General features: G+C 39.1%; 1 protein-coding gene and 2 pseudogenes across 5 annotated transcripts; 1 reads left to right on the forward strand and 2 right to left on the reverse strand.

The window, feature by feature from the left end:
• Positions 1 to 851: 851 nt before the first annotated feature.
• Positions 852 to 67,576, reverse strand: TWSG1 (twisted gastrulation BMP signaling modulator 1). 5 transcript variants are annotated; one of them, XM_024580371.3, is made up of 5 exons: positions 67,539 to 67,576; positions 65,426 to 65,582; positions 37,572 to 37,671; positions 6,203 to 6,469; positions 852 to 3,872 (listed from the first exon to the last, which is right to left on the reverse strand). In XM_024580371.3, the coding sequence occupies exons 2-5, from the start codon at positions 65,546 to 65,548 to the stop codon at positions 3,691 to 3,693; spliced, it is 672 nt and encodes a 223-aa protein (XP_024436139.1). In that variant the 5' UTR covers positions 65,549 to 65,582; positions 67,539 to 67,576; the 3' UTR covers positions 852 to 3,690. The 5 variants fall into 5 exon arrangements, with proteins under 5 accessions (XP_024436139.1, XP_045043795.1, XP_024436138.1 ...); XM_045187860.2 differs by lacking the exon at positions 67,539 to 67,576 and adding an exon at positions 67,517 to 67,536; XM_024580370.4 differs by lacking the exon at positions 67,539 to 67,576 and adding an exon at positions 67,241 to 67,409.
• A 9,402-nt stretch (positions 67,577 to 76,978) lies between these two features.
• Positions 76,979 to 77,616, reverse strand: LOC112322918 (GTP-binding nuclear protein Ran-like; annotated as a pseudogene).
• LOC112323001 (rRNA-processing protein FCF1 homolog pseudogene) lies at positions 77,556 to 78,933 on the forward strand (annotated as a pseudogene).
• Positions 78,934 to 120,276: the final 41,343 nt, after the last annotated feature.

Raw genomic sequence — 120,276 nt, forward strand, 5'->3', positions numbered from 1 at the left:
ATCTTCAGCAAAAAAAACAACTTTTCTTATCAAATGTACTTTCTCTTGAAACTAATTCTACACCCCCAAATTCATCAGATTTATGATTCCCTTAAGTCACTCAGGCTGGTAATCTGTCTTTCTGAATTTTCTGCTCTCTAGATACCCCATCCATTAGGCTGTCAAAATATAGATTTCTGTAAAATTACACTGATTTTTACCATGAGTGTACAGCCTATAGATCTCAATTCTAAAGATATCCTGTGAGAATTACTATAGAAGAGATGAGAATTATTGTCCTACATTGACTTTTCTGTAATTCCTTCCAACCACCAGATAGTTCTTGTAAGGCTGGCTGGCATCACAAGACCCTTGGAGCAAGGAGAATAGTTAATTATTTCAATTCAAAGGTTCTCACATATTGGAATAAAATATATTTTGAAAAAGCAGAGAGCAAACTGTTATAGATCCTTTGTTCCAACAGAATCTGTAGGGACATCCAGAGAGAAGGGGACATGTTTTGGCTGATCCCTTAAACATTAACTTTAGCCCTGGCTGGTGTGGTTCAGTGGGTTGAGTGCTAGCCTGCAAGCCAAAAGGCCGCTGGTTTGCTTCCCAGTCAGGGCAAATGCCTGGGTTGTGGGCCAGTCCCCACCCAGCTGGGGGTGTGTGAGAGGCAACAGGTCAATGAGAGGAAAGAGATCAAGGCATCTCTCTCACATTGCTGCTCCTCTGCCTCTCTTTCTCCCTCCCTTCCCCTTTCCCTAAAAGCAAATAAATAAAAAAATTTTTTAAAAAGTAACTTCACTAGACAAGATATGTCAAATCTATTCTGATGTTCTATGCTGAAGTTAACAAAAAAAATAACACACTCATTTCAATTTTTTATTAAAATACTTTTTTGTTTATAGGGACAACCAAAGAAAAAATACATAATTTTCTATGTTGTAGATCATGTAAAATACAATAAACATAGGCTCAGGGGAATGCATAATAGATTTAAAAATATTCAAAGAAGCTTTCATAAAAACAAACTTTAAATATGTTTATTTATATATTTACCTCATTTTCCCATAAGTTTCGTTTCTTTTCTCCATTTTAATGCTACTGTGATTTATAAATAATTGTTCAAATATTCTAACATCTCTTCAATTTTGTGTTCTGAAACCTTAGAAATCGTATTTCTAAATGAAGGTCTCTCCTTTATGGCATTCTATGTAAACAAAGATATTTTATTTGAATTATCACTTGATTTGGTGCCACTAGAGTTTCAGTAATAATCAGATATTCTTAGGAGGACAGGCGGGGACAGAAAAACCTTCTAGCAAGGACATGTTTTACTATAGGAAAGAACCTTTTATATACCACTTTTATAATACCTACTGATTTAAAATTTAGTGTTTTTAAATCTAGTTATAAAAAAGGTAAGAACATACTTTTTGATTAAAAACAATTTTTTTATCATAACTTCTACATAGAAGTAAATTGTGCTTAGAATAGTAATAAAAGGTCTAAATTTCACTGGAGCTACTGACTTCACAAATGTTATACTTTTAATTTGAAAACATATTGAAAGTCAAAATCGGAAATGGAATCTTTCAGGTGAACTCTGTTTTTCAACATCTTCATACACCAGAAAAATTAAGCATTACACTTAGGGATAATTTCTAGTGGGCGAAAGAGAGGTAAGAAAAATCAGTTAAAACATAATATGATTCAAGAAATTATCCTCCCAATGTAGGGCAAAGAAGATATATTCCATTTGAAAATTTAATAATGAAGACCTGAAGAAGACAATAAATGCAGTTTTAAAAAGTTTGTTGCTGTATTTAAGGAAACATTAAGCATGTTGTTAATAAACACAGAAGTACTCCTCTATTCACATGTAAATATGAAATTACTTTGAAAAAACTGCAAAGTTGAAATGAATCAGCTGGCTAAAGGTTCCTTTCAAACTTTCTCAAGTTGAAGAAAACCTTCACCTTCATTGGTACTAATGAAGAACAGGAGCTAAAATGTTTTCAAGGCACTTTTAAACAGAGGCATTCTAGGTAAAAGTAACAAAAGGATATTCCAATATTTTCCTATTAAAAAATACATCTAAAAGCTAAATTTCAACTTTACAAAAAGCTAAAGTACCATGAATATTCACTGGGTTTATCTGAAAGAGCAGAAAAGGTATTAAGGCTTCAAACTTTATGATGGTTAATCATAATATTACATATGATCTTGTAATTACTGTTCAGATAATGAATACAAAGTGTCTAAGATCTTTATCTATGTTTATGTACTAAAATATTTAGCCATACAAAGAGGTATTCCTAAAAAGTTGCATGTAGTTCAAATATGTCCTATTTGAGAAATTAATAATTTTATGAAGTTAAAAGTCTGTAATATAAATATGGTTAGATGCTTAAGGATTGCAATTTTATTACTATGAAGGGCACATAGTATCTAAGCTTATTTTTACTGAAATATTATATAAAAAGTTGACAAAATATTCTGTAGTGTATTTGAAGTTAACATCTTGAAAAAAGATTTTTTTGGTTTCATAATCTTAACCTCCTAATGTATAACTATACTTGTTTAATAAGAACATCTGATCTAGATATAAACCTAAAAGAAAGATTACAAAATAACAAAATAATTAACGTAAATAGTTTTTAGTTTGTTTCCCATTAGAATCACCAGCATTTTCAACCTCCCTGGTCCATACCGTGAATTCTCTTTTTTAGCCCCTCCTATCACTCATCCACACAGAACGTGGTTGTGTGCGCTGAGGCTGAGCAGGCTCACTCTTTGCTTGAGGGCAGCTTCACCTTTCTTTCAGCTCTACCATTTCTGTACAAGGGACAAACTGTTTCCTTGCTCTCCACGTGGAGACCTAACATTCATTTGCCATTCCTAGTGCTCTTTAAGCTGGTAACTTAAGTCAGAGAAATGCTTTAACTTCCTAACTATTTATGCTAGCAGTATATTTAATACAGACTCATAGGTATGCCCTTAAATTCTTGATACAGACTCTTCTTACTACCTACATCAGCACTTTGGGCAGGGGGATAGAAGAAAAGAAGAAACTTTCCCTAAAGAATTGGTATTATAGGATGGATTCTATGTTCGAATTTTAAATTGTAAAACATAATAAGCATTTACTTTCTAAAACCAACATTAAAAGGTTTGAAATTAAGCTTTTTATGCTGATTTTAATGAGTTTCAGGGTAACTAACATATTTAGATATCTACCCTATTTATAGAACAGATAAGCAATACAAGGCACAGTGGAGAATGGCATGCAGCTATACAAACTCAGTGTCCTAGGAGTAGTGCATGAAGAAATCATAACTTATGTTAGCATGCTCTAACGCTTCCAAAACAAAACGCTTTTGGAATGTTAGAAGAAAATGACATCAGGCTTTATGTTAGAAACCTCAGAACTTTCAAGGTGTTCTCTGTGCAAATGCTTCTCATATGACTGAAGCTGTGCATGTGTAAAGAGGAAAGGGCTTATTGCTAGTGGACAGTTAAATCAATATGACTAGTTATCACAATTTAACACATTGCTGGATTTGACATATTTTAAAGGTAACTCAGCACAAATTCTTACATCTTCTTAACCTGCTGGCATTGTGATTCAACCAGCTCAGAGAATAGCTTTTCATACTTTTTTTTTTTTTTTACTCAATTGCTTTGGTTTCTATTTCTTTGTCTTCTCTAAAACATGCAGTTCATACATTTGACAGTTTTACTACCATAGTCAATACATTCCGGGCCAATACACTCGCAGCAGGCATTATGGAACCAGCGGTATTTGGATGCCCCCATGGACTCACAGGATATTTTACACTGATGTATGGACATGCAGTCATCGAAATAAACCACAGTACACATGTGTTCTGAAAAATAAAAAATTAAGATTTCAAAGCAAGAAATAAGAAAAATATGAAATACTTTAGTATTTAGCTGAATAGTATTAACAGTTATTTTATCTTAGTTCTCTTATTGCTAGTCTGCACAGAACAATGGATGAAGTACAGGAAAAAAGATGACATTTGTTAAGTCGATTGGGGAGGAAGCCAGAGTCTCCCACTCCAGCTGAAGAATGCAAAGGGCTTACTTAGTCACTTTACAGATCTCAGACTCTGATCCGAAAGTTAGTCTGGGCTCCACAACATTTGCCATGTGTCAGAGTTGTGCTTTTTAAAGTGGGCATTTCTGATAAGATGTCCTGTGAAGAGAGAATTTGCCTGCTAAAAGAAGTTTGAAAAATACTGTGCTAAAGTTACTCAGAGAATTTACAATAAAATAAAATAAACTTAAGTAATTCAAAAGATGCTAAATGACTAGCAATCTTGGCACAATTCAGCATTAGCTATTAGGAAATACTCATTATTATTCATAATAATTTCTAGTCCTGGTTTCCAAGCAACCACTTTTGATTGTTTCAATTTTAAGTTCTCCTGGTGGTTACCCCCATATGACTAAAGAATGATAGGGTACCTGAAGTAATGGACAATAAAAACCATTAATAGAGCGTATATGATTAAAGGCTAAGTTATTTTACAGAACCATTTATAGAACTGATAATCACCAAGGGTCTGGATAGGAAGGGAAAGCTTCATGAAAAAAACTTGACTTGTTTTAGGAAGGATTAAAAGCAAAGCTACCAGGTAACGAAATACAAAATGTCACAAGGGGATGGGTGTGGTGTGCACAGGAATGGAGTGGAGGAAGCCTGGCTGCAGTGGATGGGTGGCATCAGAAGACAGCAGAACCACCACTGGGCACAGAAGATGGGCTCTGGTTAAGGAGGGAAACTGAGGAGGCTAGCATAGCACCACACCAGGGGTTAACAGACAACAGGACAGGGGAGCATTTAAATCTCCAAGTGACTGGTACTTACCAAACTTACTTCATTATTTATTCAACTATTATTTATTAAACATCTCCTGGGGAATAGCCATTAGGGACTCAAAGAGTAATCAGAGAATTCAAGGAACTAAGTAGAAAACGGCAGACCTATAAGTGAGCAGACTACAAATCAAACTGCAGAGGTGGGAGAAGGAGAAGGAAGTGGCTACCTGTACCTGGGGGAAGGGACATGTAGGGAAGCTGTCACAGAGGAGAACCTCTGTCTTGAAGGATAGTTTGTGTTTCCAGGAATTAGCTTCCTAATTATTATTTCATGAATTTAAATATTTGAGAAAATATTATGAATTATTATTTAATATCTATTATGTTGATTATTTACATTATAATCATGGGGGAAATGGTAGCAAGACACATTCCATTCACTTATGACGTTTTCTAAGATCTAGAATTTGTCATATAAAGTACTTTAACTTAAAAGGAAATAAGAATTCTTACTTTGAGTATGATTAACAACAGCTATTTTGCTTTTTTGTTGATAGTGGAAGTTCATACTATGTTAGACAGGTAGGATTGAAATGGAGACCACAACAGAAAGCCAAATTAAAAAAAAAACAAAACACACATTGTACTGTTTATGCATAATGCCTCATATTTTAAGAAATAACTGTAGTTTTTATAATTGCTTTATTCTTCCACAGTAAAACTGTGTAGAGCCTTTTATTTAAAAAATATCAGACTTTAAAAGTTACATGCCTTTTATATTCCAAAATTAAGGTATGACCTATGCTCACTAATAAATGTTCTCTAATATATTTCTCAAAGTTGTATATGTTGTTCTCTCATTTAGTTTCCCTTCTGACCCACAGTACTCATTTGCAGGGAACTGAGTGTGGTTAGTTTACCTGGAAATCAGATGTCTGTAACAGACTTGCTTATAAGGAAATTTAGCTAATAACCTGGCATCATTTGTGATACCAAAGCTATTATAAAAACCCAATTTCCAAGGCTACTTTGAATGTTACCTAATGGTGAGCAATACTAATACTGTATTAGGTAAGCAGTACTGTTGCTATCTTATGAAAAGGACAATTAAAGTCTAACACAAATATTGGGACCATATATCTATCTTCCAATATAGCTTTTATCACTGAGAATATGAAGGAGTTGTGACAATATGTTTGACATGCCTCCTTATCTACTCAGGAATTTGGGGTTATTGATGTCTAGAATTTACTTAAGGCTACACAAACTCAAAACCAAAAAGCTGCTCTAAAAAGATAATCATAATATAGGTTTCACAGACCACATAGAAAGTGAGGGGGCAGGACAGAAAAAGTCAATTGTTGGCAATTACCTTTGTCACTGGAATAAGGTGAATGAACATTATTGCTGGGAACAGACACATTTTGGTGGTGTGGCTGGTTTACAGTCTCTAAAAATGAAACTAGATTCTCATGATGGGAAAGTTCTTCTGCAACAGGGAAGGAAACGATGTTCCAATTCAACTGAGTGTCTCCTTCTGTGAGTGCCCGGAAGAGAGAAGGGATTGGCTCATGAAGCTCCTCCACCGTGCTCTTTGAAGTTGGAGGCGTATCACTATAATTTCGAGGATTACACATACCTAGGGGTTGGAGGAGCAAAGAGAATAAGTTTATTCTTCTCACTAATTGTAATGCCATAAGCTATTGTTAGTTATTGCCCTGTAATCAAAGCTCCAACATATTAAAACTATGTGGCATCTAGCATTATACATATTTTTCTAGCTGTTTTTGCTGAGTGGGCCTAGAAGTGATGACAATTCAGCAGCCTCAAGCACACTGAGTGCCCATATGTTGCACGTAGCCTCCACTAAGAGGAACTAGAGGTCCTTGGAGAAAAGAGTGATTCTAGGGACAGATCAGGGTAAGTACATAATGACCCTTTTTATGCCAGAAAGTACCGAATGATGGGATACGTTGAGAAAACACAGGAGACAAACTGAAGGGGCTCCCCCACTGGCCAAATCGATAATTTAATACTAAAATAAATAATAGAAATGGATCACCATCTTGTGAATAAAACAGAAACTGGTAAGTCCTTATATTATAAATTAATGAGTTGGTACATGGAGGAGAATGGAAAGCTCTACCTTTTACTATTACAACTGATAAATGTAGAAGGAATGAAAGAAACAGAAAATCGCCATTTGGCACCCGTCATAGAGGTGTGTGATTCAGAAGAAGTTGTCAGTGGATGGTAAAGCTAGTGGGTGGAGGTTTGATGAAGAACATATTGATGTACTCTTGGAAAACTCTCTACAAAATACTAATGTGGAAAAATCTGGCAGACACCAGTATGGCCACAAGATGAAGGTTAACACTGCCAGTGATGTACTGCATAGTTTCACTTCAGTGATGTTGTTGCCAAGAAAGTATGACTTAAGTATGATCATCAGTCAACCTTAGGTGGATCAAAGTTGAGGGTCATCCTATATAATGTAAGGTTTTTAGTCATTAAACTGTTGAGGGAAAGACTAAGAGACTGTTTCATATTGGATGAGTGTGAACACACAGGAATGAGTGTAACTAAATGGATAGGATCCTGGACCAGAAAGAAACAACAGATACTGCTGAGACAGTTGGCAAAATATAAATGGGGTTTGTGGATTGGGTAGCAATGCTATTGGCTTTCTGACTTCGAGGGCTATATGCTACTTATGTAGGAGAATGTCCTTGTTGTTGGAAAATACAGAGTGGGGTATTTAGTAGTGATGGGACATCATCCATAAAGCCTGCCTTCTAAATGTTCAGAAGAGGAATGATTATGGGGGTGTGTGCCCATACATGTATGTGTGTGTGAGTGTGAATGTGTGTGAGTATGTGTATGTACAGGGAAAGGGAGAGAGCCAGCGTTACTAAACAGTAGAGCAAATTCATTAATGTTAAGAACTGGAGAACTGAGATGAGAGGATAAGGAAGTCTTTTTACCCTTCTGGCAAATTTTCTCTACACTTGAAATTATTTCAAAATGAACTCTTTTAAAATATATTTTTATAAAGAGAAAATGGCAGAAAAGAATTAGAGAATAGTGACCACAGAAAACTTTTCCAAGGAGGCTTGCTATAAAAGGGAGAGCTGAAAAAACGTTTAATTAGCCCCAGTTTTCGAGCTGTCCTAGCTGACACTATGTAGAGAAAAGAGCTACCCCGAAGAACCATGCCCAAAATGCAGGCTTGTGAGCTAATTAAATGATTATTACTGTTTTAAACCACTATGTTTTGGGGTAGGATGTTTAGTAGCAATAACGACTGGGACAGAGTTGTCTGGATTCTCTTTTGTGAACATTATACTTTTTAAAAAAACTGATTTAAGAGAAAGAGAGAGATGCGAGAGAGGAACATCAACTGGTTACCTCCCATATGCACCCCAAACACAGACTGAACTTGCAACCTAGGTATGTGCCCTGAACTTTTTGGTGCACAGGACGATGTTGCAACCGACTAACCCACTTGGCCAGGGCAAGAACATTATACTTTTAAAGGCTAAACTATACTTTTATTTTAAAAAAGATTTTATTATTTTTAGAGAGAGGGGAAGGAAGGGAGAAAGAGAAGGAGAAAAACACTGATGTGCGAGAGAAACATAGATTGGTTATCTCTCACACACCCCCACCTGGGGACCTGGCCCTCAACCCAGGCACGTGACCCTGCTGGGAATTGAACCAACAATCTTTCGGTTTGCAGGCCGGCACTCAATCCACTGAGCCACACCAGACAGGACTAAATTATACTTGTAAAGGCTACTGAGTATAAAGTGAAGTATTTCTTCTTTCCCAGATTAAAAGTTTGAAAAATTAGATGAAATTTATGAATTCCTATATTGTACAAATTTAAGGAGAAGGAAAAACCATGTCATGATGTCATGTGTTTTCCACATATTTTTATTTTAAGGAACATGACCAGAGCTGAGAATAACAAGGTTGTCCTTGATCTTTTTTTCCATATGCCTGAACTTTTACGATTTAGATTGTGTGACAAAGTCATGGGTTAAATGATCAAATATAACTCCTCTGTTCACAAAAGAGGAAACAGGCCCAGATAAGCGAAATGATTTGTTCAATGTAGTATAATCTAGGATTAGAGCTATGATTAAGATTCAGTCTGATTTCATGCCCACTTCTCTAATAATAATTCTAATAATACTTAGAATATTTGTTTATACAAATGTGCATAATATATTCTTCTGTAAGATTCTATAATGAATGAAAATTAGTAAACAGAGATGAAAAAATAAACAACTGACTTCAACAGTTGGAAGAGCTAAAAGAGACTCCAGAGCTCATTACAGGAGATTTCATTATATTTTTAAAAATCTCTTTCAGAGGTTTGTGCATTTCATAAACTTAGGTCAAAAACATTTCTAATTTAAATCTCAATACACTGCATTAAAACCAGTAAGCATGAGTGAATGCTTGCTAGATCATATTTTTCTATGGAACCATTACAAAAATTTCATCTATCTTTCTATTTAATTAGCATCACGTTCAAAGAAATAATCACAAAAGGCTCTTCGTAGGCAATGCTGATTTGACACTCTACTTCCTACCTGAAGCACTCTTCTAATTCTATATTCTTTAAAGCTTGGTAAACTATAAAATCTGATCTTCCAATGATGTGGGGGGGCTATCCTGTTGTGGGGAGGAGCAACCTTTTGAAATTTCTGTAAATTCTTCAGTTACCCATATTCATTATGTACAACAGATCAATTTCTGTGGAGAGTTACTAACCATCCATAGTTTAAGTCAGTTGATAAAACCTTTCTGGGAAGCATTTCACCATTGTCCTGAAGTTTGTCGTTGTTGGAGATCTTTTCTTTAGTTGACTAGATAGTTTATTTTGGGCGTTCTCCTTTCTTTTCATGATTAGTGTGTTACTGTAACAGGGTGCCGAGCTAGAGGTCCCCAAAACCTCCACTAACCAGACTTGGGGGAAGGGGAAGTGGAGCAGGGCCATTGAGAGTAACTTTGTATATCTAGAGAACTTGGCCAATTGTTTTAGTAATGTTAATAGCTGTGCCTGCTGCCCTGTGCCTTCGCCCTCTGGAGCCAGGGAGCTGAGCATGACTCTAACCTGTGATGCGGCCTGGAGGCAGCACCCTGCAGTCCCCCGCTAGGGGAGAGGCTTGGAGCAGGTTCTCTTACCTCACTGGCCATACCTGCCACGCCTGCCCAGACTAACAATGACAGCCGAGAAAGGCAGAAGAGACTAGAGAAGTGGCAGGTATAACCCTTTGTGGGAGAAATTAGGAGATGGGTTTACAGATAAAGATCCGCCCCGGGATTTAAACCCAAGCACAGGGCAGCCATGCTACCTTGGCCATGTGGTTTGAAAGGATGCAGCAGGACCCCCACCAGCCCACCAAGAGGAGGGGCCATGTGGTTTTGTTTAAGAGCAAGAGCCTAACCTAGCAGAACATTAAAACGGATATCTGCCTAGCTAAGTTACAGGCTTTTATTTCTTTTCCTGAGAGACGGTACCTCTGACTGGCCTGGTTTGTCAAGGGGAAGCAGGACTGTGTATGTTTGTTGGTGTTTCTTTTGTTTTTAAGGGAGTGGGAGTTAGTAGGAGAATTCCGCCATTGTTCTAAATCTGTCTAACTTTTGAATAAATAGTTCCTTTCCTTTTCATAAGACTGGCATTGGGAGTCACAGGCTTTTCTGGTGGTAGGCAATAGAACCCAGAGTGGCTCTATCTCACTTTGTGGCACTACTATTTAAATACTAATTTAAATACTAATTATACACAAAATTTTAAAGAAACTGACTCTGCACATGACAGTCAGAAAGGCCAAAAATCATGGAACAAATGGTAATAATTAAAAAGGCAACCATTTCAAATCCTTTCAGTGCATAGCTTTCTGATACTATTTTCTTTCACCAAGCCAGAATCCAGTACTACCATGCTTTTGATTCATAAATACTAAACATGAACAATTTTTCTGATCTATGCTTAATTCTTTTGTGTATCTGACCTGTTGTCATCATACATTTGAAAACCAAGAATATGTTAAAGTATTAAATAGCATCTACTCAATGAAACCACATTTTAGTGTAGAAATTAAGAGTATGGGGTGGAAGTTACTATTTTCTTAAATGAATGTGCATGGTTAAACACAAATAGTCCAGAAAAGCTTATAATGAAAAGCGAAATTCCTTTACACTCCTCCCACCCCCAATTCCACTCCACATATACAGCCACTTTAAAAGTCTGTTCTTAAGTTTCTCTGGTGGTTACCTCTACAAGAGTTTAAATAAAAAATAATTGATTTACAAGTAGCAGTAAAAACAACTTTATATATTATATATTATATATTAATTCTCTTAAATAAAAACATGACAATTAAGTTCATTTATACTAACCCTCCCATATTTCCAATAATCATATTACTCCAATATTAAAACTTGTTTCCTTTATAGTCTTAAATAAACTTCTAATTTTTATTCCACTCCTCTTAATTCTCACAGCAGATAAAGATAGTGGCATCTTTCCCCTTTCTTTCCCTTGTCATAAACTTTTCCTAACTTTTACATCGACAAACTTGATAACTACATTCTGTTGCCTTTACACAATGAAATCTTCCTGCCTTACTATATGTTAATTCTAAAAGTTGAATCCAGTAAACAGCAGTTATCTTAACACGACCCTGTGAATATTGTTCTCTACAGAACGGTTGTATGATAGGATTTCCTTGTCCAATGTCATTACCAGAGGAAAATATTTCTAATTTCAATATAACATGAACTTTTCCTTGAACTCCACAAAATATTGAAAACTATACTACATTTCATACAGCATTACTTATGAGGTCTTCTTGCCAAAAAATATTAAACCTGAATTAAGCTTTTACAATTAGCTTCAAATTACTAGAAATACAGTAATTCTAATACTAGAGTTACTAGAAATATCCCAGGGATAGAGGGACAAATTAAATGATACCCCAAGGAAGCAGTCAAATCCTTAATGTGAGATATCCTGAAGGAAAGCTGATACTGTTTCTTCAACATGCCAAATTGCATGAGGGAAAAAAAGGGGGATGATTCTGGATTAAAGGAAGAATAAAAGACACAAAAACCAGATACGATACAAGGACCTAATTTGGATCAATTTAAATAAAGCAACTATAAAAACACATTTTGGAGACATGTAGAAAAACTTGATCATAAACTGAATGTTAGATTATGCCAAAAATTTATTGTTAATTTTGTTAGGTGGCATTAATGGCATTGTGATTAAAAAAGTAAAAGGCGAAAGATTTATATGATCTGAAGAGAAACCAGAGTACGTGATTAAAAAAGTAAATGTCTGCCCTGGCTGGGTGGCTCAGTTGATTAGTGTCCATCCCGTACACCAAAAGCTTGCTGGTTCAGTCGCTGGTTGGGGCACGTACAGGAGGCAACTGATGGGTGTTTCTCTCTCTCCCCCTTCCTCTCTCTCTAAAATCAACTTTAAAAAAATCCTTGGGTGATGACTTTAAAAGAAGTAAATGTTCTATTTTCTTTAGAGATTGATATTGAAGAATGTAGGGATAAAAGTGTATTTACTATCTGTAATTTGTTTTCAAGTACTTCTGCACAAAGAAAGAAAAAGGAAAAAAAGGGGATAGATGGTTAGTGAAACAACTGTGGCATATCCTCAATAATTGTGGAATCCAGTGATATGGTGTATATGAATTCATTATGCTATTCTTTCCACTTCTTTGTATATGTGAAATTTTCCTAATAGCAAATCAAGTGCCATATTTAATTCCATATTCATGGACTAATATTTCTTGGAACTGTTTTTCTTGTGGACCACAGACAAGCTTATAGCAAATCTTGAAAACTTATTCTCCTCAGTTATAGGCTTGATATCCTATGGAACACATTTTCTTCTCAGATCTCACTTACTGTTTCAGTCAGACTAGTTGTCTCCTAGGCCTCTCTATTATTTATAGTTTTAATTTTCTGCATGTTCTGTTTTGTCATCTTGGGAAAACCTTTCTGGATGGGGCAAGACTGCTCCTCCTAGGGTTAGCCAATTTCTGGAGCTAGGAAAGGGCTCAGCTGGTAGCAAACTGATTAATCCAGACTCATACCTCCTCTATCAGCCCAAACATCCCAGGAGGTCATATTCCTCTGCCTTAATCATCCCAGGACCAGACACAAGGCAACTAGACACCACCTCTATAGGCCCAAAGCCCATGGGAGTTATTCAAACTAGACAATTCTAAACTTTTCGCTATGCCTGCCTCACTTTCCTGTGGAAAATTCCATTGAAGGCTTCAGCCTAGACTTTCCTCTTGCTCCTATCCTCTGCTACTTGACCAAAACCTGGTGCTTTCCTTGTGACCCTGTATGGCATGCCCCCACCCCCTGCCCTGAGACCTCTGAGTTAATGAACTTTGTATTCCGAGCCTCTTCTGTGTCTCCTCTATGGCCACAGATGACTGACCCTTATATATAGCAACAGAGAAAAGCCTCCTGCGTAGTTATTACAGTACAATTGTCTTCCACTCACCTCCTGGTTAAAGCTATCCCGTCAATGCACGTTTTTCTCTTTGCTGGTCTTCTGCTCTATCTTGTTCGAATGATTATAGATTACACCTTTAAAATATGGTGGTGAGAAGTCATAAAAGTAAAATATGACTTCCACCACCATATTTTACTCTGAGTTCTTGCTGTCTAAAAACGTTTTTATCTTACATTCACATTCTTGATCAATAACTTGTCAGGTCGAAGTAATTTTCCAACTGACCACTTAATACACAGGCCCAGCAACACTGATAAGAAAGAAGTCTGATGGCAGTGATTCTTTTTTTCTTTTTTTACGTCACCTCACATATCTAAGCAGTCACCATGTTTTACAGTTTTTAATCACCTTATTATTCTCCTTTCCATCTCTACTGTTATTGCTTTAGTTTAGGACTTGTTTTTTTTTTTTAATTTTATTTTCCAATTACAGTTTACATTCAATATTATTCTGTTTCAGATGTACAGCATGGTGGTTAGACTATAAAGTACTTTACAGAGTGACCCCCTCAATATTTCAAGTACCAACCTGGCCCCAAACATAGTTATTATATGATTGACTATATTAACTATGCTGTAATTTACAACTCTGTGACTCTTTTGTAACTACCAGTTTGTACCTCTTAATCCCTTCTCCCTTTTTACCCAATCCCCCAACCCCTCGCCTCATCTGTCAAATATCAGTCTGTTTTCTGTATCTGTTTCTGTTTTGTTTTTTTTTAGATTTCACATAGAAGTGAAATCATATGGTATTTGTCTTTCTCTGTCTGACTTATTTCACTTAGCATAATACCCTCTAGATCCATTCATGCTGTCATTATATTTCATTCTTTTATATAGCTGAGCAGTAGTCCATTTTATAAATGTATCATAGCTTTTTTATACACTCGTCTGTTGATGGGTACCTGGGTTGCCTCCATTTCTTGGCCATTGTAAATAACCCTGCAATGAACATGGGGGTGAATATATACATATTTTTAAGCAGCGTTCTGGGTTTCTTTGGATATATTTCCAGAAGTGGAATTGCTGGATCATAAGGCAGTTCCATTTTTAATTCTTTTAGTAACTTCCACATTATTTCCCACAGTGGCTGCTCCGATTGGCATTTCCACCAACAGTGCGCTAGGGTTTGGTCCCCTTTACTCCACATCTTCACCAACACATGTGGTTTGTGATTTATTGATGATAGCCATTCTGACAGGTGTGATGTGGCATGTCATTGTGGTTTTATTTTGCATTTCACTGATGATTAGTGATGGTGAGCAAATTTTCATTCTGTTACTGGCCATCTGTATGTCTTCCTTGGAGAAGTGTCTCTTCAGGTTTTCTGCCCACTTTATAATTGGGTTGTTTGTTTTTTTGGTGTTGTCTGAGTTCTTTACAAATTTTGGATATTATCCCTCATGACAATTTGATTCTTATTCTTTGTACGTGAACTCTTGTGGTTGTTTCTAAAATCTTTTAGAGTATTTTTGAACAAGGCAGTTGTAAATGTTATGAGGATGTGTCTAGATGTAGGTCTTTTCCCATTAATCTTGCTCAGCATTTTGTAGACTCTTGGTTTTCTTCTCAGCTTTGGAAAATTTTCTTCTATTTTTTTCTTTGATAATTTCTTTCCTCCTATTTTTATTCTTTTCTGCAATATTGATTTTTCCTGATATGTTTTTCATCTACTTGTTTGCTGCATATTCTATGACATTCCAGTTATTTTCAGCCCCCTTTGATAATTGTTCCCACCAAATTTTAAATTTACAAATACATTCTGCAATTTTTCATAATATAGATATATTTTCTCAAATGTCTCTAAAATATAAGTTTTCTTAAAGGTTTATCTCCTAGAGATTTCCTCCACAGTATTTTACTTTGTTTTTTCTTTCCAGGTACTGTGTTTTCCTTGCAAGACTGGACACACCTCCCTCCCCTGCAATATCTGACTAAGGAACCCTTGACTCAGGTACCAACAACACACAAATGGCTCTAGTCCTTTCCAGTTAAGTCCTTCAGTTTCTCTAGAGAGAATCTCTCCATTCCCCCCACTAGATTATTTGGAACTTTTTCTGAAGAATGAGGGAGAGGGTAGGGTAACAAGTCATGCAGCTGATGTATAGACAGGTTTTTTAATCATCCTGCTATTTTCAGATCTATTTCTCACTTCCATACCCCACAGAAGCCAAAGATGAGCATGGAGATACTGGGGGTTTAGTTGGGAAGGTCACTCCCAATCCTACCATAACCCCCCTTTTTTTGCAAATTATTTTAGTGTTTCTTCCAATCTGTTTACTCAATAGCAAACTTCTCCAGCTTTCTTTTTAGTTCTCCAATTATAATTCCTCCCTTTCTCTTTGTTGTTAGAATTTACTTCCAGTTGTATTCCTTTATTTCATTTTACTAAAGTCTCAAGTGCAAGGGAAAGAATATGCGAACTTAAACTACTATGATGAACCAGACGGAAGTCAGTTACTTTAAGAAGTTGGAAAATGTAATGAATTTCTCCCTCTTTCTCTCTCCCTTCCCCTCCCTGTCTCTCTCTTTCTCTCTCTCTCTCTTTCACCCCCAGATTCTTGTATCCGACTTCTTACAGGTATCTTCACTTACACGCCCCTGAAAGTCAACTATCCCAATCATCTTCCCCAACGTACATGGGCCTTATAACTGCATTCTCTATATTGGTCCCAAAATGTCACCAAGTATAGTCAAATGAAGCCACATTTCTTCATCTCAGCTACCAACTTAGACAAACCTCCATAAAATGTTGACTGGACTTGGAAACACTATACTGTATTTTGGTGGATTTCAAACTGTAACTTTCATTCTCTTTCATAAACTCTGGCTACTTTAAAATGCATGTTACTGAATTTTGCCATCTCTTACCCCTCCTTTTTAGCTATTATTTTTGTCTATTCAGTCACTTCTCCCTCACTTACTAATAACTTCAATACCTGGATCACCATTTCATTTCTACCACTACACCCATTGTCATTCTTAACAACTTCAATATTTACAGTGAAGATTCACCCTGGCCTTTTGTTCCTAGACCTCACAGGTTTTCTATCCCTTGCTCTTCTTCTTCTCCTTCTGGTATCCCTATTATATGGATATTATTACATTTCATGTTGTCCTGCATTTCCCTAATGCCTCTTCACTCTTTCTGAGCCTCTTTTCCTTTTCTTGCTCTTTCTGGGTGTTTTTTTCTACTTTGTCCTCCAGCTCGCTGATCTGATCCTCTGCTTCATTAAGTCTGCTTTTGATTCCTTCTACTGTGTTCTTCAGTTCAGAAACTGTATTCTTCATTTCCTCTTGGCCCTTGTTGATAGTTTCTATTTCCTTTTTCATGTTGATATAGTTTGCAGTGAGTTCATTGTAGTTTCCCTGTAGTTTCTGGTAGTTCTCTGTAAGCTCAGTGAGCTCAGTCAGCTTCCTGATAACCATTGCTTTGAACTCAGTATCTGATAGTTGACTTGCCTCTTTTTCAGTTAGCATTCTTTCTGAGGCTTCCTCCTTTCCTTTCATTTGGGGATTGTTTCTTTGTCTTCCCATTGTTTGTGAGACACTTCTTGTTAGCCTCTGCTTCTTAAATTGATCTGTTCTGACTCCCTGGGTTTATGGTATGAACTTCTATGGTAGGATGCCAGTGGGATTCAGTGGTGCCGTCTCCTTAATCTCCCGAGCTCACTGGTCTTGAGCTGACGTTTATGGGTCTAACAGGGTCTAACTCTGGTCTTTTCAGAGCTCCAGGTTTTATTGTCTCACTGTCTGATCTTTCAAAGTCCTCTATCTTTGGTCTCTGATCTTCATATATGCTGGAATACTGTTGGCTGTTCGCTCTGTTCCTCAGATCAACTAGGCGTGTCACTGGTGCCGAGGGGAAGTGGACTCTGCTCCCACCTATCTCACCGCCATCTTCAGATTACAGTGATGACAATTTTAAAATCTACCCCAATTCAGTCACCTAACTCATACATCAATCATTAATTCCCCTCTTTTCTCATATCCCACATACAATTCAAACCAAACTCTGACAATTTACCTCCAAAATATTTCCGAATATGAGTTGCACCATTTCTACTGCTATCAATAATCCTAGTCTAACATAACATCATCTTTTAAATTGAACTACTGCAACTGCCTAACTGATCCCCATCTTGTCTCTTCATATCCTAAAGCCCACCTTCCACAAAGTAGCCAGAATGACCATTTAAATATGTAATTCAGATATCACCACTCTCCAGTCGGTTTCCATTACACCTAGGATGCAATCCAAACTCCTTCGCATGGCCGCCAAGAACTGGGCCTTGCCAACCTCTCTCACTCATCTCTTCATTCCCCTTGTTTGTAATATCTGGCCACACGGATCTTCTTTCCATGCTTCAAACTTGGACCGTTAGCCATTGTATTTAAAACGCTTATATTCTGGTATTAAGTGGTTTGCATCAATATATTGTTGTTATTTGTTAAAGTTACTAAATCCTAGAGCTTGCTGAGATAAACTCTTGCTAACTCTTTGAAAAGTTAGAACTTTCCAGTGCTGACAAAAGAAACAAAAACTCTTTCATATGTATGATACATGTATATTTTTTCTAAATAAAAAAAAGACCAAATGTTATTAAAGGATGCCTCTGATCTAAGTAAAAATGAAATTATTCTAAAGGTATCTTGGAGTTTATTATACTTTTCATACCATTAAAACTGTGAAAAATATGAACTCCTTTACTGGAAGGTATGAGAAACCTTTAGGGAGAGGGATGGGGGGCGTAAGAAAGGTAGACATTTCATTATATATACCATACTGTATTATGTGACTTTATTGCATGTAAGTAATAATTTTAGTTTTTAAATTATATTTAAAAAATACATATGTGTTAATAGTAGTAGATACTGGAGGTACTTCTTTCCTAGATTTTTCAAAAATTTAACACAATACTCTCACTTAAATAGCCTACTTAGATATGCAAAATTATTACATCATTAGTTTTCTTTAAAATATTGCATATATTAATAGCATAGATATTTAAAAAAAGAATCCATTTGAATAGCAGTTTCTAAAGTGTAGTCTATGAACTCCTTGGAGTCTCCAAGATCCTTACAGGGGGTTCAAAGAGTCAGAATAATTTCATAAGGCTTTTTTTGTTTGTTTTACCATTCTAACATTTGCACTGATGGTATAAAAGCAATAATGGGTAAAATACTTGGTGCCCTAGCTCAATTCATGGCAGTGCCACCAAACTGTTACTAGTAGTCATTGTCTTCTCCACCACCAAATACAGTTTTTAAGAAGGGAGGGGACAGTTTCACCTAATAAAATGCTAAAGTAGCATTAACAATCATTAGTTGCAATAAATGGGGACTGTGGAACACATGACTTTTTAATATCTGTGTGATGAACTGGGAAGTATGCAGAAAAAACCTGCTGAATACTTAAGCACAATGCTTGTACCAAGGAAATCACTTACTGAGTTATAAGCTGAACTAACCACTTTTTCCTTAGAAAAGTTTTACATAAAATAGCTACCCAACTATTATTATGAAGAGTTGTTTATCTGACAGGTATTTTATTGAAAATGAATGAAGTGAGCATGTTACTTCAAGGACATACCTCACAGTATTTGTTGTTGATAATAAAATGCAAATTTTCAAGCAAAAATTAGAATTTTAGAAAACTTATATCAGCCCCTTGACTTGACAGTTTCCCAATACTTAAGTACTTTTCTGATGAGATTAGTGGCAAAGTTAATTCATGTGACTTTTGGGATATTATATAATGACTGTGTCAATATTTGGAAGATCTGCATAATTCAGATAAATCATAATTTCCAATGACCAATGCATGATGTTATAAAATTATGCAGGGGTGAAAGTTATTCCAAAGTTCAGGACAGACCAATAGATTTCAATGTAACAGAGTTCTGAAGAGTTTCAGAATCTGCTTCTATATTCTACTTTGCAACTAACATTTAAGAAATTACCACTTGTCCAGTGTGGGTATAGTATCAAAGAAGAATATTCACAATTATCTGAAAGGCTATTAAAAATACTCTTGTCTTTCCAATTACACAGCTGTGTGAAGTTGGGATTTCTCTGTATACTTCAGTCATTGTAACAGATCACTAAAGACTGAATTTTTCAGAGTATAAAAGGGCCTGAGATTAAAAGAAAAGTTTGAAACAGCTGCATTAGAAGAGACTGTAAGCCTTTGTAGCTAGATCCCTAAGGCAGAATGTACCCTACAATTATCCTGAAAAGGCAATGCGATGCAGAGCATGTAATCAAACAGACTTCATTTTCAGAGTGGTACTAAACAGAAGTTTTCAACTCTCTCAGCATAAATACAGGGAGTAAACCAGAACTTCCATATCATACATATCGTTTTTAAAAGAACCAAATTTATACTATAATTGTCTTTTTCTGGAAAAAAACAGTAACTTTTATTGGTTTTAAACTACAAATTAGCCAAAACAAGAAAGAAAGAAGGAACAATTTGTGTGATGCTATGTAGAAGATAGACAGATACAAAAAGGGCAACACTAAGACAAATATAATACCTGAAACTGAGAAATGAGAACAAGCCATTTTCTACAGCAGCTTTCCTTAATCCTTTAAAACCCATGCCCTCTTTCCATAAACATAAAAAATCTTACTACCATCTGTCCTCTCATGAGTTGTCACAGTTATACAATGCCTCTCAATGCAGATACAATGTTAATGCCAAGTGCCGTAGGGCAGAGGCAATTTTATGAAGGGCCTTAACAATGTATTCTGAATATGCAGTTCTCAGATGGTCTGGCTAAATCCAAAGAGAAAATTTAGAGTTCAGAGAATACAGCTTTGTCCCCAATCCCAACTATCTTTATATAGATCATGCATCATCAGTAATTGTAAATATCTATTTATTAAATCCAATATCATTTACTAACTTAAGAGTGATAGTTATAATGACTACAAATGAAAGCTATTGTGTTGCATGACTTTAAAATGACACCATCTTCACCTTCATCTTCACAAGAAGCTGAATAACATACGACATATACCATAGAAGAAGCCATATAATGTAATGGGTCACAGAGTATGGATTGGAAAGCCAAACTATGTATCTGGCTTGAATCCTAGCTTTCCTCCAGACTTGCTGTCTCATCTTAGGGAGGTCATTTAAACTTTGTGGTTTCAGATTCCTCTTCTGTAAAACAGATGAAGAATTATACCACCCTCCCACATCTTAGGTTTGTTAAAAGGACTACATGAATTAGTATATGAAAAGTGCTTGATACATAAAAGATGTTATGTAAGCATTAGTATTATTTTCACAAAATATTATTTGACTGACTAGATTAATCTAATTTGGAAATTATTATACTGACATTTTAAAGAATTAAAAATTGTCTCACTAGACAAAATTCTGTAGTGAGTCACACAGTATATAGGGAATGCATGACATAAGAAGTTAGGATCATTTTTTTCTTCAAGATATCTTTAAAGAAGCATCAAGATACAAATACCTACAATTAATTCATTCAACAGTAGAGTCTCATCTGATTTCCTACTTTTATAGTACCATTACTACTGTTCTTTGTTTTAATACACTGATAAACATTTTAAACTTAATTTCTTTGTTTTGACAATGATAAATCTTTATTGAAAGATATAAGGGACACAAAGATATTAAAAAGAAAGTGATACCTTGCTTATGTGTAGAAATATTCAAAATTAAAACTATTATCAGCTTTCCACAAATTTACCTATACATGTAGTACACTCCCAGTAAAAATCCTAAGAAACTTTCCTTCAAATAAATCTCTTTATTTTGACCATAAGATACTTGGATAGATATTTTTCATATAGGGTCATACTGTCCATGCTATTTTTCCCTCTGTAATCTATTTTTAATAGACTTTTTAATAATAGTTTTACAGAAAAATTAAAAAGATAGTAGAGTTCTTCTACACCCCCCCACCTACGTTCCCCTATTATTAACATCTTACATAGTATGGCACACTTATTACAATTAATGAATCACCATTATTATTATTAACTAAAGTCCACACTTTGGATTTCTATAGTATTTACCTAATGTCCTTTTTCCATTCCAGGATCCCATATAGGATGCCACAGTGCATTTAGTCATCATGTCTCTTTAGGCTCCTCTTGGCTGTGGCAATTTCTCAAGCTTTCCTAGTTTTTGATGACCTTGACAGTTTTGAGTAGTACTGGTCATGTATTTTGTAGGATACCCCACTTTCAGAATCTGTCCATTTTTCTCATTATGAAATCTGGGTTATGGGTTATTGGGAGGAAACCACAGAAATAAAGTGCTGTTTTCATCATATCAAATCAAGGGTACATTCTATCAGAAAGATTTATGACTGTTGATATTGATCTTAAACACCTGGTCGAAATAGTATATGTCAGATTTCTTCACCGCAAAGTTACTCTTTCCCCCCCGCCCTTTCCATACTGTCCCCTTAGAAGGAAGTCAGTATGCTCCCCATCCTTGAGGGTGGAGTATCTACAAAAGTTATTTCTAATTGTTCTGCACGGGAGATTTGTCTTTTCTCCTCCACTAATTAATTTATTTAATCATTTATTTATAGCAATATAGACTCATGAATATTTATTCCAGGGTGTCAAACTCATTTTCACCAGGGGCCACATCAGCCTCGTGGTTGTCTTCATAGGGCTGAATATAATTTCAACTCCTTAATTGTCAAGAATTAGTTATATTTATACAGTCCTAAAATTATATTAGGCCTTTTTTAGGCAACTGCAAGGCTGATGTGACCCCTCGTGAAAATGAGTTTGACACCCCTGATTTATTCTATACTCTGGGTTAAAATCTAATATTACTTTATTTTGTTTAATTTTCCCAGCTTTGGCCACTGGGAGCTCTTTCAGTCAGTTCCTGTGTAAATGTCACACACACACACACACACACACACACACACACACACACACAGACACACACACATCAATATGGGTAATTTTTGTTTCTTATCAACACACCAGTTTTAAAAGTAAGCTCTGACAGGAACAGACACATACACCAATGGAACAGAATAGAGAGCTCAGAAATGATCCCAAGTCTCTACGGTCAATTAATATTTGACAAAGAGGGCAGAAGCGTAAAATGGAGTAAAAATAGCCTCTTCAACAAATGGTGTTGGGAGATCTGGACAGCTACGTGCAAAAAAATGAAATTCGATTACCAACTTACACCATATACAAAAATAAATTCAAGGTGGACAAAAGACTTAAATATAAGTCGTAACACCATAAAAGTCCTAGAGGAAAACATAGGCAGGAAAATCTCAGACATTCCATGCAGCAGTATTTTCACTGATATGTCCCCTAAAGCAAGGGACATAAAAGAAAGAATAAACAAATGGGACCTCATCAAAATAAAAAGCTTCTGCACAGCTAAAGAAAACTGCATTAAAATGAAAAGGGAACTAACTATATGGGAAAACCTATTTGCCAATGATACCTCAGACAAGGGTTTCATCCCCAGAATATATAAAGAACTCACACAACTCCACTCCAGGAAGACAAAAAACCCAATTAAAAAATGGGCAAAAGACTTGAACAGACACTTCTCCAAGGAGGACATACAGAGGGCCCAGAGACACATGAAAAGATGCTCAGCATCACTAGCCATCAGAGAGATGAAAATTAAAACCACAATGAGGTACCACCTCACACCAGTCAGAATGGACATCATAAAAAAAGCAACAAACAGCAAGTGCTGGTGGTGTTGTGGAGAAAAGGGAACCCTAGTACACAGTTGGTAGGAACGCAGACTGGTGCAGCCACTGTAAAAACCATATGGAATTTCCTCAGAAAACTAAAAATTGAACTGCCTTTTGACCAGGCAATTCCACTGCTGGGATTATGTCCTAAGAGCCCTGAAACACCAATCCAAAAGAACCTATGCACCCCAATGTTCATAGCAGTACAATTTACAATAGCCAAGTGCCAAAAGCAACCTAAGTGCCCATCAGTAAATGAATGGATCCAAAAACTCTGGTACACTTATACAATGGAATACTACACAGCAGAGAGAAAGGAGCTCCTACCCTTTGGGACAGCAATGGATGGAACTGGAGAGCATTATGCTAAGTGAAATAAGCCAGGCAGTTAGAGACAAATACCATATGATCTCACCTTTAACTGGAACATAATCAACAAAAGAAAAAAGCAAACAAACTATAACCAGAGACATTGAAATTAAGAACAATCTAACAGTAACCAGAGGGGAGGTAAGAGGAGATAATGGGGGCAAGGGGGGAAAGGGTTTTCAGGAACTACTATAAAGGACACATGGACAAAACCAAGGTGGGGTAGAAGCAATGGAGAGAGGATGGTTTGGCTGAGGTGGTGGGGAAGTGATGGGGAGTAAACGCAGACAATGTAATTAAACAATAATGAAATAATTTTAAAAAAGTAAAAAATAAAAGTAAGCTATGAATAGGCAATATGACTAGTCTTTGGTGTCGTTAATACTTCTTGTGTAACAATTATAAACATCTGGACCCAATGAAACATCTTTAGCAAGATAAAACCCACCACAACCACCACCAACAAAAAAGCATGTATTCTTTGGCCTATCAATCTGGCACATATATTCAATCAAACGTAACATTTACAATGGTTGAATTCGGGGGAGACCATGATGTATCTAAAGAATTTGCAAAATTTTCTTAAAGGAAGAACAATCAGTATTTTAAAAGCAAAAGAAACAAAAATTGTATTTGGCATTAAGGATTCAAAAATAAACATTACCACACTAGTAGTTTAGTTGAACTCTTACTACATATTTGATCTTTAATATTATAAATTAACAATGTGTTGGTGTGAGGAAAAACAGAAATCCATTCTCTATGGGAGCCAATGAATATACCTAGATCTGATCTGAGATACAAGGGCTAGAGTCATAATAAAAACCCTGGATGTCCCCTAAAGAAGATGGCAAGACCCAGTCAAGTTGGTAGTAGAACTATAGCCATGAACTCAGTCAGAATTCAAGGAGTTTGCAAGGCAAATAAAGGAGCAGGTTTACAGAAGAAACATTTGATCAACACGGTGGCGAGCCTACCAAAGGTTCAGGGTTGGGTTCCAAGTGTAAGTGCAAAACTATCTGATCTTGTTTTCCTGAGTTTTGTAGGCATTGCCCATAACCTGACAACCCCCATGTTCTTTGGCCTTTTTCATAAGCCACTTTTATGGACTCACCAGGGTAAATTCTGGGATCTGTGAGTGGTGTGGCAAAACAGGTTAAGAAGTTGTTGCTGCTAAGCAGGTTTTCAGCAGGCTTCCCAGCCTAGTTATGGAGCCTATATTTTCCTTAAGTACTAGAAGTGACCTTAATCTCAGAAAAAATCTAGTATTTCCAAATTAACATTATCCAAACAGTACACCACTGAATTCTAGTGTTCCATAAGATAGTGTTCCAAGATGAAAAAGTTGATGGTTGCTATGTTTTTTCTTCACTGGAATAAGTTATTCATGCTTTCTTATAATTCAACATCTGCCATTAATTCATTGTTTAAATGAACATTAAACATGGATCAAGTTATTTCTTAAATTAGCCTGTATTACTAAATCATGCATCATTTCATGTTTTTGTAAAATGCATTTTAAGTCACTGTGTGATACTATATAATTCCATTTATATAAAATTATAGAACAGACAAAATTAATCTGAGGGGTTAAAACCAGAACTATAACCATAAACTAAAAATTAAAAAACAGAAACTATAAAGCAGACAAGTAAATAATAATAGAAGTCAAAACAGAAAGCCATTTTAGGTTAGGCTACAATTAGTTTAAGTAGACCAAGTTACTGTTCTGGCTCATGGCTCCTTTTAAAAGGTCAGACCTAACTGTCACCGTTGCACATTATCCTAAAGTCCAGTCTATTGCTAAACCCAGAATACAAAAAAGAGCATTAAATTACACAGTAATTTAATAGTATCCAATGGTATGTTTCTATTCTTTAGAGCGGAAAATCTCAGGGAAAAAAACAGTTTAAAAAAAATGAACTTAGCTTCCAGCCAAGATGGAGGATTATGTAGATATACTTTGTTTCCTCTCACAACCAAAAGAAGGATAAAAACCAATTTAAAAACAAAAAAACACCAGAACTGCTAGAAAACCAAACTGTATGGAAGTCCGATAACAAAGAAGATAAAGGAGAAACATTCATCTAGACTGGTAGGAGGGGCGGAGAGGACACATGGCAAGGCGGCAGCTGGTGGAAGGGGCAGAGTCACATTCGTGTGCAGATAAACCAGGAGGAAAACCTGAAGAGCAAGATAGACCGCGCAACCCAAGATTCCAGCATCGGGAAATAAAACCTCAAAAACTCTGGCTATAAAAACCTATGAGGGTTGTGGCAGTGGGAGAAACTGCCAGTATCACAGGACAGTTTGTTGGAGGGGTCCATGGGGTTCTAGAACATACACAAGTCCACCGACCTGGGAATCAGCACCAGAAGGGCGCAACTCCCTTGTGGGTAGCAGGGGAAGTGACTGAAAGTGGAATGACAGCCGAGCAAGTGGCATTGTTCCTTCTTAACCCTTCTCCCACATTCAGTGCCGAAAAGTGGGTTTCCTCGCCCTGTCCAATACCTAAGGCTCTGCCCCTTACAACGTAACAGGCACACTGAGACAAAGAAACACAGCCTAAATGAAAGAACATCAAAACTCCAGAAAAAGAATTAAGCAATGAAGAGATAGCCAATCTATCAGATGCAGAGTTCAAAACACTGGTAATCAGGATGCTCACAGAAATGGTTGAGTACTGTCACAAAACAGAGGAAGACGTGAAGGCTATGCAAAGTGAAATAAAGGAAAGCGTACAGGGAACCAACAGTGAAAGGAAGGAAACTGGGACCCAAATCAATGATTTGGAACAGAAGGAAGAAATAAGCATTCATCCAGAACAGAATGAAGAAACAAGAATTCAGAAAAATGAGGAGAGGCTTAGGAACCTCCAGGACATCTTTAAATATTCTACCATCTGAATCATAGGGGTACCAGAAGGAGAAGAGGAAGATAAAGAAATTGAAATCTTATTTGAAAAAATAATGAAGGAGAACTTCCCAAATCTGACAAAGGAAGTAGACATGCAAGTCTAGGAAGCTCAGAGAGTCCCAAAGAAGCTGCACCCAAGGAGGAACACACCAAGGCACATCACAATTATATTACCCAAGATTAAAGATAAGGAGAGAATCTTAAAAGAAGCAAGAGAAAAGGAGACAGTTACCTACAAAGGAGTGCCCATAAGACTGTCAGCTGATTTCTCAAAAGACACCATGCAGGCAAGAAGGGGCTGGCAAGAAGTATTCCAAGTCATGAAAGACAAGGACCTATATCCAAGATTACTCTATCCAGCAAAGCTATCATTTAGAATGGAAGGGCAGATAAAGTACTTCCCAGATAAGGTCAAGTTAAAGGAGTTCATCATCACCAAGTCTATTATATAAATGTTAAAGGGACTTATCTAAGAAAAAGATGATCAAAACTATGAACAGTAAAATGACAACAAAGTCACACCTATCAACAACTGAACCTAAAACCAGAACAAACTAAGCAAACAACTAGAACAAGAACAGAATCACAGAAATAGAGATCACATGGAGGGTTGTCAGTGAGGAGAGAGAGGAGGGAGAATGGAGGAAAAAGGTCCAGGGAATAAGAAGCATAAATGGTAGGTACAAAATAGACAGGAGGAGGTTAAGAATGGTACAGGAAATGGAGAAGCCGAAGAACTTATATGTATGACCCATGGACAGGAACTAAGGGGGAGAAATCTGGAGGGGGCATGCAGGGCACAGGGGGATAAAGGGAGAAAAAAATGGGACAACTATAATAGCATAATCAATAAAACATACTGAAAAAATGAAGTCAGTGTTCTTTTTGTTTACTATATTAATAATTTTTTTGATTATTAGTTTCCCAAAACTAAGCCTGGTTGGGAAGTCCTTTACAAATAACACATGCAAACCCACAGGGAAGAAAAAAATCCTCTTATCGACCCTAGTATGTGTGTGTGTGTATTTGAAATTAATATAATATACTCCAGCAGAAAGAAGGTGCCTAACCCTAAGATGATACTAAAACAGCATGGTATTGCCCTGGCCGGGTGACTCAGTTGGTTGAAGCTTTGTCCCAGACACCAAAAGGATGCAGGTTCAATTTCCAATCAGGGCACATATCTAGGTTGTAGGTTCATCCTGGGTTGGAGTGCATACAGGAGGCAACGGATTGCTGTATCTCTTCCCCACCCCGACCCCTCTGTCTTCCTTCCTCTCTAAAATCAATAAACGTATCCTAGGGTGAGGGTTTAAAAATGCTCCTATGTCTTAAATAATAAATAAATAAATAATAAAACAGCGTGCTATTGATGCATGAATAGGCACAGTGATGAATGGAATAACCAGAAATAAAGCAAAGTGCATATGATACAGGTGTTATATCAAATGTGTGGGGGAAAGACAGGCTTTTGAATAATCATTTTAGGACTTCATAAATAATATTTAAATAAATAGTGGTAGTTGTCTGAAAAAGAAAAAATTGGATACAGAGTTTACACATAAACCAGAATAAATTTCAAATGTATTTGAGAGCTATAAGTAAAACAAACAAACAAATAAATTCATACAAGTACCATCTGAGAGTGAGGGAGTATACTATGATTCAAAAATCTGTAAGTAATCAAAGAAAACACCAATAAAGTTGACTACATAAAAAACTTTCCAGGATCAAAAATAACAAAACAAGGTTAAAATACAAATCATCAAATGAGAAAAGTGTATAACTAATAATACAGATATTGGGATTATATCCCATATATATTTTTTAAATTCTAAATAATGAATAAAACAATAATCCAGTAGAAAATGAGCACAAGATACGAACAAAGAATTCACCAAAAAGCAAATATAAATAAATAGTAGTCCTTAAACCTACAAATGGAGTCACAATCTCACTGGTAACAAGAGAAATAAAAATTAAAATGATCATTTCTTACCTGTTCAATTAACAAAAACCCTAAAGTTTGGTAATGACAACAAAGTTTGACAACATAATGTCTTGGTAATGTCATTGGGATGAGGCACTCTGCTACACTGCATTGGTGGGAAGGCAAATGACAATCCTTTTGAAGGAGGATTTGACAATATCTATTAATATTATATGGAATTGACTTTCTACACAAGGTTTTTTGTTATACTGTTATCTGTAATAGTAAAAGATTGGAAATAACCCAAATGCTCATCTATGGACAAATCAGTACATAAAGCATTACAGCCCACAACAGGGTTCTTTATGTAACTACCAAAAAAAAAAAAAGATATTAATATGGAAGAATTTCCAGGACATTCAATTAAGGGGAAAAGATGACAAAGAAAAAAATAAGCATGTCACTTAAGGCTGCTCTCTCCTTGTTGATTTTCTGCCTGGAAGTCTATCCATCGAAGTCAATGGGGTGTTAAAGTCCCCTACTATGACTGCATTTCTGTCAATCTCTCCCTTTATGTCCATCAAGATTTGCTTCACATATTTAGGTGCTCTTGTGTTGGATGCAAAAATGTTTATTAGGGTTATATTCTCTTGTTGGATTGTTCCCTTTATCATTATGCAGTGTTCTTCTTTGTCTCTTATTATAGCCTTGCTTTTCAAGTGTATTTTATCAGTATAAGTACTGCTACCACACTTTTTTCCTTTCCATTTGCATGAAATATCTTTTCCCATTCTTTTACTTTTAGTCTCTGTGTATTTTTCCATCTAAGATGTGTCTCTTGCAGGTAGCATATATATGGGTCTTGTTTTCTTATCCATTCAGTTATCCTATGTCTTTTGGTTGGAGCATTTAAGCCATTTATATTTAAGGTGATTATTGATAGATATGTAATTAGTGCCATCTTATTTTCAGACTATTTTCCTCTGTTTTCCCCTCCCTCTCCTCCCCATCCTCCAAGCAAGCCCTTTAACACATTTGTTACAGTACTGGTTTGGTGTTAACAAACTCCTTCAGTCTTTTCTTGTCTGGGAAGCTCCTTTTTTCTCCTTCAATTTTACATGATAGCCTTGCTGGGTAATGTAGCCTTCATTGTAGGTCCTTGCTTTTCATCACCTTGAATATTTCACGCCACTCCCTTCTGGCCTGAAATGTTTTTGTTGAATAATTGGATGACAGTCTAATTGGTGCTTCCTTGTATGTAACTACCTGCTTTTCTCTTGCGGCTTTTAGGATTCTCTCCTTATATTTAAGCCTTGTCATTTTAATTATGATGAGCCTTGGTGTGGGCCTCTTTGGTTCCAACTTGTTTGGGACTCTCTGAGCTTCCTGGACTTGTGTATGTTTTTCCTTCACCATATTGAGGAAATTTTTGGTCATTATTTCTTCAAATAGGTTCTTGTTCCCTTGTTCATTCTCTTTTCTTTCTGGTATTCCCATGATGTGGATGTTGTTATGCTGCATGTTGTCCAAGATGTTTTTTCAACCCCCCTCATTTTTTAAATTCTTTTTTTTTTTTGTTTTTTGGCTGCTTGGCTTGAATGTTTATTTTCTACCTTGTCTTCCAAATCACTGATTTGATCCTCTGCTTCATCTAACCTACTGTTTATTCCTTCCAATATACTATTTATTTCATATATTGCATTCTTTATTTCTGACTGGTCCTTTTTTATGGTTTCTGTGTCTTTTTTCATATTAGTATTCTTTTCATATTAGTGTTTAGCAATCCTTATAATCATTACTCTAAACTCTCCATCTGAAAAATTACTTGCTCTATTTCATCTAATTCTTCTTCTGGAGAATTCTCTTGTTCTTTCATTTGGGGTCTGTTTCTTTGTCTTTCCATTGTGGCTGCCTCTTTGTTTCTATGTATTAGGTAGATCCGCAACACTCTGGTGAAGTCCCAAGTCAAACCCTGCTTGTGACTGGCCCTGGACAACCTGTCTGTAGCTATCAGTGATCCAGAGCTTGTGGTTCCCTCTGCTGGGCTTGTTTGTGAGCAAAATGAAGCAAGCTGCACACCAAAGCTGGCTTTTACCAGCACCAGGCCTGGGAGAGGGTAGCTAAATTCTCAGAGCTCCCAGACATCCTCCTCTGCCTGCAGGCTTTCTGTTAGGATTAAAGAGTGTGTGTCTTCCACCTGTATTGCTCAGCAGCTGGGCTTAAGTATCACAGGGTGTGACAGAGTAATTCCTGTGGGTGGGGCTACTGCTTCCCCTCAGGCTGATGCCACTTGGAGGGAATTGCTCTGCCTGAGAATGACGTCTCTTGCAGTTTGGGTAATGACTCAGTACAGGATCCTGACAGCTATTCCTTCAGTTCTCTCCCCACAGCCGCCAACCCCAGACTCTCCTCTCATGTCTCTGGTCCACTTTGCCCTCTCTGCCAGAGCCCAGGGTAAGTGGCTGCAAATGAAATTTTGTGTGTTATCTCTTTAAGAAGCTCTCTCCGTCTCCAACCATCTCTCTGTGGCAGACAGAAACCCTGCTGCTTTTCATAGCTGTGTGCCATTTGGGTTCCTCTCCTGGTTCTGGTGCTGTAGGCTGGGGAGCCCAGCTTGAGGTTTAGACCCCATACTTCTCAGGAGGAACCCCCAGCCATTGAAATATCCCTCTGGAACTTCAGATGCTGTCCATGGGAGCCCACTCAGTCCTCTCGCACCTCCTGTGTACTACCTAGCAGTCACACTGTGGTGATGTGGCTTCTTCCGTCTGTGCATGGTTATAAGGCTTCTCTCCAGCTAGTGTTCAGTTAGTTATTTTGGATGATTTTTCTATAATTTAGTTGTAATTCCAGTTTGGTCCTGGGAGGAGGTTAGTATAGCTTCCACTTACTCTCCCACCATCACTGACAATAGCAATAGTCATCCATGAAGGGTGAAGCCACCACATAAAAGACATGGGGGGCCCTGACTGGTGTGGCTCAGTTGGTTGGGTATTGTCCCGCAAAACGAAAAGCCGCCAGTGTGAATCCCCATCAGGGAACATGCCTGGTTTGAGGGTTTGAGGTGCATACAATAGGTAACTGATCAGTTTCTTTCTCACATCAATATTTCTCTCCCTCCCTTCCCCTTTCTCTATAAATAAATAAATAAATAAATAAATAAATAAATAAATAAATAAAATCTTTTTTTAAAAAAGGTTGGTAGGGAACTTATCACCAAAGGATATTTTCACCATCTGAACCCACTGATCGATCTTAGCATCACCAAAAGCAGGGCCACCAGATATTATTATTGTGTACCACTGTACCCCAGCTCCTCAAAACTGAACCTAAATCTAATCAGCCTTTAGCTCTAACTTCCAGTCTATATGAAATAGAGAAAATAAAGTAACAAGTTAAATAAGCACTGGAAGCAACTGGCCAAATCCAGGATGTGGTACATTATCCATCATAACTCACTAGTTTCTTCAACATGTCAATGCAATTTTAAATGGCAGTGAGGGGAAGAGGAATTGTTTTAGAATAAAATAAACTTATGGAACATAACAACCAAATTCGGTAAGTAGACTTTGTGGGAATTTTAATTTGACTAAAATAACTATAAACAACATTTAGTCAACTAGGGCAATCTGAATATGAACTGGGTCATAAATACTAAAGAAGTATTGTAATTATTTTAGGTATGGTAATAACCCTGTACTATATAAGAAAATTTATTCTTTGTTGTTGTTGCATTGCATAACTTAGGAACTTTGGGGGTTTAGTGAAATTATTGATAACACTCCAACAAAAAAAGGGGAAGAAGAGGCTAGACTGATGAATGTATGAAACAAGTATGGCTATTGAAGATGGGGAGCAGGTACAGGGCAGTTCATTGAACTCTATTTTGTACATATTTGGAAAAGTAAAAACAAAACAAACAAACAAAAAACCCTCGTGTGAAGGTCAGTTCCAACAGCAGCCAGCACCTGTAGCATGACTGACTGAGAAGTTGAAAACGGTGAACACTGTGATTTCACAATTCTAAGAAACATGTTGATAAGAACAGACATGCAGGGCTTGAAAGATGTCATTAGTAATGTACACTATGTGAACTACTGGAGCAGAAAACTGGTCGCTGTGACTTACAATGGAGTTGATAATAAGAAAAAAGGGCAGCTTACTAAGAATCCTCTGGCACAAATGGAAGAAGGAAGAGGGGAGCCTGTAGCTAAGATGAAGAAGATGGAGATGAAGGTGGAGCAGGTGTTTGAGATAAAAGTCAAAGAAAAAGTTCAGAAACTGAAGGACTCTGAAGCTGAGCTCCAACGGTATCATGAGCAAATGAAAAAGAATTTGGAAGCACAAAATAAAGAATTAGAGGAAAAACATCGTCAGTTTGCACATAAGAAAGCCAACTGGGAAGCCCAGCAATGTATTTTAGAACAACAGAATGCTTCAAGAACCTTGGAAAGGAAGAAGAAAGGGAAGATTTTTAAATCCTCTACTGACCATCAGTTACATATTAGTTGCCAATATGCCAATTTGGACATCAGTGTTTGTTGGATCCGTTTGACCAATTCGTACCAGTTTTATCCTTAATGATGGATTTAACAGCATGACAAAAATTATTATTATTTTTTGTTCTTGATGGAGATTAAGATGCCTTGAATTGTCTAGGGTGTTGTGTACTTAGAAACTAACAGCTCTAAGTACTTTCCTACATTTTCTTTCTTTCTTTCTTTCTTTCTTTCTTTCTTTCTTTCTTTCTTTCTTTCTTTCTTTCTTTCTTTTTTATTAAACAGATGTCTTCAATTTAATGCAAGAAAACATTTTACTATTGTACAATCATGTACTGGTGGCTTGAGTGCTTACAGGATATTCCAAAATAAAAAGACTCTAAAAGGTTTTTACTGAGGATAAATATGATACAAACTATGCTTCTCTATGATAATTATAATACAAAGGTTCCATCCAGTGCAGCGTATACAATACTGTAATTTAGTCTAACACAGTTGACCCTATTTTTTGACACTTCCATTGTATAAAAATACACATGGAAAAAAGAAAGCATATGCCTACCATGCACCTAGAGCTTTTTTGTAACAGCCTTTTCATTTGTTTGTATGTTGTTTTGGATTCTTTAAATATATATTATTCTCATTCAGTGCCATCTTTAGCCAGAATCTTATTACTATTTCATTTTTGTAATAACATTTAACTTAGGTATTTTCCATATATTGGCCCTGCTAAAATAGAATATAGCATCTAAAGGGAACTTTCCTTTAATTCTCTTTTTATATTGTATGGTAAGTAGCAGGAGGAAAATACATTTATAGATCATTTCTAGGCAAAATTATGGAGCTAACAACCAACCTCTTTCTACCAATGTGCAGTCTCTTTATTTTACAAGAAATGGGAATCATGGCCTCTTGAAAAGAAAAAGTCACCATTCTGCTTTTAGCTGTATTCAGATATTGCATCTCTATATTTTTTGTTTGTATTGTAAAAAAATTCACATAATAAACACTGTTGTGATGTAAAAAAAAAAAAAACCCAGAAACTTGTAGATAGAGATCCGGGTTCCAAAAACCATAGGGCGGCAGGGATGAAAATGAACTATAGTCGTTACTCTTACCTTAAGAAAAAACTAGGAAACAGAAACTAATTTTCTTATACAAGGGAGCTGGAGGAGAAAGCTTGCTAGACAAAATATGAGCTAAAAGTCCAAAGAATGAAACAGGAATGGAATGCTGAACTCTAATTTCAGTCCTCTCAGAGGTCTGGGCACCACCCATGAAAAGTATTGGGAGTATTTCAAATAAAAGAAAGGAGTGGCCACAGGTTTACGAAGGACAACAAAAAAGCCTAATGTGGAAGAGAACTGCTTACAATGTGGTTGAAAGAGTACTGCTGTACAAAGACCCTGAAATATCTACATTTTGTCCTAGAAAGTAAAAAGATTAATTTAATTTAAAATGAAAGATAAAGTGACATTATAAACTCTCTGGAAGTTTAAAATGTATTAAATCCTCAAAGGTAAATAATTTTTAATGTGGGAACTAGCCCAGAAAATCACAAGTTGCTTCTGAAACTGTAGAGATATGAGCATGTATAATTATTCTTTCTCAGTAGAAGAATTACAGACTTCCCTTCCTAAAAGAAGGAGCTGAATGGCACTGTTACCCCTGTGTGATGGTTAAAACACACCCATTATTTTAGGCAATGCTAAAAGTGCATTTGTATATGTGGCATCCATGTTAAATTAAATGCTTGTATATGTACATTAGGGGTTAATATGTTTACTTTCTTTTTTACTTTCATTGTACATATTAAATTAACTTACATTTAATGATGTAAAATAATTCAAAGCTTCTTTTAATTGACCTGACATAATAATTTTAAAAAAAGTTACAGCCATCAAGAGCATAGCATAAACTGTTTATCTTGGGAGAATAATACATTTCCAGTATTATAAAACGCTTCTATGTGCTGGAGTACCTTCTATGTGCTAGATACTATACTAGCTACTAGAAATACCAAGGTGAATCTAAGATAATAAAGAAAAAATCACTTCTGTCCCAGTTCTCTCAAAATTTCACTACAAAACCATGAGGAAAAACAAACTGAAACACCAACTCCACCTTGGAAGACCTAACAGCTAAATGTAACTGACTCAGCAGTCTCCTCCCAGGCAGATGTAACCACAGAACTCTGGGAAGACTCAGGGGGTGGAAACACCAGGTATTGCAGAGGTAAGCTTATTTTAAGGATGGTTATGGCTCCACATTTCTGTTTCTCTTCTCCCACAACTATAGGAGAAGAGAGGGCTCTTCTTTAGAGAAATTAAACCAAAGAGGTCTGGACTAGAAATACCAAAAATTGTAGAATGAAGATGAGGATGAAAAGAAACAAGGAGAGTAAATGACAGTATGCTGACATCACCCCTTGGAATCCCAGAACATTAGCAGCCAGCCAAATTACCCCAGCCCCACCCCAGGTAAGAAACTCAAAAGATTTTTCTCTGAAAAAGCTGTACAACCCCAAAAGGAAAGATCTATAGATAGTGAGATAGAGGACTCCTCAGTGAAAAAGCCAGCTTGTCCTCCAAGCATCTGAGAATGAGGCAAACTAGATTCCATGTCCTGTCTATAAGCACAGGCCTTCTAGACAGCATTAGAATGATTATTACATACGAATAGATGGCCCAGATCACTAGACATTTGAGGAAATGGAAGCAGTACAAAGAGTAGAAGGAAAAACTGTAACAACCAAACTCTGTAATTATCAGTCCCAGGAAGAAAACAAAGACATCTGTAACACAACAATAGTACTGGGTGGAGCAGGGAGGGAGTTGTAGTAGGAAGGATGCATGGAGACCTGATTTGGGGTGGTGAACACACAATACAGCATATAGATGATGTGTTGTGGAATTGTGCACCTGAAACCTATATAATTTTGTTCACCATTGTCACCTTAATACATTTAACAAAAAGAGGGAATAAAAGAACAGCATGTTCCCCCAAAGGGACAATCATAGAAGGGCTCTTCGAAATTAAAACTGAAAAGGCAAAATTTTAAACATTTATACAGAGCCTGGAAGATAAAGAAATCTCAGTACATATAATCCAATACAAAAAAACAGATAATAGGATTATTCATTTAATGAATCAGTGTTTACACTATTGTACCTCAAACTAGTATGCGATACTAATTTATTCAATGGATTGTTAAATTATTGCTTCAACTAGAAGTAGTGATAAAACTGTATTGGAAAGGTAAGAGACAAGAAAGCTAAATCATCATCTACCATAATAAGAAGTTAACTCATAGTTTCTAATATCAAAGAAACACGGGAATAACATAAGGATATTATTTAGAATTATGTGAGTAATACAATACCAAAGAGATGAAAGTGGTTGTCTCTGGCACAGATTAAAGGATTAGGAAGAAGAGACATAACACAGGATTGTTTTAGCACTATGGGTATGTATCTAAAATATGGGCATATATTCCACTTTGATAAAAACAGAGATTAATTTTAAAAGATCAATATGATACCACCCCTGTTTTTAAGAAGTTTATACTCTATTAGAAGAGACATGCAAAGCAACAATTGTAGTAGCACGTACTACATGATATAACAGAAGCAATGTGAATAGCATAGAGGATCCTATCTCTGTCAAATGACGAAGGTCTCTGAGACAAAGAGACTCTTGAACTTCAGTTTTAGGGGTGAAAAAGAATGAACTGGTCAGAGAGCGGGTGATGAGTATTTCACCCAGCAATAGCCTAAGTTTTCTTTCTAAAACACAAATGATAGCATTCTATAAACGCACTTTGGCAACTTGCTATTTTTTTCACTTCATACATTGTAGAGACTTTCCTCGAAAAGCCCTTAAAAATAATTTTTAGTTTCTCAAGGATGTTTTACTGAAGTCTCATATAAAGGAAGATAATCTATTTTTTAATATGCTAACTACCCATTTTTTATTCACAACTATAATACATGCTTCTTATAAAAAATTAAACAGTATAAAAAAATTAAAAATAAAAAATTTAAAAATCCCCTTGTTCCTCCTCACAAACTTCCCAAGGATAAGCACTTTTAATTTCCTCCTAGGCCATTTTCTATAAAAGTGGTAATATACATATACAAAGTGGGGCAAAAGTAGGTTTATAGTTGTAAGTACACAAAACAGACTTGATTCTTGTATTATTATTTATTAATTCTTGTATTATTTTCTACATGAACTGTAAACCTACTTTTGCCCCACCCTGTATGTAAATACCATCGAATATAAGAAAATGTAACATAAAATAATGCTTTATATACCTATTAATCTTATGCACACACTAGACTATACACAAAGAATACATTTATAATCTTTATTTTTATCCTCACCGGTTTAGAGAGAGAGGAAGGAAGGGAGGAAAGAAAGAAGAGGGAGGAAAAGAGGGAGAGAGATGAAGAGGGAGGAGAGAGAGAGAGAGAGAGAGAGAGAGAGAGAGAGAGAGAGAGAGAGAAATATTGGTAAGTGGCTTCCCAGGTGCATACCCTAACTAGGGGATCAAACAAACAATCTATATATGTGCCCTGACTGGGAATCGAACCCACGATATTTTGGTATATGGGATGACACCAAACAACTGAACCACAGGCCAGGGCACATTTATATTCTTTAAAGTCTCTTACAGTCAAGGACTTGGTGATAAGAAATATTAAGAAACTTTACAGCATGTCACCTTACCAACACAATCACAGCACTCATCCCAAAGGGTCCCAAGACACAGCATACACTCCTTGCAGCAGGAACAATTTCCTTCTCCAGGTCGGCACTGGCAGAGCTCCTAAAAATAAGGCAGATGTTCAAACTTAAAATTCCAAATAACTATATTTAAAATTGTTAATTTTTTGCAGTAAAAAACAATATTTGCATTTATAGTAGTAACTTACTCTTCATTCATTTTTTATTAAAGATCATTAACTATTATAGATGTAAATACCCACAATGTCAAGTACATTTATAATTTCTTTTTTCTTAAAGTATATTTTATTACCCTGGCTGGTGTAGCTCAGTGGACTGAACAGGGGCCTGCGAACTAAAGGGTTGCCAGTTCTAATCCCAGTCAGGGCACATGCCTGAGTTGTGGGCCAGGTCCCCAGTAGGGGGTGCGCAAGAGGCAACCACACAATGATGTTTCTTTCCCTCTCTTCCTCCTTCCCTTCCACTCTAAAAATAAAGAAAATCTTTTTAAAAATACAGTATACTTTATTGATTATGCTATTACAGTTGTCCCATTTGTTTTCTCTCCTTTATTCCCCTCCCCCCTGCACTTCCCGTCCCACCGGCATTCTTACCCCTTAGTTCATATCCATGGGTCGTACATATAAGGTCTTTCTTTGGCTTTATTTCCTGTACTATTTTTAACCTCCTCCTGTCCATTTTGAACCTATCCTTTATGCTTCTTTTTCCCTGTACTTTTCCCCCCATTTTCCCCTTTCCCCCTCCTGCTGATCACCTTCCATGTGATCTCCATTTCTGTGATTCTGTTCCTGTTCTACTTGTTTTTGTAGTTTGTTTTGGTTTCTGTTTTTGTCTTAGGTTCAGTTGTTGATAGTTATGAGTTTGTTGTCATTTTACTGTTCATATTTTTGATCACCTTCTTTTTCTTAGATAAGACCCTTTAACATTTCATAGAAAAAGGGCTTGGTGATTATGAACTCCTTTAACTTGACCTTACCTGGGAAGCACTTTCTCTGCCCTTCCATTCTAAATGACAGTTTTGCTGGATAGAGTGGTCTTGGATGTAGGTCCTTCCTTCCCATTCATGACTTCAAATACTCTCCAGCCCCTTCTTGCCTGCAAGATTTCTTTTGAGAAATCAGCTGATAGTCTAATGGGAATTCCTTTGTAGGTAACTGTCTCCTTTTCTTGCTGCTTTTAAGATTCTTTCATCTTCAATCTTAGGTAATGTAATTATGATGCACGTTGGTGTGTGCTTCCTTGGGTCCAACTTCTTTGGGACCCTCTGAGCTTCCTGGACTTCCTAGAAATCCAGTTCCTTTGCCAGATTGGGGCAATTCTCCTTTATTTTTTCAAGTAAGTTTTCAATTTCTTTCTCTTCCTGGCACCCCTATGATTCAGATGTTGGAACATTTAAAGTTGTCCTGAAGGTTCCTAAGCCTGTCCTCATTTTTTTGAATTGTTTCTTCATTCCGTTCTGGTTGAATGCTTATTTCTTCCTTCTGCTTAAAATCATTGATTGGAGTCCTGGTTTCCTTCCCTTCACTGTTGGTTCCCTGTATATTTTTCTTTATTTCACTTTGCATAGCCTTCACTTTTCACTCTCTTTTGCAACCATACTCAATCATTTCTGTGAGCATCCTGATTACCAGTGTTTTGAACTGTGCATCTGATAGGTTGGCTATCTCTTCATGGCTTAGTTCTTTTGGAGTTTTGATCTGTTCTTTCATTTGGGCCATATTTCTTTGTCTCGGCACACTTATTATGTTGTAAGTGGCAGAGCCTTAGGTATTTGCCAGGGCGGGGCAACCCACACTGCTGCTGTGTGACACTGTATGAGGGGGAGGGGTCTGAGATTGAACAATGGTGCTTGCTAGGCTCTCAGCTGGCTTCCAGTCATTTCCCCTGCTACCCACAAGCAAATTGGGCCCCTCTGGTGGTGATTCCCAGGTGGGTGGTTTTGTGTACATTCTAGGGTCTCTACAGCCAACTCTCTTGTGAGGGTGGGAGTTTCTCCTGCTGCTACAACCCCCACAGGTTTTTACAGTCAGAGGTTTTGAGGTTTTATTTCCCCACACTGGAATCCTGGGTTGCATGGTCTATTTTGCTCCCCAGTTGTTCCTCCCATTTATCTGAATGCAAGTGTGGGACTGCCTGCTCTGCCAGCCGCTGCCTTGCCCACCCTGGTCCTCCAACCACTGCCCCCGGGGCCTCTCCACTCCAGCTGCCCATCTCTGCCCCTTCTACCAATCTGGATGAATGTTTCTTCTTTAACTCCTTGGTTGTTGGACTTCCATACAGTTCGATTTTCTGACAGTTCTGGTAGTTTTTTGTTTTTAAATTTGTTGTTATCCTTCTTTTGGTTATGCAAGGAGGCAAAGTGTATCTACCTATGCTCTACCTTGACCAGAAGTTCTGTATTTTCTTTTGGACACATTCAGTGAACACATTTTGGATTTACCTTATTTTGAAATATTTATACAGTAAAACATTTTACTTTATAACCAATAACTTTACCCCCATACACTACCCCAAAAAGTAATTAAATACAAGCACAAAATCTGCTTCTGAGCTATTAGTTTCATTGTTCAAATTAATCTAAATGAATAGCCAACTTGAAGTGGGAGCTATGGTTTCTCAATGTATAGAGTATGAACAAAAGCATCCTATAAAAACTGTTATTTTTGCCCTGGCCAAATTGCTCAGCTGGTTGGAGCGTCATCCTATGCACGAAAAGGATGTGAGTTTGTTCCCCAGTCAGGGCACATACCAAGGTTGCGGGTTTGATCCATGATAGGGGTGCATACAGGAGGCAACTGATTGATGTTTCTTTTATATCAATGTTTGTCTCTCTGTCTCTCCCCGCCCCTTTCTTCCTCTCTGAGGATCACCCTATATGTAAGAGGTCTGGAAATAGACTATGTCTCTTGATCAGAAGAATGGCAATGTTACACTTACAAGAGAGTGAACATAGTGAGGGAAAATAACTGCTGTCTTCTTTGTAAACAGTGTATCACACCGTGCACACTGTTTTAGTATGCTGTATATCAATAAAAATAGCAGTTCTTTTTCTATTTTTTTAAACCTCACCTGAGAATATGTTTATTGATTTGAGAGAGGAAGGGAGGAAGGGGGGGTGGGGGAGGAGAGGAGAGAAAAAGACAGAGACAGAGAGAGAGGTGACATCAAATCTGCTCTGAGTATAGCCCTCAAAGAGTATTGACTATTTCCACTCTTTCTCCTAGAACTTTGCCCCAGCCATGTGTAGCCTGGGAGAAGGCTAGGTTGGCAAGTCAGTCGACCTGAATCCATCCTAGCTCATCCAGCCTCTAACCAGCAGCTGACAATAGACACAGGATTGGACCCAGAAAAACCACCCCACTGATAACAGGTCCAAATTGCCATCCCACAGACATAAGAGCTAAATAAATGGTTATTATTTTAAGCCACTAAACTCTGAGGTGGTTTGTTACTTAATGAAAGCTATTTAACACAATTTGCTTTATAAATGAAGATTCGAGGTAATTCTGTTAGCCTTTAACACCAGACAGCCACTCCCAAACAGACCCAACTTAAAAGGGAAATTCTGTAGCTGCCATGGCCTACTTCGCTTTCCCTGGGTTATGAGGTAGCACATAGTATTTATTCCTATTAAATTCATTTTATTACATTTCTAAACTACTGGAGTCACTTCATCATTCTAATATGACCTATTTTTTGCCACTGATATTTAATTACTGATAATAAAAACTGATATGTAATTCCTAATTTTTTCTTCTCCAAAATTCCCCTAGCCATTACACAGCCCTTGAAGAATGAATATTTGTGCTATTTTTTAACTAATTTGTTAGTTTGATGTCAATGTATATCTGTAGAGTCAGGCTGTTTTTCATGTAATGCAGACTATAGGTAACTGCTAGGCCTATCACAAAGAGAAGGACTAAAAGGGCAGAGACTTCCTGAGTACAGATGCTTCATCATAAAATTGGAGATGCTTGATTCAGATAAGCTCAAACATACTTGGAAATCTATTGCAGAAAACAGTCACCAAAGGTATATACTTTGTGACTTCTTTCTCCATGAAAACCTGTCTTTAGAATGAGAGAACATTTTCTGAGTACACATTTTTTAAAAACACTATCAGAGTTAAGGATATGGATTCTTTTTGGGTTTTAGCTTTATAAAGCTTGCCAATTAGTCACAAGAAATAAAGCTTCTTTTAAATTTTGATATACATTTTACATAGAAAATATCCTTTTACTATCTTAGTTGCTTATATTTACATTATGTATTTAACTCAGGAGAAACAAATTAGAAAAGTAACACATTTATTCAATAATCCATTTCTACTTTTTCCCATCTATCACAGCTTCCAAATGGTAGCCTGTTAAATGAATGAATGTATATAATGCTAAATAATTTTTAAATAAATGTCGACTTAATGTCTTCCATTAGAGAAACTGAGTTTTTAAAGCATTCATTTTGCCTTTTATTGTCAGGTATTTGGGAGGTGTTTTAAATGGAAACAAAAGGGTGAGTGATATCCTAAGATCACTGCTAGCTAATGGAAGGTTAAAACTATGACTATTTAAAAATTGCTTGAACTTGCCCAATTGCCCAGCCCTCAAGATTCAATCTATTTCACACCCTCTTAATAAATGCCTGTACTTTTACATGTCAGTGCAACAGAATAATATACAGTAGTAATATACTTATAGATTATAATATACTGGTAGAATACAAAGTGGGAGGCTATAAAAAGCTGAAACATGAGGGAAATGACTTAAAGATAAACTTCATTACTAATCTGTTATAAAGACTCCTAAAACTGGATGAATGCCAAGTAACAATATGCTAGCTAATATTTTTTTATTTCCACCTTATCACAGAAAAGACTGAAAAATCTCTGTCCTAATAAAACAAATTTAATCACATAAATTAAGAAATTTTACAGAGTGATTAAGCATCAGGACATATGAAAATAAAATCTCTATTCTTCGTAACTCATGTCAGTATTCTTTACAGGAGATTGGGAAATAAGGAAAATGAGATCCTCACACCAACCTTTCAGTCTACATTTGTGCCTTTTCAATTTTCAAAACTATTGGGTTGGCCAAAAAGTTTGTTTAGTTTTTTCCATACAATGGCCTAGTAGTGCTTAGTTGTCTTTAACTTCATTTGAAACAATTTTGTTAGACTGTATTGTGACAGCTGTCATATCAGCATGAATTTAAAAAAAACATTAAATTGGTGAATTTTGTGCAGCCATTTTAATATTGAAGATGGAAGAAGATATATATTTTCAGCATATTATGCTTTATTATTTCAAGTATGGTAAATATGAAACGCACAAAAAAGATTTGTGCAGTGTATGGAGAAGGTGCTGTGACTGATCAAACATGTCAAAATTTTTTGGTACTCTGACATTTTGGGCAAATAATTCTTTGCTGTAGGGCTTTCTTATGCATTAGAAAATGTTTAGCAGCACCTCTGGGCTCTACCCACTAGAAGGCAATAGTGGGAGATAGCCAACATATTCAAAATATCCAAATCAATAAAGTTATTGGTGAAAATGAAAAGTGTGTCTTTTATTTACAGGAAAAACTCAATGAACTTTTTGGCCAACCCAATACACTTTTCACTTTTCAGGAGAAAATTCCAGGCAAATTTAATATATGACATTTAGGATCTCAAAAACCTAACTATAAATCAAGAGAGCAAAAATACCCCTGGCTGGTGTGGCTCAGCTGTTTGGAGTGTCATCCCGTAGACCAAAGGGTCACAGGTTCAATTCCTGGTCTGAGAAGGCAACCGATCGATGGTTCCCCCTCTCATCAATGCTCCTCTTTCTCATTCTCATTCTCTTTCTCGTTCTCTTTCTCTTTGTCTCTCTCTTTCTCTTTGTGTGTGTGTGAGTCTCTCTCTCTGAAAAACAATGAAAAATGTCCTCCAGTGAGGATAAAAAAAAGGAACAAAAATATATGGTAATCATTTGCTTTATGAATATTGTTAAGTCAACAAATACATAAAAACAATAAATTTCCATATGTAAATTATTATGAATAACAGCCATGTGTAGCTCATCAAGTAATTCACCTTTTTAATTTACATGTCTTTTAAAATCACAGTATTGAATATTTGGTCATAAACATATTTGGAAGTGTATACTTTAATTTTCTTGACAGCAAGCAACCTGTGGTTAGGATGAATGTTCATAAATATAAAACACATTTCTACAGTGCTTTGAATCTAAGTACTGGAAATACAAAAGAAAACAAACAACTCAAAATGTAACTCTCTGTGATGAATCAAGGATCACAGAAATAATTACTCCATTTAAAAGAGTTAAGCAGACTCTTCAGGACACTTAAAAAGAAATCTTTACCACTAGTTGTTTTAGTCATGAGGTTATAAATGAATCTTCAGTAACCAGAAAGAGGCTAGAGTCAAGACAACAGTAATGCCTTTAAAAATTTCAGATATGCATTTGAATTATAAAAGACATTGAAAAATATTTACTACAGTACGAGGAAAAAAACTCTCAAATTCTCCCCACTTTGGTAAATTCCTATGCATTTGTAACAAAATAACAATTGTATACTCTCCTGCACTATAAGCAATTCCCTAATGTAAAACAGCTGCATAATAGTACATTCTATGTACCAAAATTTAGAAATAGACTTTAAGTTCTTCACCCTTTCATACCCTGTTCACATTCTCATTTTATCACTACCTTCAAAAACTTTTATTTTCCATCTTACTATTATTTCAAAGCCTCCACTTATTAAATAGAAAATATGGTTGAGATACAGAACTTTGTTTGGGAAAATTTGGCTATTTATATACTTTATTAACTTTCTATGACTAAACTTGAATACTGCTCAGTTGAATGGAATCATGTGATCACAACCAAACACAAAGTTTACAGAACTCCAAAAAAAGACTGATTCAATGATTCTATTTATTTACTGCACCACCTCGCCAAAGTTCCTAAGAGAGTTTTATTCATCACTAACAGGCGTCATGCTAAGTGTTTTATATGCATTATCTTGAATCTCATAGAGTCTTAACAATATAGTTATTTCATTTTTCAAGTAAGATTAGGACATTTGTACATCATTCAATTAGTAAGTGGCTGAGGTTTGACCCCAGTTTTGGTGTGCTATGCCTGCTGTTTAAACACTGGAATGAGATATAGGAAACTTATTTCTTATTAATTTAGCATTTCAATAATTACAGTTACTACTTTTTCTTAGAGAGAATGAGTCCGCAATTAAAGTTAGCTAATCCTTTAGGTTGTTTAATTAAAGGCATTATATCTTTCACTCTTAGTATCTGAACAATTAGAACTGTTCCTGCCCAAGTTTAATCATTGTTTGTAAAGGCAAAATAAGTATCACTGGCCAAGAGTTGCAGAACCAGTGAGTTGGAATTTAATAGTTAATTCTTTTGTTGCTCTAGTCAGTTAATTACCTTATCATCTGCTTTCCTAGTCTGCAAGTCTCAGAGAAAGTGGGGGTGTTATTCGTGGTACAGATTAAAAGGCTGAGAAGGAGTGGGTTACTTATTTGTCTTATTCATACAACTGGCGCTCTGACATCAGGTCTTCTGACTCAAGGCTGTTCCTATTACCACTGCTCTTACATGTGAGAGCCAGAGTAATAATGAAATAAGACACCTGTTCTCTGTGTGAAGGACTATGCTAGATGTTCCGTAAAGTCCAGTAATCATGTTGTTCAATAATCTTATGATGGAAAAATAAAAATTTTATATGGAATGGAAAACAAATTTATGCATTTGGGCTATCTCATATTGACTAAAATGGGTAGCTAGAGAGAATTTGGCAAATTCCTTGAAAAGCTTATATAAAATGAAAATCTGGCAAGATGAAAAGTTTTGAGGAAGAATCTACTTATTTAAAATGTATTTTACTACAATCGTATTAGGGAAAACCTTGAATATGACAGAGAATTTCAAATTTTTGAATGCCAAAAGACAGAGGTTTTACATAATCATTCAATTAACTTTAATAGAAAATCATATTCTCTATACAACTAAGGTTCTGGTGAGATCTTACTCCTCTATGCAAAATAAATGATGGGTATCATTCATGTAAGACTAAGACCAGACTTTAAGAGTAAAAACTTATTTTATGAACTCCCAAATTTCCAGGCTAGAAATGGAAACGAGTAACTTGAGGAAGAATCTAATATATATTCTGATGTTCAGTTACTGATAAATATTTCCATTCTGTACCTATTGCCAAGAGCTGAGAGATTTCTTAGCACTGCTGTTAGGGAAACACCATTACTGAGAACACCATAGTCTAGTAGACAGCTAATGACTGGAACTTACAGGATCTGGATTCAAGCTGCAGCATATAACACTGAGTCTCAGTTTGTCAGTCATAAAAATGGGGTGGTAATGTTGGGTTTACCCTTATAGACTTCGGCATGCAAGTAAGATGATGGCTATCAAAACACTTGGGTGACTCGGCAATCCCTCTCATAGATAGGGATGAAACATGTCCACACAAAGACCCATACGTGAAAGTATATATCAACTTTATTGATAATCATCAAAACCTGAAAACACCCCAATGTTCATCAGCTAGTAAACAGATTTAAAAAATTATGGTACAGCCACACAATAGAATATTATTCAGCAATACAAAGGAAAGAACTACCAGAAACATGCAATAACTTGGATGAATTTCAAAATATTACACCAGGTGAAAGAAAACAGAAACAAAAGGTTACATTCTATACAATTCTGTTTATACAATAATCTAAAAAAGTTGAAACTACAGGGACAAAAATCAACTCAGTGGTAGCCAGGAAGGTAGGGCTGTGGAGGGGGCTAGTTTTGACTACTGGAGAGCAAAAGGGAACTTTTAAGGGAAATGAAAATATTCCCTATTTTGACTGTGGTGGCCACATGAGCATATGTTTGTTAAAAATCACAGAACTATAAACCAAAAAAGAGCAATGTGTATGTAATCATACCTCAATAAATATGACAAAAATGCATTGCAATATCAGGGAATACTTATTTTACCCTTGAAAGACCAGTATGGTACACTGTAGTCCATAAATTTATTATCTGAATAAACCAGAATAGAATAATATAAAGCACTATGTAATGCAAGCTGGTATTAAAGAAAGCAACACAGAAGATAGTTCTTCTAACTCTGAAAATATACTTCTCTATTTTATTTTTAAGCTAAAACTAAATTTCTCAAAACTAACATAAATATTTTCTCCTTTTTTTACAAAGAAGTATAAAATATTGCTAGTCAAAAATGCAGAATTCACCATGACCAGTATAGTTCAGTTGGTTGTATGTTGTCCTGCAAAAGCAAATGATCGCAGGTTTGATTCTCCATCAGGGCACATACCTAGGTTATGGGTTTGGTACATGTACATGAGGCATGTACAGGAGGCAACTGATCGATGTTTCTCTCTCACATTGATGTTCCTTTCCCTCTTTCTCCCTCCCTTCCCCTCTCTCTAAAAAATAAAATAAATAAAACTTCATTAAAAATGCAGAATACAAAAGTTGGATATATAATATAGTTGTTAAAAATCACCTTAACATAGAACAAAAACCTAGAAAGGACTATACCAAAATATTCACAGTAGTCTGTTGTAAATAGAATATGAATGATTTACTCTTTTTCTACTTCTATGTATTCTGTGAATTTTTTAATATGAAATATTTTTATAATGGCAAATAAACATTTAATTTATTTGGGTAGTATGACTGAAGATCCAGTTTAACATTCATACAATTATTTTTAAAAACTCAAAACACAAACTGAGGTTCTTAAATATTAAATTAAGCAAACTCTAAGTAATGATATATCTTTTTAAACTGAATTTACTGGGATCACACTGGTTCACAAAACCATACAGATTTCAAGCATACAATTCAACAAGACATAATCTGCACACTGCATTCTGTGCCTATCACACCTATAATATCTTGATCTAAAAAAAAAAAAACAACGCCAAAAGGGACTCAGGGACATGGACACCAGTGACTGCTGAGACTGCTGGGGGAAAGGAGGTGTAAGGGAACTGACTATATGGTAATGGAAAAAATAAATAATAAAGATTAAATAAATAAATAAGTAAATAAATTTTTTAAAGTTTAAGAAGCCTCAAGAATGTAAACATAAAGCTAGTTAAGTAAATGCCTATTGCATAAGCATCGGTAATCAACAAAGCATTAGATTGTACCTAAGCTGATATTACTTGCACAACTTTTTCTTAAGTCAAATGGGTATTTAAAAACAAATATATAAAATAAAACATCCTCAAATAATTAGCCTTTATTCAAAAGAATGAGCATAATTATATTATGTTAGGTTACAACAAACTTACTTTGACCAATACTCTTTAAGGAGGACATCAGACAAACTTTTCAACCTAGAAAAAAATATCTTAGTGAACCTTATCATCATGTTGTTCTTTATAAATTCCAACTGATTGGTAAACTTCTGCTCTGAAAATAACATCGACTTATGTGAAACACTTGAGAAAAGTAGTATTCTCTTTTGACTAAATAAATCAGCATACAAGTTCATATATATACATGAACTACCAAAATATGTCAAATGTCACCCATTTCTTATATAAACTTAGTAATAAAAATTTAATCCTATCTACTTTAAAAGTTCCCCAACAAAATTTTTTAAAAGAATCGTGCTGGAGTAAGGTGGGGGTGGGTATAGATGAGATCTGGACTAGCCATTTGTTGATCACTGTTGAAGCTGACTGATGGGGTAATGAGGGATTATTTTACTATTTATTCTTTTGATTTTATATTTGAAAGTTTCTCCCTATTTTATATTTGAAAATTTCCATGTTTCCACATGAAATCCTCATTTTTATTTTAATATAATAATTCTATAAGTGAAACAGCCAGTGAAAATAAATTTTAGTATTCACTTAAAAATTTTAGCAGCTATTCTAATTGCATTAAACATTTGAAAGGAAACAATGACTTATTCTCTTAAATTGCATCAGGCCTAACTCATTATTTTGGACATTAATTTCAAAGATTTTCATGAGGTGTTAACTGAAGCAAAACAGGACAAAAATGAGTTAGAGCCACAACTGTTAAGAGCAGGGAAGTAGCATGAAGAAGAAAATCACTACAGGAAAATAAGGTAATGTTTGTAAGAGGAAAGAGGAAACACTGTATACTTTAAACCAAAATATTAGTAGTATTAGTAACAAATCACGATTGTAGCAAGAAGCAAATGTAGAACTTAATTAGCAATGATTAAGGAAGGAAAAAGGAAGCGAAAGTTAATATTTTTTAGTTTACTGTGATAAAGTCCTAAAGCTATGTGAACTATTTATATTTTTAACTCAAGACAAAATACACTTTAAAAATCAGAATTATTAATAAGAAACTACTGTGAAATCCCAACTTATTTCAGAAAATCTAAGATCTAATAATCAAATTAATTTTTAGAATAAAAAAGCAGAATGTGAATTTAGTACATAAAGGTACTAAATAAATATTCAGATAACTAGTAAAGTGTTAAAATAATGCATCAGTGATCTCTGAACCTAAATTTGAATATTTTCATGAAATATAATGTTTGTATTATCCTAAATACGACCACAAATACTAGCCAAAGTACTCACAAGTCGATAAGGCGTTTTTAAGCTCATAATACAAAATGGGTCTTGAGATTTTGGGGGTAAAAGCATAATATTGATCCAAATTTTAAGCATTCTTTTCACACAGCAAAAGAAAAAACTAGGAAGATCTTGTTAAAAGCAAAACCTATATTACCATTTATTTCCCTGAAATAGGACAGCTAAACCACTCATTATATGAGCAAGGAAATACACCGAGATGACAATGTTACTTTCTTGATGTTTAAAGTTAGATTTCTTTCCCGTCAGAAGAGCAAAATAAATATTTATATAGGAACCACCCTTATTTGTAGCAACTTGAAGGAGTGGCAGGAGTGACTGTGCTGCCTTGTGGCCATGCTGGTGAAAAATATTTACATAACTATGAGCTTCCAGGGAAATTATTTTTATATTTAGTTATTTTAAGAGTCGTAGAGAGCTCAATATAAACAAATGTTCTAACTCACCCTCACAGTACATCATTTCAACACTACAGATGTTGTTTAAACCAAAACAAAATAACAAAAAGAAAACTTAAATTCCCTCTAAGAGGAACGTAATATCTTTCTGTAAACTTTAATAGCATTGCCTTTCTTAAAGTACTTCTCTCCGACATTCAATTCTGTACATGTTCTTCTTCTGTAAGTTTAAGAAGAAAAGCTATTATTTATTATTTTCATCTAAAATGTCAGTGTCTTGTACTTTGTTGAATGTGAAAACAGAATTTTAATAATGTATTATGTGCAATGGAAGGCAAAGCCCCAGCAATTCTTAACATCTCAGAGCATCAAACACTATGAGAACCTCCTGAAAGCTATGGACTTTTTTTCCTTTTTTATACTGTACATATGCAATTTTGGTTATAATTTTAAGGATGCCATAAGCCTTTAAGCCTTCCAAGGACCCCACTTAACAATTCCTGGCACATGAAACATCAACAGCCAATTTGTTCTCCAACTGAAGAAAATAGAAATAAAAGAGGGCATTAAAGTTCAAGTTTCTATCAGACCAGATAGACTATCCTACACACTAGAGCAAAAAGACAAGAACGAGGGATCTACTGTCCACCCACCCATTCCAACCACAGCAAGAAAACCAGCCAATCAAAACAAACAAAAAACTTCTCTTCCGGAAAACGATCAGCCTCAGACCAGGGCTTCCCTGCTCCTCAAGTGAAATCCTCTAGTCTGTGTATGTCAGCCCTGTCCCCATATACAATCACACAACCATGGTTTGAATACCTCATTCTTTTTTTTTCTTTTTAAGATTTATTTCTATTTATTTTTATTTTTTAAGATTCTATTTATTTATTTTTATTTTTTAAAATTTATTTTTATTTTTATTCAGTTACAATTGTTTGCATTTTCTCCCCATCCCTCCACCCCATCCCAGCCAATCCCACCTCCCTCCACCACCTCTACCCTCCCCCTTGATTTTGTCCTTGTGTCCTTTATAGTAGCTCCTATAGACCCCTCTCCCCACTATCCCGAGCTTATACCCTTTGCAACGGCATGGATGGAACTGGAGAGCATTGTACTAAGTGAAATAAGCCAGGCGGTGAGGGACAAATACCATATGATCTCACCTTTAACTGGAACATAAACAACAAAAGAAAAAAGCAAACAAAATATAACCAGAGACATGGAAATTAAGAACAATGTAACAATAGCCAGAGGGGAGTGAATACCTCATTCTTAACTATAATGGGCAACTAAGTAATACTAACATTATACATTTGAGGAAGGCCTGCCACATGAAAGACATAAATTAAAAGAAAAAATAATCTTGAAAGACATATCCAGGTAACAGAATAAACTTTCGATAAGTATCCTCAGAAATAGGTGAGAAAATAGTGCATTCAAAAACAAGTGAGAGTGTTAACATAAAAAATTAATAAGCAGAAAATAGTGCCGTTAAAAATTTAGAGTTATTGCTAAAATTTAAAAATTCAAGACAAAGATTCAAAGGTGAAGTCAAGAAAATCTCCCAGAAAGCATAAGAAGATAAAAACAGATTTAAGGTCTACATCACTATATAGAAGCAAAGAATAATATGAAAATGAAATTAAGAAAACAATCCCATTTATAGTAACACCAAAAAGAATAAAATACCTGTGAATAAATTTAACAAAAGAAGTATAGGACCTGTACACTGAAAACTACAAAATACTGTTGAAAAAAAATTAAATCTAAATAAAAGGAAAGATATTTCATGGTTATGAATCAGCAGAGTTAATACTTTGAAGATAACAGTACTTCCCAAATTGATCTGATTCTATGTGATCCCAATCAAAATCCTACCTAGCAATATCAAAGGCACAATCCATGAAAGAAAAAACAGATAAGCTAGACTTCATCAAAATCAAAAACTTCTGTTCTACAAAAGACAATTTAAGAGATGCAAAGACAAACCACAGATTGGAAGAAAATATTTGCAAAAGCATAACTGATAAAGGACTGTAAACCAAAATATACCAAAAAAACCTCTTAAAACTCAACAGTAAGAAAACAAACAGATTAAAATTTAAAAATGGACTACAGATATAAACAGACACCTCACCAAAGATGACAACTAGATGGCAGATAAAACATATGGGAAAAAATGCTCAACCTCATGCCATTAGGGAATTGCAAATTACCACAATGACATATAAATATATACCTATTAAAATGGTTAAAATTCAGGAGATCCAAGATGGCAGAGGAGTTAAATGGAACCTACACTAACCTCCTCCCAGGACCAATCTGGAATTACAACTCAATTGTAGGGAAATCATCCTGAATAACCAACTTAATACAAGCTAGAGAGAAGCCTTATAATCACAGACAGACAGAAGAAACCACTTCACCACAATGAGACTGGTAGGGAGTACGCAGGAGGCGCGACAGGGCTGACTGGGCTCCCATGGTGGCAGCTGAAATTACTGAGAGGTATATCTGTGGGCAGGGGGATTCTCCCTGAGAAGTGTGGGGTCTAAACCCCAAGCTGGGCTTCCCAGCCTACAGCACCAGAGCTGGAAAGGAACCCAGATAACATCCAGCTGTGAAAGGTAGCAGGGTTTCTGTCTGCCAGGGAGAGAGGGCTGAGATTCAGAGAGACTATTAAAGGGCCAACAAACCAAATTTCATTTGCAGCCACTTACCTGGGCTCCAGCAGAGGAAGGGCAGAGTGGACTAGAGACACTTGAGGAGAGTCTGGAGTTGGTAGTTCTGAAGATAAAACTAAAGGAACAGCCGCCAGGATCCCTATGCTGAGTCATTCTCCATACTGCTGGAGCCATCTTGCTCAGGCAGAGCACTCCTCTCCAAATGCATCAGCCGGAAGGGAAGCAATACCCCCACCCCCAGGAAACGCTCTGACCCACCTTGTGAATGAAGCTTAAGCCCTGCTGCTAAAGGCTTGATTAGTTTAAAAACTGATTAGTTAATGGCTGATAAGATTAATAACTAAGGTGGAAAATACAAAGAGGCAGCCAAAATAGGAAGACAAAGAGACCCCAAATGAGAGAATTCTCCAGAAGACCTAGAGGAAATGGAGGCAAGCAATTTATCAGATAGTTTACAGCAATGATTATAAGGATACTCAACAGCATTAAAAAAGATATAGAAACCATAAAAAAAGGACCAATCAGAAATAAAGAATGCAATATATGAAATAAATAGTATATTGGAAGAAATAAACAGTAGGTTAGATGAAGCAGCGGATCAAATCAGTGATTTGGAAGACAAGGTAGAAAATAAACATCCAAGCTGAGCAGCAAAACAAAATGAATTTAAAAAATGAGGGGAATTGAAGAAACATCTTGGACAACATGCAGCATAACAACATCCACATCATGGGAATACCAGAAAGAAAGGAGAATGAACAAGGGAACAAGAACCTATTTGAACAAATGACAGAAAACTTCCCTAATATGGTGAAGGAAAAACACACACAAGTCCAGGAAGCTCAGAGAATCCCAAATAAATCGGACCCATAGAGGCCCACACCAAGGCTCATCATAATTAAAATGGCAAGGCTTAATGACAGGAGAATCCTAAAGGCTGCAAGAGAAAAGCAGGTAGTTACATACAAGGAAGCACCAATTAGACTATCATCCGATTATTCAACAGAAACATTTCAGGCCAGGAGGGTGTGGCATGAAATATTCCAGGTGATGAAAAATAAGGCCCTACAACCAAGGCTTCATTACCCAGCAAGGCTATCATTTAAAAACTGAAGGAGAAAAAAGGAGCTTCCCAGACAAGAAAAAGCTAAAGGAACTTGTTAACACCAAACCAGTACAGCAACAAATGTTAAAGGGCTTGCTAGGGAGAGGAGGAAGAGGGGGAGTGGGAAGGGAAAACAGAGGAAAAAATCTGTTCTGAAAATAAAATGGCACTAAATACGTATCTATCAATAATCACCTTAAATGTAAATGGCTTAAATGCTCCAACCAAAAGACATAGTATACCTAAATGGATAAGAAAGCAAGACCCATATGTACGCTACCTCCAAGAGATGTATCTTAGATTGAAAAATACACAGAGGACTAAAGTAATGGGATGGGAAAAGCTATTTCATGAAAATCAAAAGGAAAAAAAAGTGCGGTAGCAGTACTTATACTGAGAAAACACATTTGAAAAGCAAGGCTATAATAAGAGACAAAGAAGGACACTGCATAATGATAAAAGGAACAATCCAACAGGAGGATACAACCCTAGTAAACATTTTTGCACCCAACACAGGAGTAGCAAAATTATGTGAAGCAAATCTTGAAGGACATAAAGGGAGAGATTGACAGAAATACAGTCATAGCAAGGGACTTTAACACCCCATTGTCTTCAATGGACAGGCTTCTAGGCAGAAAATCAACAAGGAGAAAGCAGCCTTAGACAACACACTAGATCAAATGGATAATGGCTACCTTCAGAGCATTTCACCCCAATGCACTTTTCAAGTGCATATAGAACATTTTCTAGGACAGACCACATGTTAGGACACAAAACAAGTCTCAATAAATTTAAGAAAACTGAAATCATATCAAGCATCTTCTTGGACCACAATGCTATGAACCTAGAAATCAATCACAGGAATAACACTGAAAAACATGCAAAGACATGAAAGCTACACAGAATGTTATTAAACAATGAATGGGTCACACTAATCAGATCAAGGAAGAAATCAAAATATATTTTGAAAAAAAATGAAAATGAGCACACAACATTCCAATACCTGTGGGACACTGGGAAAGATCCTAAGAGGGAAATTCATAGCACTACAGTCCTATCTCAAAAAACAAGAAAAGGCTCTAGAAAACAACCTAACTATACACTTAAAGGAACTTGAAAAAAAATCAAACAAAGTCCAAAGTGAGTAGAAGGAAGGAAATAATAGAGATCCAAGAAGAAATAAATGAAATAGAGTCTAAAAAAAAATACAAAAAATCAATGAAACCAAGAGCTTGTCTTTGAAAAGATAAAAAAGATTAACATACCTTTAACCAGACTCATCAAGAAAATAGAGAAAGGAGCCAAGTAAAATCAAAATGAAAGAGGAGAAACAACAACTGACACAATAGAAATACAAAGGATTGTAAGTAAATATGAAGAACTACTATACGCCAACAAACTGGACAACCTAGACAAAATGGATAAAGTCCTAGAAACATACATTCCTCCAAAACTAAATCAGGAAGAATCAGAGAATCTGAATAGACAGATTATACGTAGTGAAATTGAAGCAGTAATCAAAAAAACTCCCAACAAAGAAAAGCCCTGGACTGGATGGCTTCACAGGTGAATTTTACCGAACATTCCAAGAAGACCTAAAACCTCTCCTTCTCAAACTATTTGATAAAACTCAAGAGGAGGTAAGGCTCCCAATCTCATTTTATGAGGCCAGCATCGTCCTAATTCCAAAACCAGATAAAGATACTACAAAGAAAGAAAATTATAGGCCAATATCCCTGATGAATATAGAGGCTAAAGTCTTCAACAAAATATTAGCAAACCAAATACAGCAATGTATCAAAAAGATCATACACCATGATGAAGTGGGATTTATTCTGGGATACAAAGGTAATACAACATTGAAAAATCAATAAATATGATTTACCACTAAAAAAATGAAGGATAAAAGCCACATCATATCAAGATGCAGAAAAATCATTTGATAAAATCCAACACCTATTTATGATTAAAAACTCTCAGCAAAGTGGGAACACAAGGAACATACCTAAACATTATAAAGGCCATATACGCAAACTCACTCCCAGCATCACGCTCAATGGGCAAGAACTATAAGCATTCATTCCCCTTATGATCAGGAGCAAGACAGGGATGTCCGCTTTCACCTCTCTTATTTAACACAGTACTAGAAGTCCTAACCACAGCAATCAAACAAAAAGAAGCAATAAAAGGCATCCAAATTGGAAAAGAAGAGGTAAAACTGTCTTCATTTGCAGATGACATGATACTGCACATAAGGAACCCCAAAGATTCCACCAAGAAACTACTAAAACTGATAAACTCATTAAAGTAGTAGGATACAAAATTAATATCCAGAAATCATTTCCTGTTTATATGCCAATAAGGAATTAACAGAAAGAGAAATTAAGAAAACAATCCCATTCACAATAGCTTCAAAAAGAATACCTAGGAATAAACCTAACCAAGGATGTAAAAGACCTGTACATGGAAAATTATAAGACGCTGAAGAAAGAAATTGAAAAAGATACAAATAAGTGGAAGCACATACCGTGTTCATGGATAGGAAGAAATAACATCATTAAAATTACCATACTTTCCAAAGCAATCTATAGAGTCAATATAACTCCTATCAAGATTCCAATGACATATTTCACAGAACTAGAACAAATATTTTAAAAATTTATATGGAACCACAAAAGGCCCCACATACCAATAGCAACCCTCAGAAAGAACAATGTTGGAGGAATCACAGTAATATCAAACTATATACTATAAGGCCATAATAATCAAAATAGCATGGTACTGGCATAAAAACAGACACCTACATCAATGGAACAGAATAGAGAACCCAGAAATAAGCCCACACCTTTATAGTCAATTAATATTTGACAGAGGAAGCAAGCTCATACAATGAGCTAAAGATAGCTTATTCAATAAATGGTATTGGGAAAACTGGACAGATATATTCAGAAAAATGAAACTAGACCAATTTCTTCCACCACACACAAGAATAAATTCAAAATGGATCAAAGACTTAAATGTTAGACCTGAAACCATAAAAATCCTAGAAGAAAACTTAAGCAGCAAAATCTCAGACACTGCTCATAGGAACTTTTTATCAGATATATTACCTGAGGCAAGGGAAACAAAAGAAAAAATAAACAAATGGGACTACATCAAACTAAAAAGTTTTTGCACAGCCCAGGAAATCATCAACAAAATAAAAAGACAACCCACAGAATGGGAGCACATATTTGCTGATACATCTGATAAGGGGTTAATATCCAAAATTTATAAAGTACTTATGAAACTCAACACCAAAAATCAAACAACCCAATTAAAAAATGGGCAAAGGACCTGAAGAGACACTTCCCCAAAGATGACATACAGACAGCCAATAGACATATGAAAAGATGCTCAATATCACTAATCATCAGAGAAAGGCAAATTACACCACAGTGAGATACCATCTCACACCTGTCAGAATGACTATCCTCAATAAATCAGCAAACAACAACTTCTGGCAAGGATGTGGAGAAAGGGGAACCCTTCCGCACTGTTGGTGGGAATGCAAATCAGTACAGTCATTGTGAAAAGCAGTATGGAGATACCTCAAAAAATTAAAAATGGATCTACCTTTTGATCCAGTGATCCCACTTCTGGGAATTTATCCAAATAAACCCAAAACACTAATTGGAAACAACATAAGCACCCCTGTGTTCATTGCAATGTTATAAACAATCACGAGGATATGGAAGCAGCCCAAGTGGATGAGTGGATAAAATAACTATGGGGCATTTATACAGTGGAATACTATTTGGCTATAAAAAAGAAGAAAATTTTACCCTTTGCGACAGCATGTTTTGACCTGGGGAACACTATGCTAAGTGAATTAAGCCAGTCAGAGAAAGACAAATACCATATGATTTCATTCATATGTGGAATCTAATGAACTGAACTAACAAAGAAAATGGTAACAGACTCATAAATGGAGAGTAGGATGACAGCTAGTGGAGTGGGGAGGATAGAGGGTAGAGGGATTGTACAAAAAGGATAAAGGAGTCATTGACATGGACAACAGTCTGGTGATTGCTGGGGGTAGGGGGATATAAGAGGACTAAATGGTAATGGATAAAAATACACAAAAGATTAAATCAAATTTAAAAATGTTTAAAATTCCAAACACTGACAATATCAAATGTTGATGAGGACGTGGAGCAACAGGAACTCTCATCCTTGCTAGTGGGAATAGAAAATGTTATGGCCAGTACAGAAGGTAGTTTAGAAGTTTCTTACAAAAGTAAACATACTTTTAGCATATGATCCAGCAATTGTTCTCCTTGATATTTATCAAAATGAGTTTAGAATTTATGTCCACACAAAGGCCTGCACATGGATGTTTTTAGCAAATTTTTAGTTGCCAAAACTTAGAAGCAAGAGACGTCTCTTAATAGGTGGATAAACAAATTGTGTATAAATCAGCAATTAAAAGGAGTATAAATCAGCAATAAAAACAAATAAGCTATCATGCCAAATAAAGCTATGGAGGAAATGTAACTGCATATTGCTAAGTGAAAGAATCCAGCCTGGAAGGGCTGCATACTATGGAAGTGGAAAGAGAAAAGCTATAGACAGTATATTAACAAAAAAAAAAAAAGTGGTTCTAAGGGGCTTGACCAGGGTTTGGTTGGAGGAGGAAGGGCCACGTGAAAGGAAGTACAGGGGATTTTTAGAGCAATGAAACTATTCCATGTCACACTGTAATGTCAGATATATGACATTATGCATTTGTCAAAACCCATAGGACTGTACAAGACAGTGAGCCCTAATATAAACTGTGGGCTTCAGTTAATAATACTGTCAATATTTGTTTATCAGTTGCAACAAATGTACCAACTAATGCAAGATGTTAGTAATAGAGGAAACACTTGAGTGTGTTTAGGGGAAAGAAGAACATGGAATCTTTCTGCACCTTCTGCTCAATTTTTCTGTCAACCTAAATAAAACTGCTCCAAAAAGTAAAATCTATTTTTGAAAAAAAAATCTTAGCTGAATTTAATTGGAGAAACTCACAAGATGATCCTAAAATTAATATGGTAAGGCAAGGGACCCAAAATAGTCAAAACAAGCTTGAAAAAGAACAAAATTGGAAAACTCATACTTCCTGATATCAAAACATACCACAAAGCTACAATAATCAAGACAATGTGGTACTGGTATAAAGACAAACACATACATCCATGGACTAAAACTGAAAATCCAGAAATAAACTCTAACATTAAAAATCAAATTATTTTCAACAAGGGTGTAAAGATAATTCAATGAGGAAAACATACTATTTTTAACAAATGGTGCTGGGACAACTGAATATATCTGCATACGAAAAGAATGAAGTTGGTACCCTACCTCACACCATACACAAAAATCAATTTGAAATAAATATAAGTGTTCAAAATATAAAATTCTTAGAAGAAAATATGTAAGTAGATCTTTGTGGCCTTGAGTTAGGCAATGGTTTCTTAGCTATACCCTGAATGCATACATGACCAAACAAAAGATAAACTAGGCTAAATGCACTTTTGTTTTGGAAATGATACCATCAAGAAAGTGAAAAGAGAACCCACAGAATGAGAGAAATTACTTGCAAGTTATATATCTAATAAGGGGCTTGTACCCAAAATATATAAAGAACTCCTATAACTCAACAATAAATAGACAAATAAGCCAATTAAAATATGGTCATAGGTTCTGAATAGACATTTTCTCAAAGATATACAAATGGCCAATAAGCAAATACAAAGATGCTCAACACCCTGACTGGTGTAGCTCAGTGGATTGAGCTCCGGCCTGTGAACCAAGGGGTCACTGGTTCAATTCCCAGTCTAGGCACATGCCTGGGTTGCATGCCAGGTCCCCAGGATGGGGCGTGCGAGACGCAACCACACATTGATGTTTCTCTCCCTCTCTTTCTCCTTCCTTTCCCCTCTCTCTAAAAATAAATAAAATAAAAAGATGCTCAACATCATTAGTCACTACAAAAGGCAAATCAAACCACTTCGTAACCACTAAGATAGCTATGATAAAAAAGATAATAACAAGTGCTGGTGGGAATGAAGAGAAATTGTGAAGCTTACAGACTAGTGGTAGGAATGCATGCAGTAACTTCAAAAAAATACTTGAGCAGGTCCTCAAAATGTTAAACATAAAAAATATGACCCAGACATTCCACACCTAGGTATATACCCAAAAGAAATAAAAACATATATCCACACAAAAACTTACACAGAAATATTCACAGCAGCACTATTCATCATAGCCAAATATTAAAAACAATCCAAATACCCACTAACTGATGAATAGATAAATTAAATGTGGTATATACCCATGCAGTAGAAAATTTTTGGCCATAAAAGAATGAAGTATCAATACATACTAAAACATGCATGAATCCTGAAAACATTATGTTCAACAGAAGCCAGAGGTAAAAGACAACACAGTATATGGTTCCATTCATGTTAAATGCACAGAATAGGCATATAAAGACATAGAAAGTAGATTAGTGGTTGCCTAGGAGTGAGGAGGGAGAGATGAGGAATGATTGCTAATGGGTATGTGGTTTCTTTTTAGGGTGATGGAAATGTTCTAAAATTAAACTGTGGTGATGGTTGCATAACTCTGTGAATACACTAAAAGTCACTGAATTGTACATTTAAAACGGTGAAATTTATAGTATTAGATATCTCAATAAAGTTAATTTTAAAAAACCTAGGGCATAGGGCATCCATCATAGACTCACACTAATCAAGAGTTCCAATAAGAAAGGAGGATATCATATATATGTACATACACACACATATATATATTACACATGTACATAGATAAATATATATATGTATATACACATACAAAATAAAGGGAATGTTCTAGTTTTCAGATCAAAATAAAACCACTCCTCTCAGAAAAGATTCAGCCCTGACCAGTGTGTCTCAGTTGGTTGGACATTGTCCTGCAAAGTAAAACGTCGCTGATTCCAGTCGGGGCACATGCCTGGGTTGCAGGTTCGGTCCCTGATCAGTGCATACAAGAGGCATCCTGTCCATATTTCTCTCTCACATCAATGTTTCTCTCTCTCTCTTTCTCTCTCCTTCTCTCTCCATTCCCCTCTCTCTAAAAAATAAATAAATAAATAAAATCTTAAAAAAAGATTCACAGGTGGCCAACACAAAGCCCACAAAAGAGATATGAAGAGACAGTGTTTCTGGTTGATAGAAGAGAGCAGAAAGGTTTAACTATATTGTAGAAACTAAAAAGGTAACCAAGAGAAAAACTAAAAACAGTGAAACAATTATGGATGGATAGGGTGGGAGAAGATAGGATGGTAAGTGAGCTGTGTCCTAATATAGCAAAAACAGTTTTAGATATATAATATACAGAATTAATAAATTAAGAAATAGTAACATAAGCATGTAATTTAGCCATATAGCTAAAAATCACTAAAAGAAATAAAAAAGGAAGCAGTTACTAAATTAAAAGTGGTTCTACCTGGGTAACAGAATGAGGAGTAGGAAGAATTAGTCAAGGGATTTATCTTTCATTATGTATCCCTCTAACAATTTCACTTTTTAAAGAGTCCTTTATTACTCTAGTTTAAAAAAATACTTAGCACATAATAGTTGATTTCTTTCTTTAGAATGGTGTAGAACTGAAGGGAACTTTGAGATCACCCAGCCAACCAATTTATTTTATAGTTAAGATGTGACAGATTATATTTTCCAAAGATGGCTGTACCACTATAGTGCATACACAGGTTCCCTTTACAGCATGACACCCATGCTCCTCCATCAGAGGTGGGGCCTATGTTCCCACTTAAATCCAGGTTGGCCTACAACTGGTGGAAGTAACACCTTAACCTCTAATGTGAAGCCATGAAAGGCAATATAGCTTACCCCATCTCTCTTCATGGGACATGTATCTTGGAAGCCCTAAACCAACCTTTAACAAATCTGGCTAGTCTCAAGCCAGCAAGCTGCAGAGGTCCAATAGAGAGAATACTGACAGAGGAGAGAGGGGCTGGGGAGAGAGAAGACAAGGAGAGGGAGAGAGGGGGAGAAAAAGGAAGAAAGGGAGAGAATATTTCTAGCCCAGGTATTAAGACTTAAGTGAATCTTCAGATTTGTGAAATCTAATAGAGCAGCCACTAGTCAGTCACACATAGCTATTTAAATTTAAATTAATGAAAATTAAATATAATTTTAAAATCTATTTTTCAATAACAGTAGTCATATTTCAAGTGCTCAGTAGCCACATGTGCCTAGTTCCTACTACACTGATCAGGGAAGAAGTAGACCATTTCTGTCATAGGAGAAAGTAATAGCTTACAGCATTGCTTCAAATAATTCCGGCCTCCCGCCTTTAAGCTGCCCCAGCTAATGCTGTGTGGTGCAAATTCATGGGCAAAATAAATGCTACTGTTTTCAGCCACTGATATTTGGGGTAGTTCGATATATAGCCATAGTAAGAGCAATACAAGGAAAGTGAAGTTCAGAATGCGAAATAATCTGCTGGAGTTCTGGAGTCCAGAAAACCAGTCAAATGGTGGAATTGATCACATTTCACTGAAATGTCCAATATGCATTCGTTAACAAACAAACAAGAAAATCCTCAATACTCAAGCCTTTCATTTTTTAAAATTTAATCTTCATTGTAGTTTTTCCATTATCATTTAGTCCCCTTTCACCCCCCTCCCCCAGCAATCACCACACTGCTGTCCATGTCCATCAGTCCTTTAAAGCTCTCCATATTTTCAACTTCAAATGATACCACTGTACACCAGAAAAGTTGTCTCTACTACTCCAGAAAAAAATTTGATGATTCTTGGCTCTGAAGGGACAACAGGAATCTGATGAATAATAGCACCAGTGAATTAGTGGTAAAAAATAAAAATAAGACCTCGCTTATTTCCAATGAATTTACGAAGAATTGCCATTTGACAGGTGAAACTTCACTTGGTTGTCTGTTTTTACACTTACATAGTACTCTTTACTTTTTGAAGTATTTTGTGTTACAAATTTTTAAAATAAAAAGCAAAATGACAAAAACACCTTCACAGTATTTATCAATATTAACCAAAAGCTTTTTTATTTAAATACTCCCTTATCAAGAGAAGTATATTAAATAAAATCTAATTTTTCGTTATTTGAACTAATGGAAATTATAGACTTGTAGAATCAAAAAATAATTTGGAATTGAAGTGAATTTCCACCTAAACATGAATATAGCAATTGTTATGAGACTTTATTTCTACTAATGAATAATGAAGTTACATTGAAACAACCTGGGAAATGGGCAGATTCCCCATCTGACCACAGCACAAACCTGGAATTTATATACAGACTACGAAATTTTCAGCCAGCAGAGTAAGCCTAAGCAGACATGCCATATCAAAAAGTCCATGTATAAAATTAGGCGATATTAAAGAATTACTGGTAATTTTTAAATTGCTAATAGCTATGTGTTAATGAGTTCTTATCTTTAAAAGACAGGTATTAGAATCATGGTAAAACACTAACAGGGATTGCTTGAAATTAAAACAAAGCTGGGGTGGTCAGTGTAGAGGAATATACACAAAACGAGAGTAACCATGAGTAACTGCTATTCATTATACCGTCATCTCTTCTGTTTGTGCTTGAGAATGTTCATAGTAAAAAAATTAAAAACCAACCATTATAGCAATAACCATCTCTAGTGAAATGTTTTGGCTTGAAATGCAAAGTAAGAGTAAACAGAAATGAGATGGTGGCAAGCTACACTCATGTAAAGACCAGACTTCCTAGAATTTCAACTATTAATGAGAAGAACCAAAATGTCAGAATTCAGCACAAAATGCCTCTGATCTATAAAAATCATTATTACCACTAGTATATACACACAATTCCTCTTATGCAGAATTACAGCCAGAGGTAGTTGACTCACACTAATATAGAATTCTAGTATGTTTGGTTACTGAATTTCTTAGCCAGCAGCCAATAACCACAAGGGATGCTAATACAGACACATAAAGGGCACAAGACTGCTGAAGGCCTAATAGGATGGAAAAAAGAGAACAGCTATATAAGACATTAAGTTCACCACTAATGAACACAACTTGATGAAGAGTAATAACCAGTATGATCAGTGGAAAGGCCACAGGCTTTGGAGTCAAACACAGAACACATTCTACAGTCACTTACTATCTGAACCTAGCCAAATTACTTAACCTCACTTTTCTCTTCAGAAAAATGACAGTGGTAGTTACATCACTAGGCTTGCCTTGATTACCAAAAATTATCAAGTATGAGGTCTGTCCAGAAAAAGTCCAGTCATTGTTAACATAACAAAACAGTTTGCAGGACATGGACGTAACCTGGCAGCCAAGGAGAGTGGACTGGAATGTGCATGACTGGAATGACAACCTCACTGTGGGGGCTGTAGACACCATTGTGTACCACGTGGCTGTTGCATTCAAAATGACTGAGCTAGTAGAGCAATGAATCTGCATAAAATTTTGCATTAAGCTTGAATATTTATTGGTGGAAACTATTCGGATGATTCAGAAGGTCACAGCCCTGGCTGGTGTGGCTCAGTGGATCAAGCATCATCCAGCGAACTGAAAGGTTGCTGGTTTGATTCCTAGTCAAGGCACATGCCTGGGATGCAGGCCAGGTCCACAGTTGGGGAAGAGGCAACCAGTCCAAGTTTCTCTTGCACATTAATGTTTCTCTCCTTCTTTCTCCTTTCTTCCCCTTTTTCTAAAAATAAATAGTCATTTTTAAAAATAGAAAGCCACAGCTATGGGCAACTGGTGATTGGCAGCTTTATCACAACAACACGCCTGTTCATGGATCACGTCTCGTGCAGTTTTTTGGTGAAACATCAAATCACCCAGGTGACTCAGCAGCCCTACTGCCCAGATTTGGAGCCCTCTGAATTCTAGCTTTTCCCAAAACTAAAATCATCTGTGAAAAGGAAGAGATTTTAAACTGTTGATGAGATTCAGGAAAATACAACAGGGCAGCTGATGGCAACTGGGAGAACTGTGTGAGTTCTCAAGATGCCTACTTTGAAGGGGACTGAGGTGTCATTGTCCTATGTACAATGTTTCTTGTATCTTGTATCTTCTTCAGTAAATGTCTCTGTTTTTCATATTGCATGGCTGGATATGTTCTGGACAGACCTCATACCTCAGAAGCCAGTTTTCCAAACCCAGAAGACAACTTGCCTGCAACCTTGTGAGAAACCCTGAGCCTAAACCGCCCAGCTCAACTGCTCACAGACTCGCAACCCTAAGAAACTGCATGAAATAATAAATGTTTACTGAATTAAGGTGCTATATTTGGGGGTAATTTCTTACATATAATGGACAACTAATACATTATATGTAGGGTACAATTTGTCTATTATTTGACTAAATTTTTTGCTAAATATGGTTTTGAGCCTCTTTGCTATGTAAACCAGATTATACAAGAGAAACCGTTTAATTCATCCGAACAGAGTGCTTAGCACATTGTAATGGCATGTTTATAAAGCTGGCATTATTTTCAGTATGAACTTCTTAAATCTTTTTTTGTAGTCAAGAGAACTATGGATGCAAAAACCCACACCCCTCTGTCATGGTTCACTACTTCAGGCCCTCACCTAACACACTGTATTTTATATTAATATGTATATATATGTATACACATACACACACCGTAGGGTCCAGCACAAATAACACCCTTTTTTATTACAAAATCTCTTATTACAAAATCAAAAGCATGTAATTCTGTAACATAAAAATATCACACTCAAGCACACCATATGACATTTTAGGTGAAATTTCAAATTTAAGCTATAAATTACTACACCCATATTATTGCCCCACCAACCACACTCAAGCAGGCATTACCTCTGTGGGGCCCTGTATATCTGTACACATATGCTCTATATCTGCTGTATGATACATTTGAATAGTAATAAAAAGTACTCTGAGTCCTACCTGAATGAGGCATTTGCTCACATCACTAGCACAGAGTGCTTTGTTACAACTCAGTGACACAGGGATCCACATCAGGAACAACATGAAGGCTACAGTAAGCACAACAACAGAATGTGACTTCATGGTTCTTCAAAGACAACCAGTAACTCCCAGGAAGCTAAAAAAAAAATAAATAAAATAAGTAAATAAATAAATAACCCTTTAATTCAAAGGTAAGCACTAGGGTAAAAACAAATACAAAAAATGAAAAGCAAAACATGAAAAAAACCTAGTTTTATACAGTAATGTTTTGTTGGCCACATTCAAAGATCTAGAACACTGAAATTTCTGAGACTACCTAGAAATGGTGACTGTGAAAATTAAAGTGAATATACATGTATATAAGTATATATATATATGTCTTCAGCAACCTGAGAGTACATCAAACAAATAACTATTTTCAAAACTCCACTGCTACTATTCACCTTCAGTTTTAGGCCCATTGTTCAATTACATAAAAAACACTAATATTGGATTATAATTTAACAGTCTGTTAATTCTTAGAATTAAAACAATTTTTTAAAATGGAAACTATTCTAGTAATGACTATCTCAGTGTGTCCTAACATGATTAGAATGAAGCAGCTCAAAGAGGAGTTGACAGTCATTCCTTAAATAATTTAGCAAGTAACAAAGAGAATAGTAAACTACTAACTGCCTTGTGAACTCTAAAGTTACTAAAATGTGAAGCTCTTCTTTTAATTCTATACCAGGGGTACCATAGATTCTTCAAAGTTATTAAGAAGATATTACAGTTTAAAAAGAAAAAGACCAGCACAAATTCTGACAGTGGTTGAACTCCCCACACCCAAATAGAACCAATGAAAATAAATAACTACTGATATAAGAGGGTTAAAAGGTGCGTTTATGGGGCTTTTATAATTACTGTAAACCTTTATACTAAGTATTACGAAGTACAATAAAGCAAAAACAATAGGTGAAAAGAATAAAGGGCTTTGTACCCCGTGTGACTCAATTTTGGTAAAAGAAAGCCCTGGTGATTGCTACTGAGACCGTTAGTACCCCAATCATCTGATTTAACAACACATTACCAAGTCGACTGGTTTTTGAAGCCACCAGTACATATTTGTGGAGGCCAAGGAAAGTATTTAAAAACTGATTTTTCCAGAACTAGTTTTCATCTTACAACTACCAAGAAGGGGATCCCCCCCCCCCATTTCTTACGGTTGTCTTCATCCTACTCCAAAATTCTTACTGGAAAAATATTCAATAAACCGGGGTCTGTACAAAGCATGTAGGTAGCATGATCATTTAAGGGGCTTCTTGATTTTTTTTTCTCAGTTAGGAACAATACCCCATCAAAACTGTTTTCACGCACCGTGACCAGTTTCTCAGGTTCTGGCGACCTGTGTGTGGTCCCCGAGGGAGACAAGAGCCTTTGTGCCGCAGTACCGAGCCCCTGCTGCCCGGTGAGGAGGCAGAGGCCACGGCGGCTTTTCACCATGAGCTCACCGACCAGCGGCTGAGCACGACAAGGCCACGAAAGCCCAGCACCAGCGATACAGGGGAGGGGGCCGCGGAGGTGTCGCCAGCTCGCGGCGCCAGGGCCGCCCCAGCCTGCGTCACCCGCCCAGCACCCACCCGCGGCAGTACCCCTACTTTGTCCTCCGCGTAGGCGGGGCTCAGGCCGCACGCGAGCAGCTCCGTTTCTCCCGGCTCCCAAGTAACCCGCGCCGGCCACGGCCTCAGGAGGCCCGAGCTCTGGACCCAGACCCTCCCCCGCCGCAGATGCTACACCCGGCCCGCTCTTGCTCACCACGTACCGCGGCACCGCTAGGCTGCCTGGCCTAGGTTCCCCAGCGCGGTACTGCCCGAGGCGCGCCACTGAGAACTGCGAACGAGGCAGGCCGCGCCTCCGCGCAGTCCCTCGGTGCAGCGCCAGCGAGCTCCGGCCACCTTAAAGAGACAGGACCGCCTGCCCTCCGCCTTTCCCGCCCCCGCCTCCCGCTCACCACTCCCGCCTCCCACTCGCTCCGCCCTCCTCCGCTCCCTGCCTCCACCCGTGCTCCCGCCAGGAGGCGTCTCTCACTACCGGGGTGCTCCTGTCAGCTTACTTCCTAGGCTTCGTTCCCGCCCGCAGCCCCCCGGGACCATGGCTCCGCCCCGTAGCCAGCGCACCGGCGGGTCCGGGCTCAGGCAGCAGGGGGCCCCGCCCCCTAGGAGCACACCCAATCTGGCGCTAGCGCCAGATTTCTCTGGGCTCTTTCCTTCCCGCATCTGAGGCTCCTGCAAGACGGTACCGTGAGGTCCATTCTCTGGGTTTATCTATGTGCTAGTCATGAAACTGAGAATATGACATTCACGAGCTCATTGAATCCTCACAACAACCCTGTGAGGCAGCTGTTTTATGCCCTGTTACTGGAACGCAAGCCTGAGGCGCTGATTGATCGAGTAGCCTAACCCAGTAGAGCTAACACTTGAAACCAACATCGGAGAAAAGATTTAAAATACAGGTTTCTGGGATCTGCATCAGACCGACTGAATAAGGATTTCCAAGGATAGAGACTTCTTTCAGCAGTTTACTAAAATTTGCTGCACCCTGTATCTACCACTGTGCTTAGCATTGGAAATAGAAAAGAGACGCCATAGGAGCTGACCCAGAAAGCGCTTACAGGCCTGTGGACAAGATGGACAGACAGGTAGACAAATGGCTACAGCGGGCCACTCCAAGCCTCTGTTGGAGAGGGCTGTGGGGCATGCAGGACGCCAGCAGTCATTTCAGCCTGTATTCAAAAAAATGAATTTATTCCACCAAGAGGGTAGCATTTAGATAAAGGCAATGGAGACCTGCATTCAGTTCCTTCCAACAACCCTGGGAATTTGCTATTTTAAAAGACTCCCCAGTGATTAGGTTGGAGCCCACTGGGCCAGATCATCCACAAGGTATTTTCCCTTTAGAAATGGTGACCTAGTGCTAAAGTCTTAAGATAGTAGCAGTCTTAAATGCCTTATATTTCCTTTGTTGATTTGAAGAAAGCAGAAAGAATTGTAAGAGTTGATTGATAAGGAGGTGGATTGCATTATTGATATCAGCCCATTTTTGTACAGTAAGTAAATAAGTATATATTTAAAAAATCATCCCTGAAAACTACCCTAAAGAAATAATTAAGAGTGTACACAAATTAACTTTAAGGATCTTATTCTAGGCATCACTTACTGGTTGATTGAATTATGACACTGTAGTACAGCAGACTAAATCAGCTATTAAAAAATAATACTGTAGATCAGTGGTTCTCAAACTTTGGTTTCAGGACTCACTTATGCTCTTTCAAATTACTGAGGGCTCCAACGAGGTTTTGTTTATGTGTGCTACATCTATCAAAACTTTTGAAATTAAATCTGAGAGATTTAAAAAATATTTATTCATTATTTAAAACAGATTCCATTATGTGGTAACATGGATAACATTTTATGAAACGTAAGTATATATTCAAAAAAAACATAGTGAGAAGAGTGGTATTGTTTTACATTTTTTGCTATTTTCTTATCTTTGATAGTCAAAATTTTATTATTTAAAGTATATTTTATTGATTATGCTATTACAGTTGTCCCATTTGTTTTATCCTCTTTATTCCCTTCCACACTGCCCCCCTCCCCCCCACCAGCATTCCCTCTCCTTAGTTCATGTCCATGGGTCATACACATAAGTTATTTGTCTTCATTTCCCATACTATTCTTAACTTCCCCCTATTTTGTACCTACCATTTATGCTTCTTGTTCCCTGTACCTCCCCCTCCCCGTTCTCTCTCCTCCCCCTCCCCACTGATAATCTTCCATGTGATCTCTATTTCTGATATTCTGTTCTTGTTCTAGTTGTTTGTGTAGTTTGTTTTGGTTTTGGTTTTGGTTTTAGGTTCAGTTGTTGATAGTTGTGAGTCTGTTGTCATTTTACTGTTCATATTTTTGATAATCTTTTTTTTAGATAAGTCCCTTTAACATTTCATATATAAGGGCTTGGTAATGATGAACTTTAACTTGACTTATCTGGGAAGCACCTTATCTGCCCTTCCATTCTAAATGATAGCTTTGCTGGATAGAGTAATCTTGGATGTAGGTTCTTCCCTTTCATGACTTCAAATACTTCTTTCCAGCCCCTTCTTGCCCGTAAGGTTTCTTTTGAGAAATACCACCAGGGAGTACACTTTACCTGGTGTCGCGCTTTAAACCCTTCCCAATTTGTTGGCCGACTTATAAGAGTTTTCTGAACTGAAGCAGGCAAATAGGGCCATCCCCAAGTGCAATGGCCAGTCCAGTTTCCAGGCAGGTAAGGCCACCCATGTGAGCTATATACCCAGAGGGTTCCAGTAGGAACTGTAGCCCCATGCATCATCCCTTGCTTCTCAGAAACGCTCTAGAGTCTGAGTCTGACACAGACCTGTCAGAGTCCAACCCACCTGGGATTATCCTCCAAGGTTCTCAATGCAAAGGGGAGCTGGTCCAGCCAGCTCCACGGCTTCAGCTGTGAGCCACCCTGAGCCATCCAATACGGAGTAGCCAACTACCGGCAGGGGCCAGTCATACCACTGCTTCACCCCAGCATAGATGTCAGTCCAGGTCCTATTCCACAAGGGATGTTTACTGTTCCACTGGTTCTGAAGCCAAGCCCAATTTGAGACAGAAGCAGGAGAGATGTGCCACTGGAGGCTGGCAGATGTGCTCAGGGGGATTTCAGTGAAGACCCAGCGTGCTGATTGGTTAGCCCCTGAGGCACAGGTATGAACCCAGTCCACTAAGGTGTTACTTTGCACCCTAGGGGCAAAAAGACAGAGCAGTTATAGGAACCAGTAAGGGGAAGTCCTGGCCCTCAGGCAATATACAAGCAAGTTTCTGGTCAGCCAATAAGTCAGTGGCTGGCAGAGGGGGTCTTCCTGGGCATGAATGCCATACCTTTCATGCCTCAACTGGGGTTTCAGCATCTACCTGCAATAACAGGGGAGAACTCATAATGGGAACATAGGGAAATCACAAAGTGCCATGAAGAATCATTTTGTTGTCTGCTGGCCCTGAATATGTCACCTTTAAGACTGGAGGACATGTCCGAATCATCCACGGCACTATTTGTAAATTTCTCTCCACCCCTTGGTCCCAAGGGGCAACAAGAGCCACCCAACACATGTGCGGGGCTTTTATTCCCCAAGGCCGTGTCCAAGTGACTGTTTGCCATTGCTCCAGGCCCTCCGGAGCAGGCAAGAGAATATTCCTTTGTTTTCACCTGGTTTTAGAAAAGCATCCTTAGTCTGTACCTGCAGCTCAATTGGAGGTGCAGTCTGGTAGAGCAGCACTTGCACCGGAGCCGGGCCCCCCGCACCCACTCCTCTCATTTAGAGTCTGGAGGACAGTCCATAAGCGTTTTGTCCAACCCCTCAGTGCAGGGGTGGCAGCTGCAGCTCACAGGCCCTGCTTTAAGAGACCATTGTACTGTTCAATCATTCCAGCAGCTTGGGGATGATAGGCTACATGGAATTTCCAGTCAATCTGCAAGTCTCGAGCCCATTGTTGTACCAAGGCCCCAGTAAAATACGTCTCCTGATCATTTTCAATGATTAAGGGTTGCCCATAAGCAGCGCATAACCACTCCCGCACAGCAATCACTGCTTTCTGATCTGGGTGCCATGCAAGAATAAGCAGCTAAAAGTCCTGTGGCTGTGTCCACACTTGTAATAGCATACTTATACCTCTCTGAACTAGGTAGGGGCCCAATTACATCCACCTGCCACTGAGTCAGCAGTACCTGTCCCAGCACCACCTGTCCAGTAGTTCCCACAGGCCTTCAGGGATGCTCTCGCAAGCAGACAGCACAGGTCTCACAGCTTCTTGTAGCTCTGCTAAAGTGACAGTTAACCCCCAGGTTTTGATGGTGGGCCACAAGGTCTTTTGCCCAGCATGTAAGAGGCAATGGTGTAGCCACTGCACTACTTCCCATCCTGAAGGACTGCCAGGTACTGTTTCTAGCCACTGCACCTTGTCCAGAGTATCAGCCTCATTCCCAGGGGAAGCAAGAGGTGCATGTCCAGTAACATGATATACAGTGATTTGTTCCTGGTGGCCTAATTACCACAAGGCCTTTCCCCACAATGGCCTATGCAAAACCATCCATTCATCTGTATGCCATGTAGAAATCCATAATGTTAGCCCCTGGTACACCACCCAACTATCTGTGCAAATAGCCAGGGGTGGTGTGTCATTGGTAGCCAAGAGCCATATGGCTTGGAGTTCCGCCCACTAGCTACTCTGTCCCACGCCAATGTCAAACCAGATCATGTCTGTCTCTGATTGAATTGCCATCCCAGTCCACACAGCAGGCTGGCCCCTGCTGGACCCATCAGTGCACCATGCATCTGAAGGAATAGGTGCCTACCCTTCATGGAAGGGGCTAATTTCCATTTTTTCTATAGGGACAGGAGCAGTAGACTTCTCATTTACATAAATAACTGGACCTAACACTTCCTATAGCTCAGTCTGCAAAGGGCTAGTGGACAGAGTACACCTTTATTGCAGATAAGTCACCCACTTAGCCAATGTGGGTGTCTGAGCTATCCCACTCCAAGGCTTGGCCATCTAGTCCCAGACCCACCCTGCAATGGGACATGGCCCTAACTGTCATGGGGCCAGTTCCTGTTATAGCCTCTGTAGCCAACAGGGCAGCATATACTGAAGCCAACTGCTTTTCAGCCAAGGAGTACCACACCTCTGCTCCCTTCCACAGTTGGGACCAGAAACCCAAGGGTTGACATAGCTGCCGCCACAAACCCCATCCAAAACATTCCTGTGTCACATACATATCTAGCTCACAGGGTCTAGCAGGATCCAGAGCATACAAGGCCTGGGTGTGCTTAATGATGCACGTCCCTCCTTGAAATGCTTGTTCCAAGGTCGGGGGCAAGTCCCAGTTCACTCCCCTTTTCACCAAAGAATACAAGGGACGGAATACCTGGGCTAGATGGGGCACAGATGCTCTCTCATGCACGAACAGGCCCAAAAATGTATGGAGCTGTTTCACCGTGGTAGGTATGCCTGAATCTTATCTATCACTGCATCAGGATGACTTTTGTCTTACCCAACCAAACAACCTCCAAGAATTTGACAGACAATCAGGCCCTTGCAGCTTGCTTTTGTCCAGGCCCTGTCCAGGCCCATGACTTCAGGTATGACAGCACTTGAGTCACTGCCTTCTCTAACTGCAAGAGAATCACTAGTTAGCAAAATGTCATCAATGTAATGGAACACACGCAACTCTGAAGACCATGGCCACTTAGCCAGGTCCTCTGCCATAAGCCTGTGTCAGGCTGTGTGAGTATCCTTGAGGGAGCATTGTAAAGGTCCATTGTCGGCCTTCCCACATGAAGGCAAACTGATCCTGGCTCTCCAGAGCAAGGTCAATGGAGAAAAAAGGCATTTGCTAGGTCAGCTCCAAAGTGGTAAGTTCCCAGTTCACTAGTTAATCGGTCCATCAAGTCCATCACAGAAGGGACTGATGCATGTAGTGGAGGAATGACCTTATAATCAGCTCCCAGTAATCAGCTGCCATTCTCCATGTACCGTCTGTTTTTTTTACTGGCCACACAGGAAAGTTTAAAGGACTGTGAAAAGCCCTGGTTAAGCCCACCGTCTCCAACTACCCTATAGTTGCTGTAATTTCCTCATGTCCTCTGGCAACTGGTATTGTTTCACTGCCATTACCCATTGTGGGGGTGGCAATTGTACAGGCATGGTCAAGCACATCCCAGCAAAATGGCTTTTACCACTCGCACCCGCAGGTGAAACTCTCCTACTGTCATGTGTAGCCATAAACCCTGCAGTATGTCAATACCCAGGATATACTCAGGAATGGGGGAGACATAGACTGTGTATTCATGGCGCGGGGGCAGGGGGGCAAATACCTGATATCCAGAGAGAGCTGCACAGCCTTCACCCTTACACTTTGTCCCGCATAACCATCAATAGAGACCTCAGACCCTGGAAACTTCTCAGGATTTCCATGTAAGAGAGTACATTCAGCTCCTGTATCCACAAGAGCTAACACTCACTGGACATATGCAGGGGACCAATGAATAGCCAATTCAACACGCAGCCTCCGGTCCCTGCCCGTCCTGTGAAGACAGGTCCCTTGGCCTTGTCCCTAGCCAAAAGTCCAAAGAATATCTCCTCCCTCGTCGCGAGAAGTTGACACAGCCAAATGATCTTCCAGCACGACCAAATGGGCATCTTGGGGCTCTTGGGGTGCACCCCCGGATCCCCCATCAGTTTCTTCTTCTTCTGGGGCCCCAGGAAGCGTTGGTCAGCTCGCAGCTGCTTCCAGAGCTCTAACAGGTACACCTTCAGCTTCCTGTCAATCTTAGTGCAATCGACTCCAGCCCCTAAATGATATGATCACACCTGTGTTCTAGTCACCCACACAGGGGCACTGTTTGACTGGGGAACAGAGGGACTCTGAGAGACTGTGCAAACTGCTTTCTGTTGACAGCAAGACTCCACCTCTCCCAGAATAGCCACCATTATTGTGACGTCATTTATACAACAACCGACTTATGGCTGGAGAATTGCCATCAGCGAGCCAAAAGAGGCAGAGGGGAGCGTGCTGGAGCACAAGATCCCTCATTCCAGCTGTAAAACATTCATCATCCAGGCCCCGTGTGTTGGGATTGAGCATGGCCTGGTGCATGCCCAACTCCCCCCAAATTTGTGCTAAGTCTGCAAAGAACTGCCACTTCCTCACCATAGCTGGCTCGTCACCCGCATTCACCCAGACAGTACGGACAGTCACCGTTACCCACTCCATCAAAGAATGTGAGCCCTTCCCCTCACCATGCTTCCAGCTATTCTTCAGCTGCTGGCTCAGGAAGGGGTGTGTCGGTGATGGACGCTAACTTTTCCATCTCACATGATACTCTCCACCCCTAGGTCCCACAGGCGCAAGAGCCATGCAGCTAAGGGCCCCCCAGGTGGCCAGCTAAACTGATTCAGAGATGGACCAGGTCAGCCTGCGTGTAAGGACTGTAAGTGGTATGTTCTACCATTTGAACGGGACCCACAGGGTTCCCCCCGGAAGCCATAGATTGTAGGGACTTCATTTTCTGTAACACTACTGGGAGGCCTACCCTGAACGCGGTTCTGGATTGACATCATCTTCCTCTGACTCGGACTCACTACAGCAGAAGACGGGGATCTGCATGGTTGCTCCTCCGCTGGCAGGTCTTCTTCCAGAGCATCAGTTCTGGCTTCCAGGGCTTCTTCTTGTCCTTGGAGCTCGCATAGTTTATCTGCATCGTGAAGCGTGGTCTCTCAGGATGCAAAGCTGAAAGAAACACCCAGACCACGGCCCGGAAGCTGCACCAGCCCTGGGCCACTCCAGGGTCTCCCCAACCTCCTGTAGGGCATTCTCTACGCATCAGGTGTGCCCCTGACATCGGGCCACTCCCTTGCGGGGGGGCCCATGAGGCCGGAGGCTCGCCACTGGGTGCCACGTCCCGGCATCAGACCACCAATTGAGGCTCCCCTCGGTAGATCCCAGGGGCTCCTCCATTTCCATACCACACGAGTCCTGCCGACTATGCCAATTGTGTGGCAGCCAGTCAAGGCCTGGCAGGTCCAATCTAGATTCCGGGAGACGGGAGAAAATGTGAGAAGCTGTGGGGATGCTTGATGTACCTTTATTCATGGGTGGGCGAGCCACATACGCTGCAAGCCGCATGTCTGTCCAGTGAGACGCCTCTACCTGGTTAAGTACTAGAGACAAAAAAAGCTGGCAAAAAGGCAAAATATTATATAACATAGAATGATTCTGTGCATGTGAGCCCACTTCCTGTTGCGGAAACCATTTATCGGCGGTCCTACTCTCAAGGCTGTGAGAACACTACTTCTCAGGCCCATTCAAGGTTATGGAAAATTGTTTCCCTTAGTTACCCAGACACTTGGGTGAGGAAGCCAGACTGCCTCCATTTACCCTACACATAGCATTCACTTTTTCCTCTATTTTTTGACCACACTCAACCATTTCTGTGGACATCCTGATTACCAGTGTTTTGAACTCTGCACATCCGATAGGTTGGCTATCTCTCCATCTCTTAGTTGTATTTTTTCTGAAGCTTTGATCTGTTCTTTCATTTGAGCCATATTTCTTTGTCTCAGTGCACCTGTTACATTGAAAGGTGGGGAGCCTTAGGTATTTGCCAGGGCAGGGCAACCCACTTTGCTGCATTGTGGCACTGTATGTGGGGGAGGGGTCTGAGAGGGAACAATGTGGCTTGCTTGGCTCTCAGACAGCTTTCAGTCATTCCCCCACTATCCACAAGCAAATTAGGATCTTCTGGTGCTGATTCCCAGGAGGGTGGGTTTATGTGCATTCCAGGACCCCGTGGGTCTCTCCAGCGAACTCTCCTGTGAGGCTGGGAGTTTCTCCTGCTGCTGTAACCCCCACAGGTTTTTACAGCCAAAGTTTTTGAAGCTTTCTTTTCTCCATGCTGGAACCCTGGGTTGTGCAGTCTGTCTTGCTCCCCAGTTGTTCCTCCTGATTTATCCACACGCAAATGTGGGACCACTGGTCTTCCAGCCACCTGCTCTCCACCCCGGTCCTCCAGCCACCACCTTGCTGTGCGTCCTCTTCACCCCAGCTGCCCTCTCCGCCCCTCCTACCAGTCTGAGTGAATGTTTCCTCTTTAACTACTTGGTTGTTGGACTTCCATGCAGTTTTATTTTTTGGCAGTTGTTATTTTTTGTTTTTAAATTTCTTGTTGTGCTTCTTTTGGTTGAGTGAGGAGGCAAAGTGTATCTACCTATGCCTCCATCTTAGCTGGAAGTCACAATTTTGCTATTTTCTTTAATGTCAAACTTAATACAGTGTCAAGCAGAAGTAATGTCTGCTTGAATGTTATTGGTAGGGTAATAATATGGGTGTAATAATTTATGGTTTTAATTTGAATATTTCACCTAAAATGTTGTATGGTGTGCTTGAATATGATATTGTTAATTTACAGAATTACATGCTTATGATTTTGTAATACAAGATTTTGTGAGAAAAAAGGACCATTATTTGTGCCATACCCTGTAGCAGGCAGCTGGATTTTCATACCTGCTTCTGTGTTCAAACTGTTGCAGTATCATATATTATGTAGCCTCTAAGAAACTACCCCATACTTGTTGTGAGAGAAGAATGAAAAAGGCAAATAATGTATTGCAAGTAAAATAAAACTTCTTTTGAGCTCATTAACACCCTGAAAAGTTTTTGAGATTCCCAATGTCCCCAGATCATTGAGAACTAGCATTGCAGAACCAGTGCTGCATTCCAAAACAGCTAAATATGCAGGTCAAAAAAATGAAGGTAATTTTAAACTTGCATATTCATTCTGAAGTCCATTCATCTCTTTCAGCAGCCCAAAGATCCATCACAGGTTCTGCTTAGCTACATGATAAAATGTCAAACACACTACACCACTGACATCACAGGACAGTTGCCTATAAATCTAGACTTCTGACACTGGGCTTCAGCTTCCCTTTCTCACAGGTCATCATCCTAACCCGGGGGAGTGGTTGTCTGAGCAACCTCGAGGGTGTGCTCATGCTGTGCTACTATCACTGGGTCCATAACCACCTCAGGTGGGGAAAGAGCAGGCATGGTGACAAACTCTAAGTTAGGGTCTCCAATTAGTTTTCTAGCAAGCCAGAGGAAGGCTTTTCCAAGTTGTAGTTATTTATGGCAGAAAAGCTGTAGTACTGAAGATTCTTCTTTCAGTGGAAGACAATAGATTTTGCTTTAACTTTCCTGTCCTTAATATTCACTTTGTTACCACACAAGACAATGGGGATGTTTTCACACACTCATACCAGACCTCTATGCCAGGCACATTCTTATAAGTAACTCTTGAAGTGACATGAGACATTATAATGGCACACTGGGCTTGGATGTAGTAGCCATCTGTCAGCCCACCAAACTTCTCCTGGTCCGCCGTGTCCCACATGTTCTACTTGATGGGCCCTCTGTTGGTGTGGAACATCAGGGGGTGGACCTCCATGCCCAGGGTGGCTACATACTTCTCAAATTCACTCAGCAGATGATGTCTCACGAATGTGGTTTTTCCAGTCCCACCATTGCAAGCCAATACAAGTTTGAACTTGGGATTCTCCTTGGGCGGCCATAGTGAAATCTCTCCCAGCCCATCTGACTGAGAGCTGGAAAGATGGCAGAAGACAGAATGATTAATATTAAAAATTGTGCATATATAGAACAAGAGTGCGGTGTGATCATGGGGAAGCAAAAGATAAAAAGGAAATATGTGACCATGAAGCGAATGCTTAGCCTGAGAGATCAGAGGCTTAAAGAAAAGGATAAAACCTAAAAAGAAAGAAAAGAAAGATCGTAGTGCACTCAAGTAAAGAGAAGTCCCCCAATACTCTTCCTGCTTATTCTTCCAATATAACACACAGCTGGGCCCACCTTACCACATCCTGGTTGATACCAACTTTATCAACTTTCCCATCAAGGCTAAACTGGACTTAGTGCAGTCAATGATGGACTGTCTCTATGCCAAGTGTATATCTTGTATAACTGACTGTAATGGCTGAAATTGAGAAATTGGGGCAGAAGTATCGAGTGGTTCTAAGGATGGCCAAGGATCCCAGATTTGAACGATTACCATGCACACACAAAGGAACCTATGCAGATGACTGTTTAGTGCAGAGAGTAACTCAGCACAAGTGTTACATCGTGGCCACAGTTGACCGGGACCTTAAACGAAGAATCAGGAAGATCCCTGGAGTTCCCATCATGTACATTTCCAATCATAGATACAACATTGAGTGGTTGCCAGATGATTATGGAGCCCCTCGGTTCTAATGCTTAAAGGATGAAGTTCCTCTGCTTTCCTTCAACTAAGTTCCCCTGTTGCCGGTTTATTAAACATGCTACAGAATGAGTTGTTACTGCTCCACTCACCCATTTGCTCTGTAATGAGCTAAGTATGGTTAAATACACTCACTTTCTGATGTTAAAAAAAAATTAAAATAAAAAATAAAAATTGTGTATTTGGTATAACTTTTTCTAAAGATTGTATTTATTTTCAGAGAGAGGGGATGGGAGGGAGAAAGAGAGGGAGAGAAACATCGATAAGTGAGAGAAATGTCAGTCAGTTGCCTCTTGAACACCCTCAACTGGGGACCTGACCCACAACCTAGGCATGTGCCCTGACAGAATTGAACTAGTGATCTTTCAGTTCCCAGGCTGGTGCTCAATCCACTGAGCCACACCAGACAGAATATGTTACATTTATTTTATAAGTCCTGGAAAGGGAACCATGGTGTTAGAAAGGGTTATCTCTTGATGAGATTATGAGTAATTTTTGTTGTTTCTGTTTTTTCTTTTTGGTTGTCTTCATTTTTCTGATGTCTTTGCTTCTAGTACTTTTGTAATAAGAAGTTATTTTTAATTTAAATTAAAGATCCTCCTTGATATACCTGGGGGGGGCGCTCTGCCCGCAGAGCCCCCCCCATCCACCACAGATGAAAATAAATCTACCAAGACATGATCTGCTTGGGGAGGAGAGGTGGCCGATCTCTCAAAGGAGAAGGGCCAAGAGCCTTTTCCTCCATGGGCTTTTATTAGGTTCATTTTGCACAGGAATACAGGTAAAGCTCATCAATCATTGTCAGGCAGTAAGGGTCAAACAATGGATAACATATAAAGAACTTTGAGGGCTTATTCTGAGTTAGGGTCAGTTAGTTAAAGGGCTATAAAACTTTGGAAAACAAACTCATTTCAGGCTTGGACCCTTATCATTTAAGCTGAGGGTATAAACAAAGCAGGTTTCACAGGATTTTATGCATTCTTTCTTAGGCCTGATTCCCTGGGGAATCTGCCCTTTCCAGCACAGGACTGCACTGCCCTCTGTCATTGTTTCAGGCTTAAGTCAGGCAGGGGAAGTAAGGCAGCCAAGAGATTAGGAGACTTCTTACAGACAGAATGAGGACTCAGGCTATGTCAAAGCCGAGGGGCAAGGGTCCATCACCCCCTTTTTCTATAGCCCCCCAAGTCCTTCCCTCTGGGCCTTTTTCATGACCATGCCTGTCTTAGGTCGTTCCTCCCTTGAGGAATCTTACCCGTCATTGGCTAACTGGTCAGTCTCAGGGCCAAGCAGGGTAAAGTGGGCAGAGATGGCACACCTGCCAAGGAGATAAGCTTTGTCTCCTTAGTGGCTTATGGTCCCAACTCTGATTCAGCCTTAACTATGGGGGGTTACAGCTTCTGAAACCAGGCAGGGTGGTTCCCAACATATACCCTAGAAGGATATGTGATGGTTGAGCCCACAAGTGGATATCAAGTAGTTCTGAATCTGTGGTTGGCAGTTTGGAAATCAGGGACATAGGGTTTACTTCAGTGGCTATTTTATTTGACCACAAGTCTTCATGACCAATTCAATAAGTTGATGATAAAGTTAAATGTCACTGATTCACCTAACCTTCAATCAGTGGTTGAGACTTCCTATGTAAGAATCTCCAAACCTGTAAAGAATTTTTATGAGTTTATTTGAGCCAAACTGAGGGCATTGCCAGGAAGCAAGACTTCAAATGCTTTGGGGAGTGACAGTTTTACAGTTTCTTGTATACATTTGGAATTAAGGAGGGAACATATGTAGATTACATTAAGGTGGGACAAAGCGAGGTACAACATAGTTAACAAGATTATGTGCTTATTTAAAGGTGGTTATACCTGTCAGGGGCCTGGAAAAGAGGATTATCTTTGGCACTTTGATGCGGATCCTGGCCAGCAGGATCCTGTGTTGTGGCAGCAAAAGACAAATACACACGGACTGCAGAAATCCTGTGGAGAAAAAGGGACGGCATGGCCACTTTCTAAGTCAGAGAGAGGGCCAGAGGGCTAGAGAGAGCCCAAGAGAGTGAGCCCGACCCCTGCCTGGACAGGCTTTTATTGTTTTTCTGGGCAAAGTACATGGAGGATAGTCCTCATTTACTATGCACAGGTTCATCACAGGTTATTACCTTTTAAGGACAAGACAGGACAGAGCACTGCTAATTACTTCAAAGAGAAGAATGTTACAGCTCATGGGGGAAACTGGTCACACTCCATACTTGGGTGGTTTAGCACAGACTTTAGGAAGTTAAAGATACTCAGTAAATATTTGCTGCCTCAATCCAGGGTGAGGGAGTTTTAGCAAAAGCAAGTTTCATAGCAGCCTAGGTACAATGTAGGCCTGATTCCCCACGGGAGAACCTGTCCGTGGGCATGGATCCTGCCTGCCGACCTCGCACCCACTGGCTTTTCCAAGTGGGAGCTGGGCTACATTTCCCACACGTGAAACAGTTCCCTATAGCACTTCAAAGGTGTGTGTTAGCCTAGATGCACAAGCAAAAAGAACCTTTTACTAGGGAACCCATGACTACCCACCATGACCTGCCCTGTTAGGAATTTATGATCAGATCACTCCATAAAGTTACTTGCTGTTACATTTACTACTGCACCCTTTTTTTGCCCACAACACTATCAGACAACCATAGTAAGAGGGTAGATTAGTTTCTTACTGCTGCAGCAACAAATTACTGCAATTTTACTGTTGTAAGAAAACACAAACTTGTTATCTTACAGTTGTGGCAGTCAGAAGTCCTAAAATCAGGCTATCAAAAGAGCTGTGTCTCTTCTGGAGGCTTAAGGGGAGAATCCATTGCCTTGACTTTGTAGCTACTGGAAGCCAACTGTATTCCTTGTATGCTGGCCCCTTTCTCTATCTTCAAGCCCAGTAGCAATTGTAGTTTGTGAACTTCTGGTCTAGAACTCATTTTTGTAGGTGGTGGGTTATATACTCTCACCTCTGGACTTTCCCTCACCTAGCCAGTCCACTCCAGAAGAAAAAGAACAAAAAGGGAGGCTGAGGCATGGGTTTCCATCTTGCTGGTTTTCTAAAGGAGAGTGGGCAAAGCCCCAGTCCTAGCTTTCAGAAGGCAGGGCCCAGGGCCCAGGAAGGGGAGGAGGCTCAGCCCTGGCTGAAGGAAACTTTTATCTTGTGTGCCTTATAACTTAGTGGAGACAGGAAAATTACTCTGACTCCCGAAGGAACAGCTAACTGCAGCTAGCTGGGGATTCTGGTTTGGAATCCACAGTCCCATTATTATCTTTGTCCACATTGATTGTAACTGAATAACCAGTGGGGTCCTACCCCTTGCTGCCAATAGGCAAACCTCTGGAGATAAGGTTTGGTGGAAAGGAAAATGAATCTTTTATTTAAAGTATATACAGTTTGAAATAATGGCAAGTTTCTGCCTCATATCCCATTTCCTCTAAGACACCCAAAACAAAATCACCCTGCCACACTACCAGTTCAGTTCAAGGTTGCACCTGGAACCTCTTCTCCCAAAGTCACCATCTTTTAAGAAACATAGGTGGCTTAGCTGGTTTCCAGTCACTATCTAGCTTCAGGCATCTTTCAGAGTCTGTGCGTCAAGGTGTCCTATTCACAACGTGCTGTCCTCTTCCTCTGGCCACTGCCCTCTGATGCATCTGTGTGCCTGGCTGGGCAGGACCACCAGAACACAGTTCCAGTTTTCAGCACTACTGTAGCTTCCTGTGCAGGGGAGGGGTGTGTGGCTCATCACCTGGCTGTGCAGCTTCCAGGACCAACACCATCGGTCAGCTAAGTCCCATCTTGCACATTGGAGCAGGGGTCCAAGGCCCTGCCTGGGCTGGAGTGGGTGGAGCTGCCACAATGGCAGGAGCTGCTGATGACCCCCACTGGAGGAGTGTGTGGGTGGTGGGCCGGTAGATACTGGCTTCCCTTGGCAGCTGCTAGGTCCAGCTCCCAGGGCCTGCTGCCCCAAGCTTCCTCTCTTCCCCTCTTACTGGCCTAGCATCTCTGTGCTCCAGGTGGGCTCTGGAGTGCTCAGGGAAGGGCCCCAAGAAACTTCCTGCACCACATGGTACTCAAGGCCTCTGGCCCAGGAAACCCAGCCCCTGGTAGCCAGGAAAGGGCAGAATGAAGAGCAGGCCTTTTGACAAGCCTACCCCTCTTATAAAGGCTGCCCCCAGAATCCTCTGCACACTGGAAATAGCTGCGTGTCAGGGCAACTGTGTGCCCTGGTTATTGCTATGGTTGTCAGGGCAATGCAGGCTGGTGCAGAGGCCTCACTGCAGTTGCCGCTCTGCACCATCCTTGGCACTTCCCCACCCCTTTCCCATTTACAGGGACAGGGAAGGAGAGAGGGAGTGGGTGGGTCGGAGGGTCCCACATTACAGGATGACTCAACTGAATTAGCTGATTTGGTTTTACAGATTAGAACTAAAGTGAACCAGTTTATAAGCCCCTCAGTCTGTTCTTGTGCAAGAGAAGACGTATTGAGGATGGAAAGCCCATTTGAGGAAAAACCTCATTGTTCCTTCATTCTATTCCACTTTCTCTTTCCTTTCTGCTTTGTTTCAGGAATTACCACTAAACTATCAACATAATGGGGAAAGAAAATGAATTACTTCCAAAGATGTCTCTTATTTTTTCCTATGTATTCTAAAGTCCCTTATAATTCCCTCTACAATAAACTGGGTTCTTAATCTACCAGGCAGAGTAACAGTATTCCCAATCTCAAGGCACAGGGGCTGCAGGAGGTCAGCAGACCACAGGGGAAATATGCAGACACCCACACAGCCCCACCCCCTCCTGCTGGGAGAAAATACTTTTCTAGCAGAAGATATTTGCCCTGGGCTAAAAGGCTATTTACAAAGTGTTCTTGAAATCCTCTGAGGCTTATCAAAATTCAATATTTACATGTAGCTCACTTTGCCTACCAAATTAGGCCCAAACTCCACATCTTATTTATTTAAAATATTTTATTAATTTATTCTCATCTTAGCTTTTCCTTCTCCCTGAATACAGTATTAATACATGCTTAGCTGGGAAAATGTTTTTAATTATGGAACTTTATAATGAGACTCCCTTTTCATTTTAGCCCCTAGAGATTGACCCTAGGCTTGGTATATTCCTTTGTCTTTTGTTTTGGTCACATATATTAACATATGTTTGCAGAAAATGAAATTATGTTAAGAATACTTGATTGCGGCCTGCTTTTTGCCACTTAGCATATCAAGACAATATTTTCATGCCAGTATATGTAGATCTTTTTTGATGTTACACAAATCTCCAAAAACCAAACTGTTCTATTTTCAAGTTTCATATCTGCACATTCTTCTTTTCACTAATTTTTTACTATTTTTATGGTTACATAAACCCTACCCACTCTAAACTCTATTTAAATGTCACCTTTTTAAATATAAAATATCATCTTCCATGACTCAACAAAGTGCCTGACACATGATAAGTGATTAATCAATGTTTACTGAATAAATTGATTACATGAAGTACTTCCCCAGCTAAAGTCCCCAACTGACTCTGAGCTCCTAAAGCGTTTATTTACATCAATTTTCACTGTTAGTGTACATATGTTTTGTTTCCTCAACTCATTGTGGAAGTGCAGTTGTTTCATTAATGCATAATTTCATTGTGTTCACAGAGGGATTCTTAGGCTTTTTATAGATCCACAAAGATTAAAACTCCTGGTCTTACCTGTACTGGCCAAGATAACAACAGTAATGAACAGGTGAATCAATTAGTGAAAAAGAAAAGGCTGCAGAGAGTCAAGAGCTTAATAGCTAACTTAAGAGACTAGGAAAACAGAAATCAGTGGGGTTGGAATAGTTGAAATGGCTTCCTACAGGCTCATGCGTGGTATGAAGAGGAGGTTGGACTTGAAGGGGCAGAGAAGAGGAAGACCAGGGTGGAGGTGAAGAAGGGTGAGTGATGGTGAATGGCTGCTGAGAGAAAGTGTGTCCCAGCAGCAGACCACCCAAGACAACCATAGTCACTGAGGGATGGAGCCCCACCACTGTGACAAGAGAAGTGTTTTAAGTACCCAGAGATCTTAATGCGGGGTGTGTGTGTGTGTATGTGTGTAAAGTCCATGTAAAATATACCATTCTAACCATTTTAAAGTGTACGATTCAGTGGCATTTAGTACAGTCATGATGTTTAGCAACCATCACTGCTGTCAAATTCGAGGACATTTTTATCACCCCAAAGGAAACTTGGTACCAATTAAGTAGTCAAATACCCCCACCCCCACTGCTTGGCAATCACTAGTCTACTTCCTGTCTCTACGGATTTGTCTATTCTGGACATTTTATATAAATAAATTCATACAATATGCTATACTTGCTTATAGCATCTATCAAAACTTCACGCTTTTTGGAGCTGAATAGTATTTCATGGCATGATATATCACAGGGCGTACAACCCTGTGATCAGACATTTATATAACTTACAAAGTGATCACCACAATAAATCTAGCGCCCATCTGATAACATACATAGATATTACAGTATTATTTACTATGTTCCCTATGCTGTACTTTACATCCCCATGACTATTCCATAACTACCGATTTGTACTTCTTAGTCTCTGCACCTTTTTCATCTATCCCCACAACGCCCCTCTCATCTGGCAACTGTCAAAGTGTTCTCTGGATCTATGAGTCTGTTTCTGTTTTGCTTATTAATTTATTTTGTTTTTTAGGTCCCACATATCAGTGAAATCACCTGGCATTTGTCTTTCTCTGTCTGACTTACTTCACATAGCATAATACCCTCTAGGTCCATTCATGTTGTTTTAGATGGCAATATTTCATTCTTGGCTGAATCATTCCATTGTATATATGCACCACTTCTTTATCCATTCATTTATTAATGGACACTTAGGTTGCTTCCATGTCTTGGCTATCATAAATACTGCTGCAATGAACATATGGGTCTATAGGTCTTTTCAACTTAGTGTTTCAGGTTTCTTTGGAAAAATGCCCGTAAGTGGAACTGCTGAGTCCTTCTTTGTCTCTTGTTATAGCTTTTGTTTTAAAGTCTATTTTGTCTGGTATAAATATTGCTACCTGGGCTTTTATTTTTTCTGTTTTTATTTTCAGGCAATATTTTTTCCATCACTTCACTTTCAGTCTGTGTGTGTCTGTCAGTGTGCAGTGAGTCTCTTGTAGACAGCATATGTAAAGGTCTTGTTTAGTATTATGGGTATGTCTTTTGATTGGAGCACTACGTCTATTTGCATTTAAAGTAATTGTTGATAGATACGTAGGTATTGCCATTTTATTATTCATATTTTTATCTTTTATTTTCTTCTTTTTAAAGGAGTCTCTTTAACATTTCTTATAACACCAGTTTGATACTGCTGAACTCTGTTAACTTTTTCTTGTCTAGAAAGCTTTTCATCTAAATTTTGATTCTAAAAAATATCCTTGCTGGGTATAGTAACCTTGGTTGTAGGTCCTTGCTTTGGATCACTTTGAATATTGCATGCCAATCCCTTCTGGCCTGAAAGTTTCTGTTGAGAAATCAGCTGACAGTTTTATGGGAGTTCCCTTGTAGGTAACCAACTGCCCTTCTCTTGTTGCGTTTAAGCTTTTCTGTCTTTAACCTTTTACATTTTAGTTATGATGTGTCTTGGTGTGCGCCTCTTTGGTTTCATCTTGTTCAGGATTCTCTGCACTTCCTGGACTTAATGTCTTTCCTTTACCAGGTTAGGGAAATTTTTTGTCATTATTTTTTCAAATACGTTTTCAATTTCTTGCTCTCTCTCTTTTCCTTCTGGCATCCAATGATGTACATGTTGGCATGTTTGATGTCCTGAGGGCTTCTTATCCTATCCTCATTTGTTTTGGATTCTTTTTTCTTTTAGCTGTTCTGATTGGGTGTTTTTCTTCCTTATGTTCCAAATCTCTGATTTGATTATCTGCTTCCCCTACTCCACTGTTGATACCTTGTAATATATTCTTCATTGCAGTTAGTGTATTGCTTATTTCTGACTGGTTCTTTTATGACTTTTATGTCCTTTTTTATGTTGTTGAAATTCTCTCTAAGTTCACCTAGACTTCCTCCAAGTTCATTGAGCATCTTTACAGCCAGTATTTTAAACACTGCATCTGGTAGATTGCTCATCTCCGTTTTGTTTAGTTATTTTTCTGGAGGTTTTTTTTGCTTTTTCATTTGGGAGATGTTTCTTTGTCTCCTCATTTTGGCTGTCTCTCTGTGTTTGTTTCTAGGTATTAGGTAGAGCTGCTATATCTACCAGTCTCAGTAGAGTGGCCGTATGTAGTAGGTATCCTATAGGGCCCATTGGCACTGTCTCCCCAGTTACCCAAGCTGTGTGCTCCAGGTGTACCCTCATGACCCATGTAGACTGTGTGTACACTTTCACTGTAGTTGAGCCATGATTGCTGCTAGCACCTCAAAGGGAGAGATTAACCCCCAAGCTGATTAGCTATGAGGACTTGCTGCAACCACTGTGGAGGATCTGATGTTCAGGGGCTGACCCCACAAAGCAGAACTCACTTTGAAAGGCTCAGGTACACTCCAAGTTCTCCCCTTGAGTGGGTCACTTGTGGAGGCACCTGGGTGGTGCATTGGCATGCTCTGAAAGCTGGCCATCAGGTGTGTTGGCTCTGGGGCCTCTCCTGACATGCAGGCCAAGGTCAGCCGACAGCTATTTCCTACCTGGAGCCACCTAGCATGAGCTACAAAGCAATCTGCAGACAGCTGCTACTTGTGCTGGGCTTGGAGGTGCCCAGGAGAGGCCAAGCTATAAACCAGATCTGGCTGCCACTAGTGCCTGGCCTGAGGCCACTTAGCAACAGGTACAGGGCATGCTGAGGCCAGATGCTGCTGGTTTGAGAGGCTTTAGGAAAATCAGCAGCATGAACCAAGACAGGCTGTTTGTATGGAAAAACCACACTGGAAAAGGCTTGGGTGGGCCCACAAGTTGGGTGGGGCAAGTTGTCAGGGAATCACCAAGTCAGGGTAGAATGGTGTAAACCAGGTTGATGGAGACTCAGATATGGTGCCCTTCTGCCAGCTCTGTGGGCAGAAGGCTCAGCAAACAACTATGGCCTCTGCCAGCATTTCTGTTTGGAAAAAAGCTGCCCTTCCAGCACTTGTCCTGAAGCCAGAAAATTCACTTCCTCCCTGTATGTCCCTGGCATCTTTCAAGCTGCTGCCCTAGTGCTGGAGTTCAGAGCCAGTGAGTCCTAGTAAGTCCATGCGTGGACCGTTTAAGAGGAACACTTCACTCAGCCACAATCTTCACTGGCTTTTACCGCCAGAAATTATGGAGACTTTTCTTCCTGGCACTGGAACCCTGGGCTGGCGACCCTGGTGTAGGGCTAGGCCTCTTTGCTCCTGAGGAAGGAATCTCTGCAGCTGAGATAGCCCTCCTGATTTTTAACCACCACTTGTGTTGGTGGGACCAGCCTCTTTCTATCTCTGCCCCTCCTACAAGTCGTCACATGGATTCTTCTTTGTACCTTTAGTTATGGGACTTCTTTCTGTTCAGCTAAATTTCAGGTAGTTCTGAATGATGGTCGTTCTGTAGTTTAGTTGTAATTTTGATGTAGTTATGGGAGGTTCTGAGTACTAAATTTACCTATGCCTACATTTTGACTGGAAGCCCTGAACTATTTATTTTTCTGTAATTTATTTTTATTAATATTTTATGCCTTTCTTTTTCATGAGACATTGGAAGAAGCTTATGAATATACAAACAATACAGCAAGGGTCAAAATAACACTAAGGGAATTTGAAAGGTGGGAGGATAAAGTCACCAAATTAGAACACTGGGTACAGAGTGGTACCAAAACTACTCATCAAGACAAAGGTAACAAATTGATTCTAAGCATTCTAGCATTGAAGGCAGAGAAATAAAACACTATCCATCAAAACGTCCACAGTATTTGGAGGATAAAAACAAACTAGGAATATTGCTTTTCCTAATACTTATGCTTGAGATAAATTTATTCCAGATCATCCCATGAAAAAAATTGAATGATTCGACAGAAATAAGAGGTCTGTCTGGAAAAAGTCCAGCCATTGTTAATACAACAAGACTGGGTTGTGTGACATGAATGTAACCTGGCAGCCAAGGACAGCGGACTGGAATGTGCATGTGTGAACTATGATGACTTCACTGTACCTGACAGTGGGAGCATGTGTACTGTGTGGCCATTGCATTCAAAATGACTGAGCGAGTAGAGCAAGGAATCTGTATCAAATTTTATGTTAAGCTCGAACATTCCTCCACAGATACTATTCAGATGATTCAGAAGGCCACAGCTATGGGCAACTGGTGATTGGCAGCTTCATCACAACAATGCGCCCGCTCATGCATCACATCTCGTGCAGAGTTTTCTGGTGAAACATCAAATCACGCAGGTGACTCAGCCCCTCTACAACCCAGATTTGGCACCCTGCCACTTCTGGCTTTTCCCAAAACTAAAATCATTTTTGAAAGGAAAGAGATTTCAGTCCATCAGTGAGATTCAGGAAAATACAGCGGGGCAGCTGATGGTGACTGGGAGAACTGTGTGAGGACCCTAGGTGCCCACTTTGAAGAGGACTGAAGCGTCATTGTCCTATAGGATATTTCTTATGTCTTGTATCTTCTTCAATAAATGTCTGTAATTTTCATATTACATGGCTAGATACCTTCTGGACAGACCTCATATATATTTGACAAATAGGTTGAAAATAGATATATTTTTTGCCAAACATTTGGTTAGGCACTAGCTACAGCTAGATATGTGATTCTGGACAAGTAATCTAATGTCTCCATGCTTCATTTTCGTCATCTGTAAAAAAAGAGGTAATAATAGAATGTATTTGATTGTTTTGAGGACAAAGTAGACTTCCAGAAATGTCAGCTGTCACCTTGATGCTGACAAAGATAATGCCAATAAAGGAAATGCTATGTGATCTTAGGAGCTCACAGTTTAGTGTGCATTTTGGGGTAGGAAGGAGACAGACAATAAACAAATTAAATCTATTAATTACAAAATAGGACAAGCTTACCCTGGCTGGTGTGGCTCAGATGGTAGTTCCCCAATCCAGGTGTGTATGGGAGGCAACCAATCGATGCTTCTCTCTCACATTGATGTTTCTATCTTTCCCTTCCTCTCTCTCTAAAAAGCAATGAAAAAAAAAAGAATCCATGGGTTAGGATTAAAAACATTAAAAAAAATTGTCAAGCTCTTTAAAGAAAATTAAAAGTGTGTTGGGAGAGAGAATAAAAGAGAGACCCTCACTAGGATCAGATAGTAGGGTGGATTTCTATGTGGAGGTACATTTAAGCCAGAACCAATTACTTGCAGATGAAGGAAGGGCATTGTAGGCAGAGGGAACAGTGTGTGTTGAATCTCTAAGATGAGAAAGAGGAAATGTGGTTAAAAGTCAGGCAAGAGGTATCAGATGGTGCAGGCTTTAGAAGCCCTGGTTAGGATTCTCTGTGGAAAACTACTGCACTTAGAATGCAGTAAAGGTAGTGTAATTCAGCCTGGGCTTGAAGGCCTCAAGGCACAGGGATGGTTGCTGGTGTGAGGCCCAGAGTCTGAAGGCCCAAGATGCAGAAGCACTGATGTCTGAGGGCAGAAGATGAATGTCCAGCTCAGGAAGACAGAGAGATAGAGATAGAGATAGAGATAGAGATAGAGAGAGAGAGAGAGAGAGAGAGAGAAAGAAAGTACACCTTCTCTGCCTTTTGTTCTTCTATTCAGGCCCCCAACAGATTAGTGAGTCTTCTTTACTGAGTCTTGAGTCAAATGCTAATCTCTTCTGGAAACACCCTCACTAGCACACCCAGAAATGATGTTTTACCAGCTATTTGGGCATCCCTTAGCCCAGTCCAGCTGACACATAAAATAACCATTACAGGGGTATAGCCTTTTTATGAGCCCAAAATAATATGGCCCAGATGATCCAATTCTCTACACTTATCTACATTCTAAAGGTCAGTTCTTTAGCTCATTTCAGATTATTTTCTTAAAATCCCAGGTTACATGGGGAAAAAAAGAAAAAGGCAATGGAATGAATATGGGTTAGAGGCAAAGCTGTGAGACAGCTGCTGTTCTCACCTCCTTGTGCCTAGTTGTGGGTGTCGCAAATATGGCCCTAACTTCCATGTGTGGATCAGGGCTCTGGTGATCTGCATGCTGATGAGCCCTTCTGAACATTTGCCTGAGAACTGTGGGCTTGTAGTTATGCTCCTGACTACAGCAACGTGATATTGAACATTTTATCATCAGGAAACATAGGCGTAATTGCTTGGCTCCAATCCAATGCTAGCATACACCTACTAACATTAGTTGCAACTACAATTTAATGGAGATGACAGGAGTGGCTTTGAAGTGATTCCAGTGAAAACACAAACACCAGCATTGCCTGAAGAGTTGGGGAGACGGGTCAGGAGTTCATAGGTATGTGAGGAGCATTGCAGGTGCTCACACAATAATCTAAATAACAATATCATGGAGAGAACCGAAAGGGTCTTCAGAGACCACATGATCCAAACTCCTCACTGTGCAGGAGAGGCTGGAGGTTAGTGGGGATGCTGGAGGATGTTGTGGCAAAAACGGGTGTGGGAATCAGGTCTCCCACTGTTGGAGCATTCATCCAACATACATTCATGGAGCACCAACTGTGTGTCTAGCACTGGTGAGGCACAAAAGATAGAAGAGCAAGACCAAAAAGAGCAAGAGCTATGAACAAATAGCTATTAATGAATAACAGGAGAAAGAATGTGACAATGTCTCCAACAAAGGTGTGAATGTGGTGTTATGGGAACCAACAGGCCCACAAACTCTAACTCTAATATCTAAAAATTTCTATTAGAGTCATACCAGTACTTGGCCTTTTTATTTTTTATTTTTTTACTTCAAATTAAGAATATCCCATTATAATCTTCCCTTTGGGCTGAGCCTAAGGGTAGTTACTGCCCTCCAACATCTACTGACTATATTTCTTTATATCTGTAAGCTTAAGTAACTGTATAGACCAGTATACAGGTACAAAAATGTGGAAATGTTATATCCCATACTGGGAATGTATTATTCATAAATACTATAGTCCAGTGCCTGGCACAAAATGTTGTACAAGTATTTTAATCAGCTAATATCTCTACAAATAGACACATGAAAGTTGCCCAAACTGGAAAATAATTTAAGACCCTTCCCCAGTTCAAAACAAACCTTGGTGACAATACAGAGCTTTTTAGAATTTTAATTTGAATTAGGTATAAATACCTCTCTGCCCAAGTAGGGTCTAACTGTATCTTTCTTCACCTTACACAGTCACCTTGAAAGCTTTCTTTGCTTTTATGTCCCATATTCTAGTTACCATTGCTGCACAAAAAACCACCCCCAAATTCAGTGGCTTAAAACAATGATAATCATTTTATTATCTCATATGTTTTGTGGGTCAGGAGTTCAGGAAGGGCTCAGCTGGCTGATGCCTATCATGGGTTCTCTCATGCAGGTGCCTCTCAGGCTGGAGCCAGAAGAAGGGAGGGGTGATGCGGAGCCCAAGCTTGGGCTGGGCATTGTTCTTGCTTCACGTAGTCTCGAGTCCTCTCAGGTAGTGACTTGTGTGAGGTAGCTTGGGCTTCCTTGGAACATGGTGGCCTCAGGATACCTCAAGACAGCCTCAGGGCTGCTTACAGGGTAGCTCAGGTCTCCAAATGAGTATTCTAAGAGGACCATATGGTAGGTATATCCTTTTTTGTGATGTAACCTCAGAAGTCACATAGCATCACTTCCACTGTGGATGAAAGGAGTATTGTTGTAAGAACAGAGTGTGTGATAGGAGATGATGCTATGGCTGTCTTTCAAAAATACAGTCAACCATATCTTATACTGCTAAGATTCTTTTAACAGGTTCTTTTGTATTTGTTTTTGTTCTGTTTAATTCAGCTTAGAGGTAACAAAACTTGCTTTCAAGTTGTCTATTCTGGGTTGGCTAGATTTGATGGTAATAATAAATGAGCATGTTCCCAAAACTATTCTGTTCAATATAGTTTCAAGGGATCTTACTACATTTTGCTTGGAAAAGTTAGGGAAAGAAGGGATGAAATGGGTTTCTTTGTTGTAGAACTTTTCAGAGCCTTTAATAAGTTAATGAGCATTGTATGTCTTAGCAGATAAATACCTTCCTCTATACAGAACAGCAATGGAGTGCTTACAGAACATGAGTTCAAGCAACACTGGTCATGAATTTCTCTTAGACACCTAGGTGGACTCAACTGTAATCTAAAGTAAGTATCTTTGTGAGTTTCAGCCAAGATACAAGTGTAGGTAGAAACCCTTCACTTCCTCACACAACCAAAAGGATAACAACCAATCTAAAATCAAATAAACAACCAGAAGTGCCAGAAAATCAAACTGCATGAAACTCTGACAACCCAGGAATTAAAGAAACAGTCAGACAGAACAACCAGACCAGTAAGATGGCAGACGGAGAGAACCCGCGGTGAGGCAGTAGACCAAACAGGTGGGGATGACTTAAGGGGAAACTGAGACTCAGAGCTGACTGTGGACTATGGTGGTGGCTGCGGTGGGAGAAACTCTCAGTCTCACAAGAGAGTTCAATGGAGCTAGAGCTGAGCAGGCGAGCTGCATTGTTCCCACTCTGGGCCCTCCCCACAGGCAGTGCAGCAAGGAAGGTTGCTCTGCCCTGGTGAATACTGAAGGCCCTACCCCCTTACAACTTAACAGGTGCTCTGAGACAAAGAAATATGGCCCAAATGAAAGAGCAGAGCAGAACTCCAGAGAAAGAGCTAAGCAATGAGGAGATCGCCAACCTATCTGATGAAGAGTACAAAACACTGGTAATCAAAATGCTCACAGAACTGATTGATCTTGGTCAAAAAATGAAGGAACAAATGAAGTTCACCCAAAGCAAAATACACCAGGAACCAACAGTGAAGGGAAGGGAACTGGGACTCAAATCAACAATTTGGAGCAAAAGGAAGAAATAAACATCTAACTGGAACAGAATGAAGAAACAAGAATTCAAAAAAATGAAGAGAGGCTTAGGAAACTCTGGGACAACTTTAAATGCTCTAACATCAGAATTACAGGGCTGCCAGAAGGAGAAAAACAAGAGCAAGAAGGTGAAAACTTATTAGAACAAATAAGGAAGGAAAATTTCCCCAATCTGGCAAAGGAAATAGACTTCCAGGAAGTCCAGGAAGCTCAGAGAATCCCAAAGAAGTTGGAGCCAAAGAGGAACACCAAGGCACATCATCATTAAGTTACTCAAGATTAAAGATAAAGAGAGAATTGTAGAAGCAGCCAGAGAAAAGGAGACAGTTACCTACAAGGGCGTTCCCATTAGACTATCAGCTGATTTCTCAAAAGAAACCTTGCAGGCAAGAAGGGGCTGGAAAGAAGTATTTGAAGTCATGAAAGGCAAGGACCTACATCCAAGATGACTCTATCCAGCAAAGCTATCATTTAGAATGGAAGGGCAGATAAAGTGCTTCCCAGGTAAGGTCAAGTTAAAGGAGTTCATCATCACCAAGCCCTTATTATGTGAAATGTTAAAGGGACTTATCTAAGAAACAAAAGAAGATCAAAAACTATGAACAGTAAAATGACGATATACTCACAACTACCAACCACCGAACCTAAAAAAACAAAAACTGAAACTAAGCAAACAACTGGAACAGGAACAAAATAGAGCAATGGACATCACATGGAGGGTTTTCAGTGGGGAGGGGGAGGGCAGGGATGGGGGGAAGTTATAAGGAAGAAGCATAATTGGTAGGCATGAAATAGGCAGGTAGCGGTAAAGAATGGTATAGGAAACAGAGAAGTCAAAGAGCTTATATGTACAACCCATGTACAGGAACTAAGGCAGGGGGAATGCTGGAGGGTTGGGGGGTGCAGGGTGGAAGGGTGATAAAGGGGAGAACATTGGGAAAACTGTAATAGCATAATCAATAGAATATACTTAAAAACATATGAATAACAAAACAAGACCCTTACGTATGCTGTCTGCAAGAAACTAACTTGAGATCAAAAGACACACACAGACTGTAAGTAAGTGGGTAGAAAAAGAGAATTGATGAAAATGGAAACAACAAAAAAAAGCTAGGGTAGCAGTACTTACATTGGACAAAATAGACTCTAAAACAAATGCTTAAACAAAAGGCAGTTAAGGATCCAGCAATTCTACTTCTGAGTATTTATGCAAAGAAACTCCCAATAATAAATAAAAAAACCATATATGTACCTCTGTGTTCATTGCAGCATTATTTACAATAGTCAAGCTACGGAAGCAACTTAAGCATCCATCAATAGATGAATAGACAAAGAAGATATAACTCAGCCATAAAAAGAATGAAATCTTGCCGTGTGCAACAAAATGGATGGACCTAAGGGCATCGTGCCGAGTGAAAAGAAAGACAAATGCCAGGTGATTTCACTTACACATGAAGTCTAAAAAAGAAAATAAGCAGAATAGAAACAGATTCATAAATACAGAGAACATGTTGATGGTTGCCAGATAGGAGGGAAGTTGGAGAAATAGGTGAAAAAGGTGAAGGGATTAAGAAGTACAAATAGGTAGTTATGGAATAGTCAGCATGATGAAAAGTACAGCATAGAAACATAATCAACAATGTTGTAATAATTATGTATGGTGTCTGATGTGTAGTAGTTTTTGGGGGATGATCACTTCTTAAGTTATATAAATGTCTAATCATTGGGTTGTACACCTGTAACTAATGTAATATTGTACAACTGTAATAGAAAAATAGATTTTATAAAAATGAAAAATAAAAAGAGAAATTTGACATCCATAATTTTATAAAGAGAAGAAAGAAAAATCTCAAGACTCTTAAGTCAGACAGGCAAATTAAGACAAAAAGCTGAAGTCATTGATTAAGGGCAAAAAATAAAAAGTTGGAATAGTTGCAACCTAATTAGATATACTTAAAATGAAAACCGTGTTTAAGTCACCTGATTTCCTAAATTAGTAACACAGAAGACTGGGGATGGTGAAAGGAGCAGTTTGTTCCACAGAAAGCGTCAAAAAGCTCTGGCTCTCTGAAACTAGGTGAGCACCAGTGGTGAAAGTTTGAAAGTGAACATTCAGTAGCAAAACTATCCTGTCAAACCAGAGGTCCAAAGAGTACACTGGCTTATCCACAGGGAGTTAACAGGTGAATAGTAGTAACCTGTCTGTTCTCATGTAATTTTTTTTTATTTGTTTATGCTTTTGTTGTGTTGAGCCCTCCCCAACTCAATCCTGAAATACCGCTTGCTTCAAAATTTCTCTTCTGTGTTGCAAAGACCTGTCTCCACGTGGGACAAAATATCAACGCAGTTCTGCCATACCTTGCCCCTTCTTAGCTGGCCTAGAGTTCCTCAACTTTTGGTTCATGGACTTGGAAGTCTGGTTACCACCAACTGAGGACACCTGCTCAAACATTCAAGTTCCCAGGCAGATTTGCTTTTTACTTCCTAGCCATAAATGCCTAGGTATCCACGCAGCAGGCAGTTCCTGCATAGCTTGTCTGAGGCTGGAACTGGAGTCATCAGAGACAAACCTCTGAGGCTCCAGGGAGCTTCAGCCTAGCGGGCAGGAGAGCTGTGCACACACAGAACTGCGTTAGAAGGCGAATGTCGTCTACAGAACATCATAAAAAAGAGATGCAAAATGGATTACAGCATGCTGCAAAAGTGAGGTGACATTTGTCTGGGGTGGGACAGATTTAAGAGGAAATGTTGTTCGAACTGAGGCTTGAATGATAGGCCAAGTTTCAAGGCCTCTGAGGGAGACACAGAGCAGTGGGGTACAGAACTACACAGCGTGTGGGAGAAATAAAATAGGCATCCAGACTGTAGACAGAAGGTGCAGCGCAGGCTTTGTGGAGGGGCTGGCAGTGGTGTGGACCCTTACAGGTGGAGGTAACAGCAGAAATCAAAGTGAGGTGTGGGAGTGAGGACGGCATATATATGGATTGTAGGGGTTTGGGCCTGGCAAGAGCAGAGGAAGGAGGGGTCAGGGGGAAGTAGGGAGAGTGGTACTCAATTTCAGAAACCCTTGAAAGCAAGAAGAAAAGTGCAGAGGTTCTTGAACAAGTAACTGACATGGCTTGAATTCCACTGTAGGTAAGTTCTTTGAGAATAGAAACTGTCTGGTTTACACTGAATCTGTAGTGCCTAGAATACTGCCTGCACATTCATGAAGATACTGTTTTAAAAAATGAATGTTAATAAAAGAAAATAGAAAGCAATGTGGCAATGTAAATATAGAAATTTTGCATTTTTTCCATTTTAAAGAAAAACAACATTAGGGTCCTTAGAAGAAACTGTTAAAAGTCAAGAGTTTTAAATTGGTGTATCTTTATTACTTAGTAAAAAAAAAAAAAAAAAAACCTATTTAAATTTAGGGCCAGTGAACAAATTGACTAGTAACCGAGTTTGTGAATCAGAGAAAGAGCTTTATGCTGGGTGTTATCCACCTTTCCTTGTTATTTCTCAGATTATGCAAGAATAGTTTCCCAGGTTTGTGGGTTCCTTGAGTTCCCATCACCAAATACAATTGCTGATACACAGTGGGTGATGGGTGATTAGTTTTTCAATGGTCTTCCAGATAGATTAGAGTTTAAAGATTAGCTAGTTTCAGTGTTACCAACCAGATGCTACACCTGTGTATTTGGGTTTAACTATAGACACACATAGCTGGCGCACTAACCTTACAATCTGAACACACAAAGATACTTGTTTTATTTTATTTTTAAGTATATTCTATTGATTATGCTATTACAGTTTTCCCAATATTCTCCCCTTTATCACCCTTCCACCCTGCACCCCCCAACCCTCCAGCATTCCCCCTGCCTTAGTTCCTGTACATGGGTTGTACATATAAGCTCTTTGACTTCTCTGTTTCCTATACCATTCTTTACCGCTACCTGCCTATTTCATGCCTACCAATTATGCTTCTTCCTTATAACTTCCCCCCATCCCTGCCCTCCCCCTCCCCACTGAAAACCCTCCATGTGATGTCCATTGCTCTATTTTGTTCCTGTTCCAGTTGTTTGCTTAGTTTCAGTTTTTGTTTTTTTAGGTTCGGTGGTTGGTAGTTGTGAGTATATCGTCATTTTACTGTTCATAGTTTTTGATCTTCTTTTGTTTCTTAGATAAGTCCCTTTAACATTTCACATAATAAGGGCTTGGTGATGATGAACTCCTTTAACTTGACCTTACCTGGGAAGCACTTTATCTGCCCTTCCATTCTAAATGATAGCTTTGCTGGATAGAGTCATCTTGGATGTAGGTCCTTGCCTTTCATGACTTCAAATACTTCTTTCCAGCCCCTTCTTGCCTGCAAGGTTTCTTTTGAGAAATCAGCTGATAGTCTAATGGGAACGCCCTTGTAGGTAACTGTCTCCTTTTCTCTGGCTGCTTCTACAATTCTCTCTTTATCTTTAATCTTGAGTAACTTAATGATGATGTGCCTTGGTGTTCCTCTTTGGCTCCAACTTCTTTGGGATTCTCTGAGCTTCCTGGACTTCCTGGAAGTCTATTTCCTTTGCCAGATTGGGGAAATTTTCCTTCCTTATTTGTTCTAATAAGTTTTCACCTTCTTGCTCTTGTTTTTCTCCTTCTGGCAGCCCTGTAATTCTGATGTTAGAGCATTTAAAGTTGTCCCAGAGTTTCCTAAGCCTCTCTTCATTTTTTTGAATTCTTGTTTCTTCATTCTGTTCCAGTTAGATGTTTATTTCTTCCTTTTGCTCCAAATTGTTGATTTGAGTCCCAGTTCCCTTCCCTTCACTGTTGGTTCCTGGTGTATTTTGCTTTGGGTGAACTTCATTTGTTCCTTCATTTTTTGACCAAGATCAATCAGTTCTGTGAGCATTTTGATTACCAGTGTTTTGTACTCTTCATCAGATAGGTTGGCGATCTCCTCATTGCTTAGCTCTTTCTCTGGAGTTCTGCTCTGTTCTTTCATTTGGGCCATATTTCTTTGTCTCAGAGCACCTGTTAAGTTGTAAGGGGGTGGGGTCTCAAGTATTCACCTGGTTGGGGCAACCCGTTTTGTTGCACTGTGGCACTGCCTGTGGGGGAGGGCCCAGAGAGAGGACAGTGCAGCTCACTTGTCCTGCTCCAGCCCTTCTTTCCATGTTTTTAGATTGGCTTTTATCCTTGTTTTGGTTGTGTGAGGAAGCGAAGCATTTCTACCTATGCCTCCATCTTGGCCAGAACCTGTTATTGATATGTTTTTGATTGCAGCATTTAATTCATGTTCATTAAAAGTAATTATTGATAGATATGCAGTTATCACCATTTTATTATTCATAGTATTATCTTTTTTCTTTCTTTTTTCTCACTTCAAATTTTAAAGTGTATAATATAAATTAAGATATAAACAGGTGTTTTCCAAATCTGAATTCCCAGGCCATCTACAAAATGTCCTATTTTCAAACTCACATTAGCTGTAAATTATGTGCTTCAGTTCCTTTAATTTCCATGCTCTGGTTTTATTTTTTATTTTTATTTTTAAGTAGCTTTTTCAATTAGGTTAACATACAATATTATATTATTTCAGGTGTACAACCCAGTCATTATACATTATATAACTTATTAAGTGATCATCACAATAAATCTAGTACCAACAGACACTATAGTTATAACAATTACTGACTATATATTCCCTATGCTGTAATTTACATCCCTATGACTGTTCTACAACTACTAATTAGTACTTTTTAATCCATTCAACCTTTTCACCCATTCCCCACCCCCATGTGGCAACCTTCAAAATGTTCTCTCTGTTCGACTTCTGGTCAAGAAAGAGGTGTAGGTAAGCACACTGTTCCTCCTCACACAACTACAGCAAAAAGTACAACTAGGTTATAAAACAAATATCACCAAGATTCATCAGAAAATTGAGCTGTATGGAAGTCTGACAACCAAGGATTTAAAGAAGCCAAATTCATCCAGGCAGGTAGGAGGGGCAGAAATGAGGAGCTCTGTGGAGAGGCACGGAGAGGTGGAGAGATAAGAAGAGACATGGAGACGTGCAGTGGCATGGACAGTTACAGAGACGTGGAACAGGTGGTCTCACATTCACATGTGATGGATAAAAATTGGGAGGGATACCTGCAGAGCAGGGATCCCAGCCCCAGACCAGACCACCCAGCCCAGGGTTCCAGTGCAAGGAAGATAAGTCCCATAACTTCTGGCTGTAAAAACCAGTGGGTGTTGGGGTGGCAGAAGAAACTGCAGGATTCTCAGGAGACTCCTCTTAAAGGGCTCATAATGGTCTTAGGACTTACACAGACCCACTCCTTCTGGGATTCAGCACCAGGGCAACAGCTGGAAGGGCATCAGTAGTATACAGGGAAAATTGAAGTGACTGTCAACAAGGCAAGTGCCAGGAGACAGTGTCTTCCTGGGCAAAACTCCAGAGGCCAGACAGCAACACTGTCCCCTCTCTGAGGCCTCCCCGTCAGAGAACCACAGAGTGGTGACACAGTTGGCCCTGCCATGGCAAATAACTAAGCCTCCACACCATACCACTTACAGGTGTGCTTTTCTAGAATAGGCCATGCTACTAAGACAGGGAGTCAAACAGCTCTATAAACACAGGGAGGCTGCAAAATTGAGGAGAAAAAGAAATATGCCCCAAATGAAAAAACAGAACAAAACTCCAAGAAAAATGACTAAAAAAAGAGATAAACAACCTATCAGATGCAGAGTTCAAAACACTGGTTATCAAGATGCTCAAAGAACTCATTGGGTCCTGCAACAGCATAAAAAAGACCCAGGCAGAAATGAAGGTTACATTACATGAAATAAAGAAAAATCTGCAGGGAACCAACAGTGGAAGTGATGAAGCCAAGAAACAAATTAATGGTTTGGAACATAAGGAAGACAAAAAACATGCAATCAGAAAAGCAAGAAGAAAAATTTCAAAAAAACAAGGATAAACTAAGGATCCTCTGGGACATCTCCAAACACATCTGAATCATAGTGGTGCCAGAAGGAGAAGAGGAAGAGCAAGAAATTGAAAACTTATTTGGAAAAAATAATGATGAAAAACTTCCCTAATTTAGTGAAAGAAATAGACATACAAGTCCAGGAATCACAGAGTCCCAAACAAGATGGATGCAAAGGGACCACACCAAGATGCATCATAATTAAAATGCCAAAGATTAAAGATAAAGAGAGAATCTTAAAGACAGCAAGAGAAAAGCAGAGTTACCTACAAAGGAGTTCCCATAAGAGAGCTGATTTCTCAAAAGAAACTTTGCAGGCTAGAAGGGTCTGGCAAGAAGTACTCAAAGTGAAGAAAAACAAGGCCTACAGTCTAGATTACTCCATCCAGCAAAGCTATCATTTAGAATGGAAGAGCAGATAAAGTGCTTCCCAGATGAGGTAAAACTAAAGGATTTCACCATCACCAAGTCATTATGATATGAAGTGTTAAAGGGAACTAGATAAAAAAAAGATGAAGGTCATAACTATGAACATTAAGATGGCAATAAATTCACCACTATCACAACTAAATCTAAAAGACAAACTAAGCAAACAAGAAGAATGGGAACAGGATCATAGATATGGAGCTCATTTGGATGGAATTTTAATGATGTGTCTTGGAGTGGACCTCTTTGCATCCATCTTGTTTGGGAATCTCTGTGTTTTCTTACCTTGTATGTCCATTTCTTCCATTCACCAAATTAACGAAGTTTTCTTTCAATATATTTTCAAATACTGAATAGATTTCCAATTTATTGCTCTTTCTGTTCTCCTTCTGGCATCCCTATAATGCAAATGTTGGAATGCTTCAAGTTGTCCCAGAGGCTGCTTACACTATCATCATTTTTGTTGATTCTTTTTTCTTCTTGTTCTGATATGTTATTTTTTGCTCCTTATATTTCAAACCAATGATTTTGATTCTTGGCTTCATTCACTCCCCTGTTTTTTCTCTGTAAATTGTTCTTTATATCAATTAGTGTATCCTTTGTTTCTGACTGGATCTTTTTTATGCTATTTAGGTCCTTACTAAGTTTTCTGAGTATCGTTATAACCAGTATTTTGAACTCTGCAATTGATAAATTGATTATCTCCATTTTGTTTAGTTCTTTTTCTGGAGTTTTGTTCTGTTCTTTCATTTGGACCATGTTTCTTTGTCTCCTGATTTTGGCAGCCTCCCTGTGTTTGTTTCTATGTATTAGATAGAGCTGCTATGACTCCCTGTCTTGGTAGTATGGCCTAATGTAGTAGGTGTCCTATAGGGTCCAACGGCATAGCCTCCCTTGTCACCCAAGCTGGGTACTTGAGTTGTGCCCTCTGGGCTGAGTACACCCTCTTCTTGCAGTTGAGCCTAGATTGCTGTTGGCTGGTCAATGAGAGGGATTTACCCAAGCCTGTCAGCTGCAAGGATTGACTGTGACCACTGACCACCAACCTCTGCCCTCCATGGAGGATCAGTGGTGCAGGGGCAATGTGGTGGTGCACTGACATGCTCTGTAGCTGTCCAGTAGATGAGCAGACTCTGGGGTTTCCCAGGGAGAGCAGACCAAGGTCAGCCCCAACCTATTTTGTGCCCAGGGCCACCCTGCCTGAACTATACAGCCATCTGAGATAACTGCTACTTGTGCTGGGTTTGGAGATTCCCAGGCAAAACAAAGCTGTGAATCTAGGCTGGCTGCACCTAGTGCTGGTCCTAGGACCACTTAGCTAGATATACTGGGGCTGGGGCTTACTGAGGCCAGCTCTTGCTTGTTTGATACCATATATGAAGTTGTGAAGCATGAACAAAGACCAGCCATTTATATGGAAAAGTCATTGTTAACAGCTTCAGTGGGTCTGTCATTTGGGTGGGATGGACTCAGGCAATCTCTAGGGTGAGGCAAACAGTATTAGCCAGGTTGATGGAATCTCAGATATAGCTCCCGCCTGCCACCTCTGTGCCTCTGTGGAAGGAGAGTTCAGAAAAAGGACATTGGCCTCTGCCCACCTTTCTGTCTGGGAGAAAGCTATCTCTCAGCTCTTGCCTTTGTACCAGACACTTCAGTTCCTCCTTGTATGTCACTGCAGCTTTTCAAACTACTCACCTGCTGAGTCAAGGGGAAAGTTCTCAGAACTAAGGGACAATGGCCTCTTCCAGCAATTCTGTCTGGGATAGAGCTGCCCCTCCAACTCTCACCCCTATGCCAGACAACTCAGTTCTTCGCAGTATGTCCCTGGTGCCCTAACACTGTAACTCAGAGTGAGTGAGTCCAAATAATTCCATGCTCTGCCATTTAAGAAGAACACCATCCCTCCAGCAACACTCTGTCTCACTCAGCAATAATCCCCACTGGTTTTTACAGTCAGAGTCAAGGGGACTTCTCTTCCTAGTACTGGAACCCTGGGCTGTGGAGGCCTGTTATGGGGCTGGGACCCCTCACTCCTTAGGGGGAATCTCTGTGGCCAAGCTCTACCTCCTAATTTTTTTAATGCCACATGTGTTTTAAGATCAGCCCATTCCCCATCTCCACCCCCTTCCTACCAATCTGGATGTGGCTTCTTCTTTATATTCTTAGTTGTATGAATTGTGTTCAGCTACATTATAGGCAGTTCTGAATGAAGGGTGTTATGAAGTTTAGTTGTAATTTTGATGTGGTTGTGGGAGGATTCAAGTGCCACATTTACCTATGCTGCCATCTTCAATCTTTTCTTCTTCTCCTTCTCCTCCTCCTTCTTCCTTTTCTCCTTCTCCTTCTTGAAGATGCTTTAACATTTCTTGTAATACTGGTTTGACAGTAATGAACTCCTGTAGCATTTTCTTGTCTGGGAAGCTATTTATCTGTCCTTTAATTCTAAATAACAGCTTTGCTGGGTAAAGTAATCTTAGTTGTAGGTCCTTACTTTGCATTATATTGAATATTTCGTGCCAGTCCCTTCTGAACTGCAAAGTTTCTGTTGAAAAATCAGCTGACAGTCTTATGAGATCTTGCTTACAGGTAACTGTTTTTCTCTTGCTGATTTTAAGATTCTTTCTCTTTAACCTTTGGCATTTTAATTTTGATGTGTCTTGGTGTGGGCCTCTTTGGATTCATCTTTGTTTTTATTTTTTATTCTCCCCTCTTTATTGAATTTATTGGTGTGATACAGGTTAAAAAATTATACAGGTTTCAGGCACACATTTCTACAACACACCATCTGTACACTGTGCTATATATTCAATACCCCAAGTCAAGTCTCTGTCCATTACCATTTATTCCCCCATAACATCCTCCACCTCTCTCCACCCTCCCACCAAGTAATCATCCCACTGTTATCAGTTTCCATGAGTTTTTTCTTTTTTTCTTTTTTGCTTAGTCCCTCCATCCACCCATCACCCCACCTCCCGACAGCTGTCAGCCAAGTCTCTATGAGACTGTCAGTATTTTGTTTGTTAGTTCATTTTATTCATTGGATTCCACATATGAGTGAAATCATATTATAATTGTTTTTCTCTGACTGGCTTATTTCACTTAGCGTAATGCTATCCAGGCTCATCCATATTGTCACTATGGATAAGATTTCCTTCTTTTTAATGGCTGAATAGTATTCCACTATGTAAATGTGTGACAGCATTTTTATCCATTCATATACTGATGGGCACTTGGTCTGCTTCCAAATTTCTGCTATGGTAGATAATGCTGCCATGAAATTAGGGGAGATATTCTTTTAAATTAGTGTTTCAGATTTCTTTGGATAAACTCCCAGAAGTGGAATTATAGGGTCATAAGACAATTCCATTATTAACCTGTAAATTTTTATTTGTTTTTAGGGAGAGAGGAAGGGAGGGAGAAATAGGTGCAGAGAAACATTGATGTGTGAGAGAAACATTAATTGGTTGCGTCTCGCACACCCCCAACAGGACCTGGCCTGCAACCCAGGCATGTGCCCTGACCAAGAATTGAACCACTGACCTTTCAGTTTTCAGGATGATATCCAACCCACTGACCCAAACTAGTCAGGGCTATTTTAAATTTTTTAAGGTAACTTCCTATTTCACAGAGGCTGCACTGATCTGCATTCTTACCAATAGTGCACAAGGGTCCTCTTTTCTCTACATCCTTGCCAACACTTGTTGTTTATTGATTTATTGATGATAGACATTTTGACAGGTGTGAGGTGATATCTCTTGTTTTAAATTGCATTTTCTGATGATTAGTGACGTTAAGCATCTTTTCATTTGCTTATTGGTCATCTGTATGTCCTATTTGGAGAAGTGTCTATTCAGGTCCTTTGCCCATTTTTTAGTTGGATTGTCTGGAGGTTTTTGGTGTTGAGTTTTATAAGTCTTTATATATTTTCAATATTAACCCCTTATCCGATATGTCATTAGCAAATATGTTCTTCCATTCTGTGGGTTGTCTTTTTATGTTGTTTGTGGTTTCCTTTGCTGTGCAAATACTTTTTATTTTAATGTTTAATTTGTTTATTGTTTCTTTTGTTTCCCTTGCCTGAGAAGATATATCAGAATAAATATTGCTATAACAAATGTTCAAAATTTAATTGCCTATGTTTTTTTCTAGAATTTTTATGGTTTTGAGTGCATATTTAAATCTTTTGAGTTTATTCTTATGTATGTTGTAAGAAAGTTGTCTAGTTTAATTTTTTGCATGTATGTTTCTAATATTCTCAACACAATTTATGGAATACACGATCTTTACCCCATTGTATGCCTTTGGCTTCTTTGTGAAATATTAATTGACTATAAAGGCATGGGATTGTTTCTGGGCTCCCTATTCTGTTCCATTGATCTCTATGTTGTTTTTATGCCAGTACCATGCTGTTTTAATTCATATGGCTTTGTAGTATAGTTTGATAGTTTGATAGGAAGCATGATTCCTCCAACTTTGTCCTTTCTTAAGACTGCTGTTGATATTTGGAGACCTTAGTGGTTCCATATAAATTTTTGGTATAATTATTGTAGTGCTGTGAAATATGCCATTGGTATCATAATAGGAATTGCATTAAACCTATAGATTGCTTTGGGTAGTATGGACATTTAAATGAGGCTAATTCTTCCTATTCGTGAACACAGTATATATTCGCTTCCACTTATTTGTATCTTCCTTAAATTCTTTCTTCAGTATCTTTAATTTCCTGAGTACAGTCCATGGTTAAATTTATTCCTAGGTATTTTACTCTTTTTTGAAGCAATTGTACATGGGACTGTTTTCTTAGGGTCTCTTTCTGATATTCATTGGTTGTATACAAATGCAAATGATATCTGGATATTGATTTTGTATCCTGCTACTTTAATGAATTCAGTTATCCACTTTAGTATTCTCTTGGTGGAATCTTTAGGGTTCTTTATATACAGTATTGTGTACTTTCCAAAGAATGACAGTTTTACTTCTTTTCTTATTTGGATGCCTTTTGTTTTTTCTTCTTGTCTGCTTGCTATGGATAGGATTTCCAGTACTGTGTTAAATAAGAGTGGTGAAAGTAGACATCCTTGTCTTGTTCCTATTCTTAAGGAAACTTTAGTAATTTCTGTGCATTGAATATGATGTTGGCTGTGGGTTTGTCCTATATGGCCTTTATTATGTCGAGGTATTCTCCCTCTATTCCCATTTTGCTGAGTTTTTATCATATATTGGTGCTGGATTTTATCAAGTGCTTTTTCTGATTCTGGTGATGTAACCATGTGTTTTTATCATACATTTTTTTATGTGGTGTATCATTATTGATTTGTGGTTATTGTACAAATTTTGCATCACTGAAATAAATTCAACTTGATCGTGGTTTCTGATCTTTTTAATGTATTTCTGCATTGTTTGCTAATATATTTTTGTGAATTTTAGCATCTATGTTCAACAAGGATATTGGTGTATAATTTTCTTTCTTTGTAGTGTCTCTATATGGTTTTTGAATTAAGATAATGCTGACTTGTAAAATGAAATTCGAAATTTTCCTCCTCTTCAATTTTGGGAATAATTGGAGAAGGATAGATCTTAGTTCTGTGAATGTTTGGTTAAATTCACCTGTGAAGCTAACTGGTTCAGGACTTTTATTTGTTTGGAGGTGGGTTTTTTTTTTTTTTTATTATTGCTTCAATTCACTAGTTGTATTCTGTCTATTCAGATTCCCTGACTCTTCCTGATTCATTTTAGAAGACTGTATGTTTCTAGGAATTTACCCATATCTTCCAGGTTCTACGGTTTGATGGCATATAATTTTTTGTAATATTTTCTTATAATCTTTTTTAAAATATATTTATTGATTATGCTATTACAGTTGTCCCATTTCCCCCCTTCACTCCATTCCATCCTGCCCACCCCCTCCCTCCTACATTCCCCCACTGTAGTTCATGTCCATGGGTCATACTCATAAGTTCTTTGGCTTCTACATTTCCTATACTATTCTTACCCTCTCCCTGTCTATTTTCTACCTACCATTTATGCTACTTATTCTCTGTACCTTTCCCCCCTCTCTCCCCCTCCTACTCCCCTGTTGATAACTGTCCATGTGATCTCCATTTCTGTGGTTTTGTTCCTGTTCCTGTTCTAGTTGTTTGCTTAGTTTGCTTTTGTTTTGGTTTTAGGTGTGGTTGTTAATAACTGTGAGGTTGCTGTCATTTTATTGTTCATATTTTTTATCTTCTTTTTCTTAGGTAAAGCCCTTTAACATTTCATAGAATAAGGGCTTGGTGATGATGAACTCCTTGAACTTGATCTTATCTGAGAAGCACTTTATCTGTCCTTCCATTCTAAATGATAGCTTTGCTGGATACAGTAATCTTGGATGTAGGTCCTTCCTTTTCATGACTTTGAATACTTCTTTCCAGCCCCTTCTTGCCTGTAAGGTCTCTTTGGAGAAGTCAGCTGACAGTCTTATGGGAAGACCTTTGTAGGTAACTGTCTCCTTTTCTCTTGCTGCTTCTAAGATTCTCTCCTTCTCTTTCATCTTGGCTAATGGAATTATGATGTGCCTTGGTGTGTTCCTCCTTGGGTCCAGCTTCTTTGGGACTCTCTGAGCTTCCTGGACTTCCTGGAAGTCCATTTCCTTTGCCAGATTAGGGAAGTTCTCCTTCATTATTAGTTCAAATAAGTTTTCAATTTCTTGCTCTTCATCTTCTCCTTCTGGTACCCCTATAATTCAGATGTTGGAACATTTCAAGATGTCCTGGAGGTTCCTAAGCCTCTCCACATTTTTCTGAATTGTTTCTTCATTCTTTTCTGGTTGGATGTTTCTTTCTTCCTTCTGGTCCATACTGTTGATTTGAGTCCCAGTTTCCTTCCCATCACTGTTGGTCCCCTGTACATTTTCCTTTGTTTCTCTTAGCATAGCCTTCATTTTTTTCATCTAATTTGCGACCAAATTTAACCAATTCTGTGAGCATCCTAATTACCAGTGTTTTGAACTGTGCATCTGATAGATTGGCTATCTCTTTGTTGCTTATTATTTAGTTGTATTATTTCTGGAGCTTTGAACTGTTCTTTCATTTGTGCCTTTTTATTTTTTTTGTCTTGGTGCCTCTGTTACTTAAAGGGGCAGAGCCTTAGGTGTTCACCAGGGCGGGGTAACGCTGGTCGCTGTGCTGTGATGCTGTACGTGGGGGAGGGGCCAAGAGTGAGCAATGGCGCTTGCTCCACTCTCTGCGGGATTTCAGTCACTCCCTCTGCTACCCACAATCAATCTGGGCCCCTCTGGTGCTGATTCCCAAGTGGGTGGGCCCGCGCATGTTCCAGGCCCCGTGGGTCTCCCCAACGAACTCTCCTGTGAGGCTGGAAGTTTCTCCCGCTGCCGCATCAACCCCTGTGGGTGTTTTCACTTAGAGGTTTGAGGCTTTCTTTCCCCATGCTGGAGCCCTGGGTTTTGAGGTCTGTTATGCTCCCCAGCTGTTCCTCCCAGTTTATCTATGCGCGAATGTGGGGTTGCGGGGTCTGCTAGCTGCAGCCTGGCCTGCCCCCACAATCCGCCACCTTGCTGGGTCCGCCAGCCACCACCTTGCTGTGAGTCCACTCCACCCCGGCTGCCTGTCTCCACCCCTCCTACTGGTCTGGATGAATGTTTCTTCTTTATCTCCTTGGTGGTCAGACTTCCATGCAGTTCGATTTTCTGTCAGTTCTGGTTGTTTTTTTTTTTTTTAATTGTTGTTGTCCTTCTTTTGGTTGTGTAAGGAGGTGCAGTGTGTCCACCTATGCCTCCATCTTGGCCGGACGTCTTTTCTTACAATCTTTTGTACAATATTTCTTTGGTGTCAGTTTTTACTTCTCCTTTTTCATTACTGGTTGTATTTTTGGGTCCTCTCACTTTTTTTTCCTTGATGAGTCTGGCTAATGTTTTGCCAATTTTGTCTATCTTTTCAAAGATCCAGCCCTTGGTTTTCTTGATATTTAAGTATAGTTATTTTTAGACTCTATTTTGTTTATTTATGCTCTAATCTTTGTTGTTTTTCTTCCTTCTACTCATTCTGCACTTTGTGGTTCATTTTTAAGTTCCTTTAAGTATAAAGTTAGTTTATTTGAAATTTTTCTTGTTTTTTGAGATAAGCTTGTAATGATATGAATTTCCCTCTTAGGCCCGCTTTTGCTGTGTTCCACAAATTTTGGATTGTTGTGTTCTCATTTTCATTTGTTCCCAGGTATCTTTGGATTTTCTCAGTCTATTGTTAACCTAATCATTGTTTAATAACATGTCATTCAGCCTCCATGTCTTTGTATATATTTTTTTCTTGTGATTAATTTCTAGTTTCATACCATAATGGTCTGAGAAGATTCTTAATATATTTTCAATCTTCTTAAATTTATTGAGGCTTGTTTTGCATCCTAACATGTGGTCTATCATAGAAAATGTTTTATATGCACTTGAAAAAAATATATATTCTGCCTCTTTGGGATGAAATGCTCTGAAGATATGAGTTAAATCCATCTGATCTAGTGTGTTGTTTAATGTTGCCATTTCCTGGTTGATTTTCTCTCTGGAAGATTTATTTATTGAAGTCAATGGGGTGTTAATTAAAATCCCCTATTATGACTGTATTAGTGTCCATATCTCCCTTTATGTCCATCAAGATTTTCTTTACATATATAGGTGTTCCTGTGTTGTGTGCATAAATGTTTACAAGGTTGGATTACTACTTTTATCATTGTGTTGTCTTTCCTTGTCTCTTACTATAGCCTATGTTTTAAAGTATTTTTTTTTTCAGCAATATGTATTGCTACCCCAGATTTTCTTTTCCACTTGCATAAAGTATCTTTTCCTATCCCTTTATTTTCTGTGAATCTTTCTGTCGGAGGTGGGTGTCTTTTAGAGATCATATGGAGTCAAAGGAGAGACTCCAAAAACCTGGAATTTATTTTTATAAAAAATTGTACATTTTTCTTACATATTTAAACTTCCGTCACCTTCCAAGTACTGTCCTTTTGGTGCAATCCAGGGGTATCAAATTCGTTTCCACTGGGGGCCACATCAGCCTCGCAGTTGCCTTCAAAGGGCCAAGGGTAATTTTAGGACTATATAAATGTAACTACTCCTTAACAGTTAAGCAAGAGCTCGGCGCTGCTGCCAGGTAGAAACAAGGTGCCAGGCTGGATAAAACAATGTGGAGGGCTGGATTCGGCCTGCAGGCCTTGTTTGCCACCTGTGCAATACACCTATCAAGACTTTTTTTCACTGCTCAAAACAGCTTTTTAATGCTTCAATTTAGATGCCTTTTTGTGCTTCTGCCTTTTTTTTGTTTGTTTCAACTTTTCCACATCAGCAAAATGTTTCCTTTTGTGGGCTTTTTTCATATGGGGAAACAAAAAAAAAGTCACTCAGGCAAGATAGGGTGGATAGGGAGTGTGGGGAATGGGTGTCATGTTGTTTTTGGTCAAAAACTGCTGAACACTCAGTGCTGTTTGGGCAGTGTGCTTGTAAATCACCCATTACGAAATGGGCAAAGGCGTTAAAGAGTGTTCATAAAAAATTCACTGAAACTGAATGTAGCCTCTCACAACAATGCCAGCTGGTACACTGATACAGACGGGTTCCTAGAACATACACCTAGTGGGGGATGCCTGTACTACAAGAGGCCCACCCTCCTGTTATTTTGGGAGGTCCCCCCCTTGTATATGGGTCTTGTTTTCTTATCTATTCCGCTACTCTATGTCTTTTGATTGAAGCATTTAACATTTGCTTTTAAAGTGATTATTGGTAGGTATGTATTTATTGTCATTTTATTCTTTTAAAAATATTTTCTTATTTTTTAGAGAGAGGGGAAGGGAGAAAGGGAGAGAAACATTGATGTGTGAGAGAAACATTGATCGGTAGCCTTCCAGACACCCCCAACTGCAGACCTGGCCCACAACCCAGGCATGTACCCTGACTGAGAGTCAACCCAGTGATGTGTTTGGTTTCCAGGCTGGTGCTCAACCCACTGAGCCAGAGCAGCCAGGGCTATTGTCATTTTAACTATGTTCCTTTCCTCCTCCTCCTCTTCTTCTTTTCCTTCTCCTCTTTTCCTTCTTCCTTCTTTTTCTTCTCTTTCTCCCCTTTTCCTCTTCCTCCTTTTTCATCTAGCAGGCCCTTTAACATTTCTTGTAATACTGGTTTTATGGTAACAAATTTCTTTAGGTTTTTCTTGTCTGAGAGGCTCTTTACTTCCCATTCAATTTTAAGGGATAGCCTTGCTGGGTAAAGTAGTCTTGGTTGAAGGTCTTTGATTTTCATCACTTTGAATATTTCATGCCAATCTTTTCTGACCTGAAATGTTTCTGTTGAGAAATCATCTGACAGTCTTATGGGAACTCCCTTGTAGGTAACTGTCTTTCTCTTGCAGCTTTTAAGATTCTTTTTCTTTAACTTTTGTTATTTTAATTATGATATGTCTTGGTGTGTACCTCTTTGGTCACTTTTTCGGGGACTCTTGGGACTCTCTGTGCTTCCTTGACTTGTATGTCTGTTTCCTTCACCAGGTTATGGAAGTTTTTGGTCATCATTCAAATAGGTTCTGGATGTCTCGCTTTCTCTCTTCTCCTCTGGTACTCCTAAGATGTGAATGTTATGCTTCATGTTGTCCCAAAGGTCCTTTAAACTATCCTTCTTTAAAAATTTATTTTTTTCTTTTTGCCATTTGGTTTGGGTGTGTTTTTCTACCTTGTCCTCCAAATCACTGATTTAGTCCTCTGCTTCATTTATCCTACTGTTTATTCCTTCCAGTTTATTCTTCCTTTCAGGTATTGTATTTTTAATTTTGGATTGGTCCTTTTTTATGGTTTCTATGTCTTTTTTCATGCCATTGAACATTCTTATAACCATTACTTTGAACTCTGTATCTGATAAATTGCTAGCTTCCATTTCATTTAGCTTTTTTTTTTTTTTTTTTGAGATGTCTGTCTCCTGTTCTTTCATTTGGAGACTGTTTCTTTGTCTCCTCCTTTTGGCTGCCTCTTTGTATCTGTTTCTATGTTTTATATAGATCTGCTGTGACACCCCATCCTTGTGAAGTGGCCTTATGTAGTAGGTGTCCTATGGGGTCCAGTGGTGTAGTCTCCTTGATCAACTAAGCTGGTGCTCCAGGAATGTCCCTTGTGTGGGTTATGGGGATCCTCCTGTTATAATTGAGTGTTGATTGTTATTGGCCCTTTGGTGCATGAGATCCACCCTCGGGTTAGCTATGTGTGAGGCTCAACCCTGCCCATGGCATGCAAGCTGCTGTGCAGGTGCTAACCAGACAAAGCAGAATTCACCTCAGCACGGTTTGGTACCTGCCAAATTCTTTCTTTGGATATACTGCTTGTGAAGGTTATTGGATCATGGTCTGATGTTTTCTGAAGCTGCTACTGAGTGTGTTGGTTCTGGGCCTCTTTGAAGGAATTCTGTACCATGCTAAGGTACGACATTGCCTGTGATGGATGCTTAGCAACCTGTTTGGATCTACAAGTGACACTGTGGCTGCCTTCACAGGGCCTGGGTTCATGTCGGAAGGATCAGCTATGCACTAAGACTGGTTTTTATAAGCATTGGGCCCAGGGGTTAGGTCAGCAAAAGCTTCAAGATCCTTCTTGGTCTGCCTCTGTCTGCTGGCTGCTTGTTAAGTTCAGCCACTGAAATAGCCTCTGGCTGTACTCCTTAGCAGGGTGTAAGCTCCACAGGATTGGGCAAGAGAAATCAGATGACAGGGCTATTGCTTTCTCCCAGGCTGATGCCACACCCAAGTGGAGTGCTCAACCCCAGAAAGACAGTGTCTGCAGTGTGTGAGTATGACACAGCACAGGGATCCTCACAGCTGTCCCTTCAGCTCATTCCCCAGAGCCACAAATCCCAGAGTCACACAACTCTAGCCTGCTCTGCCCTCCCTGTGCAGGAGCCCAAAGGGAGTGGCTGTGAACAAAATTTTGTGTGTTTTCTCTTTAAGAGAGTGGCTGTTATCTCTAGCAGACTCCAATCTCTCTCTCATGGACAGAGACCCTGTTGCTTTTCACAGCCAGATGTTATGTGGCTCTGCTGCTCTGGGCTGGGGAGCCTGGCTTGGGGTTTAGACCTTATGCCTCTTAGAGGGAACCCCACCCCCACAGCTGAGAAACCCGTAGGAGGAGCAGGGCCAGCCCTTCTTACCAGTCTTGATGTGGCTTTTTCTGTAAATCCTTGGTTATAAGACTTCCCTTCAGTTAGTCTTCATTTAGTTATTCAGGATAATTGTTTTATAATTTTGTTGTAATTCCAGTTTGGTCTGGGGAGGAGGTGAGTGTAGTTTTCACTTATTCCACCACCATCTTGGATCTCCTGGGTTCATCTTGTTCGGGACTCTGAGCTTCCTGGACTTGTGTGTCTTTTTCCTTCATCAGGATAGGAAAGTTTTCGGTCATTAGTTCTTCAAATAGGTTCTCAACCCCTCTTCTCTTTCTTCTCCTGCTGGTTCACCTATGATGCAAATGTTGTTACATATGACATTGTTCCAGAGGTCCCTTAAGTTATCCTCATTTTAAATAATTCGTTCTTCTTTTTGTTGCTCCAATTGGGTGTTTTCTGGTATCTTGTCTTCCAAATTTATGATTTGAACCTGTGCTTTATCTAATCTGGTGTTGATTTTTTTACAGTGTATTCTTTTTTTTAATATATTTATTGATTATGCTATTACAGTTGTCCCATTTCCCCCCCCCACTCCACTCCATCCTGCCCACCCCCCTCCCTCCCACATTCCCCCCCCATAGTTCATGTCCATGGGTCATACTTATAAGTTCTTTGGCTTCTACATTTCCTACACTATTTTTACCCTCCCCCTGTCTATTTTCCACCTATCATCTATGCTACTTATTCTCTGTACCTTTCCCCCTCTCCCCCTCCCACTCCCCTATTGACACCCCTCCATGTGATCTCCATCTCTATGGTTCTGTTCCTGTTCTAGTTGTTTGCCTAGTTTGCTCTCGTTTTTGTTTTATGTGTAGTCGTTAATAACTGTGAGTTTGCTGTCATTTTTATTGTTCCTATTTTTGATCTTCTTTTTCTTAGGTAACTCCCTTTAACATTTCATATAATAAGGGCTTGGTGATGATGAGCTTCTTTAACTTGACCTTATCTGAGAAGCACTTTATCTTCCCTTCCATTCTAAATGATAGCTTTGCTGGATACAGTAATCTTGGATGTAGGTCCTTGCGTTTAATCTTGGATAATGTAATTATGATGTGCCTTGTTGTGTTCCTCCTTGGGTCCAGCTTCTTTGGGACTCTCTGAGCTTCCTGGGCTTCCCGGAAGTCTATTTCCTTTGCCAGATCGTGGAAGTTCTCCATTATTTGTTCAAATAAGTTTTCAATTTTTTGTTCTTCCTCTTCTCCTTCTGGCACCCCTATAATTCAGATGTTGGAACTTTTCAAGGCATCCTGGAGGTTCCTAAGCCTCTCCTCATTTTTCCAAGTTCTTGTTTCTTCATTCTTTTCTGGTTGGATGTTTGTTTCTTCCTTCTGGTCCATACCATTGATTTGAGTCCCAGTTTCCTTCTCATCACTATTGGTTCCCTGTACACTTTCCTTTGTTTCTCTTAGCATAGGCTTCATTTTTTCATCTGTTTTTCGAACAGATTCAACCAAGTCTGTGAGCATATTGATAACCAGTGCTTTGAACTGTGCATCCGATAGGTTGGCTATCTCTTCGTCGCTTAGTTATATTTTTTCTGGAGCTTTGAAGTGTTCTGTCATTTGGGCCATTTTTTTTTGTTTGTCTTGGCGCATCTGTTACTTTAAGGGGCGGAGCCTTAGGTGTTCACCGGGGCGGGGTAATGCTGGTCGCTGTGCTGTGACGCTGTACGTGGGGGAGGGGCCGAGTGGGAGCAATGGCGCCCGCCTCACTGTCCTCCGGATTTCAATCTTTCACTCCCCTACCCACAATCAAACTGGGCCACTCTGGTGCTGGTTCCCGAGTAAGTGGGCCTGTGCACACTCTAGGCCCCTGTGGGTCTCTCCAACAACCTCTCCTGTGAGGCTGGGAGTCTCTCCTGCTGCCGCTCCAACCCCCAGGGGCGCTTTCAATCAGAGGTTTGAGGCTTTATTTCCCTGAGCTGGAGCCCTGGGTTGCCCGGTCTGCTTCGCTGCCCGCCGTTGGTCCGGTTTATCTGTGGGCGAATGTGGGGCTGCGGTGTGCTACCCGCCACTCTGCCTGCCCCACTCTCCGCCACTCTGAGTCCGGCCCTCTGGGTTTATCTGTGCAAATGTGGGGTCGCAGGGTCTGCTAGTGCTCGCACTGCCTGCGCCATTTGTCCCACACTCCGCCAGTCTCAGTCCCGCCACAGCCACACGAGTCCTCTCCACCCCGGTGCCCGTCTCTGCCCCTCCTACCAGTCTGGATGAATGTTTATTTTCTATTTCCTTGGTGTTGGTCCCCCTTGCTGTTCGATTCTCTGTCAGTTCTGGTTGTGCGAGGAGGCGCAGTGTGTCTACCTACGCCGCCATCTTGGTTCCTCCATCTACAGTGTATTCTTTATTTCAGTTATGTATTCTTCATTTCTGTCTGGTTCTTTTTTATGGTTTCTGTGTTTTCATTAATGCTGCTAAAGTTCTCAACAAGTTCTCTGAGCGTCCTTATAACCAGTGCTTTGAACTCTGTTTCTGGTAGTTTTCTTGCCTTCATTTCATTTTGTTGTTTTTCTGGAGATTTCTCCTCTCCTTTCATTTGGAACGTGTTTTTGTATCCTTCTTTTGGCTTCCTTTCTGTGTTTGTTTCTAAGTATTCCATAGATCTGCTATGTCTCTCATTCTTGGTAAGAGGGTCTTAAGTAGCAGGTGTCCTGTAGGACCTAGCCTCTGTGGTCACCCTAGCCAGGCAGTTCAGGTGTACTCCCTCCTATTGTGGTCGAGCCTTGGTTGCTTTTGGCACCTCAATGGGAGGGACTGATCCGGAGGCCAATAGGCTAGGAGGACAGGCTTTGACCACAGCATAGGAGCCACTGTCCAGGGGCCAATCCCATGGAGTAGAACTTGCTTCTGAAGGGCTGTGGTGTCTGCTGAGTCTTCCCCTTAAGTGTGTTGCTTGTGGAGCTGGTTGGGTGATGTCTGAAGCTGTCCACCAGAGGCACTCACTCTGGGGCCTCCCCAGAGGTGCAGGTCAAATTCAGCCCACGACTATGCCCTGCCTAGTGCCACCTGGCATAGCTACAAAGTGATCTGAAGATGGCTGCTACTTGTGTTAAGCTTGGAGTTGCCCAGGAGAGGCCAATCTGTGAAGTGAGTCCAGCTTCTGGTGGTGCTGGGCCTCAGGCTACTTAACAAGAGGTACAGAGCATGCAAAGGTCAGATGTTGCCAATTTAGGGTTTGTGAACCTTTGAGAGAATTTAGGAAAGTCCACAGCATAAGTAAGCCACACCAGGCCTTTCTGTATGGAAAAGCCACTGGAAGTGGCTTAGATGGGCCCAAAAGTTGGGTGGGGCAGGGTCTCAGGCAATCACCAGGGCAAGGCAAATGGTGTTAGCCAGGTTGATGGAGACTCACATATGGTGCTCTTCAGGGGGAGCACTCAGCAAAGGAACAATGGTTTCTGCCAGCACTGTCTGGGAGACAGCTGCCTCTCCAGCTATCACCCCAAAGCCACACAATTCATTTCCTCCCTGTTTGCTCTAACACCTTGAGCTGATGCCCCAGCACTGGAGTTTACACTGTGATTCTGAGTGAGTGTGTGGGCCCTTTAAGAGGAATTACCTGGACTTCCACCTAAGATAGAGGTGTAGGTAGACATGCTTCGCCGCCTCCTTGCACAACCATAAGAATGATCACAACTACCTTCAAAATGAAAAAGAACCAAAACTGCCAGCAAATAGAACTGTATGGAAGTCAGACAACCAAGGATTTAAAGAAGAAATATTCATCCAGGTGGGTAGGAGGGGTAGAGGTGGGGAGCTGGAGCAGAGAGGACGCAGTGTGGCCATGGCGGTAGTGAGGAAGTGGCAGCAGAGGCTGGCAAAACAGGCAGTCCCACATTCACATGTGGTGAATAAAAACTGAGAGGGACACCTCTATGAACAAACAGTAAAATGACAACAAACTCACAACTATCAACAACTGAATATAAAAAAAATGAAAACAAAAACAAACTAAGCAAACAGGAACAGAATAATAAAAATAGAGATCACATGGAGGGTTATCAGTGGGAAGGGGGGAGGGGGAAACAAGTAAAGGTACAGGGATTAAGAAGTACAAATTGGTAGGTACAAAATAGACAGGGGGATGTTAAGAAAAGCACAGGATATGGAGAAGCCAAAGAACTTACACGACCCATGGACATGAACTAAGGAGTGGGGGCGGGGGGGGGGGATGCTGGAGGGAAGGGGGGTATGGGCTGGAATCAGGCAAAGGGGAAAAATTGGGACAACTGAATAGCATAATCAATACAAATACTTAAAAATAAAAAGAGGAACTGCCTGGGACTCCAGAAGACCTCCATCTCACTCAGTGGCAACCCTTCCTGGTTTTTACAGCCAGCAATTATGGAGACTTCTCTCCTGGCCCTGAAACCGTAGGCTGGGGGACCTGTTGTGGAGCTGGGACTCCTTGCTCCTCAGGGAAGAATTCCTGCAGTGAGATATCCCTCCCAATTTCTAACTGCCACATGTGGATGTGGGACCAGCCTGTTCTGCATCTCCACCCCTCCTATTAGTCTTGATGTGACTTCTTTTTATATCCTTAGTTATAGGCCTTTACCAAAAATACTGATTTTCAAGAGAGAGGGGGGAAGGGAGAGAGAAACTTTCATTTGTCGTTCCACACATTTACGTATTCATTGGTTGCTTCTTGTATGTGCCTGATCAGAGATTGAACCCACAAGCCTGACTTATTGGGAGGATGCTCTAACCAAATGAGCTACCTGGTCAGGGCCTTTAGTTATAGGGCTTCTGTTCAGCAAGATTTCAAGTGGTTCTGAATGGCGGCTGTTCTGTAGTTTAGCTGCGACTTTGACATGGTTGTGGGAGGATGGTGGCACTGCGTTTACTTATGCTGCCATCTTCACCAACACTTCTACCTCTTTAGTTTAAACAAACTCCCACTACCCAAAGCATGTTGATTCTCTTTTCCTTCTGGAAAACTAAATTTTTGTATTTCTGAAGTATTTTAATTGGGGCAATTTCATAAGTAGTTTAATAAAGCATTTCGAGATGGCTGGTTAAAAATAGGTTACAATAACATTATATAGCAAACACTGCTTATATTAAGAATGTTCAATATGATAGAATTCTTCACCTCTAATCCTTTTTCACTGAAACCTAAATGTGTAGATATTCATACATTCCTTAAGTTCTTATGGAAGTATATAATGACCAAAAAGTATCATGTATACAGGGATACTGCATTTCTCCCCCAGGCCCTTTCTCTGGCTCTTAAATTAATGATCCCAGGATGTCACTAAATTTAAAAATCTTGCTTCCAACTTTTTTTTCATCCTCACCCAAGCACATGATCATTGATCTCAGAGAGAGGGCAAGGGAGAGAGGAAGAAAATGTTGGTATGAGAGAAAATGTTGATCAGTTGCCTCTTGCACGTGCCCTAATTGGAGGTGGGCAGGCAACAAGCAACCCAGGCATGTGCCCTGCCTGGGAATCGAACCGGCCACCTTTTGGTTTACAGGACAATGCCCCAGCTGAGCCACAGTAGCCAGGGCAGGTACCAACTTTTTAAGTACATGTTTCCATTGGTGTTTGCTAAGTCCTTTTAGCAAAGTTAAGCTATGCCTAAGTGTTTCTTTCTATAATTACTCAGGTTTTGAGGACACAGCATATTAGGATACCTAGTGAGTGTTGAATATTGGGTTGGCCAAAAATTTTCTTTAGTTTTTTCTGTACGATAGCTCTAGTAGAATGTAGTTGTCTTTAACTTCATTTGAAACAATTTCGTTAGATTATGACAGCTGTCATATCAGCATGCATTAAAAACAACTTATCAAAATTGGTCAATTTTTGTGCAGCCATTTTAATATTGAAGATGGAAGAAGATACACAAAATTTTTGTGTATTATGCTTTATTATTTAAAAACACAACTGAAATGCAAAGAAAAGAAATTTGTGCAGTGTATGGAAAAGGTGCTGTGACTGATCGAACATGTCAAAAGTGGTTTGCAAAGTTTCTTGGTATCGACACTTTGGCCAGATAATTCTTTGTTGTGGGGCTGTCTCATGCACTGGAAGATGTTTAGCAGCACCCTAGACCTCTGCCCAGGAGGTAGCAGGAGATACCCGACATACTCAAAATATCCAAATCAATGAAGTTATTGGTGAAAATGAAAAACGTGTATTTTACGGAAAAAATTAAATGGACTCTTCGGCCAATCCAATAAATGTTTCTTTTTTTTTTACTGATTTTGTTTCCATTTCATATTTGCAGAAATCAAGACCTTATCTAATTAAGCTCCTTCTTCTCTGATCTCTACTTACATTCTTTTGGTGTATAATTCTTTCATTAAGTACATAAACATTTATTGAGTACCTACTATGATCCTGTGATACATATAAGACAAAGAGGGCACAGGTAAAAGTGTGCAGTAAAATAGATCGAGGTGCATGTTCAAACAGTCAACACAATAAAATGCCAGCTGGAAGTAGTAATTTAGCTGCATGGTTCTATCTCCTCAAATATGTCTGCTCTCTGTCCTGGCTCCCGTCCTCAGTCACCACTCTAGATGCTGCTCCCAACTGTCAACACCATTCTGAGCCTGCTCGAGGTCACTGGGGTGGCCAACATTCAGAATGCTTGGAACAAGGATTGGTGGGTAACTCGGGGTAGGTAATAACAGGTGGAGGGCCAGCCTTAGGTAAAGTGAGTTTCAGAGGCCCTGGCAGACCTTAAAGAAAGACATGCCACAGAAACCAGCTGGTGTCAGGCAAACTGGTCCCAGGGTCTTGGTCTCCCACCAGCTGTGTAATTGTGGGTAACAATGATCTTTTCCAAGCCTGATTCTTCACATGTGTAAGTGGATAGTAACAGCCCTTCCTTATAGCATTGTCGTCAGGGTTAGTTGAGCCAGTAAAACATAAATGTATGATATCATGCCTGGTAGTCAACACAATCACTCTTCCTGTTCACTTTAGAATTATTGTTGTTCTCCATTCTATTTCCTTCACCATCACCACGACTTCTCTCTTCTTCAGATAACTCAGGACACAAGCATTTGCCAGCCTCCCTATCTAAATTAACTCTCTGGAAAGAACTTCGTAAGTTCATTCATACCAAGCTATGCAGTGTCCCGTGTGTTTCACCTTTAGGGGTATTTGCTTTCACCTGATGTACAAAACTTAAGCCAAAGGAACACCTGGCTAAGTGTAGAATTCCAGGAATTTGGAAGCAGATGAGAGCTTGATTCTTTTTATAAGGCCATTCTTAGGACCTGTGAACTGTCTGTAATGCCTCTTTGTGAGGCCTGGTGGGACATGAGGTCCAGGAGGGTCAGCAATGGAATGTCTCTGATTTCTTTAGCGGCCTCACATAGCTTGGTATCTAGAGAGAAATAAGCATAAATACACACTGAT

Source organism: Desmodus rotundus, chromosome 10 (genome assembly GCF_022682495.2).
Source record: "Desmodus rotundus isolate HL8 chromosome 10, HLdesRot8A.1, whole genome shotgun sequence".
NCBI classification, from domain to species: domain Eukaryota; kingdom Metazoa; phylum Chordata; class Mammalia; order Chiroptera; family Phyllostomidae; genus Desmodus; species Desmodus rotundus.

Coding starts and splice junctions, on each gene's coding strand:
- TWSG1 (XM_024580371.3), bottom strand. CDS start 65,548: ATGAAGTCACATTCTGTTGTTGTGCTTACTGTAGCCTTCATGTTGTTC. Junction 37,672..65,425: donor TGAGCAAATGCCTCATTCAG/GTAGGACTCAGA, acceptor CCTTATTTTTAG/GAGCTCTGCCAGTGCCGACC. Junction 3,873..6,202: donor ACCTTATTCCAGTGACAAAG/GTAATTGCCAAC, acceptor TTTATTTTTCAG/AACACATGTGTACTGTGGTT.